The 144,179-nt window shown below is 43.1% G+C and overlaps 1 protein-coding gene across 1 annotated transcript; it reads left to right on the plus strand.

Annotated features, from left to right (window-relative positions):
- The first annotated feature begins 7,042 nt into the window (after nt 1–7,042).
- Nucleotides 7,043–95,162, plus strand: LOC126266736 (uncharacterized). Its single transcript, XM_049971222.1, has 7 exons — nt 7,043–7,070; nt 11,813–12,245; nt 20,255–20,533; nt 29,512–29,588; nt 31,336–31,416; nt 31,512–31,616; nt 94,785–95,162. Exons 1-7 carry the CDS (start codon nt 7,043–7,045, stop codon nt 94,901–94,903), a joined length of 1,122 nt encoding a protein of 373 aa, XP_049827179.1. The 3' UTR covers nt 94,904–95,162.
- Nucleotides 95,163–144,179: the final 49,017 nt, after the last annotated feature.

Consider the following 144,179-nt stretch of genomic DNA (forward strand, 5'->3'; position numbering starts at 1 on the left):
GTCGATTCCGGAGCCCGCAGAGCAGGGGCTCGACAGCGATGGCATACAATATCGTTGACAGCGGGCACCCTTGTCTGACCGATCGTGAGATGGTGATGGGCCCCACCAAGCGTCCATTGATGAGCACTTTGGATGCGGCTCCGTGGAGTAGTCTCATAACGACGGTGACAAAACTTTCCGGAAACTTCATTTTTGTCATAACGTCCGTGAGATAAGCATGACTCAGCCTGTCAAATGCGCTATCGAAGTCTATCGATACCAATACACCCCGGAGACGACATGTTGATGCCAGTGCGATAACATCGCGGTAGTCACTGAGTGCCGTTTGTATATTGCTGTCTCCTCCTAGCTGGGTTTGGTCGAGTGAAATCACTTGGCGTATTACGCGTTTAAAACGTGCTGCAAGTATCCTGGCGTAGATCTTGTTGTCGCAATTAAGAAGGGTCAGTGGCCGGTAGGCCTGTATCCCTGTGCCGCCAGATGGTTTGTGGATGGGGATGATCATTCCTTCCACGAAGGCGGGTGGAAGAGGCTCGTTGGGAGACATCAATTCGCAGTACATGGCAGTCCATCGTGGAATCATGAGATCTTTAAATGTACGATAGAACTCTAACGGAAACCCGTCGGGCCCCGGCGATTTGTGCGACGCTCCCTTATCAATCGCTTCCATTACGTCGTCAACTGTGATTTCACCTGTTAACTCCAGGTTGGCCGGCTCGTCGAGACACGCGGAGAGCGTTCGTCGGACCTCCTGAAAGGCTGGCTGATCGTGTTCCGCTTCTTCATAGAGATGACCGTAGTGTTCCACGAAAGCGTTGGCAATATCTTTTTGCGTTGTCATGCGGCGACCATCTGGCAGTACGACCGTCTGTATTAAGGTTCTGCGGCTACGTTGTTTTACTCTGATAACGTGATACATCGACGGTGATTCTCCACGGACTCGTTCAAAGGCCCTTGCACGGATTGCGACTCCCTCCAGACGGCGGCGCGTTATGGAAATTATATGGGCCTGTGCTCGTTTTATACCGGCTCGACGCTCCTGTGAAGGTGCTTGTACAGAAAGTTCGCGGAGCATCGTGAAATAAAATTCCGCTCTGTGTCGCCTCCACATCATCTGCTCTCTTCCGTATGCAATTAACGCTCGGCGCAATGCAGGCTTAACGCATTCCAGCCACCACTGCAACGTCGTCGGATATGTCGGGAGGCGTCGTTCACACACGTGCCAAGCATCTTCGACTATGCGTCTGCACTCAGGTTCCCTGAGGTGTGCTGTATTCAGTTTCCAAACACTGCGACTCCTCCAAACTTGTTGACGACTCAGGGAGACCGTGCAAATATATGCTATGTGATCTGAAAAGGCGACAGGCCACAATTCCGCATCGAGGATCGCAGGTTCGAGACGACGTGTTACGTAAATGCGATCGAGCCGACTTGCAGAGTGACTCGTGACGTAGGTGTATCCACGTCTGTCGCCATGTATCTTCTCCCACGTATCAATGAGATTCATGTCCTGTATGAGTTGTCGCAGCTCCGGGCATGAAGTATAACGTGGGTGTTGATCCTTTGGTGCGAGCACGCAGTTGAAGTCGCCTCCAAATAAGACATTTTCATACCGACCTAAGAATAGTGTTGCAATCTCCTCTGCGTAAAATCGGGATCGGTCGCGCCGTCTGTCGGACCCCGACGGTGCGTAAATGTTAACGACCCGTACTCCCAGCACTGTGAGAGCCAATCCCCGCGCTGACGGCAGGTACACCACGTCCTCGGCTACTATGCCACTACGTAGAAGTATCGCTGTTCCGCTGCCGCCGTCGGTAGTAGGTGTAATGTACGTATCGTACTCATAGAGGTCGGGGAAGCTCTCAACACATACTTGCTGCAGCAGAACGATGTCGACGTCTGACGCATGCAACATGTCTCGTAATAACTGCAATTTTACAGGCGTTCTGATCGTATTGATATTAATAGAGGCTGTTCGATGTGCCTGCCGCTGTTCCTCAGTGCGTAAAGCGCACATGAACGCTTATGTTAATTTGTGTGCTGCTGCCCGGTGACCTGCTGTCTGTGCGTCAATCTGCATCTTCTGCGCGGTTAACATCCTGTGGACGCAGCACTCGCCATTGCGGGTGCGTCGTCAGTGTGTGGGTCAGCATCGGATTCGTCGGCCCAGTTACTGTGCTGGAGGTCCAGCTCCCGTCGCGTCTCTCCGGCCGGGCTGACCGAAGGTGGTGGCGTTGCTGCGGTGGGTGGAGGGTCTCCTTCCGTCGGCTTTCCGTCCGGTGTGTCTGTATTCAACCCCTGTCTAGCGTGATTCGCGTCGTACTGCTGTGTGGGGGGTAGAACCTCCCGTTGCGCCTCCGGATGCTCTGTATCGACGTTACACGCAAGATCGTCTGACATGGACTGCAGTAAGCAGGTATCCGACGGCGCTAGCCGTCGTTTCTTGTGGCGCTTCGGCGACCGTTGTTTGCGCGTGTGCGCCTCCGTATCCGAGTGCGGAAGTGACTCCCGGTGCTCAGGGACGAAAGCAGCTGTCGGCACAACCGCAGGATCAATTTCCATATCTCCTACCGATCCTTTCCGCTCGGTTAAGGGCGTCGTCGGCGCCGGAGCGGCAGAAGTGTGCGTCGTTTCGTCACTGGAGGCGGTCTCTGCTGCAGTCGGTTGCCGTAAACTGTCAGGATTCTATACCTGGTCATTCTTCGGGATGGGATCTGTTCGGAATGCGTCCGCATACGTTAGTGGCAGCGGCGTCAACGTGGACGTAGGTACAGGTTCGCCATTTGGAACTTGCACTATCCTCCGCTGCATACATTCGGAACGCACGTGGCCCTCTTTCCCGCATCCTGAGCATGTTTTGGGTTGTCCATCGTAGATGACTATAGCTCTGCATCCGCCGATGAACAAGTACGAGGGTACATGTTGTGTCAGTTCTATTCTGATATGACGCACCCCATTGAGAACGGGGTAAGTCGTGAAGTTGGACCATTTTTCCTGAACGTGGCTGAGCACTCTTCCATACGGGCGTAAGGCGTCAATGACCAAGTCAGACGGAACCTCGAAGGGAAGTTCGAAAATGCGTATGTTTCGTAAGCCCAGTCCTGCATGATCAATAGTTACTTCTCCAACATGTCCATCAGAGTGACGAAATTTGAGTCCATGTTTGGTATCTCGGATGATTCTGTCACATACTGCATCGTTAATCAGCTTGACGTAAACGACACTGCTCACTATGGAGAGGTGGATTCCGATAAGTTCGTTGTACTCAAGTTTAACTTCGTCTCGTAGGAACCGTTCTATTTCGTAGGCTTTCGGTCTCGCATATACATTCGAAAAACTAATCTTGAGAGTCGACTTTCGGTATGCATGTGCCATTCTGTATCGAGTCGTTTAAACGCGCGAGTACTCCGAAGAGGTAAACAACTGCGCGAGCGCGAACTACTCCGGCAGGGACGTAAACAGACGTCCGTGCCGTAGCACCGCCGAAGGCAGACTGTCAACTGAGCTACCCAAGCACGACTCAGGCCCCGTCCTCACAGCTTTAATTTCGTCAGTACTTCGTCTCCTACCTTCCAAACTTCACAGAAGCTCTCCTGCACATCAGCGCCCACTCCGCTCCAGAGTGAAAATCTCATTCTGCACACTTAAGTTCCTGGCGGAAGGTTCATCGAACCACATCCACAATAAATCTCTAATATTCAAGTCTAGGCGAGAGCGCGGGAAAAAACATAGTCGTACATCTTTCCGTGCGATCTCTGATTACCCTTATTTTATTATGATGATCGTTTCTCCCGATGTAGGTCGGCTCCAATAAAATATTTTCACGTTCACAGAAGAAAGTTGATATTTGAAATTTCGCAAGACGATACCGCCGCAATGAAAAACGCCTTTGTTTTAATGATTTCCATTCCAAAACCTGTATCATTTCAGTGACACTCTCTCCCCTACTTCTCGATAATACAAAGCGTGCTGCTCCTCTACGTCTACCTCTAATTCTATGCTCTGTAAACAACTGTGAGGTGCCCGGCAGAGGGGTGCCTCATGATACCAATTACTGGGGTTTCTTCCTGTTCCATTATCGTACGGAGCGCGGAAACAATGGTTGCTTGAATGTCTCTGTGCGTGCACCAATTATTCCAAGCTTATCTTCACGATCCCTATCTGAGCGTTACGTCGGCTGTTGTAGTGTATTCCTAGAGTAATCATTTAAAGCCGATTCTTGAAACTTTGTTAATGGACTTTCTATGGAGAGTTGAAGTCGATCTTCAAGAGCCTTCCAGTTGACTTTCTTCAGTGCCTCTGTGACGCCCTCCCAATAGTTGAACAAACATGTGACCATTGACACCGCCATTCTTTTTATATGTTCAATATCCCCTGTTAGTCCTATCTGGTACGGTACTACACATTTGAGCAATATTCTAGAACCAGTTCCACGAGCGATTTGTAAGCAATTTCCTTTGTAGACTGATTGCACTTCCCCAGTATTCTACCCATAAACCGCAGTCTTCCACCTGCTTTACCCACCACTAAACCTATTTGATCATTCCATTTCATATTCCTAAAAAGTGTGAAGCCAGGTATTTGTATGAGTTGGACGATTCTAACAGTGACTCATTGATATTATAGTCACAGGACTCTACGCTTTTTTTTGTGAAGTGGAAAATTTTACATTTATCAACATTTAAAGCAAGTTGCCAATCCCTGCACCACTTCGAATTCTTATCAAGATCTGTCAGACAGTACATCATTGTAGATATCAGCATCATCTGCAAAAATCCTGATTTTACTATTAGTATTGTCCGAAAGGTCATGAACACCAAGTGCCGAAACACACTTCCCTGGATCACACGCGAAGCTACTTCTACATCTGACGATGACTCTCCATCCAAGACAACACGTTGCGTCCACCCCACCAAAAGTTTTCGATCCAGTCACAAGTTTCACTTCGTACCCACATATGATCGTACATTTGACAATAAGCGTAGGTGTGTTATGGAATCAACTGCTTTTCGGAAAGCAAGAAATACAGCATCTACCTGATTGCCTTGATCCAAAGCGAAAAGTGGAAGTTGGGTTTCACAAGATCGAAGTTTTCAAAATCCATGCTGGTTGGCGTTCAGGAGATCATTCTGTTCAAGATACCGCATTAATTTTGAGCTCAGAGTATTTTACAACAAATCGATGTCAAGGATATTGAACGATTGTTTTGTGGATCACTTTTACTTCCCCTCTTGTAGACGAATGTGACTTGTGCTTTTTTCCAATAACTGAGTACGCCTTTTTATTCGAGGGATCAACAATAGATTATAATAATAATAAGAGGCTGCAAATTAAGCATAGAATCTGTCAAGGATTCCGTCGGGCCCTGGAGGTTTCTTCCTTTTTAACGATTTCTTTAAAACGGAGTTAAGCATTTCAGCTTGCTAACCTTAATTTCATTTGCTGTCTCATTCACTAGCGACAGGACACTAACTTCTGTGCCACTAACATCCTTTATATACGATCAGACGATACTGTTACGGTAGTCACTGAAGGCATCACGCATAGCCCTCTTGTCAGCCAAACACATTTAATTCAGTCTCTCTCTACCTACAGACCTATGCTTTGTTTTACACCTATTATACAGTAATCTCTTGTTTTTTTACATGTTACTTTGCAGTGACTGTATACCATGCAGGTTTCTGAGATTCAGACTTCAGTGTTTATGTATTTGCGATTCATAAAGCAGTTTATTAATAAAGTCCTATATAAATCTTTTTATTATAATTGTATTCCACTATGCATGGTTACCCCCCACCCTTGTTTTTAAGAATAAAATAGGAATTGCATTTTAGGTGCTTCCACACTTCACATGTGAAACTACTACCCAGCTTTCTCTGCCACTGTTTACGACTCTATTCCTGTGTCGCTTCGCGTTGCATATGTTCTTAAGCACATACCCCCGTTTTCCTTTATCAGTGCCGGCTCAGTTTGAGCTCCGTTTGTCGAGGTGGTCGCTGTGAATGTTGCCACAACGAAGTCTATGTACGATTTGAAGCTTTCCTTTCTCCAGTCCCAGATGGCGGTCCATTTTATAAGCGCCAGTGTATCTACACTAGACTTCCGTTACCTTACTTTCACCGTACAACATGAACGTACGTTTCATCATCTACGCATGAATCGTTTTACGCTTTTGGAGTACGTCTTACCACATAATCCTTATTCTTTATTTCTTTATCGAGATAATGCTCCTTGCATTCTACCTTTCCCCAGTGTTTCTTCTAGCTAGGTCGCTTATTTTGCAAGCAGCATTTTATCTAAACTGCACCTGCGTTACCTAGCCTTCCATCATACAAGTTTTGCTCATTGAGATTTGTATTCTTTGACAGTTTGAATGTCGCTTTCACACCTATACATAATTTGTTGTACCTTTTACATCCATCTGGTTTACAATTCTTATCTTATTTTAGATCTACTGTTTGATGATGATGTTCCCCGCATTCTGCTCTATTTTCAATTTGTCTACCGATCTCTTGACGGTTAGACATTTTCATCACAATTGGACAAAGAACGTTCGGTCCCCTACTGATTATCCTTTGAACTGAATTATGAAATAAATAACAACGCTTAATTTTTCCTATGTTGCTTCACGTATAGTTCAACTAAATTTTAACTGAAACCGGATTACTCTTGTTTATATATAAATGTAACACTTGAAGATGTGGCACTAACGCCGCCAAACTAGGTGGGTAGTAAGTAATTATTTATGATACAGCTGAAGCAGTCTTGTTCTTAATGGAAAATTACTTTCCAATGACGCCACCGTTTCCCCTCTGACCACCAGTCCTGTCTTTCTGCGCCGTGCAGTCGGAATGAAACAGTGCAGTCGAAGGCTTATCGTCCGTGACCAGGAAAAAATTTCTGCCGTACAGGTAATGATGAGATTTGGTGATACGATATGCTCTAGCCAGGGATTCCTTCTCTGAGCGATGCTCAAAGTTTTTTTTAAAAAAATGCGATGGGGCGCTTTGTTTTGCCAATTTTGTGGGATAAAACCGTCCCGATGTCATGCGGCGAGGCATCAACAGCAGGTACAAGTGGTTTGAGCAGATAGCAGTGCATAAAGCAAGGTTGACGAAGCAATGCATTTTTCAGTGTTTGGAACTTTTCGTCACAGTCTTTTGTCCAACGCAACGGAATTGTTGGAATGCTTGCAAATGCTTCGTCGAAGAACTAGCGCCAATGGCGTCGATGATATGTGCTAAGTATTCCATCGTTGTGCTGAGAAAACAACATTTCTGTAAGTTACGTTTGAGGCCCGCCTCAAAAGAACAGTCCAAACTTGTAAGGTGCTGTTTACGGTGCTTGTCGGGAGACTATTATGTCATTAAGGCGATTAAAACTAGAAGGCACGTTGGACGTTACTTTGCCGAGAAATTTTTGAAACAACGCAGCACTACCGAAATGTAAGCGTTGATATTCAGAGAGGCCGACATGAGTATTCTCAACAAATATGTTCTTTGCCTCTTCGTCCAATGGTAATTAAAGATAGGCTTTCGCAAGATCAATTTTTCAGAAGAACTGTCCGCCTGCTAGGCGATCCAAAATTTCCTTTATACGGGAGAACCGGTTGGAATCAACTTCTGTCTGTGAATTTCCCATGGTCTGAAATCAGCGCAAAGATGAATCTACGAATGACGACTAAGGGTGATGCCCACTGACTTGTTGAAACTCTTCCCGTCGGAGGTTCGAGTCCTCCTTCGGGCATGGGTGAGTGTGTTGTCCATAGCGTAAGTTTAGATAGATTAAGTAGGGTATAAGCTTAGGGATCGATGACAGCAGTTTGGTCCCATAAGATCTTAACACAAAATTTGCTTTGCTGTAAAATGCTTTAAGACTGCAACGGATTTCGGTCTCTGAATTTCTGTAGCGACGTTGTCGCGCAATGCATGTGGCACAGGGCTTTCGTGCCAAAATTTGGGTTGCGCATTAGCTTTCAGCGTAACGTGAGCGTCAAAACCTTTTCCACCTCTTATAGCACCATTGAACAAATGCTGATAATTCTCACAGAGTTGTTGAATTGCAACATGGGGAACTTCTGTGGTAGTGCTAAGCACATTGCCCTGTATGTCTAACCCGAAGGAATCAAACGCATCCACGCCGAAAGTATTTCGGCTCATGCGTCGGCGAACTACAGTGAAAGGGACTTCTTCAGTCGTATTTTTGTGTTCTGCAGGCAGGCGACATGTTCTAAGCACTGAAAAGCTCTTGCCGTTATAGGCGGTGAGATGTAGACTTTATGTTTTCAAAGGTCGTAGGACAATTTTTCCATATGTATGTAGTTAAGCAACGTGAGAGAAGCTCCGCTATGTAGCTGAAAAGGCACTGACAGGTTACAACTTTGCAATGTCATCCACAGTTTGCGGTGTGTTCTCTGAATACAGTTGTCTACTGCACGTTGTGAAAAACTGTTCTCTGTGTCCACCAGCCCAGTAGAGCTAGTTGAGTGAATTTGAAGAAACTTTATGAGCCGGCAACTGCCACCAAGCGGCTCTAGGCGCTTCAGTCCGGAACCACGCGGCTGTTAGAGTCGCAGGTTCGAATCCTGCCTCTGGCTTAGATGTGTGTGATGTCCTTAGGTTAGTTAGGTTTAAGTAGTTCCAAGTCTAGTGGACTGATGACCTCAGATGTTAAGTCCATAGTGCTGAGAGCCACTTTTTAGACTTTTTGAAGTATTAAACCTGTGTGTTATTTTTCTACGTCTTCGCCTATCTCATTTTTGAGCAGGATAAGGCGCAGAATCTGAACAGGTAATCCGTTTCTGCTTCCCGTGTCAAACGGGGGGGGGGGGGGCGAGGGGGGGCTTTCTATTATTTTGCAAGCAGACCGGTTTTGTACGTCCCGAGCGAAGACAAAATTTGCATTCAGTTTGTCTGAAGAAGCAATTCTCCGATCGTGCGTGATGTGGCATTCATTTCACGGATTACTTCGCTTCGCGTGCAGCTGGGGCCGTGTAATTAGCGTTGCTCCGGCCTGGAGAATGCTGTATGTAGTCGGGTGTGCGGTCGTGTTTAGGCGTTGCTGACCTGCGAGCGTGGGACGGCGGCTGTGGTCGGGACACGGGCTGTTCGTCTCAACTGAAGCGATGACTGGTGGACGGAAACCTTGCTCCGCTATATCTTGAACTTCGGGTGTGTCTTTAACATTAAGCACTTCACTGCGGCTACGGTTTAGAAATTCGGGCACTAATCTCTGATCTGACAGATTGTGAGTAACAGCATCGCAAAACATTTCATCCTGATAAGCTGCATCACAGATACAATTGAATTTACAGACTCTAGTCATGCCCTAAAATTACGCAATCAATTTTTTATGGGATTGATAACTGTGACATTGCGTGAGGAAAAATTTATAGCGTGCAGTAGCGGCGTATATGTGCAAAAATTCTTCTACTCTTGCAATTGTGACCTCGTAGCGCTGGGTTCGTGGCTGACTGAGGGGAAACCATTTCACTAGGAGGGTGGGCAGGGGGGGAGGGGGGTGTAGTTGTACTCGTAATCTCCTGCACATGAGAGGAAAAATGTATGACGCGACTCAACTGTCCGGCAGGAGGAGGGAGAAGCAGAATGTCTTCTTTAGCTTCTGGGGCATATCGCTGCTGGGTGATTGCCCTTGTACGAGACAAGAAACTGCTGACAGCAGTTCTGTTCTTTGTTGACTCTGAAACTGCTCAACAGATCTTAGACGCCATTCAGCACTTAGATGTTGCTCTACCCGGTTTACCATGATTGTACAACTTAAATAATTCAACTAATACGTTTCAAATGTAACATACTCATATACACACACAAAAGAACTCAACAGAAAGAAAAAAAATCTCCTGATGTGGCGTCCAAAGCTCCTTGTTGCACTTACTTTTTCCGATCGCCAGTGCGTTATGACTTCCTCTGCACGCTGCGGGGCTCTTTAGTGGATACAGGCGAGAGTAACAGACGCCGTTCATGAACAGAGAACTCAGATAGTAATTTATTCGACACGTGATATCAAGACGATAGCGGCCAGCGCTGCTACCGACACCCGTGACGGCATCTCGTGCAGAACAACCGCGCTCGCCGTAACTAGCGACAGCGGGGTCGCAGGGCTGCTCTTAGCCGGCAGTCAGTCAAGCCACTGCCACCACGAGCCGCAAGCCCAGCACTCACCCAACGGAGGCACCAGTTCCAGGCCAACAGTCACTGTATTCGTCCGTATAAAAGTCGGTGGTTAATGTTCAGACGGTCAGCTGTGTTGTTCCTTTATGTAACGGTGAGAACCAAACAGCTGACTTGGCAGAATTCACGTAGGGGAGATTTGTAAAATCGATTGATATTCTTTTTAGTCAGATCAGTTTAATATATCGTTAAACTGAACAAATTAATGTGTTAATCCCAAGCTACTTTGGCGTCAAAATTATTCCCCTGTACCCTACTGACCATTAGAATTGCTACACCAAGAGGAAATGCACATGATAAATGGGTATTCATTGGACAAATATATTATTTTAGAACAGACATGTGATTACATTTTGACGCAATTTGGGTGCATAGATCCTGAGAAATCAGTAACCTCTAGCCGAAATAACGGCCTTGATACGACTGGGCATTGAGTCAAACAGAGCTTCGATCGCGTGTACAGGTACAGCTGCCCACGCACCTTCAATACGGTACCACAGTTCATCAAGAGTCGTGACTGGCGTATTGTGACGAGCCAGTTTCTCGCCTGCCATTGACCAGACGTTTTCAATTGGTGAGAGATCTCGAGAATGTCCTGGCCAGGACAGCAGTCGAACATTTTCTCTATCCAGAAAGGCCCCTACAGGACCTGCAACATGCGGTCGTGCTGAAATGTAGGGTTTCGTAGGGATCGAATGAAGGGTAGAGCCACGGGTCGTAACACATCTGAAATGTGACGTCCGCTGTTGAAAGTGCCGTCAATGCGAAGAAGAGATGACCGAGACGTGTAACCAATGGCACCCCATAGCATCACGCCTGGTGATAGGCCAGTATGGCGATGAGGAATACACGCTTCCAATGTGCGTTCACCGCGATGTCGCCAACCACAGATGCGACCATCATAATGCTGTAAACAGATTCTGGATTCATCTGAAAAAATGACGTTTTGTCATTCGTGTACCCAGGTTCGTCGTCGAGTACACCATCGCAGGCGCTCCTGTGTGTGATGCAGCGTCAAGGGTTTCCGCAGCCATGGTCTCGGAGCTTATAGTCCATGCTGCTGCAAACGTCGTCGAACTGTTCGTGCAGATGATTGTTGTCTTGTCCCCATCTGTTGACTCAGAGATCGAGACGTGGCTGCACGATCCGTTACAGCCATGCGGATAAAGCGCCTGTCATCTCGACTGCTAGTGATACGAGGCCGTTGGGATCCAGCACGGCGTTCCGTATTACCCTCCTGAACCCACCGATTCCATAGTCATTGGATCTCGACCAACGAGAGCGGCAATGTTGCGATACGGTAAACTGCAATCGTGGTAGGCTCCAATCCGGCGTATATCAAAGTCGGAAACGTGATGCTACGCATTTCTCCTCCTTACACGAGGCATCACAACAACGTTTCACCACGCAACGCCGGTCAACTGTTGTTTGTGTATGAGAAATCTGTTGGAAATGTTCCTCATGTCAGCACGTTGTAGGTGTCGCCACCGGCGCCAACATTGTGTGAGTGCTCATTTGCATGTCACAGCCTCTTCTTCCTATCGGTTAAATTTCGCGACTGTAGCACGTCATCTTCTTGGTGTAGCAATTTTAATGGCCAGTATTGTAATTCTCCACTTTAGGATACATAGGCACTCCACTGTGCACAGTGATTGCAGCTCGTGTCTTAAAGGCGCGTTCGGGTCTCGATCAGCTTCCCAGGTTGGGGTACACATTGTTACACGCGTGGAGTGTTGCAGCTGCCCTGCGCTCCCCGCTGTACTGCCGCCTCGGCGCCTGCCGGCAGGTGAAGGTGTCGACGTTCGGCTACTGGGGCGGCCCGCAGCGGCTGGTGGTGGAGCTGGCGGCGGAGCGGCGCGCCGCGGGGGCGGCGGAGGCGGCGCTGCCCCCGGGCCGGCCGGAGCGCATGCTGGCGCAGTCGGCCGCGCTGCTGCGGCGCGCCGCCGCCGCCTTCTACCTGTGCGGCCACCTCATGATGCTCGCCTGGTACGCCTCGCCGCTCGTCGCCAACGCCGCGCTCGCCCCGGACCCCGACACCAACGCCACGCTGCCCAGGTGCGTACTGGTAGCCAGCTGTAGTTTGAGCTAAACGTTCACGCAAATGCGGTGCAAACTTAAGATTATAATTTGGAAGTTATCCAATTTTCGTGAAATTCCGACGCTGGACAAAAGTATGAAAAACTAAAAACACAACACATTACCACGCCTGATACTGTACAGGAAACAAGGTGGCAATCAAAACAACTATCTGTCATCTCGAAATGGATAAATACGGGTCCTGTATTTTTTCTGAGGAAATCTAGTGGCATTTTCGTGCAAACTAGTGGCTACTTCACAAAAAAATGGTTCAAATGGCTCTGAGCACATCGGGACTTAACATCTTAGGTCATCAGTCCCCTAGAACTTAGAACTACTTAAACCTACCTTACCTAAGGACATCACACAACATCCAGCCATTACGAGCCAGAGAAAATCCCTGACCCCGCCGGGAATCGAACCCGGAAACCCGGGCGTGTGAAGCGAGAACGCTACCGCACGACCACGAGATGCGGGCGCTACTGCACATAACGATGGTGTAGGTGGGTTGTAATCGGACACTCCTCTCTCCAAAGTGCACCACAAAGGCTCAGCGATATCACTAACAAGATTAAACTGCCTGTCAATTCCCGGTTGATTAACAAATGTACACACTGAATCGTCCTTTCACAATTTACCCACGAACAACAGGAACAGTGAATCACAATTGTCGAGGATGGATCTAGACAGCTGTCAAATCAAAGTCAAAGCGTAAAGGGTGAAACACAGTCTGGCTATGGATCACATCAATACGCTCAGCAGAATCAACATTCGTATCATAAACCGTCTCCACATCCAGTAGATATTAGGGCGCCATCTACAGGCACAATGTGTACGTCTGGAAGGCTTCCTGACGACTGACTGCCATATTACCAGATTCACCACTTATAAAGCAATATGCGGACAGGATGACATCAGTGGAGACACAAAATCTGTCTTTGGTGTGCCGGCCGCTGTGACAGAGCGGTTCTAGGCCCTTCAATCCGGAACCGCGCGACTGCTACGGTCGCAGGTTACAATCCTGCCCCGGGCATGGATGTGTGTGTTGTCCTTAGGTTAGTTAGGTTCAAGTAGTTCTAAGTCTCAGGGGACTGATGACCTCAGATGTCAAGTCCCTTAGTGCTCAGAGCCATTTGAACCATTTTGTCTTTGGTGGCCATGCGAGATGCAATTATTCATCCTCATGGTGACAGAACCAGTCCAGGACGAAATGTGAGTGTGTTCGTAAGGGACCAAACTGCTGAGCCCATCAGTCCCTGCACTTACACACTATTTAAACTAACTTGTGCTAAGAGCAACACACACACACCCATGCCCGAGAGAGGAAAATGACTCTGAGCACTATGGGACTTAACTTCTGAGGACATCAGTCCCCTAGAACATAGAACTACGTAGACCTAACTAACTTAAGGATATCACACACATTCATGCCCGAAGCAGGATTCGAAGCTGCGACCGTAGTGGTCACGCGGTTCCAGACTGTAGCACCTAGAACCGCTCGGCCACCCCATCCAGCCCGAGAGAGGACTGGAACCTCTGGTGAACGTCCGCGTACTTTGCCCTTCGTTCCACTGTTGTGAAGAATTTCGCTTCAGTACGTTGCCTCTCGTAGAATTTCGGCGTAAATCATGTGAAACGAAGTTTCTAGTCATAACTCATAAGTAATAAACTTGTTTTCAAAACACCATGTGTGTTTCTTGTCACCGACATACAGTATGCGGTTGTTGTACGCAATGCAACTTCGGTATGTTATTTTGAAAAATATAATTTTATGCTCATAAATATGCCATATAATAACAATATACATAATTTCATCGAATTACATTTGTGATGGACTTTCAGCTGTGAGTTTTCACTTTCCGTTAACTAAGTAGCTGACAGTAGAAAAACAACAGAAATATAAAGTTACGAGGAGCGTCCAATAGGTAATGCACACAGACAGTTTCGAATCAAAAAATGCGGAATTTGTTGTGGGACAACGTGGAATATTCCCGCTTCAAAAAATGGTTCAAATGCCTCTGAGCACTATGGGACTGAACTTCTGAGGTCATCAGTCCCCTAGAACTCTTGTTGTTGTGGTCTTGAGTCCTGTGACTGGTTTGATGCAGCTCTCCATGCTACTCTATCCTGTGCAAGCTCCTTCATCTCCCAGTACCTACTGGAACCTACATCCTTCTGAATCTGCTTAGTGTATTCATCTCTTGGTCTACGATTTTGACCCTCCACGCTGCCCTCCAATGCTAAATCCCTTGATGCCTCAGAACATGTCCTACCAACCGATCCCTTCTTCTAGTCAAGTTGTGCCACAAACTTCTCATCTCCCCAATCCTATTCAATACCTCCTCATTAGTTCCGTAATCTACCCACCTAAACTTCAACGTTCTTCTGTAGCACCACATCTCGAAAGCTTCTATTCTCTTCTTGTGCAAACTATTTATCATCCACGTTTCACTTCCATACATGGCTACACTCCATACAAATACTTTCAGAAACGACTACCTGACACTTAAATCTATATTTGATGTTAACAAATTTCTCTTCTTCAGAAACGCTTTCCTTGCCATTGCCAGTCTACATTTTATATCCTCTCTACTTCGACCATCATCAGTTATTTTGCTCCCCAAATAGCAAAACTCCTTTACAACTTTAAATGTCTCATTGCCTAATCTAATTCTCTCAGCATCACCCGACTTAATTCGACTACATCCCATTATCCTCGGTTTGCTTTTGTTGATGTTCATCTTATACCCTCCTTTCAAGACGCTGTCCATTCCATTCAACTGCTCATCCAAGTCCTTTGCAGTCTCTGACAGAATTACAATGTCATCGGCGAAACTCAAAGTTTTTATTTCTTCTCCGTGGATTTCAATATCTACTCCAAATTTTTATTTTGTTTCCTTTACTGCGTGCTCAATATACAGATTGAATAACATGGGGGAGAGGCTACAACTCTGTCTCACTCCCTTCGCAACCACTGCTTTTCTTTCATGCTCCTCAACTCTTATAGCTGCCATCTGGTTTCTGTACAAATTGTAAATAGCCTTTCGCTTCCTGTATTTTACCCTTGCCACCTTTAGAATTTTAAAGACCGTATTCCAGTCAACATTGTCAAAAGCTTTCTCTAAGTCTACAAATACTAGAAACGTAGGTTTGCCTTTTCTTAATCTTTCTTCTAAGATAAGTCGTAAGGTCAGTATTGCCCCACGTGTTCCAACATTTGTACGGAATCCAAGCTGATCTTCTCCGAGGTCGGCTTCTACCAGTTTTTCCATTCGCCTGTAAAGAATCCGAGTTAGTATTTTGCAGTTGTGACTTGTTAAACTGATAGTTCGGTAATTTTCACATCTGTCAACACCTGCTTTCTTTGGGATTGGAATTATCATATTCTTCTTGACGTCTGAGGCTATTTCGACTGTCTCGTACATCTTGCTCACCGGATGGTAGAGTTTTGTCAGGACTGGCTCTCCCAAGGCCGTCAGTAGTTCTAATAGAATGTTGTATACTCCCGGGGCCTTGTTTCGACTCAGGTCTTTCAGTGTTCTGTCAAACTCTTCACGCAGTATCGTATCTCTCATTTCATCTTCATCTGCATCCTCTTCCATTTCCATAATATTGTGCACAAGTACATTGCCCTTGTATAGACCCTCTATATACTCCTTCCACCTTTCTGCTTTCCCTTCTTTGCTTAGAACTGGGTTTCTTGATGTTCATACAAGTGGCTCTCTTTTCTCAAAATGTCTCTTTAATTTTCTTGTAGGCAGTATCTATCTTACCCCTAGTGAGATAAGCTTCTACATCCTTACATTTGTCCTCTAGCCATCCCTGCTTAGCCATTTTGCGCTTCCTGTCGATCTCATTTTTGAGACGTTTGTATTCCTTTTGCCTGCTTCATTTACTGCATTTTTATATTTTCTCCTTTCATCAATTAAATTCAATATTTCTTCTGTTACCAAGGATTTCAACTACCCCTTGTCTTTTTACCTACTTGATCTTCTGCTGCCTTCAGTACTTCATCCGTCAGAACTACCAATTCTTCTTCTACTGTATTTATTTCCCCTATTCCTGTCAATTGTTCCCTTATTCTCTCCCTGAAACACTGTACAACCTCTGGTTCTTTCAGTCTGTCCAGGTCCCATCTCCTTCAATTCCCACCTTTTTGCAGTTTCTTCAGTTTTAATCTACAGTTCATAACCAATAGATTGTGGTCAGAGTCCACATCTGCCCCTAGAAATGTCTTACAATTTAAAACCTGGTTCCTAAATCTCTGTCTTATGATTATATAATCTATCCGATACCTTTTAGTATCTTCAGGGTTCTTCCATGTATACAACCGTCTTTTATGATTCTTGAACCAAGTGTTAGCTATGATTAAGTTATGCTCTGTGCAAAATTCTACCAGACGGCTTCTTCTTTCATTTCCACCCCCAATCCATATTCACCTACTATGTTTCCTTCTCTCCCTTTTCCTACTCTCGAATTCCAGTCACCCATGACTATTAAATTTTCGTTTCCCTTCACTACCTGAATAATTTCTTTTATCTCATCATACATTTCATCGATTTCATCATCATCTGCATAGCTAGTTGGCATATAAACTTGTACTACTGTGGTAGGCGTGGGGTTCGTATCTATCTTGGCCACAATTATACGTTCACTATGCTGTTTGTAGTAGCTTACTCACACTTCAACTTTTTTATTCATTATTAAACCTACTCCTGCACTACCTCTATTTGATTTTGTATTTATAACCCTGTATTCACATGAGCAGAAGTATTGTTCCGCCTGCCACCGAACTTCACTAATTCGCACTATAACTATTTTTAACCTATACATTTCACTTTTTAAATTTTCTGCCCGTTAAGGGATCTGAAATTCTACGCTCCCATCCGTAGAACGCCAGTTTTCTTTCTCCTGATAACGACGTCCTCCTGAGTAGTCCCCGCCCGGAGATCCGAATGGGGGACTATTTTACCTCCGGAATATTTTACCCAAGAGGACGCCATCATCATTTAATGATACAGTAAAGCTGCGTGACCTCGGGAAAAATTACGGCTTTAGTTTCCCCTTGCTTTCAGCCGTTCGCAGTACCGGCACAGCAAGGCCGTTTTGGTTAGTGTTACAAGGCCAGATCAGTCAATCATCCAGACTGTTGGCCGTGGAACTACTGAAAAGGCTGCTGCCCCTCTTCAGAGACCACATGTTTGTCTGGCCTCTCAACAGATACCCCTCCGTTGTGGTTGCACCCACGGTACGGCTATCGGTATCGTCGAGGCACGCAAGCCTCCCCACCAACGGCAAGGTCCATGGTTCATGAGGGTAGGCCCCAGAACTTAGAACTACTTAAACCTAACTAACATAAAGACATGACACACATCCATGCCCGAGTCAGGATTCGAACCTGCGACCGTAGCGGTCGCGCGGTTCCAGACTGTAGCGCCTCGGCCACTCTGGCCGGCTTCCCGCTTCAGCCCCTAGAGTTTGATGAAGTTTTCGTAGTTGGCGGTGCTATACGTGGCATCACATGGACGTCTGTAACAGAGGTGCTTTACAAGCAGGGGGCTGTCGTTGAGTTTTTTTTTTTTTTTTTTTTTTTTTTTTTTTTTTTTTTTTGCGGAAAACCAGACCGTCGCAGATACTCACAGGCGCTTGCAGAGTGTCTACGGAGGCCTGGCAGTGAACATCTCCCGCCTGCCGCACATAGCTGCGACTTCTGCAGTGTTGGGACGTGTAGCTCACTCATTGTAGCTCATCGACGGATCACAGTGAAACACCTGGCTGCTCAGCTGGACGTTCCTGTTGGTAATGCTGACACACTGGTCCAGCAGTTGGGGTACTCAACTGTGTGTGACCCCTCGGTTTCTAGCTGCCTAACAGAAGACTTCCACCTTATTGGCCCAATGAAGGTTGTAGTCCGAGGGAAGCAGTACGTGTGTGACTGGCAGGTTACTGACGGCGCAACACGTTGGTTCCGACGTCGACCAGGGGGCTGGTACTGTGAGGGCCAAAAGCCGAGACACTGAACGGAGAGACAAAAGAATGGGGAGGTATAAGCCAACCTGCTTTCAGAAAAAAAGTATTGCTTTACTCATTGAACAACCCCTGTATTTTCTGTAACAATAATATGTACTTCAATCATGGCGACAAAATGAACATTCAGCAATGAAGTTAAATGCGCAACCAAATCATCAACATGTTGCCCGAACTACTTATTTTAAATTTGTCGTCAAAGTAGTGTGGCCGTGTAATATTTGTATGCTTTCATTACATCTAAAATGATTTAATTCAGTTTTTAACAAAACTCTTTTAATCAATTCTTCCCAAACACAAGCGTCTACACGAAAATTTCCATTCGAAACACATAACATACAGACTATTTTTAATGAAAAGCGAATTAAAAAAAGAAAAAAACCATTCCAATTTAGACTGAAACCATAGGCCCCACGGAACAATGCAGCATTCGTATACTCCTGGCCATTAAAATTGCTGCACCACGAAGATGACGTGCTACAGACGCGAAATTTAACCGACAGCAAGAAGAGGCTGTGACATGCAAATGATTAGCTGTACTGAGCATGCACACAAGGTTGGAGCCGGTGGCGATACCTACAACGTGCTGACATGAGGAAAGTTTCCAACCGATTTCTCATATACAAACAACAGTTGACCAGCGTTACCTGGTGAAACGTAGCTGTGATGCCTCGTGTAAGGAGGAGAAGTGCGTACCATCACGTTTCACACATTGAAAAGGTCGGATTATAGCCTATCGCGATTGAAGTTTATCGTATCGCGACACTGCTGCTCGCGTTGATCGAGATCCAATGACTGTTAGCACAATATGGAATCGGTGGGTTCAGGAGGGCAAGACAGAACGCCCTGCTGGATCCCAACGGCCTCGTATCACTAGCAGTCAAGATGACAAGCATCTTATCCGCATGGCTGTAACGGATCGTGCATCCACGTCTCGATCTCTGGGTTACAGATGGGGACATTTGCAAGACAACAACCATCTGCACGAACAGTTCGAGGACGTTTGCAGCAGCATGGACTATAAGCTCGGAGACCATGGCTGCGGTTACCCTAGACGCTGCATCACACACAGGAGCGCTAGCGATGTTGTACTCAATGACGAACCTGGGTGGGCGAATGGCAAAACGTCATTTTTCCGGATGAATCCAGGTTGTGTTTACAGCATCTGGATTGTCGCATCCGTGTTTGACGACATCGCGGTGAACGCACATTGGAAGCGTGTATTCGTCATCACCATACTGGTGTATCACCCAGCGTGATGGTATGGGGTGCCATTGGTTACACGTCACGGTCACCTCTTGTTCGCATTGATGACACTTTGCACAGTGGACGTTGCATTTCAGATGTGTTACGACCCGTGGCTCTACCCTTCATTCGATCCGTGCGAAACCCTACATTTCAGCAAGGTCCTGTACGGGCCTTCCTTGTCAATCGTGGCCGAGCAACTGGCTCGTCACAATAGGCCAGTCACTACTCTTGATGAACTGTGGTACCGTGTTGAAGCTGCATGGGCAGCTGTACCTGTACACGCCATGCAAGCTCTGTTTGACTCAATGCCCAGGCGTATCAAGGCCGTTATGACGGCCAGAGGTGGTTGTTCTGAGTACTGATTTCTCAGGATGTATGAACGCAAATTGCGTGAAAGTGTAATCACATGTGAGTTCTAGTATAGTACATTTGTCCAATGAATACCCGTCGATCATCTGCATTTCTTCTTGTTGTAGCAATTTTAATGGCCAATAGTGTATTTTAACGTGCAGTGTGATCAGAGGAACTGTATATAGCAGTTGGTATCTGTGGACAATATCCTGAACTTGCTGCCAATTTCGGTGTAATTGCAGGGAGCTTAAAGTCTCAGTGGGGCAAACGCAAGTATAAGAGTATATATACAATAACGTTCCAAATGTCGTGGGGGAGAACGCACGTGCGGGGGTACGCAGCGGTGTCGATGGCGCCCGCAGGCACCTGCTCTTCGATGCGTGGTTCCCCTTCGACCCGGTGCCTTCGCCCAACTACGAGCTGGCGCTGCTGTACCAGTCGGTGACGCTGTACATCGCCTTCATCACGACGGCCGTCATCGACGTCTTCTACGTCAGCGTCATGGTCTACCTGGGCGTCGAACTGGAGATCCTCAACGAGGCGGTCGCCAGGAGCTGCCGGTCGCCCGAGGAGAAGGGCGACGACGACGACGACTGCTATCTGCTGGTTGGCTGCGTCAGGCACCACCAGGCGCTCAACAGGTAGGGCCGGCGCTGCCCACGCCCACCTCCAGCGTCCCTCACCTGCCGCCGTATTTCGAGGGTTCCCTGCCTCATAGTGTTCCTAATCCATCCAAATGAAAATTCATTGCCTGAGATCATTGTATAAGGGGTGATCAAAGGGTTTCGTTTGATGGCGTTTTTGCGTCATACATGCAACGCAGCGTGACTCTGATAACGGTATGTAACATCAACATGTGGGCAACATAATCATCTTTGGGTTGAAGCTCTTGTTTTCCGTATTTGCTTTAACAGTACGTATGTTTTTGGACAGAGTGTGCCTTTAGCAGAACACAATTTTGTTCTTTAACCCAAACATGTTTCACTGCAATTCCAGCAAGTTCACTGTGATTTTATTTTTCATCTGTTAAAGATAAAGAGTGTTCTTTGCTGTTTGTATACATATAACTATTAGTTTTTAAGTCATAATTACAGATTGTAAAAACACATAAATTATGAATTCATACCTTTTTACCACAGAGTGTTGTTTTTCTGATGTGTTGTGTTTCTACAGTGACTGTATTCTTCCAAAGTTTGTCATCTGCAACCACTTACACCTTGATGAAGATAAATTAATTGAGCCAAAATTACGATTTGAAAATTGTTATTTATATGCCTGAAATTAAGTAATTCTGTGTGTGCGTTTGTATGTATGTCTGTGTACATAATGTTTCACTTACATTTTCTTTTTCATCTTCATCACCGCCAAACATTATACATTGAGTTGCCAGAGTCACTGGCATTGTTTCACTGGTTACCAGCTGTAAAAACAAACATGGCGGACAGTGGAACAGTTGAAGGTGTAAAAGTAAGATGGCTGACAGTGGAACAGTTGAAGGTGGTTCTTGTTCGTGTGTGCTCATGTGTGCGTTCTGTCTGTTTGTAAGTTGATGAGGAGGCTCTTGTTTTTGTGTGTTGGGTGTCCTTTTTAATGTTGTGTTGAGTTTATATATAGTGTTTGTGTCATATCCATCCTCTACTGCTATTTGTCTGATTGTCTGCAATTCATTATTGTAGTTGTTTTCTGTGAGTGGGGTTTTGTTCAGTCTGTGTAGAATGTATTGGAAGCCGCCTAATTTGTGTGTAATCGGATGATTAGAATCTTTGTGAATGGCTGTGCTGGTGGTGGTTACTTTCCTGAATGTAGAGAATTGGTGTTGGTTGTTGTGTCTCTATATTGTGAGGTCAAGGGAGTTTAACCTCTTGTCATGTTCTGTTTCTATGGCGAATTTTATCTTTGGGTGTACTTTGATGATATCACTGTGGATTTGTTGGATGCGACTTGGTGTTTCATCTACAAGGCATATGATGTCATGTACATAACAGTACCAATATATATCTCATGAATATAAAGAATAACTGTATATATGCAAATGTAAACAGTATGTCACCTGCAGGTCGTCATGCCAAACACAAATCTGAAAATGAATGACTGAAGCAAGAAATTAGATAACTACATACAAAAAAAGTAGGAACTCAATGTTGAACTATTCAAAATTCATCATGGACTAGGAAATCACATTAAAATCTCTGAAATATTTAATGATATCATGAATAGAGTCAAACAAAACACAATGACACAAATAAAATCAAAATGGAATAAACAACAACAAAAAATAAACACTCTTTTAAAAAAAATCGAAGTTTTAGCACATAAAAATAGAAAGCAAGCAAACTACACATTCCACCAACGTATGGTCAACCTTACTGACATACAACTTACCAACCAAGAAGTAAATTTTCTAGAAAAAGGCCCAAAATACCATGCCAACACACACATCACACACAAGACAGTGGAGGATCCTATCACAGAAAGTGAGCACATCATAAAACAACAAGAAAGGAACAATAACCCAAACTGCAATACAGGTCTGACAAGGAGAATTAGACGCAGAAGAAATAAGATGCACAATAACGGAAAACAAAAACAACATATTGGCAGGAACAAAAACTGAAGAAGAAAAAACATCCAGAAAAATAGAGGACGAACTTGAAAACAATGAGGCACTCATTACGAAATCAGACAAGGGCAGCACCATGATAATAATAAAATAGGATGGATACAAGGGAAAAACCTTAAAATTTCTGGAAGACAACAACATAACAATGCTAACCAGTGACCCAACACAAATATACCAGAAAAACACACTAACAATCCTATAAAATATTTAACACATATTCACAAATCAGAAAGCAAAATGGTTGAAACAACAGAACCCCGAAGCACCCACACTGAACAGCCCTATAAAGCTGCACAGGGATGGCATTCCGATAAGCCGTGTAGACAATTTCAGAAGTCCACCTACTTACCACTTAGCCAGAGAAATGCACACATACTTACAAAATCATTACATATACACAAATAACAGAAGCATACACAACACTGAAGAGCTGATGCAACAAATCAAAGACAACAACATACCCACAACAGCCACACTCACATCATTTGAATCACATCCATGTACATCAATATCTCCACCACAGAATCCATCAACATCATCAAACAACAATTAGAAGAACAAGCCAAAATTCCCAAACCCCACAAAGAGAAATAGCTAGCATTCTAAAACTAATGACAGGGAAAAGCTATTTCTCATTTGACAATCAGTTCTACTCACAAGAAGACGAGTTCCCAATACGATCACCTGTCAGTGGACTCTTAGCCTTCATTTTTCTCAGTTACATTGAAAATAAAATATTTGAAACAATAGTAACACCCAAACAATACCGGATAATATATTGGTACTGTTATGCAGATGACGTCATGTGCCTTGTAGATGAAACACCAAATCGCATCCAACAACTCCACAGTGATATAAACAAAGTACACCCAAAAATAAAATTCACCATAGGAAAAAAACAAGACAAGAGTTTAAGCTTCCTTGACCTCACAATATACAGACACAACAACCAACACCAATTCTCTACGTTCAGGAAAGTGACCACCACCAGCACAGCCATTCACAAAGATTCTAATCATCCGATTACACACAAACTAGGCGGCTTCCAATATGTGCTGCACAGACTGAACGAAACCCCACTCACTGAAAACAATTACAAGAACAACCTTTCCTCGGCTCTAGACCGTGTCAGTTGAACCCTGGACGACTGGAAAACCGTAGCTTGGCCACATGAGTCCAGATTTCAGTTGGTAAGAGCTGATGGTAGCGTTCGTGTCTGGTGCAGACGCCACTAAGCCATGGATCCAAGTTACAAGCAAGGCACTGTGCAAGCTGATGGTGGCTCCATAATGATGTGGGTAATGTTACACGGAATGGACTGGGTCCTCTGTTTCAACTGAACCGATCATTGACTGGAAATTAATTACATGGAGACCATCGTGGACTTCATGTTCTCAAACAACGATGGCATTTTTATGAATGACTATGCTCCATGTCAATGGGGCACAATTATTCGCGACTGATCTGAAGACAATTCGAGCGAATGATCTGGCCACCCTGTTCACCCATCATGAATCCCATTGAACATTTGTGGGACGCAATCGGGAGGTGAGTTCGTGCAAAACATCCCGCACCTGCAACACTTTCGCCATTATGGTCTGCTATGGAGGCAGTACGGCTCATTATTTCTGCAGGGAACTTCCAACGGCTTGCTGAGTCTATACCACGTCCAGCTGATGCGCTACGCCGGGCAGGGGGAGTTCCGAAGATACTGGGAGGCACGTCACTTCTTGTGCCTCCTCGGTGTACGGCAACCACTGCTCAGACACGCACCAGGAACTGGGCTGCCAGCGTACAGGACGCCTCTGATAGGAAGGTACTCCACAGAGTATTAGGCCCGTGTTGCTCTGAAGGAAACTGGAGCACAAGCCATTACAATGTACTTTATGCCATCTGTAAATAACCACGCATCACAAAGACAACGCAGTCAGCGAGACTGAGATGGGCATGTGGCACATACTGTATGCGTGACACAGGGGTATCAAAGAAAGGGGCAAAGATCGTGCTGATAGGTGTTACTGTAGAATATCCACGTAGAAGGCGATACAGGAACAGAAAATCAGTGCCACAACATTGCAATATCTGGCGCAAATGGTGGAAGAGGCGAAGGCTCGTCACGGACTGAAGAACCACCGAATACAAAGAAAAAGAAAAAGAAGAAGAAAAAGAAGAGAAAGAGCTTCTATGCCTACTTTGTATCTTATATTAAGATTTTTCCCTGTTCCACCAAACAGTATCTGGAGAAAGAATGAGAGTTATGCTTATAATTTCGTACTTTCTATATAATCTTTTTTAAGTTTATGTGTACATTTGTTCTGTGGCTTGTACTCATCTGAAATGCATTTGCAAGTTATTACTACAAACTATAATTGTAATAAATTAGTGACTACCATGTTTATCCCCCACTATCCGATACACTGCGCTCAGACCAGTTCTACTATGCTGTACACAGCAGTTACACAGGGTGACAATTATTGAATTATCCAAAACAAACGTAAATCAGTTACAAGCTACCGAGTGCACACACTTTATTCAACACGTAAACGTCACTACAGATATTCGGATATAGGTTGCGACATGTGCGATATGCCTGCCATCATTGGTGATGATGTGGCGCAGAGGAAGAGCTGAATTCTGCGTAGGCAGCTGACGTGTCGGAAAATCGATGCTGTCGATGACCTCTTGAATGGCTCAGTATTGGTGTTGAGGTTATTAGTGTGCACCTTGTCATTAACATAGCCCCAGATCCGAAGAATATGGCGGTCAATCGAGGCCCATGGCAGTGGCCTCTGCTCAGAGTGCTGCCCCCAAAGCGCTCCTCCAGGACATGAAACGCTCTGCTGCTTCGATGGCGTCGAGCTCCGTCTTGCATGAACACATCTTGTCGAAATATGGGTCACTTTGAATAATGGAGATCTAATCATGTTCCAATACCTTCACTACATTTCGGTATTCACTGTGCCATCAAGAAATATCTCACCGATTATTCCGTGCCTGGACATTTCACACCACACAGTCGCCCACTGACGGTGAAGAGACTTCTCGGTGTGGATCCTCAGTCCCCCAAATGCGCCAATGTTGCTTATTGACGAACCCATCCAAATGAAAGTGGGCTTCGTCGCTATTCACATCAATAACTCCAATCATGCCGTGCAGTTTGAACGTCCTAAAGCAAACTATTCAGAAGTTATGACGATTTTGTTTCATGTAGTTCAATAATTGTCACTCTGTATATTACTCTGGCCAAAACAAGCACTGTGCTCCAAACTGAAGCAGCCTTCACCTAATGCCCGCAATTATTTTCCTTCCTTAAGGTAACTTGCCAGTGAAAAAAAGTAATAATTTTCATGAAGTTTATCAGGGTCTAACTACATAATATGAACTCCGAATACACAGAAATTTTAGGATAATCGAAGTGTTTTGAGGATGAAGGTATTGGTATAACAATAATCAGAATAGTTGCGATATAACATTGATTATCTAAACATTTATGTCGGTCAGTAATTTAAAATTTTTCCTGCCAGTCTATTTTTGAAGTCTATAGACTTATTAGCCACTTTCTCTAGATGCTTAAAACTTTGTGCACACATTTATGACATTATTATCAGACTACAATCAAATGATTTCAGTCAACAGTTTTTATTCTACAAATACATAAATTAGACAATCAAATTAAGGTAATTTTTATAATTAATAGGGGTATATTTTTTCTCCTGCTGATAGTAAGCTGGTGTTTGTAGTCTACTTTTCTCCAAATGGTAGCCTGAAATATCACAAAAAAATTTCAGACCTCTAGCTCAAATAATTTTTTTTCATAAAAATAAACATGTCAGAAAATTTGATTCTTGGGAAATTTAGTTTAAAGGTACACTTCATATGTTACTCACCTCTGTTGTTCTTAAAGCTCTCCAGTTGCACAATATTCTTGGTTTGTGTGTTCCTCATCTTCTCTCTTCCTTTTCTTGCTCCTCTGTGCTATTCTGTTATCTTTGCTTGCCTCATAAATTAGACACAACGCGAACGCATAAATTACCCTAACTCCTCCCTGCCTTCACTTACAAGCTTCAAACTTTGACACGGCCAAGTGACCACCAACTTTAGTACGTGATATCAATTTCAATTTGATACACGCTTACTTTCACAGGAAAAGACGCTCTCAAAGACGGAAATGCAAACCGAAAATCGGATTAAAGGAACTCAGTGAAGAGCTGTTTTTTCGTCTTACGTAATTACAAATGAAAGACTTTACGTTACTTTCCTTCAGTTTTACTGTGAAACCTTATTTCTTTCCGCGTCTCACGCTTCTAGGTCAACGCAAATAATAATGACGCCATTTGACATCCGACCGTCGCATACCTACATATATTTAAATTTGTATGTAAAGATGTTCCCGATGTCCGAATCGATTCATTTAACTACCATTTTGATTAAAGACGGAAAAAAATTCGAGTTTTTGAAGCAGATTCACTACCAAGTGACTTTAACCACATACACAATATAATTAAAATTTTTTAGAGCAAAATTTATTTTGACAGATTCCTAAAAACTTTTCTTATATTATGCTACTAGTTCAGATGCATGAATGAAGCCTATAGGAATACAAATGCAGATTATATATTTATAATATATAATAATTAAGAGTGTTCCCGGTTCCCGACTTTATTTACACCATGTATATGCTGTTGATATATCTACCTGGAGCCTGGAGTTTCCATTGTTTCAAACTGAACATCAACCTATCCATAATGTACCTACGAAACACTTATTATTTGCATAAGAAATTGTGATAATATACACACATCAAAGAAAGTTTTGGATCACCCCGGTTTCCAGAGCTCCTGAAGATAGACGTTGACTGTGGGTATTGTATCACAAACACAGTCCCTTTAGCTGTTCAGAGATGTCACTAAACCGGCCCAAAGATGTAAACAACCATGCATGAGCAGCGCCTGTAAGACGGAGAGGGTCCGACAGCAGATCAGTTCCAGTCATCCCCCCCCCCCCCCCCCCCAGGAAGGAGGTACGCGGATAGTGTTGTCTGTAGTTCAACCATGCCTAGACGGTCAATACCGCCGTTCGATCGCGACCGCATTGTTACTTTGTGCAAGGAAGGGCTCTCAACAAGGGAAGTTTCCAGGCGTCTCGGAGTGAACCAAAGCGATGTTGTTCGGACATGGAGGAGATACAAAGAGACAGGAGCTGTCGATGACACGCCTCGCTCAGGCCGTCCAAGGGCTACTACTGCAGTGGATGATCGCTACCTACGGTTTATGGTTCGGAGGAACCCTGACAGCAACGCCGCCATGTTGAATAATGCTTTTCGTGCACCCACAGGACGTCGTGTTACGTCTCAAACTGTGCGCAATAGGCTGCATGATGCGCAGCTTCACTCCCGACGTCCATGACGAGGTCCATCTTTGCAACCACGACAACATACAATGCGGTACAGATGGGTCCAACAACATGCCGAATGGACCGCACAGAATTCGCATCACGTTTTCTTCACCAATGAGTGTCCCATATGCCTTCAACCTGAGAATCGTCGGAGACGTGTTTGGAGCCAACCCGGTTAGGCTGAGCGCCTTAGACACACTGTCCAGTGAATGCAGCAAGGTGGAGGTTCCCTGATGTTTTGGGGTGGCATTATGTGGGGCCGACGTATGGCGCTGGTGGTCATGGAAGGCGCCGTAACAGCTGTACGATACGTGAGTGGCATACTCCAACTGAGAGTGAAACCATATCGGCAGCACAATGGCGAGGCATTCGTCTTCATGGCGACAATTCGCTCCCCCATCGTGCGCATCTTACGAATTACTTCCTTCAGGATAACGACATCGCTAGATTGGCCAGCATGTTCTCCAGACTCGAACCCTATGCCTGGTATAGATTGAAAAGTGCTGTTTATGAACGACGTGACCCACCACCCACTCTGAGGGATCTTCGCCGAATCGCCGTTGAGGAGTGGGACAATCTGGACCAACAGTGCCTTGATGAATTTCTGGATAGTACGCCACGACGAATACAGGCATGCATCAATGCAAGAGGACGTGCTACTGGGAATTAGAGGTACCGGTGTGAACAGCAATCTGGACCACCACCTCTTAAGGTCTCGCTGTATGTGTGGTTTTCATGAGCAACAAAAAGGGCGGAAATGATGTTTATGTTGATCTCTATTGCAATTTTTTGTACGGGTTCCGGAAATCTCGAAAACAAGGTGATGCAAAACTTTTTTCGATGTGTGTAGTTATCAAAACTCAGAGTTAATACTGATATACTTAATGCTTCTTGAAATACAAATGTACTGAACAATAAAATCTCTAACTGTGAATTTCGATTTGCCGTCCATAATAGTGTCATGTTATTTAACTTAATTTTACTTATCATCGTCGTCAGACCACTGAACTCCAGGAATATGTCAAGTCAAATTTTTTCAGCACATCATATTTAAACAATGAATTAAACTGCTATTTGGCATGTGTAGATTTTTTGGTAAATGATTGTTGAGCACTCGCACATGGAAAAGAGAAACAGCACTGACAGTTACGCCTTTCTAGAACTCAAACTTCGTCACACAGCATCCACCAGCACGGCTTCTCGATTACTGAAGACTATTTTCAATAGAAAATAAAGCCTGAAACAATTTCGGGTGACTGATGTCACTGGATAACGACAGTCAGCTAAATGCACATTTGCTATCGTGATTGTTGTCAACTAAAAGTGACAAGAATTTCAGTTTCCAGTTCATTCGAATGCCTTACTCAAACATCAATGTTTCGATTATTTCAGTGAACTAACTCAGTCGTTGCCAGTAATTATAGTAATATATAGTACTTGTCTTTTTCACAGTTCAGACAGATGTAGCTCCGTCAGGCTCCACCCAGAGACCATTTACCTTCCAAATTACGCACAATTTTTCATAAAACTCAGCTTTAATACCATCAGTTAGCTTTCCACAGAAACATAATTGTTGAAATCACTCTTGTTTTGTGTATTTCTTAGAAAGCCAGCACCACAATTAGTGATCCATATGTATAGAGACGTCTCCTGTTCCTTAGAGTCCTCCAACTATTATGATAGTAATACATTTGTGGCGTCACCGCCAGACACCACACTTGGTAGGTGGTAGCCTTTAAATCGGCCACGGTCCGTTAGTATACGTCGGACCCGCGTGTCGCCACTATCAGTGATTGCAGACCGAGCGCCGCCACACGGCAGGTCTAGTTTAGAGAGACTCCCTAGTACTCGCCCCAGTTGTACAGCCGACTTTGCTAACGATGGTTCACTGACTACAGACGCCCTCATTTGCAGAGACGAGCATAGAGTTTAGCATAGCCTTCAGCTACGTCATTTGCTACGACCTAGCAAGGCGCCATATTCAGTTACTATTGATATTGATATTGTGAATCATGTACCGTCAAGAGTGACGATCATCATTAATGGATTAAAGTTAAGTATCGAACTAGTTACGTCCGCTTTCTGAATTCTAATTCCTTGTCATGTTCCAGACCTCACGTCAGTATAGTTCTTCCCTCCTCACGCCAGCGTTCGTGAGCTAAAACGCGTGCATTTCGGCCTCCTCTAGTAACACGGTGTTGGCTCTTCTGCCAACACTACAATATTGATCAGTCTTTCATTATCGACCAGATCTCTAAAATCTTATAGTATTGCTCCACTTATACGAACGATTAAAAACCGATGCTGGTAAGTTACAAGTTCCTAAGCATACAAGCTGACTTTCAAGTATGGAGAAAATAACGTTCGTATAAGTACGTTACGATAGCGTATTGCAGTAATTGTATCCAGATGAAATTTAGAAATGCTTCAGATCGTATTATATTGTCTGTATGTCCAACTGGTAAGACCCCTTCGTTCATAGGAACGGATATAAAGTTGAAATTTATGTCCGGTAGTAAGATCTACGCTCCCTTGACGGATAAAGAATTTAAGATTCAAAGGCAACGGAACCGAGAGATTAGGCCATATACCTCACATATTTTCATACTCGGAAGTCACTCAGCAAAACGTATGGATGAACTATTTACATACATGTCAGGCCTGATTGTCCTGCAGTGAAGTGCGTGCCTGGACATCGAGAGGTCGCGATATCGAATCTCGGTCGTAACACGGAATTTTCATTCTAATTGTAAACCTGGCCATCAGCTCTCAACAGTGTGAGGAGTGGGAGGAGGCGCCAGAGAAAACACGTGGTTCGGACTCCGCGTTGAACTGTTGGTCCCGTGTCCCAGGTTGTTGGCTGGGTTCTAGGCGCTACAGTCTGGAACCGCGCGACCGCTACGGTCGCAGGTTCGAATCCTGCCTCGTGTATGGATATGTGTTATGTCCTTAGGTTAGGTAGGTTTAAGTAGTAAGTTCTAGGGGACTGATGACCTCAGATGTTAAGTCCCACAGTGCTCAGAGCAATTTTGTTAGTTGCACCCAGGTCACGGAAGTGGTGACTTGGGCCAGGCCACTGAGTAACATGAAATTATTATTATCTTCTACGAACATAACTGAGTTAGCACGCAACCCTCAGATCGCGTCTCATTATCGCATTTGTCCGCTTTTCTATCCTCAGCCAGCTTTAACGTCTTTGAATAAAAAATAGAAAAGCATATTGTAACTGAAATTGCTATTTACACAGAATACACATCCAGGAAAACAGTTTCATAGGCTGAGTCGCAGGTAGAAAAAAGACTGATAAAATACTATATTTATATGTTAGGTTAGTTTAATAATTGTTTTACATTTTTCTGCTTAATGTCGAGGACAGTTCATGAGTAGACATTTCCCATATAACTTTACAGATGCGTTAACACACTACAGGAAGTAATGGGAATCTCCATCTTCGTGCAGTTTGTTTTCAACATGCTTCTGATCTGCGTGTATGCATTCGTACTTACAACGGTAAGTAATACCTCGAATGGACCTACATTATACCTATGATACTATAGTAAGTAGTCCCGTAACTCTGAAACGCAGCGGCGGCCCGGCTGTTCCAGCGGAAGAGCGACTTGAGCACGCTGGCGAAGTTCGGCATGACCCTGGAGAGCTACCTGTTCGAGAACCTGCTGTACTGCTGGTACGGCAACAACCTGATAGAGCAGGTGAGTGAGCTGTGTGCAACCACCGCTGTGATTTATAAGGGAAGGCAGGAGTGGGCGTAGAAGCTGTTATAAGTAGTCTGGTACGTTTGTGTATACCAAACCATAATTGCTCGTGATGGTAATTGCTGCTCCAGGAATTTGGCGCCTGTGTTTACTGGATCTAAATTTACAGACATTTTGTTCCGCGTACTTCAGAAGCAATGCTGTACCACGTCAAGTGACGATTAAACGGTATTTCTGAGCTGCTGCCACCGTGATGCCGAAACACTCTTACGCTGCACAGCGTCCAGTCCGTAACAGGTTTGGCGGGCAGATGGTCCATGCGAGCACAAGCCTCGAACTCGGCACAGATGAAGTAGGACTCCACAATCTCCGATTACGGCTGCGAAATGCAGACTGCCTATTTCATGTTTCATGTCTTATTGTTTCTAAAAATGTTTGTCTGAGACATGATTTTTGACGTGTATGAATATTCGCTTCTTGTAGCCCCGTGTTGAAAACCATTTGCGCACTGATGGATTTCTTTATATAATCCTCCTGTATGTGACCCAATTATGTTGTGATCTATCATAATGGTTCTGTGGTTTGCTGAGTAAACTCTAAGCAGGTACTATATGTTCATCGGCACACATGCGACAGCAAGCGCTACCTAATATGACATACAACGCCGCGTGTAAGTACGGGATTTTTTTGGGGCTCATACCTGGGGCTCTGCTTGTGATAGAAAGATAGGGTCCAATTTTTTGGATAGCCATCGGCTATCTCTATACCCAGTAGAACGATCGTCTTACTGTAACTGTTTTACATCAGAAGGTCAAATTTTGGATAAAACTTTTATCCATTATGGTCGAGGGGCACTGCGACTGTGATGAATAAATGTTTTTCGAAATAATTGCCCCAAAAGGCGACTGGATGCAGTAATATCAAGAAACCTTCAAATTTTGAATGTTACACACCTCCTCCAGCTTAGGCGAATGGAGCAAATGGGTTGGTTCCTTTTGTATTACGTGTGGTTTACGATGCGTCTAAGGGGATAATGAAGGCAGCATTTAGTTTATGGGCAGATCCTGAGAAAACCCGAAAAACCTGGTTTTTGAGTGCCAAAACCGAGCCGCGGCCCCAAGGGTGCTGTGCACATCAAGTGATTGTAATTTTTACGATATATTCCCACGATACTGACCTCGAACAATCTTGAATTTTTTTTTTTTTTGCATCTTTTTCCTTTTTCCAGCTACAGAGGTTCAAAATTACCGTATTTCTGGATGTAAAATACGCACGTAAAATCAAGTGTGAGGCGGAGAGGTAGTTTATGAAATGACATAGCACGGAGAAATATGCTCTAAAGTGTCTCCGTTATCATCAGAAGTGTTCTGGGAACCCCATGTTGTTGTAGTACCAAGCACATGTAAAAATTATGTGCACATAAAATCAGATCAGAGGCGTAAACCCATACAGTTTTGCATTATATCAATTTCAAGTAAATAAAACATAAAAATTTTGCTGATCCATAAATTTCTTTTCATATGAATGACATCTCCCGAATGAACCAAGGACCTTGCCTTTGATGGGGAGGCTTGCGTGCCTCAGCGATACAGATAGCCGTACCGTAGGTGCAACCACAACGGAGGGGCATCTGTTGAGAGGCCAGACAAACGTGTGGTTCCTGAAGAGGGGCAGAAGCCTTATCAATAGTTATAGGAGCAACAGTCTGGATGATTATCTGGCCTAACCAGAACGGCCTTGCTGTGCTGGTACTGCGAACGGCTGAAAGCAAGGGGAAACTACAGCCGTAATATTTCCCGAGGGCATGCTGCTTTACTGCATGGTTAAATGATGATGGCGTCCTCTTGGGTAAGATATTCCCGAGGTAAAATAGTCCCCCATTCGGATCTCCGGGCGGGGACTACTGAAGAGGGCGTCGTTATCAGGAGAAAGGAAACTGGCGTTCTACGGATCGGACCGTGGAATGTCAGATCCCTTAATCGGGCAGTTAGGTTAGAAAATTTAGAAAGGGAAAGGGACAGGCTAAAGTTGGATATATTGGGAATTAGTGAAGTTCGGTGGCAGGCGGAACAAGACTTCTGGTCATGTGAATACAGGGTTATAAATACGCAATCTAATATGGGTAACGCAGGGGTAGGCTTAATAATGAATAACAAAATAGGAATGTTGGTAAGCTACTACAAACAGCATAGTGAACGAATTATTGTGGCATTGATAGATACGAAGCCCACGCCTACCACAGTAGTACAAGTTTATATGCCAACTAGCTCCGCAGATGATGAAGAGATTGATGAAATATATGTTGAGATAAAAGAAATTACTCAGCTACTGAAGGGAGACAAAAATTTAATAGTCATGGCTGACTGGACAAGAAGAAAAGGAAGAGAAGGTAACGTAGTAGGTGAATATGGAATGTGATTAAGGAACGAAAGAGGAAGCCGCCTGGTAGAATTTTGCACAGAGTATAACTTAATCATAGCAAACACTTGGTTCAAGAAACGTAAAAGAAGGTTGTATACATGGAAGAAGCCTGGAGATACTGGAAGGTCTCAGATAGATTTATATAATGGTAAGACAGAGATTCAGGAAGCATGTTTTAAACTGTAAGACATTTCCAGTGGCAGATGTGGACTGTGACCACAATCTATTGGTTATGAACTGTAGAATAAAACAATAGAAACTGCAAAATGGTGGGAATTTATGGAGATGGGACCTGGATAAACTGAAGGAACCAGAGGTTGTAGAGAGATTCAGGGAGAGCATTAGGGAACGATTGACAAGAATGTGGGCAAGAAATAAGGTAGAAGAAGAATGGGTAGCTTTAAGAGATGAAATAGTGAAGGCAGCAGAGGATCAAGTAGGTAAAAAGACGAGAGCTACTAGAAAGTGCACCATTTTCGAAATACTTCATAATAATTTAAACTCTGCCATTTGTTATTGAGTGGCCATGGTGGTTTCTTTAGTAGAGTATTAGGCTTCATCCCTCAAGGTAGAGGTTCACTTCCAAATAGAAATGAGGATTTTTCCTCATTTTAGACTTTCCAGGATGGACCCAGGTGTACTCAGCCTGCTATGAAATTCAGAACGAGGCGTCTTGCCCAGTGTACAAAATGCGGCTGGGATGATCGACTCTCCAAACTCACCCAGGCATGATGGAGTGTATGTAAGAATGCAGGTGGCGGGGCGATGTGCAACAGCAAGGAGCAGTGTATCACTTTGTTCTCAGGCCAGTAGCATTATTCTGCCATGCAAGTCTGAAGCTCATGCTTCAGGGAGCACGTAGAACCTTTAGCATTGGTTTTCATTTTAGTTTAGGTGTTGTGGTGATAACTGTTATTACATTAAGAAGTGACAGAGGTAGTTTTGCAAGTAAATAAATTTTACCAGTGTGACGTTTACGCCTGCTTTGCCAGTTATCAGGTTAGGTAGCGGTTGGGGCATCAGGCGTGCGGCAGACTCCGAGGTCACACTGGCAACGCCGCAAAATGTTTCCCGTCTCTCTCTCTCTCTCTCTCTCTCTCCGCAGAAAGCCTCTTGCAACAGCCTTCTCACCGGCACATTATTGGCAGTCGGGCCAGGAGCCCACTGCGGCTTCAGCACCGCCGACTTCACCTTCTGCTAATTACTGAAAAATATAACTTTTGGTTCGCTCAGCTACGAGCCGGACCTGCCCTTAGTTTGTTACAAATCCTGTCGTATGTGACGTACGGGCAGCAAAGCTGTCAATATGGATTTTAGTGTTCAGAGGTGGCTGTACAACCGCTCGTGATGAAATAGAAAGTGATTGTCTAGCTGTCATCATTTTAGATTCGATAAAGCAAGATGATTCATAACCTCAAAGAAACAGATTCTTTACGATTTTTTTCTTATTGTATGAGTTTATTAACTTTTATTAACATTTTAAGATTTGTTCACTAAGAATCTGTCACAGAACGCTTGAACCCCCAGAGACTACAAAGTAAAAATGGCTTTCCGGCTGTGGTTGACAAATCAGGCAACATATTTTTATAAGAATGAAATTCAGAAATTGATTGGTTGCTATGACAAGTGCCCAAATTTTAATGTAAATGGTGTAAAGTAATTGGTTTAAAACTACTCTGTGTTTGTTTCCTATAAATTAAGTACTTCTCTAAAAATACGCCTCATAAGTAATCAAAGATGCAACAGTCGTTACTGTTTCCCATCCTGGATTGACAAAACAAAGAAGCTAGTTGACCATTTGACGACAGACTGAACAATGCCTACATTGCGAGGTGTTACTCTACTTCAAATGTACCGTGTCACACAACGAAGTCCTGATTTGTGCCAACCGGTACTGGGAAGATACCGGAGAAACTGTGTCGCGATGCAGAGTGCGAGCAGTCCAATAAGACCTCGAGAGCGACGCACTGCTGACGGAGTGTACAGCCTCGTGCCACATCGAGTATGGAGAACGCTCTCTCCAATATCTGCAACAAGTTGTGCAGCCTTGCAGTATTATGCACGTACACTGGAACACTCAAAAGTTCGCTTCAAAATTATCACTTTTATGAAATTGTTGCTCGAGCTGTGTCATTATGTACAAAATATTTTTTCTCACTTGCGACTCACCCTTTATACACACACACACACACTCGCTCATACCCATCTGCTACCACTATCCACGTTCATTCAGCACAACTCATTGTTATTTTCTCTTTCTGTCTCCCTAACATCCACAACCACAGCCTCCTTTGTTCTGTACAGCTACAGCTCGCTCCTCTCACTACCGCTGTCTCCCTCTTGCTCCCTCTCACACCTACTACCTCACTCACTCCTTTCCACTGCTAGTGCCTCTTCTCAGTGTCACTGTTTCTGTCTTCCTCGCTGTCCTTGCCACAGACTCTGTCTCTCATTATCAGTAGCTATCACCCACTTCTACACTCTCCTTCTCTTTGCTCCTCTTCCACTGCTGGGGTCTTCTTCACTCTTTTTGTAGCACTGTTCTGTTACTGTCAAATATGTTAGCGCTGTTCTGTCACTGTCAAACATGTTCAACAGCCACTGCGTCCCTCTCTTTCTCTCTTATTGTCACTGTATCCTTAACTCTTTCCGTACTACAACTACCGACTATTATCTTCCACTGTTTATTACTTTCCGTCACGTTCCCACTGTCACTGTCTACTTCTCCCACATCATCAAAAACTCGATAATGTTCGCATACCAGATTTCTTGGGAACAGCCTTTAAAGGTGTTGACAAAGGTAGAATAAGGCAGCAAGTACCATACTTTTCGTTTAGTCTTTTAATAAATGTATTTGCCTTTTCTGTGATCTGATAGGAGCATTTTTCTGCTTGTGCCCTTACTTTCCCGGTTGGAGCAAGTCATTCATGTTGTTGTTGTTGTTGTTGTTGTTGTGCTCTTCAGTCCAGAGACTAGTTTGATGCAGCCATCCATGCTACTCTATCCTGTGCAAGTTTCTTCATCTCCCAGTATGTACTGCAACCTACATCCTTCTGAATCTGCTTAGTGTATTCATCTCTTGGTCTCCCTCTACACTTTTTACCCTCCACGCTGCCCTCCAATACTAAATTGGTGATCCCTTGATGCCTCAGAGCATGTCCGACCAACCGATCCCTCCTTCTAGTCACGTTGTGCCACAAATTTCTCTTCTCCCCAGTTCTATTCAATACCTCCTCATCAATTATGTCTTCTACCCATCTAATATTCAGCACTCTACTGTAGCACCGCATTTGGAAAGCTTCTATTCTCCTCTTGTCTAAACTATTTATCGTCCATGTTTCACTTCCATACATGGCTACACTCCATACAAATACTTTCATAAACGACTTCGTGACACTTAAATCTATACTCAATGTTAACAAATTTCTCTTCTTCAGAAAAGCTTTCCTTGCCATTGCCCATCTACATTTTATATCCTCATCAGTTATTTTGCTCCCCAAATAGCAAAACTCAAATACTACTTTTAGTGTCTCATTTCCTAATCTAATTCCCTCAGCATCACCCGACTTAATTCGATTACATTCAATTATCCTCGTTTTGCTTTTGTTGTTATTCATCTTATATCCTCCTTTCAAGACACTCTTCATTCCATTCAACTGCTCTTTCAGGTCCTCTGCTGTCTCTGACAGTATTACAATGTCATTGGCAAACCTCAAAGTTTTTGTTTCTTCTCCATGGATTTTAATTCCTGCTCCAAATATTTCTTTTGTTTCCCCTACTGCTTGCTCAATATACAGATTGAATAACATCGGGGATAGGCTACAGCCCTGTCTCACTCCCTTCCCAATCACTGCTTCCCTTTCATGCCCCTCAACTCTTATAACTGCCATCGGGTTTCTGTATAAAGTGTAAATAGTCTTTCGTTTCCTGTATTTGACCCCTGCCATCTTCAGAATCTGAAAGATAGTATTCCACTCAACATTGTCAAAAGTTTTCTCTAATCTACGAATGCTAGAAACGTAGGTTTGCCTTTCCTTAATCTGTCTTCTAAGATGATTCGAAGGGTCAGTATTGCCTCACGTCTTCCAACATTTCTACAGAATCCAAACTGATCTTCCCCGAGGTCGGCTTCTATCAGTTTTTCCATTCGTCTGTAAAGAATTCGTGTGCAGCCGTGACTTATTAAACTAATAGCTCGGTAATTATCACATCTGCCAACACCTGCTTTGGGATTGGAATTATTATATTCTTTTTGAAGTTTGAGGTTATTTCGCCCATCTTACTCACCAGATGGTAGAGTTTTGTCAGAGTTGTCTCTCCCAAGGCTATCAGTAGTTATAATGGAATGTTGTCTACTCCTGGGGCCTTGTTTCGACTTAGGTCTTTCAGTGCTCTCTCAAACTCTTCACGCAGTATCATATCTCCCGTTTCATCTACATTCTCTTCCATTTCCATAATATTGTCCTCAAGTACATTACCATTGCATAGACCCTCTATATACTCGATGTACCTTTCTGCTTTCCCTTCTTTGCTTAGAACTGGGTTTCCATCTGTACTCTTAATATTCATACAAGTGGTTTTATTTTCTCCAAAGGTCTCTCTAATTATGCTGTAGGTACATATATGCCTCTACATCCCTACATTTGTTCTCTATCCGTCCCTGTTTAGCCATTTTACACTTTCTGTCGATTTCATTGTTACCCAAGGACAGTTGTTCGGAAACAGTCTCACCACACATCATAATCGGTAATGTAACTCCCATTTAATCGAAATACTTAATTTACGTCTATAAAACTGATAAATGACAGTACTAGTGGTTGCCAGTAGATAACTGATGCAGTCTCGCTGTTCTCTTACTTTTCATTCATACTTGTGTGCAATGTAGCAATGGGAAATATTGGAAGCACCATGAAGTGATGATCAGGGGCGCACACCAGACAAAGCCATAAGAGAGTCTCCCCCAATGGAAGAGTGCTTGGAAAGGTCACCAGGGGTTCCAAGGGGTCATTGGCCAGCAGACAGATTCTGTTGCTGTGCAGAGACGCCACAGGAAGTTGGGCCATTTACAGAAACGCAGCTAACATCCCCTATAAAGAAACACCTGGCGAAAATATTTTATGATCAGTAAATGGAGTGAGGACTCCACCTTCTTTAGCTGGAATGCACCTTTGTACACAGGATGGCGAAAGCTGCACATTTCCGCAGAAAAACACAGAAAACTAACGGTAAACATCTCAGTGACGGATAGGAGACATTCGGTTCTGGACCTTCGAAAGTGTGGGAGACCGCTGAATGTTCTGATTTTGCTGAAAAAACAATGTTTATTTAATGTGAAACCTGCCAGTATTGGCTAACGTAAACAAACTCTGAGCTAGGAAGAGGCACATGATGATGAAGAGGCAGAACGCTCATTGCTTGAAGAAAGAGAGAGAGAGAGAGTGATGTACTTTTTTTCATCGGAAGATGGTTGGATACAAGCCATTGGACAATCAATCAGAGGAAGGAAACGAATTTCTGCAATGAGCAGTTCGATCGATAGTCACTTCAAAGATCCACATCTGAGCCAATCATATAATGTGAGAGATGGAAAATGTGGCATAACGAGGTTTCCTCTCATTTCAGATTTGGTTGGAAATCAGATAGGAAAGTCCGACTTTGACGCTGAGAGTTGCCATTGACCCTTCCGAGCAGATGCATTGGGGACTGGGAGACTTTGTGACCTAATTTGGACTCAGCTGCTGGTGAGGGCCGTTGGATCCACCACTAATCTATTCTGCAGCGAATTGATCCATCACGTGCAAACGCTATACTGAGAGTACGGTGGGAGCCACGAGAAAAGGCATAGCGAAATTAGTGCCATTTGTACATGTTCTGATTATCTCAAGCTTCCCTCTAAAATCCTACATTTTGTCACTTATGAACAATTTGCTTTCAACTTCAGACACAGATGTGGTGCTTTTCCTTAGTATGAGTTACTTCCATTAACCTTACGACAATCACTAGGCATTCCGCAATTACAAGTAAATATCTTGTGAGATCATTAGCTTTTCCTCCCGATCCTTGTGTCGGCCATGCCAGCGATATTGGTGTAAAGTTGTCACAAACTGCTATTCAGTTGTTTATTTGTCTACCATTTTATGTTGTTAACGTTGCCACATGTAGCCAATGTTCAAAATTCATTCTATCGTAGTAAATAACTTCTAAACATTCATGGTGGTGTCTGTTTGTTCTGTATCGTGTCTCCCTACCACTTTCGCGCAACGACGCTCTGAGCGAGTTTTTTGGGAATTGACTAGTTTGAACCTGGGACCTGTTGCTGGCAAGGAGATGCCAGACCACACATGATATGCAGAATTTAGTGGAAGGGGTTCAAGGCTTTCCTATTTTTAGTTAGCTGGTAAAATAACGTCGAAAAAGCAGCTAAGTTTAACATTGGAAATTTTATTCTACTCACAAAAAATTGTTTATAAATTGCACTATTGATAAAAGGAGATGTTTTAATACAGGATGGTAAAATCCAACTGTGTTCAACAAAAATGTGAACGAATATTCCCTGAATGGGTTTCCAAGTTCTGCAATGGATCGAAGGATGACCTATGCCATATCACATCTATAATCTAGGTTTAAAATAAGTTTCACAAAAGAGAAAAACTATCAAAATGGTCTAAGTGACCCTCAATTATCGTTAATTACTTATCTAACTTGTCGTGAATTACAGTGGCTGATGTGGCTTCTCAATAATTATATAACAGAGGAATCATCGCGTTTCAGATTTTTACTTCAAGTGGCAAATGTGAACACCATGAGCTTTAATTTACGATCAACACTAGTATTACGCAAAAAGGGGATGTAACAGATGAGAGTTCTGCAGTTCTGAGTGAACTCTTATGCGCTCAAAAATGCGGCATCGCGTGCGTTCATTACCTTGTCGGTGTTCGGCGCAGCAGCCATCCAGCTCGCCGTCTCGGAACTAACTCACTTCTCCTAACTTCTCCTTACTACAATTTACCGAAGTTGGCTTAAAAAAACTATTTGGCTGTGTTTTTATCTGACCAATCAGAGTCTCAATGTTAACCGTAAACTCAGCCTACAAAAATTCTGTCTATCCAATGAGAAACGTTATACTTTTCGTTGTAACAGAGACGCAAAAAAGTCTCACGCTAAATCTGCAGCTGGTGTGGCCCTTTTTGTGTTATGGTAAGATCTATACTGTTTTTCTGGAGGGCTCTAGCTTTTAACATGGGCTGGGGGGTGGTCCTTGACCTAACAGAGACGCGAAAAAGTCTCACGCTAAAACGTGTGGTCTTAGCGGTAGGCTGGCGACGAGGGTGTCCAGTCCGTCCCTTATCGTAGGGCCTTCTAGCTTAACACGGTTCTGCTCTCGGCTTCTGTTCTCGTTTCTCCCCTCGGAACTGCGTCTGTCTCACAGTGGGAAGGTATGACATGCATTTAGGCATTCTTGTGTTAGTCTGTGGTATTCCGTAAGCTCACTCGTTACTCGTATTACTTTGGTTAATTTAATGTCACGATTTATTCGGAGCTATGTGACATACTACTGGATTTGCTTATCATGTCAGGGTTTTCATGGAAGGTGTTGGATTTGCCTGACACCTTACAAACTCTTGTTGCACTTAATATTCATAATCTCCCCCATGAAGCACCCCCCCCCCCCCCCGCCCCACATTGGGTTAGATAAAGACAGTCAACTCTTGCAGAACTGTAAATTTCGAGTGACGTTTCTCAGGCAGTTAGTAGCAAGTCATTACCCTGCACCTTGAAATGCCAATTATCACGGATTTGGAGCGGGGTGGGTGGCGTGGTTTCTACCGAGAACAGCGCTTGAGGGCTTCTAGACTGATATAGTAGTTGAACCTTAGGAAGTCACACCAACCAACATTTGATTTTCACGTTCCACTGGTTGCAACGAGAGGGAACCTTCCCTCTCGAATCCCTGTCTTATATCAGCGCGTAATGCTTCGAGGCTTCATTAATCGGTCTCTAGTACTAATGCTTTCGTAATGTTAACGATACTGTTGTTTTCCTGGCATTTGCTAATGCGCTATCCGTTGTTACAAAGACATGCTAAACATATAAATATCTCGCTAGACTACAATAAAATACGGGAACGTAAGTAACATCAACTAGTGAGAGCTACGCGAACGATTAGATGAATTCAGCGTGTGAAACGTGCGTCATTATTTTTAGTGGCTAGTACGTCCTTTTTTGATTAAATAATTCAGGGTATTGGGCCACCTTATTGTAAACGAAAATGGTTCAAACGGCTCTGAGCACTATGGGACTTAACATCTGAAGTCATCAATCCCCTAGAACGTAGAACTACTTAAAGCTAACTAACCTAAGGACATCACTCACATCCATGCCCGAGGCAGGATTCGAACCTGCGACCGTAGCGGGCGCGAGGTTCCGGACTGAAGCGCCTAGAACCGCTCGGCCACCGCGGCCGGCTCATTGTAAACTATTAAAACAATCAAGTTGCGGAAGTTTCGACCAACTTGCTCCGTTCCTTAGTTGTTTCAGTAGTTTACAAAGATGTGGCTCAAAAATTATACGATCTAAAAAGACATTGGCTTTTGGGGCTAACGAACTTGTAACACATTCCTAGCTTGCTAACGCCTTTTACTTGATCAAGTTTGTTGTTATTTGCAAGTTTATTTCTGTATGCTGAGGTGCGTTTTAACGGTTTTTACAAAGTGTGTACTGGAGAGAATTGCCAAAAGCACGTATACTGATACGTAATTGAAGAGAACAAAAAAAAAAAAAGGGAAGGAAAACCGTTAAGGGGGGGGGGGGGGGGGTAGGACGTCAAAGGGGAAGACTTGGAGCAGGAGAGGCACCACATGACATTTTGATTTTCACTGTCTCTACTTTTACAAATAAATTCATAAAACTTTGTCAACACGACCAGGAAGGATTCAGGATTCAAACTCATAGCAATGTAAGTTCAAAAGTACAACAAAATAAATTTCTTTTGCGTGCGAAATTTAATCATTTTTTCACTTACTATTGGCTGCATTTGTTGCTATAGGTACACTTTTCTTCACAAGTAAGAGAGATTCTTCGATGAATTTTAAACAGCATACAAACCATAGTTACAGGTGTATGAAACTCTAGAATTTATTTAATTAATGAAAAAATGATTGAGCTGTTACATTTTAAACTTCATGTTTAGAAAAAACTCAAATTTTATGGTTAATTACCTCAATTTTTAGCATAGTTTTTAATAGATTTGAAAAATTCTAGAGTTTCATACACCTGTAAGTATGGTTTGCACGCTGTGCAAAATTCATCGAAGAATCTCCCTTACTTATGAAGAAAAGTGTACCTATAGCGACGAATGTAGCCAATAGTAAGTGAAAAACTGATGACATTTCACAAGTAAAAACAAATATTTTCTTATATTTTTGAACTTCTACTGCTATGAGCGTGAATCCTGAACCCTTTCTAATCATGCTGACAAAGTTTTACGAATTTTTTGTAAAAGTATAGACAGTGGAAATTAAAATGTCCTGTCGTGCCTCTCCTGCTCTAAGTCGGCCAGTTTGACCCCCCTTAAGAGTCTCTGCCACTCTAGATTTGGCCACGCTGGTAGGCTGCCCCCGGTATGGAAACCACGAGCCAGCTCTGAGTGAATCAGGGCAAAGTAACGGACAACTGCTGCCGTTTTGGCTTGTAGTGCAGACACGTAGTGCGTGAGCCGCACAGTGGTCTCGTGACGTGTCATGTTGCAGAGCGAGCGGCTGCCCTTCTCGGCGTACAGCAGCCGCTGGCCGGACGGGGGGCGCCGCTTCCGGCAGACTCTGCGCATCCTGGCGCTGCGAGCCGGCCGGCCGCTGCACATCACCGTCGGCAGCCTCTACACGCTCTCCAGGCAGACTTTCCTGCACGTGAGTCACCTCTGCACTGCACCAAACACGAGAACTCACTCTGTCGTAAGTGCTAGCACGTGTGAGAAAATGACATTCACTCTTGTCCGGCTCACATTCGGTTGTGTCCACTCGTGTTCTAGTGGCTGTCCGTCTTTTAGTGGATTATCAAAGGAAGTTGCCGTCCTCTCTGATTTTGCGCTATCTTTACAGAAAACTATCTTCTGCTACCTTCTCTGCTTTTGTTATTATTGACAGGTGCTGCATCAGCAATGCAGTGGTCTCAAGTGAATCTAATGTTGCCGATGGAAGGATACAGAAGTCATATATGTTTCTGGCATGCCAGCCGGTGTGGCTGTGCGGTTCTAGGCGCTTCTGTCTGGAACCGCGTGACCGCTACAGTCGCAGGTTTGAAGCCTGCCTCGGGCATGGATGTGTGTGACGTCTTTAGGTTAGTTAGGTTTAAGTAATTCTAAGTTCTAGGGGACTGCTGACCTCAGATGTTGAGTCCCATGGTGCTCAGAGCCATTTGAACCATTTGTTTCTGGCCTCCTTTGCAGGGCAGCCTACATGTCAGGGGCACAAAATAGTTATTCCGGGCCTCAACATTTAGTCTGCCCTACGTGACTGGTGTTTTGTGAATGGGGTGGACACAGCAAGAGGGAGGAGAAAATGGCCTGAGAGAGGGGAGGAGAGGGATGTGTGAGGCAGGTGGAAGGTATAGAGGGGTAGTGGGTTGGTGAGAAAGGAAGAGGACGAGGCAGAGATGGATAGAGAGAGGAGGAGGAGGAGGAGGAGGAGGAGGATATATTCAGAGTGAGGAGGGAGGAAGATATGGCCAGAAAGAGCAGTTGGAGGAAATAGACAACGAGACGAGGAGGAGATGAAGAGAGAGAGAGAGAGACTGGGGACGGGGATGCAAACAGTTGGACATACAGATGGAGGAGGAGGTGTTTTCAATATATCTGTCGAATGCATATGCAGGTGAAGCCATGTGCGAAAGGCAGATTACGTATTTATGTATGCATGTATGTCTAGGATCTCCTCCCAATCCTCTGATAGATCTCAGCCAAATTTGGCACAGAAACTGAAACCTTGAAGACTATCAGCATTGCGAGGATTATAAACCTGTAGCTCTAATAGAAAATTCAAAAACGTGTTTCTTCCACCCCTACTGTATAAGATATCCCTGCATGACTAGTGTGCTGTGTGGGAGTTGTATCAGCGTGCCTTATCAACCTCCTATGAAGGGCAGCCTGCACATTATGGGCAGGAGACGGTTTCCCAGTCCCATATGACTAGGCTACCCTGAATGACAGGCATGTTGTGTTGTGTTGGACTAATACTGGCCTGCACTATCGAGCTGTTGTGTAGGTGCTGCACATGTGGATGTCCTTGGATGGGGAGAAGGTCGAGATGGATAGAAGAATGGATGGAAAGAGAGAGAGGGCAGAAGGGGATGTGTAGGGAGAGAGAGGGGTCGGGGTGGATGTGCATAGACAAAGGAATCACGAATAGATGGATAGATTGATGGGTTTCACATATGCTACTTCATACATTAAATATTTCGAAATGTTAACTACATTCGTGTGTATCGCGATATACAGCCTGAAGTAGCATCTTTGGTCACAAAAGTTGACGGTTTCGTGAACTTCTTAAAGATAAAAAAAGAAACAGATGTGGGCCCGATCTTTTTGACATCTTAAAAGCAGAAGATGAGATGCGATTCAGAAATTGTTTGAAGATGTCTGCAGAAGGTTTCCAGACTTCTAGAGATGGCTGGGGCATGCATTTCGAGAAAATACAATTTGAGACTGCCAGTTTCTGTTTTCCACTGATTAGCGATCGCAGTATGCACTCACTGTGGAAGTTCTTCGAACATTGAGAAGTGAGTTATTTAACTTCAAAGCACGCACTTCCGCCTTTAGTACCGAAGTGAGACTATAAGATGTGAAAGAATCATATATTTTTAACAAGCAGTTTCCCTGCAATCGTTTGATAACAACTTACGGAAAAGACACCCAAATTCAAAATATGTTGATTTAAATTTTGTATGGAAAGAATATAATGTTTTCGAAAAACTATTTAGATACTTTTTTTAGCAGTACAACAGGTAACACAGTTTTCAGCTGTCTACTTTTCTTTGAATCGAAATTAAACTTGGTCACGGTTCTTTGCATGTCACGTCGAAAAAGTACACCTCAAATTTCCGTGACAAGTAATTTAAGCAGTCAGTCTGAAGAATGAGTCAGCATACACTAAGTTTTACAAGAGGAGTGCTATCACGGGCTCATGCCTACGCACAGATCACATGTGTTTTCTTTTCTTTCTTCTTTTTTTTAATTTGTGGCCTTGATACGCATACACGCATGACTCACATGGAATATTTTCGTTGGTTTTGAACATATTAGTCAAACCGACCGTTCGTTTACTAAACCAGTCAATCAGGTTGCAGTTCTCGGCTGATCGGCAGAACGGCAACTTAAGTGTTTACCTTTTACTGTTTTTGCTCGTAGTATATTCATTAAATTTCGTGTGATTTGTTCTGTTTAAGAGGCTTGATCTTACCTTTTTGTAATGATAAATTCATTCAGTCTCTAGCGCAGTAGTTGCTCACTGAACACACAGATACATAGCTCATTAACGCCTCACCATCCATTGGTGGCGCATCATGAGTGTAGGATGTTGCATATTTGAGATTCTGCCTGTCTTTATCGTTTAATTCTTCAGCTGGTTTGCTAGAATGGTTACAATGTGTGTATCTGTGTGTGGATGCACGAGCAGCTAGCCGCAGCTCACGAAGAGCTGAATGCGTTTGGTTGCGGTCTTCAGGAAGGTGCCTGGGGGAGTAGCGGTGGCAGAGAATCTTGTGCACCACGTGGGACACCTGAGGCGCTTTGCCCGCGGGCTCTGGTGCCTAGGTACCTCGTGGTGTATCTGACACGGAGGATCCTCCCTCAGCCTCATCGCAGGCGGGTGCTAAGGCGTCGCTGGAGCCGGAGGGCCAGTGTGGGGGCTGGCCGCTTGGCCTCGCCCATCCCCCCTGTGAGTGGACAGGTAGCCGCTGCTTCAGCTGGTCCTAGCACGGGTTTACTAGTTATTGGCAGCTACGGTGTTAGGCACGTTATGGAGCCCCTTAGGCAGGTAGCGTTCAGGGCTTGAAAGAAAGCCAATGTGCCCTCGCTACATCTGTGATGTGGAGGCGGCCTTGACGATGACCGTCGAGCCTGCAAGAAGCAGCTACTCGGGTAGCAGTGTACGTGTGGAGTGAACATGAGGGTTTTTTAGTCTAGGCAGTAGTTTGAGGTACTCTAATGAATACTCACCAGTCGATACGCAGCAAGGGAAGTCAGTCCACGTTCAGAGTAAATCACTTCGAGTGTCGAAATTTTATCAGTAACTGTTGAAGTATTCGCAAAAAAGTTCCAGAATTTGCAGACTTCCTGGGAAATTATCGCGCTGAAGTTATTGTTGGGACCGAGAGGTGACTGAAACCCGAAGTGGAAAGCTCTGACGCATTTAGCGAGTCGCGGAACAAATATGGCAAAGACAGGTTAAAGGTAATAGGAAGGGGAGTGTTTACTGCAGTAGACAAACATTTTGTCTCTGTTGAGGTCGAAGTTGAGTATGACAATGAAGTCATCTGGTCGCTTATAGCAGGTTTAGGTGTAGGTGAAACCAAGTTAATTGTTGGATGCTTGTATAGGCCAACCGATTTCGTTGTGGCAGTTCTAGAGTCATTGAAAGAAAATATTCGATCAATAGCGCGTAAATAACAAGACCGTGCAATACTAGTTGGAGGCGACTTTAACCTATCGAGTATACTGGGATGTCTACGGATTCATTGAAGGGGTTGCTGTCAGTCATGCAAAATACTTTTGAGCACGTTTTCTGAAAACTGACTGGAACAGCTAGTTCCGGAGCCCACACGCAATGGAAATATCTTAGACCTTGTAGCTACAAATAAGCCGGACCTTATCGACAATGTCAGTATAGAAAAGGGGATTAGCGATCATGGTGTTTCCGTCGTATCACCGAAGTTAAGCACCGTCGGGCCGGACTAGCACTTCGATGTGCGACCATCCGGTCTGCCGAGAGCTGTTGGCAAGCGGGGTACTCTCAGCCCCTGTAAGGCAAACTGAGGAGCTACTTGACTGAAAGGTAGCGGCTCCGATGTCGGAAACTGACATTCGGCAGGGAGAGCGGTGTGCTGACAGCTTATGTTCAAGAACCAGCATGGATCTAGAAAGTATCGCTTGTGCGGAATTCAGCTTGCCCTTAGCTCACATGATATAGTGCGAACTGTGGTGAACGGCAACACGTAGAGTCAATATTTCTAGATTTCCGGAAAGCGTTTGACACAGTGTCCCATTGCAAGCTGTTAACGAAAACACGGGCATATAGAATAAGTTGACAGATGCATGAGTAGCTCGAAGACTTCTTAAGTAATAGAACTCAGTATGTTGTCCTCGACTTCGGATGTTCATTAGACACGAGGATATCGTCAGGAGCGCCCTAAGGAAGTGTGATAGGACCGCTGTTGTTCTCTATATACATAAAAGATTTGGCGAACGAGGTGGGCAGCATTCTGCGATTGTTCTCTGCTGATTCAATTATGTACGGTAAGCTGTCGAAATTGAGTGAAATTGAGTAAGTTAATATGGATGAGTGGGAAAAACAAACCCATAACGTTCAGATAGAGCATTAGTAGTGTACTGCTTGACACAGTCCAGTCGTTTAAATATCTGGGCATGAAGTTGCAAAGTGATATGAGGAGGAACGACCATCTGAGGACTGTGGCAGGGAAGGCGGGTGGTCGACTTTGGATTACTGGAAGACTTTTAGGAAAGAGTGTTTCACCTGTAGGAAGGGAAAAGTCTAGTAGAGGTGCCTTCCGCCACACACCATATGGTGAAGATGATGTGCGCCTATCATTGCCATGAGGTGTGTCTCCTAATGCCAATTAAATGTGCAGCAGATGGCATTCGTGCACCTGACAACTTTTCTGGCGTGTAATGATTGAATCGTTTGTTATGTGAAAGTATATATAGACTTTTGCCTAACTTCGTTTTCTAATTTTTAGTCGTAGCTATTACTATCCGTACGAAAGCCTCCTTTTTTTCCCTTTCTTGTGTTTCAATGCCCTATCTGGGGCGGGATATAAAAAATGGGGAACAGTACAGAAGTGTGCTGTTGGACACAAGGGTAAGTTTAATATGTTGTGCTGTGATTGTAGGGTTAATGTCGGAGGGGGGCAACTGCTCCAAGTACTGGAGACTAGGAACAAGTGGAGGGGACGAAGGCCTAGGAGTTGCTACTGCAGAGATAAAGTCCCCTTGCCACAGTTTCTGCCTGTAGGTTCAAGATGATCTCAGGAACAACGGCAGGAATTTTGGTACTGTTTTGACTCTGAGGTCGACTTAACAAGAAAGATTTATGGATGTAGTTTACATATATATTGTGTTTAATGGCTGAATTATACGATGAATTAAATTCCACACCACAGTGAAAATAATGCCAGTGCCATTTACTGGAGAATTAGAGAACCTCTTGGAACCATCCATGTTAAACCAAGCGAGTTTATCGCAGTCTTCTACTACTGGACGTCCTCCTCCCACCTCTCTGTTTCCACTCCTCCTGTCCCTCTACCGTTAATCTTTTTCTGCCTCATCTCTCTCTGTAGAACAACATTCAATGGAGCAATTATTGTGTAGAATTTAAGGATTTTTCTTGTTTCGTGTTGCTACTAAGGGGTAGAAATTTCCTTTGAAGAGCTGTGTTGAGCGTGACAATTCTTCCTACAACAGGAGTGTTGAAAAAGTAACAAGGAATATGTAATTGCACGTGTTGTATTATTTCACATCGCACAACGCTTTTGCCGGCCGAAGTGGCCGTGCGGTTCTAGGCGCTAGAGTCTGGAGCCGAGCGACCGCTATGGTCGCGGGTTCGAATCCTGCCTCAGGCATGGATGTGTGTGATGTCCTTAGGTTAGTTAGGTTTAATTAGTTCAAGTTATAGGCGACTGATGACCTCAGAAGTTAAGTCGCATAGTGCTCAGAGCCATTTGAACCACAACGCTTTTGTCATTAAGTTGGTAAACATGACCGAAAAGTATCTGCACAATGTTGAACAGTTTGTCGTATTGGATATTTAGTCTGTTGCCAGCTGTGAGGAAGAACGCTGCCGGTATGTTGGAAGGAATTTTTTCAGTCATCGGTCTCCTGACTGGTTTGTTGACGGCAACTGCAACCTACGTCCTCAGTTATGTGCTTATTTTGGTAATACCGCAGGTTATTTATTTTGCATATAAACGGTTTTAGAGAGTTCGTATTAAAGTTTGTTGCAACAGATGAAACGGTGGAAAAAGTGAAAGAAATGAGTACAAGTGATCACCGTATCGTAATCAGAGAAATCGGTGATGGCGTTGCGATATCACCTGGCTCTGGCCATGAAACTGTTTCAAATATTTCGGGTAAATATGTTTCGAAATTGTTCAATTTTTAACGAAAAGAGCCGCACGTGGTAGCCACGCGGTCTCACGGGCCTTGTCACGGTCCTTGCGGCTGCCCCCGTCGGTGATTCGAGTCCTCCCTCGGATACGGGTGTGTGAGTTGCCCATAGCGTAAGTTAGTTTAAGTTACAATAAGTACTGTGTAGGCTTAGGAACCGATGACCTAAGTAATTTGGTCCCACAAAAAAAAAGCGACGAATGCAGGTTACTCAGAACTCACTACATGAAGTTAACACAGACTTAGAACTATAGAAATGAGTCATAGCAGATGGTGAAATATGATTTGACGGATTTGACGTTGAAACTAAGGACGAATTTCCCCAGTGGAAGAGGCAATTTGGATCGCCAAAACCGAAAATCGCTCGACAAGTACGTTCAAATGTGAAGCTAATGCTCACAGCGTTCTTCGATTTTAGGATTGCAGTGTGCCGTACGGTCTTGCCACAAGCTGAAACGAACAACAAGGAGCACTGCTCACAAGTACAGCGTCATTTGCGTGTATCAGTTCACAAAAAGGTCTGGATTTGTGGCGAAGGAGTTCGTGGCGTTTACATCACGGCGATTCACCTCCTCACATTTCGTTTCTTTTTCGCGAATTTTTGCCCGAGAACAATGCTCTAATAATTCCCTAGCCCCAATATTAGCTGCATATGATTTTCCCTTGTTCCCAAAAAAATAAAGTAAGCATAGATGAGATTAAAAACAAGTCGCTGATTGGGCTACAAGCTATCCCAAAGTTAGAGTTCCAGAAATGTTTGGAGTTTTCGAAAAAGCGCTGGCGTATGTGTATAATATGTAACGAGGAATAGTTTGAAGAGAATAATACTGCTGTAGACTAACGAATAAAGCCAGAATTAGACCCAGTATTCACTACAGTAATCCTGTTGTTTGTACTAACATTGTACATGATGCCCTCAACGCCAAGGCGCAGACAGTGTTTTCTAAAAGTAATGTCGCTGTCCACCCAGGTTGCGACGAACTATACTAAAGCGCCAAAGAAACTGATATAGGCATGCGTATTCAAATACAGAGATATGTAAACAGGCAGAATACGGCGCTGAGATTGGCAATGTCTATATAAGACAACAAGTGTGTGGCGCAGTTGTTAGATCGGTTACTGCTGCTACAAGGGAAGGCTATGAAGTTTTAAGTGAGTTTGAACTTGGTGTTATAGGTGGCGCACGAGCGATGGGACACTGCATCTCAGAGGTAGCGATGAAGTGGGGGTTTTCCCGTACGTCCATTTCACGAGTGTACCATGAATATCAGGAATCCGGTAAAAAATCGACATCCCTGTGGCCTGAAAAAGGTCCTACAAGAACGGGAGCAACGACGACTGAAGAGAATCGTTGAACGTGACAGAAGTGCAACCATTCCGCAGATTGCTGCAGATTTCAACGCCATGCTATCTACAAGTATCAGCGTACGAACTACTCAACGAAACATCATCGATATGGCCTTTAGGAGCTGAAGGCCACTTGTGTACTCAACGAAACATCATCGATATGGGCTTTAGGAGCTGAAGGCCCCTTGTGTACTCAACGAAATATCATCGATATGGACTTTAGGAGCTGAAGGCCACTTGTGTACTCGACGAAACATCATCGATATGGGCTTTAGGAGCTGAAGGCCCCTTCTGTACTCAACGAAACATCATCGATATGGGCTTTAGGAGCTGAAGGCCCCTTGTGTACTCAACGAAACATCATCGATATGGGCTTTAGGAGCTGAAGACCACTTGTGTACTCAACGAAACATCATCGATATGGGCTTTAGGAGCTGAAGGCCCCTTGTGTACTCAACGAAACATCATCGATATGGGCTTTAGGAGCTGAAGACCACTTGTGTACTCAACGAAACATCATCGATATGGGCTTTAGGAGCTGAAGGCCCCTTGTGTACTCAACGAAACGTCATCGATATGGGCTTTAGGAGCTGAAGGCCACTTGTGTACTCAACGAAACATCATCGATATGGGCTTTAGGAGCTGAAGGCCACTTGTGTACTCAACGAAACATCATCGATATGGGCTTTAGGAGCTGCAGGCCCCTTGTGTACTCAATGAAACATCATCGATATGGGCTTTAGGAGCTGAAGGCCACTTGTGTACTCAACGAAACATCATCGATATGGGCTTTAGGAGCTGAAGACCACTTGTGTACTCAACGAAACATCATCGATATGGGCTTTAGGAGCTGAAGGCCCCTTGTGTACTCAACGAAACGTCATCGATATGGGCTTTAGGAGCTGAAGACCACTTGTGTACTCAACGAAACATCATCGATATGGGCTTTAGGAGCTGAAGACCACTTGTGTACTCAACGAAACATCATCGATATGGGCTTTAGGAGCTGAAGGCCCCTTGTGTACTCAACGAAACGTCATCGATATGGGCTTTAGGAGCTGAAGACCACTTGTGTACTCAATGAAACGTCATCGATATGGGCTTTAGGAGCTGAAGGCCACTTGTGTACTCAACGAAACATCATCGATATGGGCTTTAGGAGCTGAAGGCCACTTGTGTACTCAACGAAACGTCATCGATATGGGCTTTAGGAGCTGAAGGCCACTTGTGTACTCAACGAAACATCATCGATATGGGCTTTAGGAGCTGAAGACCACTTGTGTACTCAACGAAACGTCATCGATATGGGCTTTAGGAGCTGAAGGCCCCTTGTGTACTCAACGAAATATCATCGATATGGACTTTAGGAGCTGAAGGCCACTTGTGTACTCGACGAAACATCATCGATATGGGCTTTAGGAGCTGAAGGCCCCTTGTGTACTCAACGAAACATCATCGATATGGGCTTTAGGAGCTGAAGGCCCCTTGTGTACTCAACGAAACATCATCGATATGGGCTTTAGGAGCTGAAGACCACTTGTGTACTCAACGAAACATCATCGATATGGGCTTTAGGAGCTGAAGGCCCCTTGTGTACTCAACGAAACATCATCGATATGGGCTTTAGGAGCTGAAGGCCACTTGTGTACTCAACGAAACATCATCGATATGGGCTTTAGGAGCTGAAGGCCCCTTGTGTACTCAACGAAACATCATCGATATGGGCTTTAGGAGCTGAAGACCACTTGTGTACTCAACGAAACATCATCGATATGGGCTTTAGGAGCTGAAGGCCCCTTGTGTACTCAACGAAACGTCATCGATATGGGCTTTAGGAGCTGAAGACCACTTGTGTACTCAACGAAACATCATCGATATGGGCTTTAGGAGCTGAAGGCCACTTGTGTACTCAACGAAACATCATCGATATGGGCTTTAGGAGCTGAAGGCCCCTTGTGTACTCAACGAAACATCATCGATATGGGCTTTAGGAGCTGAAGACCACTTGTGTACTCAACGAAACATCATCGATATGGGCTTTAGGAGCTGAAGGCCCCTTGTGTACTCAACGAAACGTCATCGATATGGGCTTTAGGAGCTGAAGGCCACTTGTGTACTCAACGAAACATCATCGATATGGGCTTTAGGAGCTGAAGGCCACTTGTGTACTCAACGAAACATCATCGATATGGGCTTTAGGAGCTGAAGACCACTTGTGTACTCAACGAAACGTCATCGATATGGGCTTTAGGAGCTGAAGGCCACTTGTGTACTCAACGAAACATCATCGATATGGGCTTTAGGAGCTGAAGACCACTTGTGTACTCAACGAAACATCATCGATATGGACTTTAGGAGCTGAAGGCCCCTTGTGTACTCAACGAAACATCATCGATATGGGCTTTAGGAGCTGAAGGCCACTTGTGTACTCAACGAAACATCATCGATATGGGCTTTAGGAGCTGAAGACCACTTGTGTACTCAACGAAACATCATCGATATGGGCTTTAGGAGCTGAAGGCCCCTTGTGTACTCAACGAAACGTCATCGATATGGGCTTTAGGAGCTGAAGACCACTTGTGTACTCAACGAAACGTCATCGATACGGGCTTTAGGAGCTGAAGGCCACTTGTGTACTCAACGAAACGTCATCGATATGGGCTTTAGGAGCTGAAGGCCACTTGTGTACTCAACGAAACATCATCGATATGGGCTTTAGGAGCTGAAGACCACTTGTGTACTCAACGAAACGTCATCGATATGGGCTTTAGGAGCTGAAGGCCACTTGTGTACTCAACGAAACATCATCGATATGGGCTTTAGGAGCTGAAGACCACTTGTGCACTCAACGAAACATCATCGATATGGGCTTTAGGAGCTGAAGGCCCCTTGTGTACTCAACGAAACGTCATCGATATGGGCTTTAGGAGCTGAAGGCCACTTGTGTACTCAACGAAACATCATCGATATGGGCTTTAGGAGCTGAAGGCCACTTGTGTACTCAACGAAACATCATCGATATGGGCTTTAGGAGCTGAAGGCCACTTGTGTACTCAACGAAACATCATCGATATGGGCTTTAGGAGCTGAAGGCCCCTTGTGTACTCAACGAAACATCATCGATATGGGCTTTAGGGGCTGAAGACCACTTGTGTACTCAACGAAACATCATCGATATGGGCTTTAGGAGCTGAAGGCCCCTTGTGTACTCAACGAAACATCATCGATATGGGCTTTAGGAGCTGAAGGCCACTTGTGTACTCAACGAAACATCATCGATATGGGCTTTAGGAGCTGAAGGCCCCTTGTGTACTCAACGAAATATCATCGATATGGACTTTAGGAGCTGAAGGCCACTTGTGTACTCGACGAAACATCATCGATATGGGCTTTAGGAGCTGAAGGCCCCTTGTGTACTCAACGAAACATCATCGATATGGGCTTTAGGAGCTGAAGGCCCCTTGTGTACTCAACGAAACATCATCGATATGGGCTTTAGGAGCTGAAGACCATTTGTGTACTCAACGAAACATCATCGATATGGGCTTTAGGAGCTGAAGGCCCCTTGTGTACTCAACGAAACATCATCGATATGGGCTTTAGGAGCTGAAGACCACTTGTCTACTCAACGAAACATCATCGATATGGGCTTTAGGAGCTGAAGGCCCCTTGTGTACTCAACGAAACGTCATCGATATGGGCTTTAGGAGCTGAAGGCCACTTGTGTACTCAACGAAACATCATCGATATGGGCTTTAGGAGCTGAAGGCCACTTGTGTACTCAACGAAACATCATCGATATGGGCTTTAGGAGCTGCAGGCACCTTGTGTACTCAACGAAACATCATCGATATGGGCTTTAGGAGCTGAAGACCACTTGTGTACTCAACGAAACATCATCGATATGGGCTTTAGGAGCTGAAGGCCCCTTGTGTACTCAACGAAACGTCATCGATATGGGCTTTAGGAGCTGAAGGCCACTTGTGTACTCAACGAAACATCATCGATATGGGCTTTAGGAGCTGAAGGCCACTTGTGTACTCAACGAAACATCATCGATATGGGCTTTAGGAGCTGAAGACCACTTGTGTACTCAATGAAACGTCATCGATATGGGCTTTAGGAGCTGAAGGCCACTTGTGTACTCAACGAAACATCATCGATATGGGCTTTAGGAGCTGAAGACCACTTGTGTCCTCAACGAAACATCATCGATATGGACTTTAGGAGCTGAAGGCCCCTTGTGTACTCAACGAAACATCATCGATATGGGCTTTAGGAGCTGAAGGCCACTTGTGTACTCAACGAAACATCATCGATATGGGCTTTAGGAGCTGAAGACCACTTGTGTACTCAACGAAACATCATCGATATGGGCTTTAGGAGCTGAAGGCCCCTTGTGTACTCAACGAAACGTCATCGATATGGGCTTTAGGAGCTGAAGACCACTTGTGTACTCAACGAAACATCATCGATATGGGCTTTAGGAGCTGAAGGCCACTTGTGTACTCAACGAAACGTCATCGATAGGGGCTTTAGGAGCTGAAGGCCACTTGTGTACTCAACGAAACATCATCGATATGGGCTTTAGGAGCTGAAGACCACTTGTGTACTCAACGAAACGTCATCGATATGGGCTTTAGGAGCTGAAGGCCCCTTGTGTACTCAACGAAATATCATCGATATGGACTTTAGGAGCTGAAGGCCACTTGTGTACTCGACGAAACATCATCGATATGGGCTTTAGGAGCTGAAGGCCCCTTGTGTACTCAACGAAACATCATCGATATGGGCTTTAGGAGCTGAAGGCCCCTTGTGTACTCAACGAAACATCATCGATATGGGCTTTAGGAGCTGAAGACCACTTGTGTACTCAACGAAACATCATCGATATGGGCTTTAGGAGCTGAAGGCCCCTTGTGTACTCAACGAAACATCATCGATATGGGCTTTAGTAGCTGAAGGCCACTTGTGTACTCAACGAAACATCATCGATATGGGCTTTAGGAGCTGAAGGCCCCTTGTGTACTCAACGAAACATCATCGATATGGGCTTTAGGAGCTGAAGACCACTTGTGTACTCAACGAAACATCATCGATATGGGCTTTAGGAGCTGAAGGCCCCTTGTGTACTCAACGAAACGTCATCGATATGGGCTTTAGGAGCTGAAGGCCACTTGTGTACTCAACGAAACATCATCGATATGGGCTTTAGGAGCTGAAGGCCACTTGTGTACTCAACGAAACATCATCGATATGGGCTTTAGGAGCTGAAGGCCCCTTGTGTACTCAACGAAACATCATCGATATGGGCTTTAGGAGCTGAAGACCACTTGTGTACTCAACGAAACATCATCGATATGGGCTTTAGGAGCTGAAGGCCCCTTGTGTACTCAACGAAACGTCATCGATATGGGCTTTAGGAACTGAAGGCCACTTGTGTACTCAACGAAACATCATCGATATGGGCTTTAGGAGCTGAAGGCCACTTGTGTACTCAACGAAACATCATCGATATGGGCTTTAGGAGCTGAAGACCACTTGTGTACTCAACGAAACGTCATCGATATGGGCTTTAGGAGCTGAAGGCCACTTGTGTACTCAACGAAACATCATCGATATGGGCTTTAGGAGCTGAAGACCACTTGTGTACTCAACGAAACATCATCGATATGGACTTTAGGAGCTGAAGGCCCCTTGTGTACTCAACGAAACATCATCGATATGGGCTTTAGGAGCTGAAGGCCACTTGTGTACTCAACGAAACATCATCGATATGGGCTTTAGGAGCTGAAGACCACTTGTGTACTCAACGAAACATCATCGATATGGGCTTTAGGAGCTGAAGGCCCCTTGTGTACTCAACGAAACGTCATCGATATGGGCTTTAGGAGCTGAAGACCACTTGTGTACTCAACGAAACATCATCGATATGGGCTTTAGGAGCTGAAGGCCACTTGTGTACTCAACGAAACGTCATCGATATGGGCTTTAGGAGCTGAAGGCCACTTGTGTACTCAACGAAACATCATCGATATGGGCTTTAGGAGCTGAAGACCACTTGTGTACTCAACGAAACGTCATCGATATGGGCTTTAGGAGCTGAAGGCCACTTGTGTACTCAACGAAACATCATCGATATGGGCTTTAGGAGCTGAAGACCACTTGTGCACTCAACGAAACATCATCGATATGGGCTTTAGGAGCTGAAGGCCCCTTGTGTACTCAACGAAACGTCATCGATATGGGCTTTAGGAGCTGAAGGCCACTTGTGTACTCAACGAAACATCATCGATATGGGCTTTAGGAGCTGAAGGCCACTTGTGTACTCAACGAAACATCATCGATATGGGCTTTAGGAGCTGAAGGCCCCTTGTGTACTCAACGAAACATCATCGATATGGGCTTTAGGAGCTGAAGGCCCCTTGTGTACTCAACGAAACATCATCGATATGGGCTTTAGGGGCTGAAGACCACTTGTGTACTCAACGAAACATCATCGATATGGGCTTTAGGAGCTGAAGGCCCCTTGTGTACTCAACGAAACATCATCGATATGGGCTTTAGGAGCTGAAGGCCACTTGTGTACTCAACGAAACATCATCGATATGGGCTTTAGGAGCTGAAGGCCCCTTGTGTACTCAACGAAACATCATCGATATGGGCTTTAGGAGCTGAAGACCACTTGTGTACTCAACGAAACATCATCGATATGGGCTTTAGGAGCTGAAGGCCCCTTGTGTACTCAACGAAACGTCATCGATATGTGCTTTAGGAGCTGAAGGCCACTTGTGTACTCAACGAAACATCATCGATATGGGCTTTAGGAGCTGAAGGCCACTTGTGTACTCAACGAAACATCATCGATATGGGCTTTAGGAGCTGAAGGCCCCTTGTGTACTCAACGAAACATCATCGATATGGGCTTTAGGAGCTGAAGACCACTTGTGTACTCAACAAAACATCATCGATATGGGCTTTAGGAGCTGAAGGCCCCTTGTGTACTCAACGAAACGTCATCGATATGGGCTTTAGGAGCTGAAGGCCACTTGTGTACTCAACGAAACATCATCGATATGGGCTTTAGGAGCTGAAGGCCACTTGTGTACTCAACGAAACATCATCGATATGGGCTTTAGGAGCTGAAGACCACTTGTGTACTCAACGAAACGTCATCGATATGGGCTTTAGGAGCTGAAGGCCACTTGTGTACTCAACGAAACATCATCGATATGGGCTTTAGGAGCTGAAGACCACTTGTGTACTCAACGAAACATCATCGATATGGACTTTAGGAGCTGAAGGCCCCTTGTGTACTCAACGAAACATCATCGATATGGGCTTTAGGAGCTGAAGGCCACTTGTGTACTCAACGAAACATCATCGATATGGGCTTTAGGAGCTGAAGACCACTTGTGTACTCAACGAAACATCATCGATATGGGCTTTAGGAGCTGAAGGCCCCTTGTGTACTCAACGAAACGTCATCGATATGGGCTTTAGGAGCTGAAGACCACTTGTGTACTCAACGAAACATCATCGATATGGGCTTTAGGAGCTGAAGGCCACTTGTGTACTCAACGAAACGTCATCGATATGGGCTTTAGGAGCTGAAGGCCACTTGTGTACTCAACGAAACATCATCGATATGGGCTTTAGGAGCTGAAGACCACTTGTGTACTCAACGAAACGTCATCGATATGGGCTTTAGGAGCTGAAGACCACTTGTGTACTCAACGAAACATCATCGATATGGGCTTTAGGAGCTGAAGACCACTTGTGCACTCAACGAAACATCATCGATATGGGCTTTAGGAGCTGAAGGCCCCTTGTGTACTCAACGAAACGTCATCGATATGGGCTTTAGGAGCTGAAGGCCACTTGTGTACTCAACGAAACATCATCGATATGGGCTTTAGGAGCTGAAGGCCACTTGTGTACTCAACGAAACATCATCGATATGGGCTTTAGGAGCTGAAGGCCACTTGTGTACTCAACGAAACGTCATCGATATGGGCTTTAGGAGCTGAAGGCCACTTGTGAACTCAACGAAACATCATCGATATGGGCTTTAGGAGCTGAAGACCACTTGTGTACTCAACGAAACATCATCGATATGGGCTTTAGGAGCTGAAGGCCCCTTGTGTACTCAACGAAACGTCATCGATATGGGCTTTAGGAGCTGAAGGCCACTTGTGTACTCAACGAAACATCATCGATATGGGCTTTAGGAGCTGAAGGCCACTTGTGTACTCAACGAAACATCATCGATATGGACTTTAGGAGCTGAAGGCCCCTTGTGTACTCAACGAAACATCATCGATATGGGCTTTAGGAGCTGAAGGCCACTTGTGTACTCAACGAAACGTCATCGATATGGGCTTTAGGAGCTGAAGGCCACTTGTGTACTCAACGAAACATCATCGATATGAGCTTTAGGAGCTGAAGACCACTTGTGTACTCAAAGAAACATCATCGATATGGGCTTTAGGAGCTGAAGGCCCCTTGTGTACTCAACGAAACGTCATCGATATGGGCTTTAGGAGCTGAAGGCCCCTTGTGTACTCAACGAAACGTCATCGATATGGACTTTAGGAGCTGAAGGCCACTTGTGTACTCAACGAAACATCATCGATATGGGCTTTAGGAGCTGAAGGCCACTTGTGTACTCAACGAAACGTCATCGATATGGGCTTTAGGAGCTGAAGGCCACTTGTGTACTCAACGAAACATCATCGATATGGGCTTTAGGAGCTGAAGACCACTTGTGTACTCAACGAAATATCATCGATATGGGCTTTAGGAGCTGAAGGCCCCTTGTGTACTCAACGAAACGTCATCGATATGGGCTTTAGGAGCTGAAGGCCACTTGTGTACTCAACGAAACATCATCGATATGGGCTTTAGGAGCTGAAGACCACTTGTGTACTCAACGAAACATCATCGATATGGGCTTTAGGAGCTGAAGGCCCCTTGTGTACTCAACGAAACGTCATCGATATGGGCTTTAGGAGCTGAAGGCCACTTGTGTACTCAACGAAACATCATCGATATGGGCTTTAGGAGCTGAAGACCACTTGTGTACCTAACGAAACGTCATCGATATGGGCTTTAGGAGCTGAAGGCCCCTTGTGTACTCAACGAAACGTCATCGATATGGGCTTTAGGAGCTGAAGGCCACTTGTGTACTCAATGAAACATCATCGATATGGGCTTTAGGAGCTGAAGGCCACTTGTGTACTCAACGAAACATCATCGATATGGACTTTAGGAGCTGAAGGCCCCTTGTGTACTCAACGAAACATCATCGATATGGGCTTTAGGAGCTGAAGGCCACTTGTGTACTCAACGAAACGTCATCGATATGGGCTTTAGGAGCTGAAGGCCACTTGTGTACTCAACGAAACATCATCGATATGGGCTTTAGGAGCTGAAGACCACTTGTGTACTCAACGAAACATCATCGATATGGGCTTTAGGAGCTGAAGGCCCCTTGTGTACTCAACGAAACGTCATCGATATGGGCTTTAGGAGCTGAAGGCCCCTTGTGTACTCAACGAAACGTCATCGATATGGACTTTAGGAGCTGAAGGCCACTTGTGTACTCAACGAAACATCATCGATATGGGCTTTAGGAGCTGAAGGCCACTTGTGTACTCAACGAAACGTCATCGATATGGGCTTTAGGAGCTGAAGGCCACTTGTGTACTCAATGAAACATCATCGATATGGGCTTTAGGAGCTGAAGACCACTTGTGTACTCAACGAAACATCATCGATATGGGCTTTAGGAGCTGAAGGCCCCTTGTGTACTCAACGAAACGTCATCGATATGGGCTTTAGGAGCTGAAGGCCACTTGTGTACTCAACGAAACATCATCGATATGGGCTTTAGGAGCTGAAGACCACTTGTGTACTCAACGAAACATCATCGATATGGGCTTTAGGAGCTGAAGGCCCCTTGTGTACTCAACGAAACGTCATCGATATGGGCTTTAGGAGCTGAAGGCCACTTGTGTACTCAACGAAACATCATCGATATGGGCTTTAGGAGCTGAAGGCCACTTGTGTACTCAACGAAACGTCATCGATATGGGCTTTAGGAGCTGAAGGCCACTTGTGTACTCAACGAAACATCATCGATATGGGCTTTAGGAGCTGAAGGCCACTTGTGTACTCAACGAAACATCATCGATATGGACTTTAGGAGCTGAAGACCACTTGTGTACTCAACGAAACATCATCGATATGGACTTTAGGAGCTGAAGGCCACTTGTGTACCCTTGATGACTGCATGATACAAAGCTTTACGCCTCGCCTGGGTCCGTCAACATCGACACTGGACTCTCGCCGGCCTGGGTGGCCGAGCGGTTCTAGGCGGTACAATCTGGAACCGTGAGACTGCTACGGTCGCAGGTTCGAATCCTGCCTCGGTCATGGATGTGTGTCTGTCCGTAGGTTAGTTAGGTTTAAGTAGTTCTAAGTTCTGGGGAACTGATGACCTCAGAAGTTAAGTCCCATAGTGCTCAGAACCATTTTGAACTGGACTCTCGATACATGGAAACATGTTGCCTGATCGGACGAGTCTCGTTTCAAACTGTATCGAGCGGATGGATTTCAAATTGTATCGAGCGGATGGACGTGTACGGCTATGGAGAAGCCTCGTGAATCCATGAACCCTGCACATCAGCAGTAGACTGTTCAAGGTGGTGGAGGCTCTGTAATGGTGTGGGGTGTGTGCAGTTGGAGTGATATGGGACTACTGATACGTCTAGATTCGCCTCTGGCAGGTGGCATGTACGTGAGCATCCTGTCTCATAACCTGCAGCCACTCATGTCCACTGTGCATTCCGACGGAGCTCGGCAATTCCAGCAGGAGAATGCGACACCCCACACGTCGAGAACTGCTACAGAGTGGCTCCAGAAACACTCTCCTGAGTTTAAAAACTTGTGCTGGCCGCCAAATTCCCCAGACATTAACATTATTCGCATATCTGCGATGTCTTGCAACGTGCTATTCAGAAGAGATCTCCACCCTCTCGTACTCTTGTACTCTTCTTTGGCTCTTTAGCGTAAAAGAAGTTTCCACGTTGCCCCCCCAGTTTTCGTACTTGTGTCATGTATTTAGACAGCCAGTCAATTACATGAGTCTCTCTACGAGAATCTTTCTACTACATGCATATGTCTTCCACAGAAGTCCCATTTCTCGTACAAAGCAACTGTCTGCTAAAGAAAATGGATTTTTGTTTTGTTTTATTGGAGTAATTAAGTTAGTTAAGAATGGAGACAGTGTATCAGCAAAGTCTGAAAAGAACATAACTGTTACATAATCTGGACCGGAAGACTTACTATTTTTGAGTAAGTTGCTTCGCTACAACGAGGTAGCTACTTCTAAGTTTCGGCAGTTGTTGTTGATTCGAATTCAGGAATATTTACTTCTTCTGCTTTGGTGTAGGAATTTCGGGAAAATGTGTTTCGCAACTGTGCCGTGGTGGCACTGTCGCCACTGCCATGGCGCACGCGCCTGCCGGCCGACTGTACACATGCAGGGGTGGCTGGCTGCACCAGCAGGCTGGCGCGAGCCGCCGCCAGCTGCTGCCGGCTCTGGACGTGTGACGCGGGCACTCGGCCGATAGGAGCGGCTCTCGTGGTCTAGAGTCAATGTCTGAGGGCTGGCACGGGAAATAGAAAGGCTACACAGGAAACGCAGCTGGTGCTGGACTGACACTGTAGTCCCGCGGACGAGCGAGTGCAGTGGGACACAGCTACCATCAGCGACGCGAGATGTCCGTTCCAAACGCCGATTAAATGTGGAACAGGTAACATCTGTGACTCGTGAGATCTTTCCTGGCATGCATTCACTAAATCACATAAGTAAGGCTGCGTCGTGAATTTTAATCATAGCTCTTCCCAGTGGCACATAAATAAACTTACCTCTACGCCAAACAAGTCGCCCAGTTGTAGACCATAGGCAGCAGCACGGCAGAAGTGAGTGATGGGAAGGACTGTATCCTCGTTTCCACCCCCCCCCCCCCCAACCTCCCCCCACACTCCGTCCCCGAAGACATTCTCCTCGGCTGCCTACCAATCACTGTGTATGAATAGTACTGCCGCACAGAGAGTAAGAAAGAAGGAGTTGCGTGGCATTGTTGGTGAGGAGACAACGATGGTTGGGTTCATCGATGGGTAGGTTCGTCTACATAATCGGACAGACTTTTCGTCATTCGTGCACAGTGGCCGTCTTGCTGTGTGCTGCATCTTTAGTGTATCTACTAAGTGCAGAAGACTGTGATAGGTCCTTGTACTGTATGGTGTCATGTTTGTTATATGGACCGGACAGGGAGGGAGGCATTGTTCCTGGTCCCGGTGCATGGCCTGCCGACGTGACAACCCATATGAAGGATGGACCGCCATCGTCAGCACCACATGCCCTTACTTCAGGACACATTGCAGAGAGGTGTGGAGTGCAATCCTGGATACTGGCGTGAAGACTGGTGATCGGGAACTCTACATGAGCACCTCTGTCCCCATTCAGTGCCAAATACTGATAGCGAATATTTGCTCCAACACCGTAATTCAGAGACGAGCGCCATCTCAGAGGCACACGTCAGTGAAATCAGCTGAGGACCGCTCCGTAAACGTGTTCTGCAATACACACAAACACTTGGAAAAATTCCCACTCCCAAAGGAACGGTACTGATAGACCCATTCTCAGAGGCAGTACACGTCAGCGTACCAGAAACAGTTGACTGGGATTGCAGCGACATGCCGCTCGGGATTAGCAGAGCAGTTTGGGGCGCTGCAGTCATGGACTGTGCGGCTGGTCCCGGCGGAGGTTCAAGTCCTCCCTCGGGCTTGGGTGTGTGTGTTTGTCCTTACGATGATTTAGTTAAGTAGTGTGTAAGCACAGGGACCGGTGACTTTCGCAGTGAAGTCCCATAAGATTTCATACACATTTGAACATTTTGTAGCGACATGCGGAACTCACATACCAAACTGTACATTGCCTAGAGTGCAAAGTTTTCTTCTATTCGTTTGACGACTAATGTGCTAATACCCTCCAAGATGTAGCAAGGTGCAAAGTGAACACGTAAGCAACTGGTAGCTGGTCTCCTGAGAATAAAATTTCCTTGCTGTTGTGTCATTTGTAGGACTAGTGGGTAGTAGAGGGCGGTACGCAAGGACGAGCGGGTACTGGCATAACGATAAATGGCTCTTTGCTGTTAGACTATACATTCCACAGCGCGCTAACAAAAACTTACTGGTGTCGCAATTACAGCAGTCCTCCTTCCGCTGTTCATGTTATACAGCGCAATTTTTTGTGTCAGTGAAGTTTCGGAGAGACATATTTAAATAATTTCCGTCCTATACTGTATATTCTGACTTTACCATAAGCTAATTAGACTACCACAATGCCGCTGCATTCGCGAAAATTGTGATGCCATAAAATGAACCTACAGAAATGAACTAAGTGACTTTCCTACTAGATTTTGAAAAGCCTAGGGCCAAAGACCAATGATCCTCATAGACTTACAATAGATAATAAACCATCACCATCAAACTGGCAACACAACTAATGCAATTAATCACATGCTGAAAATCAAATAGAATTATACATTCAGTTTCTCTCCTGAATATCTGCATGTTCGTCCACACAAGCATTCTGATGGTGCAGAGGCTGTTAACACAGTTCTCATAATCACATTAATATTTGTTACTTCCTAAACTTGACCGACTTGCTTTCCCACAACAGGACAGACAGTATTTCATCAAGCCATAACTGGTATTATTGATTCAGATATTATGTCAAATAATGAAGCTGTGCCGATGGGAATATTACACACCACAGACATATAGGCAGTATTACTTACACTACTGGCCATTAAAATTGCTACACCACGAAGATGACGCGAAATTTAACTGAGAGGAGGAAGATGCTGTGATATGCAAATGATTAGCTTATCAGAGCATTCACACAAGGTTGGAGCCGGTGGAGACACCTTCAACGTGCTGACATTAGGAAAGTTGCCAACCGATTCCTCAAACACAAACAGCAGTTGACCGGCGTTGCATGGTGAAACGTTGTTGTGATGCCTCGTGTAAGGAGGAGAAATGCGTACCATCTCATTTCCGACTTTGATAAAGGTCGGATTGTAGCCTATCGCAATTGCGGTTTATCGTATCGTGACATTGCTGCTCGCGTTGGTCGAGATCCAACGACTGTTAGCAGAATATGGAATCGGTGGGTTCAGGAGGGTAGTACGGAACGCCGTGCTGGATCCCAACGGCCTCGTATCACTAGCAGTCGAGATGACAGGCATCTTACCCGAATAGCTATAACGAATCAAGCAGCCACGTCTCGACCCTGAGTCAACAGATGGGGACGTTTGCAAGACAACAACCATCTGCACGAACAGTTCGACGACGTTTGCAGCAGCATGGACTATCAGCTCTTAGACCATGGCTGCGGTTACCCTTGACGCTGCATCACAGACAGGAACGCCAGCGATGGTGTACTCAACGACGAACCTGGGTGCACGAATGGCAAAACATCATTTTTTCTGCTGAATCCAGGTTTTGTTTATAGCATCAGGACGATCGCATCCGTGTTTGGCGACATCGTGGTGAACGTACATTGGTAGAGTGTATTCGTCATTGCCGTACTGGCGTATCATCCGGCTTGATGGTATGGGGTGCCATTGGTTACACGTCTCGGTCACCTCTTGTTCGCATTGACGGCACTTTGAACAGTGGACGGTACATAACAGATGTGTTACGACCCGTGGCTCTACCCTTCATTCGATCCTTGCGAAACCCTACATTTCAGCAGGTTAATGCACGATCGCATGTTGCAGGTCCTGTACTGGCCTTTCTGGATACAGAAAATATTCGACTGCTGCCCTAGCCAGCACATTCTCCAGATCTCTCACCATTTGAAAACATCTGGTCAATGGTGGCCGAGCAACTGGCTCGTCACAATACGCCAGTCACTACTCTTGATGAACTGTGGTATATTGTTTAAGTTGCATGGGCAGCTGTACCTGTACACGCCATCCGTGTCATCTTCGTGGTGTAGCAATTTTAATGGCCAGTAGTGTAATTACAGCCACCCAATGTTACAGCTACATTATCCGCCTAGGTCAGGATGTTGATCCCTCTAACCAATTGACTTCCTGTATCCGCCTACTCACACTTACTTTTCACAGTGCTCTTTCTAGAGGTATTACAGTTAACTAAAGGGAAACATAGTTACGATAAACATAGATTTCACACATATTTACCGCAGAAACGAAAAAGACGAAGATTCGAATGTGTTGTACACAAGCCACTCATGTTCAGAATCAATGAAATGCATCTCCTCATTCTCTTTTTCACTCTCGATATGGGTGCAGCTCATTCTCTAGTGATCTGGGTCACTCTACCGCAGGCAGCAACTCTGCATCGATCGCTGTCAGATTCAGATGTTACCGGTGAGTGTCGCGCCGCAGGTTCTGCCCATCCGTCATCCAGACTTCACCCAGCATCGTGTCTGATACGGTTTCTGCATTATTCCAGCTCAGTGGGAAATATCATGGCGGTACCAAACCCGTCCTCACAACTTGCTTCACGGCAGACTTTTTTCGATCATATTCATTGTCCAATCCTACTCACCTGCATCTGACAAACGTTGTTTTGGACGGTCGGTCAGTTCCAGACAATGGCCATATTTTTACTAATAACCCCCACTAAAAATGCCTTATTTAGTTTATTTCAAACAATTTCCGATCATGTGTAGACGTCCTACTAAAGTGGGCATGAATATTTTTTCTTATCACATTCACCTATTATAAAATAATTGTTTATTTCATATAAAAGGTGACGTAAGAAAATAAGTTTAATACTTTTTTTTTTATAAAAGGTATAGGTAAGAAAAAATATTTAATTCATTTTCAGAAAGAATAATTAATATTAAAATTTTACTGGCTCTTTAGTTATTATTTAACTGGGCGGTTGGAATTAATTTAAATAAAAACTTCATCCTAAAAAAGTCCAAAAAGCTTCGTTGCCATATGAAGGCAATACGATGGACTTTTTTTCTTGATCTTTACTCTTTTATTTCATTCCACCCTTCGGGTTTCTTCGGTCTAGAAACCGAGGTAGCTGTCCTTTGCATCGGGCTCCGTTGTAATTGCGCCGGGACGGCAGCGCAGTGTGTTCGGTCAGAGGGTTTAGCTCCCCTCTGTAATAAAAAAACTGAGTGAAAGGATCAACGAACAACGTGCACGGATGTCACCGGACGACCGCCACGAACAAATTCAACGAACAATATACAACAAAAGGAGATTAAAAAAAAAGTTGAGGGGTCAGATCTCAAACAGCAGCGACTTGATGATCGTTGGTCCCCATTGCCCACTCCCATACATATAGTTAGAATCTAAATGATGAAGTACATTCTAAAACTGCTTTTTTCATCGGTTTATTTTCGGTGTAAATAAATTATTTTCTTCACATTTTCGTATTTTATTTGAAGTGACGAAATGTAATTAACATGTAACGTTCCTTTACAACAGTCAGAATAGGATTTACGCCTGTGCTGTTGACGGGTTTATTCGTTATTCTGCCTGCCGCTCATTGGGTGCTAATTCTGGTACCGCGCACCGCGGAATTTGAATCCCTGCCAGACAGCATGGACGTCGAAAACCTCCAGAGGTGTCTGCACCATCACGCCGTAAGCCGTGGCGGGGCGAGCATCATGGTCCGCATTTAGCGTGAGGCCGCCACAGTGGAAAACTTGATTGCAGCGGCCAATAGCAGCGTCGCTGACAGAGTCCTTAAGCTCCTGCCTCTCGATGAGCCAGTCACTCGTATCATTGCGTACGTGTCTTGACATATCGCCTCACCTTAGACAGCGTATTTACTTTCGTGTTTTGTTTACGAGGGGACGTGGTTATCTAGTTAGGTTTTCTTGACTCTGTTGTCTCGTTCTTGTTGTTGTCGTAAGGTCTCCGTTGGTCGTGTCTGTCCTCTCTGTTGTGTTGTTCGCGGGCCGCTCCACAGGTCCCGCCGCGTTTCCGTTGCTTCAACGCCGCGACTGTTCCGGTCGCCGTTACAGCACTAATGCCGCCGGTTTTGCTCTGAGCTCTGTTGACGAGCTCAGTCGCGCCCTTCTGCCGGTCCCTGAGCGCTGATGAGAAGATGGGTGGCACAGTGGACTTCCCGCCCCATGCCTCAGTAACCTTTCGCAGATCTGGCCGCTAGCTTGTCGTCCGAATCATTGTCTGCTGTGAACCCAGGCTTCGCACTACAGTTCACTGTCCACCGGAATTTACATCAGTGCTCTTCGCGTCCTCTATTTTACAAAGAAAATGACGAGACTTCGTCAGTGCACTGGGGAAGGAATCATGAAGATTCATACGAGGAACGACAGTGATAATGAACTACTTGATTTTGACGAAAGTGACAGCTCTTCCACACAATCAGAAAAACCGTCCAGGTCAGCACGGGTGTCAATGCAGTCTCGTGTTTGAACAAGAGATTTAAGTTCTTCTGTCACCGAAGAATCAGAAAGTGATAGTGAAACGCCTATGAAGGGACAAATTTGACTGGAAAGAAAATGATTTTCGGCCATTTAATCACGCATTTGATGATACGCTGTCGGGACTTGTGTTTCAAATAAGGAAAGAGCCAGGTATTGTCAGTTTCCGTGTTATTCTTTACAGAAGATGGTTCAAAATGGCTTAAATGGCTCTGAGCACTATGGGACTCAACTTCTGAGGTCATTAGCCCCCTAGAACTTAGAACTAGTTAAACCTAACTAACCTAAGGACATCACACTCATCAATGCCCGAGGCAGGACTCTAACCTGTAACCGTAGCAGCAGCGCGGATCCGACCTGAAGCGCCTAGAACCGCTCGGCCACAGCTGCCGGCTTTACAGAAGAACACATGAAACATATAGCTGACAAAACGAATCAGTTTTACTTATTCACCAATGAGAATACTTCAGTACATTCTAGAATAACAAAGTGGAAACATACTGGGTATGGAGAAATGTATTGTTCCATAGCTATTTGTCTTGTGATGCGTGACGTGATGAACCTGAAAATTAGCGATTACTGGACCAGAGATGTTCTTCTAAATACACCAATTTTTAGTGAACTTATGTCAAGAGACCGCTGTTGATTACTTATAAGAATGTTACATTTCAGTGACAACTCTGCCAATACTGGAGGAAACAAATTATTCGCAATTAGGAACACTGTGCATTTAATCCAGATCAGAAACTCTGCATTGATGAAAGATTGTTAATATTCAAACGACGCTTATCTTTCAGACAATTCATTTCATCTAAACGCAGTACAGTCGAAACATAAACATTTGTGTTATGTGATCGTAATCATATTTCATTGTTTATACAGAGACATCAGCAGAAACTGAGATCCACAATTTGGGGAAAAGCGGTGACACAGTGGCTCAATTTATAAAGCCCTGTTTAGAGCGAGGACGTACCCTCTACCTCGATAATTAGTGCCCAAGCCCAGGCTTATTTTCCACAGTCACGGGATCAGAGCATGTGATACTATCCGTAAGGACAGACGCAAGATGCTGAAACTTCAGAAGAAACTGAAACGAGGTGATATTTGATTTCTGTGTACTAATACAATGCTTGTTATAAAGTGGCGTGACAAACAGGAAATGTGCATGCTGAGCACATTTAACACTACACGGGAAAAACTGACAGGAATACTTTAGAGAAAATCAAGAAACCACAAAGAATTGTAGATTATAAACATGAATATGGGAGCAGTTCACCGTTCTGATACGCCCCTTAGAAACAATGAAGTGGCATAAGAAGTTCTTTTTGACCGACTCGATCTGTGTGTTTTAAATGCTCATGCCATACACAGGTCACTAACACGTCATAAAATATCGATATCAGAGTTTCATCTGTCGCTGGTTAGGGAACTTGCGGAAACATATGCACCAGAGCGCAGAAAAGCGGGTAGGAGAAGGTGTTCAGATGATAATCCTTTAAGGTTTTTGTAAAGGCATTTTCCAAACATTATAACAAGTGAGCATTCCAAGAAAAGTACGCTAATGCTTAGACGCATTGTTTGCTGGGAAAAAGTAGTGTGTCGAGAAAGCAGGTACGAATGTAAAATTTGCAGGGTACCATTGTGAGTCGTACCCTGTTTTGAAAACTGCAACACAAAAACTACTAATCGCAGCACAGAACAAATACAACAATGCTATCAGAAAAAACTTCGAAACCTAAAAAAATATAAAAAAGTAAAAAAATACACTCCTGGAAATGGAAAAAAGAACACATTGACACCGGTATGTCAGACCCACCATACTTGCTCCGGACACTGCGAGAGGGCTGTACAAGCAATGATCACACGCACGGCACAGCGGACACACCAGGAACCGCGGTGTTGGCCGTCGAATGGCACTAGCTGCGCAGCATTTGTGCACCGCCGCCGTCAGTGTCAGCCAGTTTGCCGTGGCATACGTAGCTCCATCGCAGTCTTTAACACTGGTAGCATGCTGCGACACCGTGGACGTAAACCGTTTGTGCAGTTGACGGACTTTGAGCGATGGCGTATAGTGGGCATGCGGGAGGCCGGGTGGACGTACCGCCGAATTGCTCAACACGTGGGGCGTGAGGTCTCCACAGTACATCGATGTTGTCACCAGTGGTCGGCGGAAGGTGCACGTGCTCGTCGACCTGGGACCGGACCGCAGCGACGCACGGATGCACGCCAAGACCGTAGGATCCTACGCAGTGTTTAGGGGACCGCACCGCCACTTCCCAGCAAATTAGGGACACTGTTGCTCCTGGGGTACCGGCGAGGACGATTCGCAACCGTCTCCATGAAGCTGGGCTACGGTCCCGCACACCGTTAGGCCGTCCACCGCTCACGCCCCAACATCGTGCAGCCTGCCTCCAGTGGTGTCGCGACAGGCGTGAATGGAGGGACGAATGGAGACGTGTCGTCTTCAGCGATGAGAGTCGCTTCTGCCTTGGTGCCAATGACGGTCGTATGCGTGTTTGGCGCCGTGCAGGTGAGCACCACAATCAGGACTGCATACGACCGAGGCACACAGGGATAACACCCGGCATCATGGTGTGGGGAGCGACCTCCTACACTGGCCGTACACCTCTGGTGATCGTCGAGGGGACACTTAATAGTGCACGATACATCCAAACCGTCATCGAACCCATCGTTCTACCATTCCTAGACCGGCAAGGGAACTTGCTGTTCCAACAGGACAATGCACGTCCGCATGTATCCCGTGCCACCCAACGTGCTCTAGAAGGTGTAAGTCAATTACCCGGGCCAGCAAGATCTCCGGATCTGTCCCCCATTGAGCATGTTTGGCACTGGATGAAGCGTCGTCTCACGCGGTCTGCACGTCCAGCACGAACGCTGGTCCGACTGAGGCGCCAGGTGGAAATGGCATGGCAAGCCGTTCCACAGGACTACATCCAGCAACTCTACGAGCGTCTCCATGGGAGAATAGCAGCGTGCATTGCTGCGAAAGGTGGATATACACTGTACTAGTGCCGACATTGTGCATGCTCTGTTGCCTGTGTCTATGTGCCTGTGGTTCTGTCAGTGTGATCATATGATGTATCTGACCCCAGGAATGTGTCAATAAAGTTTCCCCTTCCTGGGACAATGAATTCACGGTGTTCTTATTTCAATTTCCAGGAGTGTATATATTTTTAACTTTGTCAGTGGCGGTCCAAAGCCTGTATCAAAAAGGAAGATGGAAAATATATTCATAAAGTGTAAAACGAACTCCTAGGTTTACAGTTCATGAGTCTGAATCTTCTCTATAAGTAAATTTACTGCGATAGCAAAAAGGCAGAGATTTCACAGCTTTCAAATGATGGAAAAGCTGTTGGGTATTTATGTGCAAGAATTAAAAGTATAGCACAAGAAAAAAGATCTTTGGCGGACAATCAATCACTTCCGGCGATTCGAAATATAACAGCAGTAATTAACATCTACAAAGGATGGCTACATCTGTGCCTGTATGTAACACGTTACACAGTGTACCTGCTACAGGTAAGCACTCAGTTTTTGTATTGTGAGAAACACGTAGTAGGCCATGTCAAATTATCAGGTACGTCACAAAACAAAGTTAACGAAATGAACTAAAATTGTTCTTACCATTACTCACAGTAAATTCCGATATTGTAGTACGATATGAAAAGTGATCTGTATGTTCTTTTCTCCTATAAAAGACGTTTTGAACAACAAAAACAACCTACAGTAATCTGTAATCTACTTTGTAATGTACTTTCGGTACCACTATCCGATCCCTCCAACCCTGTTCCATTCGCGAACAGTGCGTGGGAAGAATGATTGTTAGTAGTAAGCCTCTGTATTGATTTCTCGGATTTTCTCCTCGTGGTCACTACCTGAGACGTATGTGTGGGGAAGTAATATGTCGTCCGACTCCTCCTGAAAAGTGCTGTCCCGAAATGTCAATACTAAATCTGTCCGTGATGCACAACGCCTCTCTTCTAACGTCTGTCAGTGGAGATTGTTTGGCTTCTCCCTAACGCTCTCTCGCTACCTTCTGGCGTTGTTACTTTGGCATAGACAACTGCATCATCTGTGAATAGTCTTAAAGAGCATCCGACGCTTTCTAGTAGATCATATATATATAGTAAACAGCAACGCTCCCGTTACACTTCCCTGTGGTACGCCAGATATTACTTTTACGTCTGCCGATTTAGTTCCGTTAAGAGCGACGTGTTGAGTTCTATGTGCACGGAAGTCTTGAATCCAATCGCAGGTCTGCTCCGATAGTAAGCTCGTATGTTTTTTCATTAAATGGCAATGCTGGACGGTGTGAAATGCCTTACTGAATTCAAGGAACACGGCATGAACCTGAGCGCCGTTGTCCACTGCGCTGTGGAGGAACAGAGCGAGCTGATTTTCGCAGGATCTCCGTTTGCGGAACCGCGTTGATTTTTGTAGAGAAGATGTTCAATTTCCAAAAACGTCGTAATTCTTGAACATAAAACATGTTCCACAATTCTTTAACAGATTGACGTTAACGATATAGGTCTGTAATTGTGTGGATCTGTCTTACGGCCTTTCTTAAAAACGGGAACGACCTGTGCTTTTTCCATTCGTTAGGTACCTTTCGTTGCTCAAGCGATCTACCATAAATTACTGCTAGAAGGGAAGCAAGTTCTTTCGCATAATCTTTATAGAATCTTATAGGTATCTTATGTGTTCCTAAGCGATTGTAGCTACTTTTCCATTCCGCGATCGGTTATCTCAATATCTGTAATTTCGACGTTCGCACGACGATTCAAAGGAGGGATAGTGTTGATCTTTCGTGGTGAAACAACTTCGGAAGACCGAATTCAGTATTTCTACCTTCTCTCTGTTGCGTTTCCGTGCCGGTGTGGCTGCTGAGAGAATGAATAGATGATTTTGACCTACTTACTGATTTTACGTATGACAAAAATCTCTTTGCGTTTTTCTTAGATCAGTCGACAACGTCTTACTTTCAGAATCATTGAACGCTTCTCTCATCGCTCTCCTTACCCTCATTTTCGCCTCGTTCAGCTTTTGTTTGCCAGCTAGGCTTTTACTTCTCTTCAGTCTGCGATGAAGTGCTCTTTGATCATCATATAAATGCTCTTTGTTTACGTAGCGCTTTTGTGACACGCCTGTTAACCATGGTGGCTCTTTCCCATCCCTTAACACCTTACTCGGAACATACTTATCTAGGGCATATTGAACGATGCCTTTGAATTTTTTTCCATTTGTTCTCCACATCTTCGTCCCCATCATCCAATAGTTGATGCTGACTGCTGACATATTCTAAAATTTGTATCCTGTCACCCTCGCTGAGCAGGGGCTTATTCCCATAATGTTGTAAATGGCAGTTGCTTCAGCGCCATCTCTGAATGCAGCTATGAACTGCTTACTGAACAGCTCAGGTAGAATGTATAAGTGAGACGGAGCAAACAGGAGAATCCAGCACACTGTCGCTCTACTTGAGTATTATCTTATCTAAAGGCCACATGCTGCTGATTACAAACAAGCTCTAAATACCCAGAGCTGTCAACGGCCTCAGACGGCTTACACAGACAAGATGTATGTTGTTTGTATGGATGAGTGGGGAACAATCATCTGTCTCATGCAAATACTAATCGATGTTGAAAATTTAAAATGCTAACATAATCTCGTACATAACAAGAGCTATCTGAAATAACATACTCTAATTGATATACAATTTTTTTCAGTTTTTATTCCCTCTATCTGTCTGAAAATAATTCAAAAGGAAATGCAAACATGAATTTAACACTTCTATAACGTTTCTAATTTTTTACACTTATATAGTTAAAAATTTTAGTAAGTATTCTGTGATGTGCATCATACATTAAGTTTTTGTTAACATACGTTGTTATATACACTTAAGTATCTGAAGGCACTTTGAATTTAAAGTTGCACAAAGTTTCAAAGACGTTTCTATGAAGATACGATATTCTTTTTATGAGTCACATTAATCACTTAGATCAGATAAGTTGAAATTAAATTATATGGATTTAAGTCAGTATCTGATTTGAGTAGTGTAACTCGTTTAAAATCGAAAAATGCATTGTATACTTTGAGAAAGTTATTTGGAAGTTTAATATTCCAGACATCCTGTGGGAAATTTCGTTTTTCCATTTTATATCTACACTATACATTAATGTTGTCAATTAATGAAGAGCCAAGTAACAGATTATTTCTACAATTTGTCTGAATTGTAACAAATATGAAATATGGCATGTCAAATTCTGCAAAGTTATAATAATTTGTGATATCAAGTACAAAATTTTTCTTACCACTCAATACTGCAACTTCTACATTTGTAGTTCATAAAAAGATATCTGAATTTTTGGATTTTTCCTAATATTTTCTCATTGTTCTAACTCGTAATCTGATTAATATTTAACAATTGGTTCACAAATTTCCATCAATTCTATTACAATGTTTTCTTCCTTAGGGAGTGTGTCTTTCATTTCAACTCCAGTATCATTGCAATCAGGCCATCTACTAACTGCATTTCCAGAACTAGATCTTGTGAAAATTACTGATAAATCTCTTTCCCACATAATTTCTTTATAATTTTTAAAAACTCCACCAAGTACCACAAGTGAATAAAGTACCTTATTTGTCTTGCTCCTTATTTTTCCATTATTAAGAATATGTCCTCCCAAGCTTATTTTACCAGTAACAGACAAAGTCAAATAAAACATAGCTGTTGATGAAATAAAAGAATGTTTGATTCTAGATAAAAATATTATTTCTTTTCTTTATAGTCACAAAACCAAACAGTTCTGCCACAGAAGTATCGATCAATTTTTATTAGGTTTTCCATCATTTGTTGATTAATCTGATTGTCATCCATCATGATTAAGTATCAAATTTTTAAGTTCATGCATAATTGTGCATGATTTGGATGAAGCCATTTGTCATCAGCTTTTATTACAATCTCTGTAGCCTTATTGGGTGCTTTTAAATAATTTTTTGTTTTCTCATTCACAAGGAATTAGTAAAGCAGATAGCTCTTGATTTTGCTAAAAAATTAAAAATTAAACACTTTTGTGGAGTATATGATTGTTGAATTACCTAATGAATTTAATTTTAGGACTGGAAATGAACAAAAAATGTACACTTTCAGTTATGGGTGTATTTTTAAAAAAATGTTTTTATTTGTAGAAATATAAATAAAGAATTATTGTTTAATGATTTTGATATCACAGTAAGTGTTTATGATAATTTTTATCAAATAACTTATATTGATCAGTCAATAATAGTAAATAAATCAATTTTTCTTGCTATAATTTTAAAATATTCTGTTACAACTCTTCCAGTTGATGTAAAGTTAACTATATGTGATGAAGTAATTAAAATCTTATTAAAGTTTTCATCTATATATATATATATATATATATATATATATATATATATATATATATATATATGTACTCCTGGAAATTGAAATAAGAACACCATGAATTCATTGTCCCAGGAAGGGGAAACTTTATTGACACATTCCTGGGGTCAGATACATCACATGATCACACTGACAGAACCACAGGCATATAGACACAGGCAACAGAGTATGCACAATGTCGGCACTAGTACAGTGTATATCCACCTTTCGCAGAAATGCAGGCTGCTATTCTCCCATGGAGACGATCGTAGAGATGCTGGATGTAGTCCTGTGGAACGGCTTGCCATGCCATTTCCACCTGGCGCCTCAGTTGGACCAGCATTCGTGCTGGACGTGCAGACCGCGTGAGACGACGCTTCATTCAGTCCCAAACATGCTCAATGGGGGACAGATCCGGAAATCTTGCTGGCCAGGGTAGTTGACTTACACCTTCTAGACCACGTTGGGTGGCACGGGATACATGTGGACGTGCATTTTTCTGTTGGAACAGCAAGTTCCCTTGCCGGTCTAGGAATGGTAGAACGATGGTTTCGACGACGGTTTGGATGTACCGTGCACTATTCAGTGTCCCCTCGACGATAACCAGAGGTGTACGGCCAGTGTAGGAGATCGCTCCCCACACCATGATGCCGGGTGTTATCCCTGTGTGCCTCGGTCGTATGCAGTCCTGATTATGGCGCTCACCTGCATGGCGCCAAACACGCGTACGACCATCATTGGCACGAAGGCAGAAGCGACTCTCATCGCTGAAGACGACACGTCTCCATTCGTCCCTCCATTCACGCCTGTCGCGACACCACTGGAGGCGGGCTGCACGATGTTGGGGCGTGAGCGGAAGACGGCCTAACGGTGTGCGGGACTGTAGCCCAGCTTCATGGAGACGGTTGCGAATGGTCCTCGCTGATACCCCAGGAGCAACAGTGTCCCTAATTTGCTGGGAAGTGGCGGTGCGGTCCCTTAAACACTGCGTAGGATCCTACGGTCTTGGCGTGCATCCATGCGTCGCTGCGGTCCGGTCCCAGGTCGACGGGCACATGCACCTTCCGCCGATCACTGGCGACAACATCGATGTACTGTGGAGACCTCACGCCCCACGTGTTGAGCAATTCGGCGGTACGTCCACCCGGCCTCCCGCATGCCAACTTTACGCCCTCGCTCAAAGTCCGTCAACTGCACATAAGGTTCACGTCCACGCTGTCGCGGCATGCTACCAGTGTTAAAGACTGCGATGGCGCTCCGTATGCCACGGCAAACTGTCTGACACTGACGGCGGCGGTGCACAACTGCTCCGCAGCTAGCGCCATTTGACGGCCAACACCGCGGTTCCTGGTGTGTCCGCTGTGCCATGCGTGTGATCATTGCTTGTACAGCCTTCTCGCAGTGTCCGGAGCAAGTATGGTGGGTCTGACACACCGGTGTCAATGTGTTCTTTTTTCCATTTCCACGAGTATATATATATATATATATATATATATATATATATATATATATATATATATAAAAAGAGAATCACATTACTGTTTGAAGGGTAAATAATTTACTAAAGCACAATATCCTCAGAGAGTATCAAGTAAAAATGAATGACAGAGAACTGAAGGTCATTGTACAGTATGTAAAACCAAAAAGAGTAAATTTATTAAAAAATTTTGTTGATGAAGGTGGCAATATTTGTGAAGAAGCCACAGCACACAGTTTTAATCTGCCAGGAAGTTTCATATCAGCGCACATTCCGCAGCAGAGTGAAAATCTCATTCTGGAAACATCCCCCAGGCTGTGGCTAAGCCATGTCTCCGCTATATCCTTTCTTTCAGGAGTGCTAGTTCTGCAAGGTTTGCAGGAGAGCTTCTGTAAAGTCTGGAAGGTAGGAGACGAGATACTGGCAGAAGTAAAGCTGTGAGTACCGGGCGTGAGTCGTGCTTCGGTAGCTCAGATGTAGAGCACTTGCCCGCGAAAGGCAAAGGTCCCAAGTTCGAGTCTCGGTCGGGCACACAGTTTTAATCTGCCACGAAGTTTCATATCAACCCACACTCCGCTGCAGAGTGAAAATCTTATTCTGGAATTCTTTTTGCTTGTTCTGACTTATATTTAATGTAAATGGATAATATATTTTTCTAATGTAATATAATATTTTCTTATTTGTTTACTGTTTTTATTATTCATTATCATAATCGATTCTTTGAAATCGTTAACTGTTAATAAAATCCATTTCTTTTGAAGAAGATTACAACATCTTAATGTTTTCATTTCATTGTGAATATATTCTTACCCTAAAGATAGTTGATTGTTATGTATTTCTCTGAAAGAAATATTATTTAGCTTAAGAAATTCGAGATAATAACATCTACTTTTCCTTAAAATTGTTGGATCCAAATTATTTGGAGTCGAGATGCCATACTTAGACTATCATTTGTAATTAATACAATTTTATTTTCGAATGAAGGAAACCAAATGTCCTTAAACAAAGAACTTAAGATAGTTGACAATTGTTTTGCTTAATACGTTCAGATCTATTCATTATAGATGTTTCTGAATTAGATGTGGTCCGAATTTCTGCCATTTATTAAAAATAATTTTTATTGAATTTTTTTATAATTTTTGTATGTTTCTCTGTGACCGCTTCTGGCATTCTGGTAGAGTCTCACCAAGGATGTCATTATGGGACTCGAGCGGTCTTTCTGTGAGGCGAAACTGATGGCTTGCTAAACCTCTCTCCCCATCACTTTGCTTCTTCGAAACAGTAACTACTGCACCATTGTGACAGATTAGTCATTCTGCGGACACCTTAAGTTATTGCCTTAGCATGACAAGGCTGCTGTCCTGCTGCAAGTGTCTTGGTGAGAATGTTGCTGCTGGAAAGTAGCACTGGTCTCAACAAAGAGCCACATTTGAGGTTCCAATAACCTGTCTCTGAGCCACAGTTGCTTACTTCCTGTAACTCTCATGCCATCCTATTGTTACTGGGTCACTAAAATTGCTGTGCCTTTGCTGTCCTGTTGGAATTCTGCAGACTCCTCCGAAGTGTCCAGCAGTCTCTCTGCGAGACAAAACCGAGAGCTTTACCCATCATCTTGGTTCTGAGACACAGTAATTACTTCGCCACTGCAATATAACACTCATTCTACAGGCGTTTCAATATGCCACTCCCTCTAACGTTATGCTCTTGCCTCTCCGAGACATGGCTGTTGGCCTACTACAGGTGTAAGTACGAGACTGTTTGAGTGTTTCTGAAAGTGTTTTCCTATGCTAATGCTGCTGGCAATATGGAAGGATGTCACCATGGAACCCCTTATGGGTCTACAATATTTTGTCTCTGTGGCAAACCGTCTATCTTACTGTAACACTCTCTTCAACACATCACTGCAGGGACATAGAAACTGCCTTGTCGTTGCACCACTACAGCCATTCTGCATCATTCTGCACGCACCTCACCATGACACAAACGCTGCCCATTAGGAATGCCTCTCCATCCGACAGGTGTTGCATTAATGCATATGTCTCCTTATAGAGTCGATCTTCTAGTGTATATCCATGACATTCACGTTGCCATTCACCTACGGTCACACCATGGGACCTCTTCTGTGTGTCCAGTAGCCTGTAACCGAAGTACAGCTGCTGGTTTAGTGTCACCCTCGCACCTACAGATTGACGCTTAGACACAGAAACTTTTTCGCCATTGCATAATACTGCCTTTCTGCAGACGCCTCACCACGACTCTAATTCAGCCCTCAGGTGCGTGTACATCACAAGGCTGCTGGGATGTTGAAAGGGCCTCTATCACATTGCTGGAGTCATTCTGCATGTGTATTTCTATTGTACTGCTGTTTTCATTAGGCTAGCATCACACCATGGAACATCTTCTATGTGTCCAGTACTCTTTCTGCGACGCTATGCATATTCGTGGTCTTATGGTAGCGTTCTCGATTCCCGCACACGTGGTTCCGGGTTCGGTTCCCGGGGGTCAGCGATTTTCCCTGCCTCGAGATGACTGGGTGTTGTGTCGTCTTTACCATCATCATTCAGCCCCACTACGGTCGGAGGAAGGCAATGGCAAACCACCTCCGCTACGACCTTGTCTAGTCGGAGGTGCGGGTCTCCCGCATCGTTCCCCTACGCTCCTCGGAGTGTGGGACCTCATCATCATCATCATCATCATCATCACTCTTTCTGCGACACAAAGCCGACGGCTTTCTGTAATTCTCTCCCTATCGCAATGCTCCTGGTACACAAAATCGCTTCACTGTTGCAGTACAATAGGTGTCCTGCAGACACCTTAATATTCAAATATTTTTGTTTGCTGATGACACTAGCGTGGTAGTAAAGGAAGTTGTGTGCAGCATTGGCTCTGTTTCAAATAGTGCAGTACATGATATGAGTTCATGGCTTGTAGAAAACGAACTAAAGCTAAATCACAGTAAGACACAGTTTTTACAGTTTCGAACACACAATTAAACAAAACCTGACGTTTTAATTTAATAGAATGGGCATATTATTAATGAAACTAACAGTTCAAATTTCTAGGTGGCCAGATAGTAAACTATCATGGAAAACCACGTTCAGGATCTTGTTCAAAGTATTAATGCTGCCTTTTTTGCTATTCGTGACCGGTATCTGAAGTAAGTGACACGAATATTAGTCTACTTTGCTTACTTTCATTGGCTTAATCTATAGTGTCATATTTTGAGGTTACTCTTTGCATTCTCAAAGGATGTTTTTGGCTCAGAAATGGGCAATTCAGGCAGTAAGTAGTGTACTTTCGAACCACTTGTTGACTCCTTTTCACTAGTCTCTTTATCCTGACATTGGCATTTCAATATATACATTCTTTACTGTTATTTCTTGTTAACAATATGAGCATATTCCCAAGGCTTAGCAGCTTTCACTCACAAAAATTGAAAAATCTTACCAGTAATTCATGTGCTTTCAAATCGAAACTGATGAATTACCTCATAGGTTGCTGCTTCTATTCTGTTGAGGGGTTCCTTTAAACTTTAAGCTGATTCCTATGTTATATTGTTGATTGCGGTTACATCAACTTATGGCCTGGCATTTTTGGATTCATAAACATTTTATTTTATCTGTTATTACTTTTATGCTGTAATTTCATATACATGTTTCATGACTTTGGAAATATCTTCCTGAATTTGGTCCTACAGAGCAACATGTGTAAATAAATAAAAATATATGATGCTCAGTTATGCCTCTCCATAATATGGCTGCTGACCTTCTGCAAGTTTATCATCAACATTCGATTCTATATAATTTTTTTCGTAATTTTTTCCTTTTGCTCTAATTACATAATTATTGTCAAATTACTTTAAAAGAATAAAAGTCGGTCTTAAATTTTATTAAATATCTGAGGAACAATATGTGGTAATAATGTATTTATTTCTTCATTACTTTCATGTAACGTTTGTATCAACTAGTCCATTTATGTTTTGTATGTGATCTTATCATTTTTTTTTAATTTTCAAAGTCAGTTGTTTGGTATTTATTTCTTACTTAATTTTATATTCTCCTTGTTTTATAATTACTGGTAATCATTCTTCATAAATCTAATTTTCAAAAGGCCTTTTTGTTCTCATAACTAAAGAGCATAGACCTGGGTCATTGATAAATTTTGTAGAATTTCGTATATATTTAGGTAGTCCAGAAGCAGGACTATCAAAATTTCCAAATGATTTACAGTAGACCAGCAACTTGATTTGCATAAAACCAGGGATTATTCTTTACATCAATAATCATAAATAGTAATATGTAAGCTCACTGTTGATTAGATCTATAATTGACTCCGTTTAACAGTTTTTCTAATTTTATTTCTGTAATAAACTTTTTCCTATATAAATGGAGCCAGTTAAACAAGAAGCAGGCCAATCTTGTGTCACATATAAATTTTGTAAATATTGCAACACTTAGAAGTCGATTGATAACTTTACTTCATGGAAATATACAAAACCTGGATATAGAACAATCTGTAGACAGTGTGTATTTTACATGAATATCACACAAAAAATTACAACAGTACTGGAATTCCCTGCATATGTGGAAAAATATTTCTAAATATTATTATAAAAATCATTTACAAAGAATTGCTAGTGAAAAACATTCGGCAGTACTATGAATACTAATGAAAAGCAAGAAACCAAAGAATTTAAGAAAACGTAAAACTTGTCAAGAGATTAAAAATTTAGATTTCATCTATCACATAAAGATAAACATGATAGTAAATGTAAAAATTGCAATGTAGACTACGTGAAAAATAAGAAAAAAGAATCAGCCCATAGATATATATTAAGGGGACCACATTGTGGCTCAGGTCGAAAAAAATCGATTTTCAGTTTTCACCATATTGCGATAGATCAAGGTTTATGTTTAAGTACTCTGAAAAGGATTTTGCTGAAAAAAAAATTTTCGAGCATGAAAGAGAATTTTCCTACCATGTGTGTTTATGTGCCATGGACACCTTTCTGTCACCCATTTGCCTGCGTATGTTTTAGATCTTTATATCCCCTATATTGCACATTATGGATTTTTTTTGACACTCGAATTTGGTGGCTATCCTTGGAATGCTACGGTTTGTATTCTTATGTTTTTGCTGTTTGTAAACAACACGCTTTCAAACACATGGTTAGTTTTGTTCAAATGTGATTGCGAGTAGTTGTTATACTTACATTTGCAATGATTGTTTTGTTGTGTTTATTGAAGATGACGAAACCTAAAGACGTCTTCAAGAAACAACAATTTAGAGGAAACAAGTTTAGAAAGCTTTCTGTACAAGAGTTTATGTCACCTGGCAACGATGTTTCTAATTGTAATTCTTCAAGAAGTGCATCATCAAAGAAGCTCTCACCATTTTAAGAGAGTTACAACGAATTTACTGTAAGTGACTAGGGGTGCAGCAACATTACTATAAATTTGAGAATATTATCAGATGTAATTTCTAAATTTGTGCAATGTAGACAGTGTGGTGAATCACAGAGTGTGAAACTTTGTGAGAGTGCCAGTGAGAGAGAAGGCCTAGCAAATGCTTTGAATTTAATTTGCACTAAATGCTCAGCTGTGATTTCATTTATGAGTTCTTCAAAACCAGATGCAAGTAGCCCTTATGAAATGAATACCAGATTACTTCATGCTTGACAATCCATTAGCAAAGGTAGTGCTAGAGGGAGAACATTTTGTTCAGTGATGAACTTACATCAACCACCAAATAAATTTGAAAAAACTAATTGCAAATTAAGAGATGGCTATATGTGAGATCAGCGAGGAAAGTATGAATCTGGCTGCTAGGGAAGCAGTGGAAGAAAATGATGGATGTTCAGATATTGCAGTTGCACTTGATGCAAGTTGACAGAAAAGAGGATGTACTTCTCTGAATGGAGTAGTGACTGCCACAAGTGTAGACACCAATAGTATTAGATGTGGAGATAATGTCTAAGTATTGCAAATACTGTAGAGTTGATGAACATAAATAACACAACTGTGTGCCTAATTTTAGAGGAACAAGTAGTTGTATGGGAGTTGATGGAGTACAACAAATATTTCATCGCTCCATTGAAACACGAGGCATACATTACACCAAATATTTGGGTAATGGTGACGGTAAGAAATACAACAATGTGATGAACTCTAAGCCATATGGATATGCCGTTATTAGCAAAATAGAAAGTGTAGGCCATGTTCAAAGACACTTGGGAACAATGCTGAGAAAACTAACTGTTGATATGAGAGGAAAAAAATTAGAAGATCGAAAATTGTTGACCAGACAGGGTCAGTTAACTAAAACTGAAATAGAAAACTGCAGGTATACTATGGGCAGGCAATTAGGAGAAATAAAGAAAATCTGAAGGCAATGAAGAGAGATGTTTGGGTCATATTCTTCCATAAGTCCTCTACTGATGATAAGCCATGTCATGGATTGTTTCCATCCGGAGAATATTCTTCGTGCAAATACAATAGGGCTCAGGAAACTGGAGAACCTTATTCTCGCCAGCATTCTCTTCCTGCTGCTGTTATTACAGCAGTTAAACCTATTTTCAGAGACTTGGCTTGTCCCGACCTTCTAAGGAAATGTCTGCATGGGCAGACGCAGAACCCAAATGAATGTTTCAGAAGCATAATTTGTAAACATCTTCCTAAAACTGTATTTGTAGACATGAAGACAATGAAACTAGGGTTTCATGATGCTATTATCACATTCAATTGTGGTAATATTGGAAAGTGTTTGGTACTGAAAAAGCCAGGAATTAATCCTGGTGAAAATATGTTCACTGGCCTGCAACACTGCAATAAAATGAGGATAGCTGATGCAGACAGGTATGCATCTACGAGTAATACGGCCAAGAAAGCAAGACAAACATCCAGGAAGGTGAAAAAGATGCTGGAAGACCAGCTAGAGGTCAAAGAAGGGCCATCGTATGTAGCAGGACAGTTTCAATTAACTGTAAGTAACAAATTTCAAAAGCTTTGTCTTTAAAGTCAATTTCCCACAAATTAAAATTTTCAGTACATATGCCCCGTTACATCAGAAGCTATCATAAATGAATGAAATTTTCAGAGACTCTGCATAACATAAGAAACCACCTCTGGTACTACATTCATTAATAGTCCCCCCATTGGGAAGTTCACAAAAAATATTACATGTAGGAAAAATTTAATATTATTTGTCAATAAATTGAAAAGTATTTCTTAAAAACTATAAAATTGATAAAGTAGATTTTAGTACAGTTGACTCTATTAGTATCATGTAACATAAAGTAAAAATATTAAAACCCTGCGTTAAAAAGTTTTTTTTGGGAATGGTCAAATACTTGCCTAAATTAATGTCGGTTAGATAGATACGGTGTGGTCCCCTTAAATAAGGAATCTTAGCAGTGGAAATTTTGAAAGGTATTTTTTACAAATCTAATAAATTTTATTTCCTATGAATAGGAAAGTCAACTGCAGAAATTCACATTTGTTCACCTTAATGATTATTGTAAAATGAACAACTTACGAGGTTACAGTAGATTAAACAAAGTTGATCTAATTAGAGTTATTAGTAGACATAATATAATGCAAGGTGGAAGGGTTTGGAAACAATTACCTTATTATAAAATTGGAAACAATGATGAATTTTTTTAAAACAGTGAAAATAAGCCATTGAAAGTAATATTTCCATTTTTACTGGTATGTTTGTGAAACAAAAGCTAGAACTAATTATGACTAATTATTTAATTTTTGTACTGATTTATTTGAGAACCAAAACAGAAGAACAGTTCATGATTATATAGTTGATAATGCATTTGCAAATATTTTACAAACTATAAGTTTTGAAAATAATAGAAATTGAAATGAACCTAATCATTTCTTGAGTGCAGTAAAACTGAAAATTATGAAAACTGTGGAAGATAATCTAAGAATAGATTGTTGATTGATAGTAACTTTTAAAGTTTATTATAAGTACCAAATGCATACAAATAAAAATATTATGGAATTTGATTTCCAAACAGAGAACTATAGCATTACAAATGAAAGAGAATTAATTAAAAAACTTACAATTGGTAAATTGGATATTTTGTGAAGAACGTATAATTTTCAAGCATGGGAATCGAGATGGTCATTAAATAGAATGATAGAACTACAGGTAGGAATTAATAGATATGTTCCATTGAGAGGATCATCTTACATTGAATTACTGGATAAAATAAAAATAAAAAAGCCTACATTAATGTAAAAAATATATATAAAAAAATATTGTCTGTGGGCCATAAAATCTGCAGTGTTAGCTATAGACAAAAAATTAGGAAGAGTTACAAAATATTAAAATAGTGGTCTTGATCTTGACTAAATTTGAAAAATTTGAATTTGCTGTTGTAAAATTGAGACTAGAATTAATGTATCTATTAACGTTTTTTTCATTTGATGAAGAATAGTGTATCCATTAAAAATGTAAGAGAGAGTAACATGTATATCTCCTTTATTCCAAGGATGGAAGTAATTTACGTAATAGTTATATTGAAAATGTATCTAATTTTGTTTTGAGTCAAATTATGATTGACCAAATTGAAAATTTATTTATGTTTTATGTTTACTCCATCTCACTAGTAAATAAAAACTATATAATCCCACATCAAACTGTTTAATTAATAAAACCATTAAAAGTAAAAACGCCTAAATTAGAAATGCCAACATTATCAACCTACACAAAAAGTTCCATTTGTCATTTATGCTTATTTGAAAGTTTACTATTGAAGGTGGACAACTGCCAACCGAATCGAGAAAATTCATATACAATGAAATATCAAAACATGAATCAAGTGGATTCTATTGGTATATTACATATGTAAATGGTCACCATAAAGGTCCTGTTGTTTATAGAAGACCAAATTGTCCAAAGAAATTTATTGCATGTATTAAAAAAGAAAAGGACTACTTGAGTTCTGAAATAAATTTCAACAAGTAATAGCGAACACTCTGTTCAAGAATCATAAGAGGGGGAAGTTACTTGGAAAAGGTTGGGTGATAGGAGAAGATTTCAGTGTGATTACATCATGGTCAGACAGAGATTATGAAATCAGATCTGGGTTGTAAGACATACCCAACAGCACATATAGACCCAGACCACAATGTAGTAGAGATGAAGAATAGTTTAAGAGATTAGTCAGGAAGAGTACATATGCAAAAAAAATTGGACACAAAATACCAATGAAGTTCTCTAAGGCTGTAGATACAGTAATAAAGAATAGGCCAGTGGGCAGTACAATTGAAGAGAAATGGGCATGTGTAAAAAGGGCAATCACAGAAGCTGGAAAGACAAACATGGGTATAAAGAAGATAAATGTAAAGTAACCATGGATAACGGAGGAAATACTTCAGTTGATCGATTAAAGTATGAAGTACAACAATGTTCAGGGAAATTCAGGAATACAAAAATGCAAGTCGCTGACAGATGAAATAAATATGAAATGCAGGGAATTAAGACGAAATTGCTGCAAGAAAAATGAGAAGAAATTGAGGAAGAAATGATAGTAGGACTGACTCAGCATATAGGAAAGTAAAACAATCTTCGGTGAAATTAAAAGCAAGGGTAGTAATATTAAGAGTGCAACTGGAATTCCATTGTTAAATGCAGAGGAGAGAGTGCATAGTGGGGAAGAGTACATTGAAGGCCACTATGAGGGGGAAGATTTCCCTGATGTGATAGAAGAAGAAACAGGAGTCCATTTAGAAGAGATAGGTGGTGCAGCATTAGAATCAGAATTTAAAGGAGCTTTGGAGGATTTAAGATCAAATAAGGCAGAAGGGATCGATAACATTCTGACTGCTATGGTACTAAGGGAGCTGTAGAGGGCAAATACTGTAGAGGAAGACAGAGGTTGGAATACATCCAGCAGGGAATTGAAGACATAGGTTGTAAGTCCTACTCTGAGATGAAGAGGCTAGCACAGGAGAGAAATTCGTGTTGGGCCACATCAAATCTGTTAGAAGACTGATGAATGTAAAAAAATAAAATAAAAAAGAAATGGAAGATATTTGAAATAATTTATTCTAAAGTTGAAGAAATGAAACCATTAACCCCTGAGGTACAACCAAGGCAATAAATCTAAAGTTTGTACGCTGTGTATGTGTCATTACTCACAGAAAAATAAAAAGGTTCAACACCATCATCATTTAACTGGAAAATATATAAATCCATTATATTAGAAATGTAATTTATAGTTAAAACATACAAGTTCTTGTACTGATTTATTTATTAGTTTTTGTAAGTGATCAGAAAGTTTGAAAATGAGATTTATTGGCACATTTAAATTTATGGCTTCTTTACTTGATCAACTTTCATCAAATTTGAAGAGATAAAAAAAATAGAATATTTTTCCCTGAAGAGTCATTTAACCTAGTGATTGGAAAAAGTGTATATCCATAAGACGATATGTATTCTTGGATGAATTTTGAATGACCAGCAAAAGAAAATTTTTTTAATGATCTGAATGGCTGTGAAATTAGTGGTGAAGGTTACAAACATGGAAAAATAGTTTTAAAAAATCAGTATTAAAATCTGGGTTAATATCATAATATATATCTCAAAACTGAAAATTTTAGAATAATTTTTTAGAAAAACTTATATAAAAACCTATTATCCTGACCCGTTTTGTTATTTTATTGCACCACTATTATCTTGATACACAATGATGAAATGATTAAACAACCACTTGATTTATTATGTGCTTATTAAATGGTATTAATGGTTGAAAAGGGAATAAGAGGAGGAATAACAGTGTTGTAAAAGATATGTTAAAGCAAACAATAAATATATGAAGGATTTTGATAGTAAATTACCAAATTATTTAGCATAATTAGATGTCAATAATTTATGTGGTTATACTATGAGTCATCATTTATCATATGATGGATATGAATGGGAGTGTACAAATGTAAGTCAAATATCGGATGTTGTTCAAAGTGCATATATTTTTTGCATTACATTTAGAATATTCAAAAGAATTACATGATTTACACAAAGATGCACCATTAGCTCCTGAAATAAAATGTGCCAGGAACTAAACAAAGCAGATTGTTGCCTACTCTGCATGATAAACATAATTATGTAGTTCACTATAGAAATCTTAAACAGTATCTGTTTCTTTGAATGAAAATAACAGAAATACATAGTGTTTTAAAATTAAACTATATGATTGATTGAAGAAGTATTGATATTTAAGTACAGAAATGAGGGGTGGAGCCAAAAATGATTTTCAAAAAAAATTATGAATTATTCAGTATTTGGGAAGAAAATGGAAAATAAGAGAAATAGAGTTGATATAAAATGGCTATCAGTCAGAGAAAAGTGTGATAAACTTATAGCAAAACCAAACTTTAAATGGAGAACTATATTTAATAAAAATCTTGTAGATATTCATATGAATAAAACAAAAATTACATTTAATAAACAAGTCATTGTTGGAATGAGTATACTTAAGTTATCTAAACGACTGATGTATGATTTTCACCAGAGAATAATGAAACCAAAATATGGAGACAATAAGGAGTTTTGTTATCAAGATAGTCAGTTATATCTATAATATAAAAACTGAAGACTTCTATGAGGTCATGAACATAATGATTGACACATTTGATACAAGTTGTTATCCTGAAAATAATATTTATGGTATTCCAGAAGTAAACAAGAGAGTTTTAGGAAAAATGAAAGCTTAATCCAATGGAAAAATAATGCAAGAATTTTATAGTTAAAGAGCAAAAAAACATGCTTATAAAATAGAGAAAAAATGTAAAGGAGCTATAAAATTTATTGTTAAAGGTAGATTAAGGTTAGAAGATTATAAAAATTGTTTGTTTACCAATAGAGAAGAAAAGAAAAAAATTAATATGATTCGAAGTGAAAAACATAAAATGTACACAGCTGTAATAAGCAAGAAAGCATTAAGTCGCTGCGTTGATGAAAGATACGTTTTGGAAAATAAAATAGCTACATTACCATACAGCCATTAAAAATTATAAAAAGTGTAATACAATTTTTCTGTATAATGGAGACTATAATCAAGAATCTCAACAACAAAAGAGATTAAGAAACACAGTGAATCAGAGATAAATTTTTATTATAATATTGTCAGATGTGAATATTTAAATACTATATATGGAGAAAAAATTTGTATGGCTCTTAATAATGAGTTTAACATTATGTTACCAGGTAAGCATTCTAAATTAATTACTGATTGGGAATTTCAATTAATTGTAAAAGAACAGATGAAAGTGAAAACCACACATTGAGAAGACTTTTGCATTACCTCGGTTCCGAGTGTTCTGAAACCTGTACAGAAAATTGTAATAGAGATCAACATAAACATCACTTCCGCCCTTTTTATTGCTCATGAAAACCACACATTGCATGGTCTACCACCACACAGCGAGACCTTCAGAGGTGGTAGTCCACATTGCTACACACTTCGTTAACTCTACTACCCAGTAGCACGTCCTTTTACATTGATGCATGCCTGTATTCGTCATGGCATAATATCCACAAGTTCATCAAGGCACTGTTGGTCCAGATTGTCCCACTCCTCAATGGCGATTCAGCGTACATCCCTCACAGTGGTTGGTGGGTCACATCATCCATAAACAGACCTTTTCAATTTATCCAAGGCATTGTCGATAGGGTTCATGTCTGCAGAACACCTTGGTCACTACAGAATGAGATTTTCACTCTGCAGTGGAGTGTGTGCTGATATAAAACTTCCTGGCAGATTAAAACTGTGTGCCCGACCGAGACTCGAACTCGAAACCTTTACCTTTCGCGGGCAAGTGCTCTACCATCTGAGCTACCGAAGCACGACTCACGCCCGGTGCTCACAGCTTTACTTCTGCCAGTATTTCGTCTCCTACCTTCCAAACTTTACAGAAGCTATCCTGCGCACCTTGCAGAACTAGCACTCCTGAAAGAAAGGATATAGCGGAGACATGGCTTAGCCACAGCCTGGGGTATGTTTCCAGAATGTGATTTTCACTCTGCAGTGGAGTGTGCGCTGATAGGAGAGCTTATGTAAAGTTTGGAAGGTAGGAGACGAAATACTGGCAGAAGTAAAGCTGTGAGTACCGGGCGTGAGTCGTGCTTCGGTAGCTCAGATGGAAGAGCACTTGCCTGCGAAAGGCAAAGGTCCCGAGTTCGAGTCTCGGTCGGGCACACAGTTTTAATCTGCCAGGAAGTTTCATCTTGGTCACTGTAGTCTCGTCAGGAAGTCATTCACAAGATGTGCACAATGAGGGCGCGAATTGTCGTCCATGAAGACGAATGCCTCGCCAATGTGCACTATCTGTCGGAGGATGGCATTCACGTATCATACAGCCATTATGGCGCCTTCCACAGCCACCAATGGCGTACGTCAGTCCCACAGAAAGCCACCCCAGAACAGCAGGGAATCTCCACCCTGCTGCGCTCACTGGACAGTGTGTGTAAGGCGTGCAGCCTGACTGGGTTGCCTCCAAACACATCTCCAACGATAGTCTGTTTGAAGGCATATGTGACACTCATCGGTGAAGAGAACATGATGTCAATCCTGAGTCGTTCATTCGGTTGTATCACACTGCATGGTGTCCCAGCTGCAAAGATGGACCTCGCCATGGACGGCGGGAGTGAAGTTACGCATCATGCAGCTTATTGTGCACAGTTTGAGTCGTAACACGACGTCCTGTGGCTGCACAAAAAGCATTATTCAACATGGTGGCGTTGCTGTCAGGATTCCTCCGAGCCATAATCAGAAGGTAGCAGTCTTCCACTGTAGTAGTAGCCCTTGGGCGGGGTGAGCGAGGCATGTCATCGGCAGTTCCTGTGTCTCTGAATCTCCTCCATGTCCGAACAACATCGCTTTGGTTGACTCTGAGACGCCTGGACTCTTGCCTCACCCATCCTGGCATAAAGTAGCAATGCGGACACGATATAACAGCGGTATTGACGTCTAGGCTTATTTAAACTATAGACTACACGAGGCATGTACCTCCTTCCTGATGGAATGACTGGAACTGACTGGCTTTTGGACTCCCTATGTCTAATAGATGCTGCTCATGCATGGATGTTTACATCTTTGGGCAGGTTTAGTGAACGGTGAAAGGGACTTTGTCTGTGATACAATATCCACAGTCAACGTCTATCTTCAGGAGTTGTGGGAACTGGGATGAGGCAAAACTTTAATGTTGTGTGTGTAAAGGAATGAAGGAACTTAAAAATAGAAATAATAAATTTCATGATATACAGTTCATGATGTGAATTTTATAAAAATTGTGTTTTTTCCTATTTAATTTTATCACTTTTAAATGGACAACAGCAAACAGTTGAAACAGTCTACTAACTGTATGGATAAAAAATATTGATGAATTTCATAAAGATAAGTATCGAAAAGGTGATATTGTAATATATGTAAGAAATGCAGCAAAGAATATCAGAAAATTAAAGGTAGATGCGAATGTGGTAGAAGTGTATCAAGAGTCGTCTCAAAAAACAGTTATAAACATGGATTCATAAAAATGTTATGGCTGCTCAAGAGGAAAGAGTTAGAAACATTTTGGGTAAGGAATGGTACAGTTCTTAAAATTTTTGTCTTACATGCACGATTAAAAAAAGTTACATTTGTTTTCTTACATTGACATTTTTGTTGAAAAAAATAATTATTTTATATTAAGTGCCTTTGTTTAGAGACAATATCCATTTTCATTGATTTTTCTAAGTAATTTATACTAAAAAGGCGTTTTGTAAATGAAAATATCTGAAAGTGTTGTATAGTAGTGTATTTTAACCGGTCCTGGGTAACTTGGTTTGGTCCTGGGTGAGCCAGGACTTAGCAAGGTGAGATAGGACCGGTTGAAATGCACTGCTAAAGGCCGTTAGGCTAGATTAAGTCAAAAGCCATTTCATCAAGGAGGTGAGAGTCTCTTTCTTCAGTTATTGGTGTAAGTGAGATGAAGATAGATACCGTGTGTTACATACTCGAGACGATTATGATTTTGATCCTGCAGCCAGTATGAAGCAAGACATGAAGGAATTGAAGACATTAGCTGCCTCTGAGCATCGCTTTGTATCAATAGGGAAAGTTGAAAGTTTGTACTGGGCCACTATTTGAAGCTCGGCCACCTGCTCACTGGCTGATGCTTTGACCCCTACGCCATCCAAACACAGTGGTCAACACAGCTGCATGGACTATACCAGCACGCTTCCCGTCAGACCCAAATTCTCAGCTTATCCACACACTGCCGATGTGGTAGCCCTTGCCCATTATCGCCACTACTCACGTCATTGCTTTAAGAGTTGGAGCTTCGCGTGCGCCTGCACTAAAGGCACCACTAGCCGTACTTGGCTCAATTATAAATGTGTGGCGTTTGTTTCTTCGTGCAGATACTGACCACCGTGTACAGATGGCGGAGTTCTCAGCGTATCTCCCTAGTAAGCGGGACTCGACTCCTGGTCTGGGACGAATTTCCAACTTTCTGCATTGATATAAATCAATAAATCAGTTAATGTCTTTAATTGCCTTGTATCTTAACTTCTGTTAAATAAAGCAAAACAGAAGTATGTCAGTTAATCTTCAACGACATTCAGGTTATGTGTGAACGACAGACATAAATTTCGGAATAAAACACTGTGAACAACTGAAGTACTGAGAAGTCCAAAGACATACACCACTTTTGCAAACCACCTCATATAACAGAGTAACCACCCTAGTGGCATAAGAACGTCATTAAGGATTATTAACAAAACGTAGGCACCTAATGCCCACCTACCACAACACAAAACTGATCCACTACGGAGTCTTTAAGCATCAAAATGGACATACATCACCTTTCTGCCTTGAACACATAATTTTGTGAGGCCGAAAATATCCAATACTGATTTTGTCTGTGTTGTAGAGAACATGCTGTATTAGGATTATACATGATGCTGAAATGAGTAACCAATCACAAAACAAGCATAAGGTAACATTCAACAATTTTTACATTGTTCGAAGCTTCTGATTTACAATAAAGTAGCGATTTAAGACCATTGATTCGAAGACATACCCATGTTATTATCTTTCTCATACAAGGGGTGCCCCAAACCACTTGTTACTTGTGCTAATCTTAAAAATCTCTCACAGTCCATGTCTTGCATGGAGAAAAACTTTTTTGATGAGAGGAAACTTTGTAGAGGTTACCAGCCTCTACACAGAGGACGGTGTTGCCACCTGTAGGTGCCGAAGACTTGCTGTATTTCCTGTCATTCTTGCCCCCTCCCCCGACCCTTTGGCCAGAATAATGCACCAGTATTGAGACTGCAGGCTCTCCCCTTTCACATTCTCCAGTCTGCTACACTACATATGCACTGCTTTGTCAGTAGAGTAATAATAATAATAATTATATTTGGTATGTAGTGTTTAGTTTGTTCTTCTAATATCAGCATTATTAATGCTAGACGTGATACTAACGGCAGACACAAACATACGCGTTGCGTTCTTAGCCGTACTACTATAGTATGCAGACAAGTTTTCATTGTGTTGAGTTTTACATTCGAATTTTCTTTTCTGTTTCTAGTTGCTGAACGGATCCTACAGCCTTTTTGCAGTTCTCCACCATTTGAACAGCAAGTAAAACACAGCGCAATCTGTTTCATGCTTAGAAAAACAGTTGAGTGCTGCAGCACTGATACCTGATGGCTTCGCACAAACTGATCGACCTCCACCTGATGTCACTTAATTATTTCAATATTGTACAAAATGTTATTTGACATGATTCACATGTACTTCATACAGTTCTCTTGACTCTTTTTCTTTACCTTATTTGTTCCAGTGTTGAATGACAGTGTTGATAACGAGAATTATGTGTGTTGAAATTCTAAACGTTGCTTTGCGATGTAGGTACACAAAGAATAGGCATTATAAAGAATTTGTTATGAATTATAAATAAATAAAGAAGCACTGAGAAACACAATATTGTTAAAATGTCTCCTACATCTTAACAGACTGGGATCTACAACTCCACTTTGTCATACAACGACCAGGACGTGTCATAAAATTGAGCTACATTTTTATATTTGAAGTTGTAACGACGAGGTACAGTTCTCAGTGAGTCCATGCAGTACGCTAAAGTATATGAAACACTACGCAGCTCAGACTGCGACAAAGAGGCAAGCTGCACTGGCCGACGGCGCAGCATAGAAGCGAGACTGAAGCGAGTCACGTGTTTCACACTGGGACGACAGCGGCACCATACCGTCTGTCCCATCGCCCGGCACAGCAGGAGGAGAATTTCAAGTCATCTGAGCCTAAAAAACTACTGATTTGTTTGACTGATGGGGCTGCTAAGTGCTATACCACCTACTGCACTCCAAAACACTTCATGGCATTTGCTTCAGAACTGCTACAAATTCGTCGGGCAACAGACCGTGCCGCTCGAACTGTGAACACAACTGGTACTGCTAACAGTATCCTGCAACGTTCACATCGCTGGCAACAATGCTGGTGACTGCTCTGAAGGTCAGTAAAACTTTGAAAGGCGTGTCTATTTTGTACGAGCTGTAAATAAATAGTTGTCACTATTAAAGTTCCAGCCCTTGTATACATTGATTATAGAATATGAGTGATGTGGTAAGAATGTATTACTGTCGCAAGTAAATGTGATGAACAGTGCGAGCAGGCGAGATGCCGGACAGACCTCACGCAGAAAACAGCAAATAAACTGGTGTGAACTACTTTGCAACAAAGGAATGCAAGAGACAAAACATCCAAAACGGGACCCGAGTGTCATAATATGTGGTACTCGTGTACAGCAAATTGAAGGGACGTACAGGCTAGAGGTCCTTTCCTTACACCTCTCTCTTGCCAACTGACATTGCACCACGACAGAGACCCAAATTTGAATACAGAACGCAAATACGTCAATGAGCGGACGGGCAGTTCATAATTTTGTGACAATATGGGGACACGAAGGAAAACTGAACACGAATCTCCCTCTTCGCAGTCCAACACTATGGCCACATAGCCACGACGCCAGGGCTAACCACCTTCTCTCGGTGCTATACATCTTGAGCTTGTCACTGTGCCTATTCGCTTCTTTTCCAAAGTTCAGTACACCTTCTTCCTATTTTCACGCTTAATCTGTGTTCAGGTTTTGACGAACTACTCTCTGGGCCATTTTAACAAAAAAATTGATGGGGGTGCGATGGGGAGTTTCCCTTGTAAGAAAAATTTGCAGCAACCTGTGTCATTCTATCGACGTGATGGGACCATTACATATGCGATTTGGCTATATACGCGGCGGCAAATTACGACCGGTGTACCACAAGACAGGTCCACACATTGCTTCATTGAATAAGAAAAAACTATGATCGAAAAAAAAAGATTTATGATCAACATATGTGTTTAATAATGTTTCTGCCCACGTTTCAAAGCAATGACTATTTTCTAGGTTGCGGATATGTAAGGCACCCGTCATACTAAGTAGAAGCCTTCTCCCAAAACCAATAACTTAAAACACTACATTTTACTTCTAAGTCAAATCAAGAAACTCTTTTCGTGAAAAGGGTATTTAGAACCGACATTCCCAGATAAAGTAACATAAAAAATGTTAGGACTTGTGCTGATGGACACTACCTTTCCTTGTCTAGCAGCTTTTTCGTGAGTGGCACACGACACGATACGGAATATGTGTGCGTTAAGAGTATGGTACTGCGACCCTGAGCCCACTATTGATATCAAAGTGCTATGCAAATTAATTAAATTGACCAATTAATTATCCCTACACCTACCACTGGACGTCATTATGTGTTTTGCACAGCTGGCACGTCGATCCTGGCACCCATGCCCACACCTTCCCCCCCCCCCCCCCTCCAAACAACTGGCGGGAGTTCCGATTTTTTACGGGAATTTCGAATTTTGATGGGAGTTCCGAATTTCGGCAGGGGTTTCTTTGCCCTAGTGCTGTGCTGACGCCCCACTCAAACCCACGCCCAGGACTGGGGAGAATTAAAAAAGGCATTTCCCTTTTCAGGACTCGAACCCTGGTCCTTCTCATGGAAAATCAAACTGCATCCCCCAACACATGAAAACTGTCGAGGATAGATAGCTTAGGTTAGTGTACATTGTGTATTTTGGTTAAGAAACTGAAGTAAAGATCGGTCCTAATTACGTAATTAATCACAAAGTTTGGTTGTAATTACAAGTATATGCAAAGCATTACACAAGGAGTGCCTGAAATGACAATTGACGATGCCATACAACTGGTGTTACTTTGCCGGGAAAAAAATTTCATAATACCATTCGAAACCAGTGACAGATGTGCTCAAAATCTACCCTTCGCCTACTAGCTGTCTGGTGTGGCGCGCGCTCGCACGTACGTGTGTGTGTGTGTGTGTGTGTGTGTGTGTGTGTGTGCTCGATGGGGATGGTTGTTCAAGTCTGGTTGACACAGGTCGGCGTCCGTCGACCGCGACAACTCCGATCTGTAACCGTTAAACTTCTCGGTTTGTTTGTTTAGTTTAGGACACTATCTCCCTTATACCGCGTATCGATGGAGCAGCACGCCGAAATTTATAAGCAGTTCTCGCTTATTATTGAAGCAATGGTGTTCGAAGGATGTCTGTCTTCTTTACAACTACACACAGTGACTGCACCACTCGGTACCGCAACAACTCTCTTTATCTGAAACACTAAACCAAATATCCTTCGCGTGTTCACGAGGGGTTATGAGCTTACGCGAAACTTGGTAACAGTAGTTTTTATGCCCAGTTTGTAAATGAATGTTCAAACGTAGAAAATATGGAATCTCGAATTATACGTTCCACCATTCAAGCCGATGCCACACTATAGTCTTGCGAGGATGTTGACTTGTGAAGTATTATAGCGTCGTTAATGCGTCGCTACGATGCTAATTCAACAACTCCTACGTCGTAAATCCAGAGATAATCTATTCTCTGAATGACTTACAGAAAGCGTCGTGACAAAGATATTCAATTATTGTTCACTATTAATAATGTTACTCAATCACCTTTAGCTTCGGTCTTCTATCAAGACTATAATTATTTTACAGTTACACAATAAAATTCAATTAAATGCTGTAGACGGCATGAAGTATTAAAGTTATAACTGAGCTTATTGAACTTCTGAATTATCTAACCATTGCACTAGAAAGCACATCGATCTGTCATTCAAGGAATTGAAACTACGATTTACATCTGCAATTCTGACATTGACTACAGCTTCCGACAACACGGCGTACCTGTGAATTCTTCATGATTACGTGTATATGTTTCCTACTCAAGTCTCTTTGTAGAATTTATATCGGAGTTTTGTACATTGTTGTGCCCTTCAATGTTCGTGACGGTCACAGATCACGACGGCTAAGTCCCAGAATTGATTAAGTATCAGATGAGTTACTTTTCCATCGCATATAATATCTGTTCCGTTGTCTGGCTAAACGGTATATGTTCTATCACTTTTTTTTCAGAACTGTGACTAATACGTCAAGACGATACTTAAAAACTTTAAAATTCCAGAACGGTCTGAAACAATCTAGTATCGGCCAATAAGCGTGCCTCTATTACGACGTCTACAAGAGAGCGAATTAATACCTCCATTGAAGTTTTTCATTGTAGTCGCAGCGAACTTACAGCTCGATGAGGCTACAACTATTTTCTTGGATAAATGTTATCTCTGATAACTTTATCTCGCCTGGGTTTTACTCTTCGTAAAGCAAATATTTGGAATTCCTTATTTAGAGTTTCATGCTTCGTACGTTAAGTGATCGTCTGATAGTCTTTCATTTAGTTTTTTCTGTCGAATAGAAGTTGTTAGATGCCTAGTATTTCTATTGCTCAAACTTTCAATAGTGTTAATATTTTGTTGCCAGTAGCTACCGTCAAGGTCAGGATAACTATTTTTTATATCTTTTGCTGTCAAAAGGGATGGGATGTCATTAGGGGCTCTATATTTGAGGAGAGAAATTTGTGTATAGATTTACGTGTCAGGAAGTCGTTTCTGAAAGTATTTGTATGGCGTGTAGCCGTGTATGGAAGTGAAACATGGACGATAAATAGTTTGGACAAGAAGAGAATAGAAGCTTCGAAATGTGGTGCTACAGAAGAATGCTGAACTAATGAGGAGGTATTGAATAGGATTGGGGAGAAGATAAGTTTGTGGCAGAACTTGACTAGAAGAAGGGATTGGTTGGTAGGATATGCCCTGAGGCATCAAGGGATCACAAATTTAGTATTGGAGGGCAACGTGGAGGGTACAAATCGTAGAGGTAGACCAAGAGATGAATATACTAAGCAGATTCAGTTGGGTGTAGGCTGCAGAAGGTACTGGGAGATGAAGAAGCTTACACAGGATAGAGTAGCATGGAGAGCTGCATCAAACCAGTCTGAGGACTGAATACCATAACAACAATTACACTGGAAGAAGACTGGAGTGGAGGGTACCATCTTTATTTTTGGGCGGGAATTGTGTGCAACTGATGAGGTGCTGGTGTTGGACAGAGAGGAGTTTAATAAGTGCACTACCTGTAAGCTTACAGCTGAGGACTGTATCTAGGCATGAGAGCTCACTACAGAAGCCTCCCCCTGCATTGCTGGACAATCACCCTGCAGCCCAGGTAATCGAAGCCTGTACATGCTACAAGATCTGACAGAAAATACTTCACTGTTCTAATTACACATCGAAATTGTCGTGGAAAAAAGAAGAAGAAACAATAGTGATAAAGAATGGGACGTAATGCAACACATGTATTGGGGAAAATTGTCGTCCAAAAAGATTGCACCAGGAGAGAGGAGCGACAGTTGAACGTGTGTTCTGCTCGATGCGCTGTCAGGAACTAGTGAAACTATAGGTACTCCCCCCCCCCCCCCCCTTCATCAGTCCTTCTCCCGCCTTCCCACCACGTACGGTCAGGGTGCAGCCTTCTTCAAACGGCCAGCTGCCGCTGCCTCTGCTGGCTTCAGGCACTGCTGTATCTGGGAGCAGAGTATTCGCCCAGAAGTGGTTGGAGCAGCCTCCAGGATGGGGCACGTGGCTGGGGGACCGAGGCGGTGGCTCTTTACTGACATGAAAGGCCGTAACACCAAAAAACAAAGCGAGATAAATGACGGACACAACTTGCTTGTTTCAAATGTAACTGTACCCTGGCCAAAGCACAAATGGTTCAAATGGAACCACTCGGCCACCTCGGCCGGCGACAGAATGGATGCACTGCACAGTCGTCTATCAGCATTTTCAATGTAGTGCATGGTATTTGCAAAGTAGTGGAGGGGTGATATAGCGATGATGCAGAAATTGGGAAACATTCTGCTTTGTTTTGGGCTGTTGTTTAAATTACGGAACAATTGGAAAAATTGCTACAACTGATCGTGCTCTCAACTGCTGTGCATCGTTCCATTTCGATGGTGTCCATCCCGTCCCACCCGTCCACTGGTATGCTGCTGATTGCCACATAATAATTGAGTGACACCTCTTGGCTGAAACGGAAGGAGGATTGGCGGAACACTGGATATCTGCTCCTTGTCACTGTGCAGCATTGGATTAGATGTAGAGGTTATCATCTTCAGACAGTTGTTGGGAAGCGTTCCTCAATGCTGCGATGATCTCCACACTTACTTTTCACCTTTGAGACGATAGTACATTTCTTTATTTCCGCTACCTTGCACGTTTTCTGAACACACCATTTGGTGGTGGTCAACACTGGGATAAACTGGGAAACAATGCTCTTCAAAATGAAACACTGAGCCATCTGCTACCCCATCATTGGGGAAGATGTGATTAGCTGTATAGATCATCACCTTCGGATAGCTGTTTGGAAACACTCTACAATGCCACAAACACATCCAGTTTCCATATATTATGATGTCTTCCACATCTTTGTCAATGACATACATCGCCTCTGTGTTTTATTTTTGCCATCCAGTGTGTTGTGGGAGCAACATACTTTGTACGATGCAATGTTCAGCTTTCTGTGAGACCCAATGGACTGAAACATGTTAATTTCTGTTTAGCATCTGACACAAACCTCGAGGTCATGGTAGAAAAACGAAGTGTATGGCAATATAAAAAGCTGTAGTCATACTCTGCTTGGATGTGTTACAGCTGAAAAGCAATGTGTTAAGTTGCTTATGAAAGACAAACACATGGCCCCTCTCGTGTGATTGATACTCTGCTGGAAATGGTCTTCCTCCAGTACAGGCGGGAAAGCTTTGCACAGGCCTATGCAATTGACTTCGACCACCAGCTGCCTACTCCAATGGAGCAATACGTGTACATGTAGTATTCTCGATGTCAACACGCAGTGGTGTTTGTTTTTCAATATATCACAAGAGAGAGACGCGGTAAAAAGTTCTAGGACGTTCTATTACAAGAAGTGGTATGGCTGATTAAAGTTTGGATGCATTGTTCGTAGTTTTTATGTACTCTGGATGATATAAAATAACTACATCAATTTTGCTCGTAAAACTAATAGATACCGGCTGCATTTATTCTCGTGGAATCATGACTGTTTTTATTATTTGCGGCTGATCCCGGCGGAGGTTCGAGTCCTCACTCGGATATGGGTGTGTGTGTTTGTCCTTAGGATAATTTAGGTTAAGTAATGTGTAAGCTTAGGGACTGATGACCTTAGCAATTAAGTCCCATAAGATTTCACACATTTGAACATTTTTTTATTATTATTGTCACGATTGCAAAGATGGTTCAAATGACTCTGATCACTATGGGACTTAACATCTATGGTCATCAGTCCCCTAGAACTTAGAACTATTTAAACCTAACTGACCTAGAGACATCACACACATCCATGCTCGAGGCAGGATTCGAACCTGCGACCGTAGCAGTTGCGCGGTTCCGGACTGAGCGCCTAGAACCGCTCGGCCACCATGGCCGGCTGTCATGATTGCAAATATGTGTTACGACAAGCCCTGTGTCATTTCATACTCCATAATATCTAATTTTGTAGTAGACACCACTTGCAGCTCATTGTGGGACCTAGATGTGATAGTGTTTTTCTGACATGTACGTAGATTACGTGTGACATGCTGTAGATAGGTCGCTAAAGGTCACAAGAGGTGGAGCCCTAATAAAAACAGGATGTTAAGTATCGTCATGCACATACATTATTTGTTTTCGACGTATTGTTCGACGTATTGGAGGAATCTTACAGGGTTCGTTGCTAGGTGACGTTAGGAGAAATTCTGTCACTATTTGTTTCGCATCACATTGGTAAAACAGGACATCCTATAGTGTACAAAACAGCAACTTCCTCTTAAATTATAGCTTGTTGTTGTTGAATGTAACATGATTGTGTTATTTCCGAAATGTGAGCAAATAGCGTGAAAGGCTGTATTCTGTATTGTTATTTCACGTGCCTGAAACGTTTGTAATACCCAAGTGCATGACAGTTTATTTATAGACACAGATTTGAACATGAGGGACACTTTCATGTCATATAATTTGTCTATCAATCTGAAAGAAATTGGTTTACATAGATATTTTTTCTTTGGAGTTCAAATTCTCGCTTTTCTCGTTACCCTGATGACAATTTCAAAATAACGACGACATTCTGCAGTGACAATCTAAACATTCATGGTGGTGACTGTTTGTTCTATATCGTGTTTCCCTACCACTTTTGCGCAACGACGCTCTGAGCGTGTTTTTTAGGGAATTGACTAGTTTGAACCAGTGACCTGTTGCTGGTAAGGAGACGCCAGACCACACATGACATGTAGAATTCAGAAGAGTTCAGTGAGACTAGCGATGATATAACCAAATACTTAATGATCTCAGCGTCAGCTCCACTGCACTCCCTGAAAATGAATCTTTATACTAACTAAATTTAGTGGAAGGGGTTCAAGGCTTTCCTATTTTTAGGTAGCTGGTAAAATAACGTCCAGAAAGCAGTTAAGTTTACGATTGGAAATTTTATTCTACTCAAAAAACATTGTTTATAAATTGCACTATTGATAAAAGGAGATGTTTTAATACAGGATGGTAAAAACCAACTGCGTTCAACAAAAATGTGAACGAATATTCCCTGAATTGGTTTCCAAGTTCTACAATGGATCGAAGGATGACCTATGCCATATCACGTTTATAATCCAGGTTTAAATTAAGTTTAACAAAAGAGAAAACTATCAAAATGGTCTACAGTGACCCTCAATTATCTTTAATTACTTATCTAATTTGTCGTAAATTACAGTGGCTGATGTGGCTTCTCAATAACTATATAACAGAAAAATCATCGCGTTTCAGATCTTTTCTTCAAGTGGCAAATGTGAACACCATGAGCTTTAATTTACGATCGACACCAGTATTACGCAAAAAGAGGGTGTAACAGACGAGACTTCTGCAGTTCTGAGTGAAGCCTTATGCGCTCAAAAATGCGGCATTGCGTGCGTTCATTACCTTGTCGGTGTTTAGGCAGCGTCAGGGCGGCAGCGGCCGGCGCAGCAGCCATCCAGCTCGCCGTCTCGGAACCAACTCCTTCTCTAACTTCTCCTTACTACAATTTACCGAAGTTGGTTCAAAAAAATTATCTGGCTGTGTTTTCATCTGACCAATCAGGGTCTCAATGTTAACCTTAAGCTCCGCCTACAAAAATTCTGTCTATCCAATGAGAAACGTTATACTTTTCGTGGTGGGGCAATGTTTTTAAAGTTTGCAACGTAACAGAGACGCAAAAAAGTCTCACGCTAAACCTGAAGCTGGTATGGTCCTTTTCGCGTTATCGTAAGATCTATACTGTTCTTCTGGAGGGCTCTATCTTTTAACATGGGCTCGGGGGTGGTCCTAATGTAAAAGAGACGCGAAAAAGTCTCTCGCTAAAACTTGCGGGTGGTAGTGGCCCTTTTTGTGTTATCGTAAGATCTATACAGTTTTTCTGGAGGGCTCTAGCTTTTAACATGGGCTGGGGGTAGTCCTTGACGTAACAGAGACGCGAAAAAGTCTCACACTAAAACTGCGGGTGGTGTGGCCCTAGTAGTTAGCTGGCGACGTGGGTGTCCAGTCCGTCCCTTATCATATGGCCTTCTAGCTTAACACGGTTCTGCTCTCGGCTTCTGTCCTCGTTTCTCCCCTCGGAACTGCGTCTGTCTCACGGTGGGAAGGTACGACATGCATTTAGACATTCTTGTGTTAGTCTGTGGTATACCATTTGCACACTCGTTACTCATATTACTTTGGTTACTTTAATGTCACGATTTATTCGGAGCTATGTGACATACTACTGGATTTGCTTATCATGTCAGGGTTTTCATGGAAGGTGCTGGATTTGACTGACACCTTACAACCAGTAGTTTGTGATTTTACGCAGGGTGGTGATGTATAGGGCATTTGTAGTTTGGTGATCTATAACTGGCTGTGGTGGTGTAGTTTTTTTCACTTTGCTGGATGTCTCGAAATAATGGGAGGCAAGGTAAAGAGAGATATGAATTGTATCCTGCAGTCAAACAAAAAAGCCATAGCAATTTTTGTCATAAAACTTAAAAAAATGGACTTTGCTTATTTTTGTGGAAAGAGGGTACAAAATCGATTTGTCCATTGAGTAACCTAGTGGGCTCATGCCTTTTGGCTTTGTAAATTTCTAACTCCTGCAACAAGTCGAGAGCGCGACCCTTCTCTGCCTTGTGTAAAATACGCATACAACCTTCGATATTGTCTACAGTGTGGCCGGTTTCTGCCAAATGCATTCCTAATGCAGTTTTGTTATGGGCTTGCAAATGCTCACTGAATCTAATTTTAAAAGAGCGGCCAGTTTGACCGTGTAAAATTTCTCACAACTACTACAAATGATTTTGTAAACCCCAGAACCGTCAAATTTATCAGAGTCTTTTCTGAAACTGTGTTTTAAACGGAGTTTCAGAGTGTTGTTAACTTGAGAACCACATCTAACCTTAGATTTATTCAAACAGTTTTCTATTTGTTGGGACATTTTTCCGTAAAATTTCATTAGAATAGTTTTCAGGTTTTCTTTATTCTTTCTTTTTTCTAGATGATTGTGGGTCAGCCTATTATTTACTTTCTGTTTTTTTTATCCTATTGTATGGTCGCATAACATCTTTAGCTGAAAAATCGTTGGCTACTGCAATTTGCTTTAATATACCAAAATCTTGGCGTTTAGATTACCATTGGCCGACAGTGAAATACTTCATTTGTGTGTTTACATGGTTTTTTTGACGTACTCCCCTCTTTGTGAATGTACGTTTTACAGCGTCTCTCCCAGTTCTCAAACTTATGATGCAGGACATTTTTTGTAATCTTGAGAATCACCTCAGTTTTCTTGAGTACTATTTCAGAGTTCTCAAATCGAATTCCCCGAAGCTTTTCCTTTAGTGATGGGAATAAAAAAGTCACTGTGTGCATTGGGACCACAAGACAGATGCGGTACGCGGGTAATGTTGAACAGAGCCAGCATCTGCACGACTTGAATTGCGACATGAGGTCGTACATTGTCATAATAAAGTCGCCACCCAGTCCAAGAAATTTTTGGTCATTTCCTGGCAATATGCTTCCTCATTTTAGCCAATATTGACGTGTAGCATGCTGCTGTAACTGCAGTGTGAGGGGAATTGTATCCGGCAAATCATTGCATGACAGTCAAAAAATGTGATCCCCATCACTTTCCTTGCAGGTGGAACAACTTTCCTTTTTTTGGTGTTGGAGAAACTGGCGATTCCCACACTGTGCTGGCTCTTTTCTTTCAGGATTATTGAGACTCGTCACCGGTGATAATCGATTGCAGGAACGCGTCCCCTCCATCAGCAAGAGACGCAGCACCTCACAACTTGTCTACATCCGCAGAGCCTTTTGTTCAGGAATCAGCAGGCGTGGCACCCAACGGGGGCAAACACAAGTCATATGGAGATGATCATGCATAAGCGTCAAGATACTGTCATCTGAAATTCTCAACACTCGGCTGAGGTTATTTAATGGTATTCGCCTATCGTTACGGTCAACCACAACAACTGAAGTGCTGCTGACTAAAGACACATCAGATGCCGGAACACCAAGCCTACCTTGTTTAATACAGACAAGTAGGCTCTCTTTGAACTTCTGAAGTCCTTTAACCACCTGTACACTGGCGCACGAGGTAGTGCATCTTCGCCGTACACTTGCGGCAGTTTTTTTTTTTTTTTGTAATTTCCAGTGCCAGTATGGTTTAAATGAAAACAGAATTGTATTGCACATTACCGCTCCTCTCGTGTCACCTCCATTGTTTGGTATGCCAAATGTAAACAGCATCTGCAAAATAGAGCTTTACTGCAAACCTATCGATACGAGACAGCTGCCAGTTGTGGACATTATACATAAAATTCCAGTCCTTTTAGGTATTCATAGTACAGATGCGACACTATCACAGAAGCTATAAAGAAACTAGTCTCTAGAGATGTGTAGATGTTATTTGCGTTCTTATTTATTTGCTGTCACTATAATTTTATCTGTTATTATCACTGAAAAAAAAAGAAATTCTCTGCGATAGTATCGTATCCTATACTGTTTTGCTTGCAAAGAATAGATTGTCATCCGCTCAGAGATAGTCCACAGTAGAAATGTCAAAATCGCTTTTTGGTAGCTCAGGTAATCGATTACCAGAGCAAATAATTAAAATCATAGCTTCGTAACTAGTTATCAGTGCTGATTACCTGGAATGAATGTACATCTGCGCACGTAAACAGTATTTACTTTGCTAGCCAGAAGACGCTGGTTTGGATCCACGTTACTCTGCCTTAGTCTTCGCAAAAGTGTAGGATAAACACTGGAATGCATCTTAGCATGGCAATATGACCGACCACCAATACCAAATGCTTTTTACTGATGATGATTATTCGCTCTAGCAGCAAAATTCTGCGGGGAAAATGTCAAGATGGAAACACTACCAGTCATGTGACCTAGCGATTGGACTTTAAGCTAATTAGTTCTCACTGCTAACGGTAGTAGTATGTCATTTGAGGCGTTATTCTGAGTATTTAGAGACACGTAATGTGAGCCTTTTGCCCGCCCCACTGGTAGGCTCACCCAGCAGCCAGCAGCGAGCTCGCAGTGCACGGACACCGCGCGCCTTCTGTTTCCTCTACAGGTAGCCGAGTGGCCTCAGGATGGTGTGATGGAATGTAACGTGTGGCGGTGGAAGGACTTCTGTTCCGACAGACATGCAGGGTGGGGCTGCCCTGATGCACAGCGCATTTTCCTGCTGTTGCTGCCAACCAGTATCCACAGCCTGAGGTCGTGGTGATTCTTCTCTGGGTCTACGTGTTTCAGTTACGCTGGGAGTTCCATATCGACGATACCTCTGGCCTACCTGGAGCGTTGTAGTTGTGGCAGCATTTGCAGGAATCGAGAAGAAACGGTTGCCATTCTACTGTTATGGCGTGTGTGCAGGGAGTTTCTTTTCCAGCAGTCATTCTGCATGCGTTGTTCTCAATTTCAATCCTGTTGATGGTAAATTGGAAAAGTCACTAATCAACAGACGGTGCTTGATTTCTGCAGCACTCTAAGGTCGCGTTTTATCGTATAGCGATAGAGGTGTTGTAACCTATGTGAGTCGTTGACTTTGTATGCACGACTAATTTATTTTCGCTGAATTGTAGCCATTCCACAGTATCAGTTTCGTGATACTCCGTATTTACTTGCAAGTCTTATAGTGATATCGCATACCAATATTGCGGGGGTTACATGTCATTTTAGTCTGCCTGGCAACACTACCACATATTGCCCAATATGAATGTATCTAGTGTGGGTCGTGTAGCAGTTTAGTTACCACTCCTGAAAACGTTTGAAGGAAACTCCAGACTAATCTTATCAATGTGATGGACACAGAAATATTGATTGATTTGCATGAGTTTACATATCGAGCTGTGGCATTTCTGCTACATGTTCCCAACAGACTAACCTCTCTGTGGTGATGAGCGCACACCGCAAGAATCAAATTAAGAAAGAATATCATGTTTGTTTTGTACTGCTGTGCTACATATCCAGTATCTTTGGTTGGATGTATCAGAATTTTGTTACGATGCCACACAATCTAGCTATGTGCTAGTGACATATCAGGTGGTTATCCAATCATGAAGTGGTATTTGTATACATTAATTGTCTTTGGTTATAAATCGGTAAAACTGGAGTGCTTGTAGAATTTGCTATGATATCATTTGCTTCTAAAGCATACACTGTGGCGTCACACACACACACACACACACACACACACACACACACACACACACACACACACACACACGCACACACACACACACACTGTTGAAGTGGCGGCTTAGCAATAATAAATAATTGGGAACTATTGTGATTGTTGAGAGCATGATGACATGATGCAATGCGATATTGACTTGTCGTCGAGAGCAGTGGGATGCAACTCGTGAAAGTGGATTACATTTTGGAAAAATACGAAAGTAGATTAAAAATACCTAAAACTGGGGAAGAATGAGAGTACTTATAGGTCTAACTGGTTGTGGTCCCTGCTGGTGCCTCAAATGACAAAACTCGCGTAATATCTAATTGGTATTAACAAACTGGGCTTGGGTCACGTGAGTTCAAGTAACTACAATAATTTGTTATTAACAAATAGGCATAGTGCAATCCTCTCCCTGTGCTGCACAGGTCAAGAGAAAATCCTACCAACTCAACTGCCATAAAATACGTGGAAAAATACTTAAAATTGTGGTATGTATGAAAAAACACCATGAATTTTGAACTATGAGCAAAATTGTGGAAAATATGGATGTATAGAGTACTTCCATATCTGTCTGGGTGTTGTGTTGGTGCCTTGAATAATGTGCTATTAAACTGTTATTAACAAATAGCCGTGCCCTAGAACTGAAGTGGTTTGACTTAATGGAATTTGTTATGAACAAACCCTATGATGCCTAGCACCAGAATGGATCCCATCTACTCAGTTGTCCCAGTTATGAAAGATGGAAATGGTGACGGCGTGCTTGACCCTCATTGGTCCAGGAGGGAGGGGAGTGGAGAGGCGGGGTTCCCCTCGGTGATGTTGAATGTCCCATATACACATCCCAAGGGTAAGGAGAGTGAGGGATGACTTGGAATTAAGTCCCCGAGATGTGTAACCCGACACTGGATGTGCACCTGATACCCCTCTACCTTATCAGTGAACTTGAGATAACATCGTTATTACCTGTACCTGCTATCCTGCTGAATGAATGTTGCAGACATTGCTCACCTCTATAAACTAAGTGTACTCACTGCCTGCGGAGCTGAAATAGAGGAATCCCAGGCACGCGTCCTGAGTGCCGTTTGATCGTCCACCACCGTGACAAGTGAATCACTAACACTAAAACCCCTCAGTAGGCAGGCATTATACCGTGGTGCCACTGAAGGCAGCCCCTGAGTGATCCCTGAGTTTGCTACACTTCTTTCCCGATGATGTATGAGGGACGCCCGTATCTATTATGTTGCACTGAACCATAATGTACATTTACCTTCATTCTAAATTAACGCTGTATTAACTATTAGTTGGGATACGAGTCAGTTCTTCGTCGTGACGAACAGCAGTCTTGGCAGTCAAACAATGACGTCACGTGTACAGAAGCTGACTCTGATGAAGGTGGGCGCTGTGTGGCAGTTGCATGAAGAGGGACGCACTTTGTGTGTAGATATCGGTGTGTACATAAGTCATGTTGATAGTACTGATTTCTGTCGTGTTGATTTACTGATATATCAGTAGTGTTTTGTGTGTTTCTGTTTGGAAGTGACGGATAAGTAGACTGTGCAAGGTTATCATTCACATTACTTACTGCTCACAAAGAAAAAAAAAAAAACCCTCAAAACGTGGAAACCCCTATAAGAGACAAAGAGGTGAAGAATTTGAAAAATAGGTATATCCACGGAAGAGTTCAGCAACCTGCATTCAGGAGGACTTAAAAAATTTTCCATTATGCAATAAATATTAAAAGATGTGACTAATCAAAGAACCCAAAGCTAGAAGTGAGCATTTATAGCATGTTTACAGAAGAGTTCGAGAAGACACAGTATATGACGGTCATCAAGACAGTTCCTAAATGGATGACATGAGGAAGGGGAAAATACAGAGGTTAGAGAGATATAATACGTTTGTAAGAGAATTGAGAGGAGCCGGTCACAGGGAAAGAAACTATGCGGTCACGAACAGACAATACAGTAGAGCAAAAAAATTCAGTATGAAGAATGTTTCGATTAATTCAAAAGTAAGGCATTACTATACAGTGACATACCCTATAGCCTTAAACGAAGAAGAAAGTTTGAAACTTGTAAGAATAGGATTACTCAGCTAAGGAGACCGTCAATATTCTCGGAAAACCAAGAACTGTGTACACAGATAGAGAGATTTTCGTACATCAGGAAAATAAGGACTATCCTGTTAGGAAACGTGCAGAGGTTGACAGATCAGATAGTGAAGTTTTTCTGAACAAGAGAACCTAAGTACGTTCGATGCAAGAGGTACATATATCTGGAGCAAGGGGGAACGATGGAAACCGATTGCCAACAGAAAGGCTTTCAAACAAATACCTGTGATATCCATAGGTTCCCAAGAGAAATGAGCCAACGACGTTGTATAGTATGAAAGAACACTGGACAGCACCTAAGACCAAAAGAAAAGGACGCGATCCTTATCAACGTATCCACAGACGGACCAAACGAAAAACAAGAAAATGTTTGGTAGATGACAAGCTGTCATTGTGTTCCCTTTTTTGCGTCCGTTTCCTCGCTCTCTTTGTCCTGTCTAAATAATTCCTCGCTGCTTGTTCAGATCTTCTTCACGTGCAGTTATCTGGCTTAAACATTTATGAACGGCTGAGCCGTGTTCGTCACGGAGTCATACACCTGCCCGGTGAGCGGACGGCTCTGTGCGTGTTTGTCTCACAACAGTGTTCCCTCCAAATCCGCGTGTTTGGCTTGCCTGCTGTCGAGCTTCATTAAAGAAACATATAAACTATGGGTCTCTTGATACATTTTGAAATTATCATGTCAGAGGCTACTATGGTCGAACTGATCCAATGTCGCACAAAGTTAAGGCATTAGGAGGGCAGAGTAAACTAAAGGTCCGTGCGGTCTGAGGCGCCTTGGCACGGTTCGGGCGGCTCCCCTCGTCGGAGGTTAGAGCCCTCCCTCGGGCATGGGTGTGTGTGTGTGTTAGTTTAAGTTAAGTAGTGTGTAAGAATAGGAACTGATGGCGTCAGTAGTTTGATACCATAGGAATTTACCACAAATTTTTAAACACAAGTTGGGGGCACGAAGTCACATTTGACCTGCGAAGAGTTTGAGATCAGTTGAACTGCTTTTCTGCATTGTTCTTACAGGAATCACTGATTATAAGGATTGTCGATTGTTGGCAATTGAATGAAGCGTGGCTGAGATTAAATGATTACGTCTAAGCACAATATCTACTTAACGACTATTCCACTTTCTAAAATCACATGAGTCATTTGCAAAAATACTTTAAATATGCTGTGGAAAGAGTATCAGACATAAAATCAATCACCACCACCACCACCAACGCCACTGCTACTTGCACTACCACTACTACTACTACTACTACTACTACTACTACTACTACTAATAATAATAATAATAATAACATGAACATGGGTGACGTTGAGCAACCACATTTAAGTTTTAATGAAGGGTAAAAGCAGCAAGCCGCTTGCACAAATTTAATTCCGTTAACTAAGTAGCAATCCCATTTCTTCACAACGATTTTAATAATTAATTGCCATATCTGTGTTTAACCATTTCTTCTTACGTCTTTGTATTTCATAATAGCCTTTGACACATGGGCTGGCTTTTATCCTTCGTTAAAAATTAAATACGGTTGTTGAACGTCAGCCATGTTCAAGACTGTGAGAATTTTACCAGTCCAAGTACCTAAGGCTGTGACGAAATACAAAGACGTATGAAGAAAATTATTAAACACAGGTATGGCAATTAATTATAACAAGGATTGTAATGAAATGGATAACGCAATGAAATTTATGCAACCGGTTGGCTGTTTTTATCCTTCATTAAACAGCTGCTACTAGTAACAACTATTGGACTAAAATAAAATCAGGTCAAAATAAACGAATTTCTCAGCTCAACAATGTGTGTGTTTCATCTGGATGAAATAAGATGCTTATTGTGGCTTTGGCTTGTAACAGGGAAGAGATCATTAATGACTGAGGACAATCTCATGTTGGCGAGTGATAAAGGGGGAAATAATCGTAGCAGCGTTTGTCTTCCACTATTTAGGGACACCACGAAAACCTAAACCTGGATGTCACAAGAGTGATTTGAACCGCTACCCTCCGTAAGGCGAGTGCAGTGTCTGTTTTATACCACTATGCCGGCTTGCTAGAGTCTTTTCTTAGAGTTGTTATTCTGACACTCACGTCGAGTTGTCTGTCTCTTCACTAAAAGGTAATTTTCAGTCACCTGTTTCTTGTTTAGGGTCTTTAGCCAAGATTAATTTCCGAAAAGAGAACATCGTCATACACCTGGCTGCAATTACAACGTCCTCTACGAATGTCATCTTTAAAGAAAATTGCTGTTCCTCTTAGTTGCACTTGCCGATTATTCCTGTTAGCTTAGGAGCACTTGAGACAATTCTCCACGTATAGATTCTGTTTTAACCAAATCCCTGTTTCTCGCAAGTGCAGTGCAGTGGTTTCGCTCCCACGTGACGCCTCGCCTGCATGCCCAATGCCCGCCACTACGAAGTCACACAGGAGGCAGAGGCAGGAAGTATGAGGCGTCCCCCTCGGGTCGGTATTAGCTCCTGTACTCTTTTCGTTGTGTGTCACTGATACGTCATCAGTTTTGTCCTGCCGCAGATACCACATGTACGTTGCTGACCTACAGTTGCATCTATGTGTAAAATCAATAAGACAGCTATCGAAAATTTCAGTACCGGTCTGTGTGCACTATCAAAATGGGCACAGGATATAGGGACATATCGGGAACCCCTACCATCTTTAACTCTAGCTGGGACAAGTGTCAATTTCTCTCCCTCAGCTGAGTGTCTAGGAGCAATAACAGATGAAAATCTAAATTGGACTCAGCATGGAACTGCAATGTGCAAGAAGCCATCAGCATCTCTCAATATCCTGATCTGAAAAAGAAACTTGTGCAAATACTTACGGTTCCAATTTTAATTGCAGCTATGTTACCCAGCAAGGTCTTTTTCAGGAAGGATCACGGCGCCTGGAACTGGTTATGAATGTCTGTGTACGTTAAATATATGATATTCGACTCTCTGACCATACGCACAGCTATCCTGGCTGCGTGCAGTCAAGGGCAGACATTTCCGTACTCTCTATCTTCTCTTCCGTCTTATCAACGTGCTCTGTCCCCCACATCTCCCCTCGACATTAACGCTTCTGTATGAGAAACATGTCAAAACACACGTTCCCATCTCAGAAAAATCGTTACTCTTCCACTTCATGTTCAACCACGTTCTCGAAGTCCTTCCTAGTAGCAAGTGCTCGACTGTGAAATAACCTCCCGCGTTGTATTAAAGAACATCTCCAAGTTCTGAGGACAGTTAAGGATCTTCTAAAGCAACAACAATGATTACCATAGCCTCTGTACGCACTCGTTACCCTTCTATATCCTTCTTTCCAACCAGATCTTTCTCGTTTCCCAGTATTCTCAGCTGGTGCTGTCTCCTTCTATTTCCGTTCCCCAGACCTCGCTACATTGAAAGACATCTATTTTGTACATCTATAAATACTTCTTTTCTCTGCCACTATAATTACTGTTGGTATTGTCACAGTCATAATACTATTAATAGTACTATCATGATTATTTGTGGCAGCAGCGACGGTAGTGCAAGTACTGCCAGTGTTAACTTTACTAGTTCGTAGTCAGTATTATTTATTATTGCCACTAAGACACTCATATCATTTTAATGTTATTTATCACATGTTGTTACGATCTCCAGTCCTGAGACTGGTTTGATGCAGCTCTCCATGCTACTCTATCCTGTGCAAGCTTCTTCATCTCCCAGTACATACAGCAACATACATCCTTCTGAATATGCTTAGTGTATTCATCTCTTGGTCTCACTCTATGATTTTTACCCTCCAACCTGCCCTCCAATACTAGATTGGTGATCCCTCGATGCTTCATAAAATGGCTTACCAACCGATCCCTTCTTCTTGTCAAGTTGTGCCACAAACTCATCTTCTCCCAAATCCTATTCAATACTTCCTCATTAGTTATGTGATCTACCCATCTAATCTTCAGCATTCCTCTGTAGCACCACATTTCGAAAGCTTCTATTCTCTTCTTCTCCAAACTATTTATCGTGCATGTTTCACTTCCACACATGGCTACACTCCATACAAATACTTTCAGAAACGACTTCCTGACATTTAAATCTATACTCAATGTTAACAAATTTTTCTTTTTCAGAAACGCGTTCCTTGCCATTGCCAGTCTACATTTTGTATCCTCTCTACTTCGACCATCATCAGTTATTTTACTTCCCAAATAGCAAAACTCATTTACTACTTTAAGTGTCTCATTTCCCAAGCTAATTCCCTCAGCATCGCCCGACTTAATTCGACTACACTCCATTATCCTCGTTTCGCTTTTGTTGATGTTCATCTTATAACCTCCTTTCAAGACACTGTCCATTCCGTTCAACTGCTCTTCCAAGTCCTTTGCTGTCTCTCACAGAATTACAATGTCATCGGCGAACCTCAAAGTTTTTATTTCTTCTCCATGGATTTTAATACTTACTCCGAACTTTTCTTTTGTTTCCTTTATTGCTTGCTCAATATACAGATTGAATAACATCGGGGATAGGCTACAACCCTGTCTCACTCCCTTCCCAACCACTGCTTCCCTTTCATACCCCTCGACTCTTATAACTGCCATCTGGTTTCTGTACAATTTGTGAATAGCATTTCGGTCTCTCTATTTTACCCCTGCCACCTTCAGAATTTGAAAGAGGTTATCCCAATCAACATTGGCAAAAGCTGTCTCTAAGTCTACAAAATCTAGAAACATAGGTTTGCCTTTTCTCAATCTTTCTTCTAAGATAAGTCGTAGGGTCAGTATTGCGTCACTTGTTCCCACATTTCTACGGAATCCAAACTGATCTTCCCCGACGTCAGCTTCTACCAGTTTTTCCATTTGTCTGTCAAGAATTCGCGTTAGTATTTTGCAGCTGTGACTTATTAAACTGGTAGTTCGGTAATTTTCACATCTGTCAACACCTGCTTTCTTTGGGATTGGAATTATTATATTCTTCTTGAAGTCTGAGGGCATTTCGCCTGCCTCGTACATCTTGCACACCAGATGGTAGAGTTTGGTCAGGACAGGCTCTCCCAAGGCCATCAGTAATTCTAATGGAATGTTGTCTACTCCCAAGGCCTTGTTTCGACTCAGGTCTTTCAGTGCTCTGTCAAACTCTTCACACAGTATCGTATCTCCCATTTCATATTCATCTACATCCTCTTCCATTTCCATAATATTGTCCTCAAGTACATCGCACTTGTATAGACCCTTTATATACTCCTTCCACCTTTCTGCTTTCCCTTCTTTGCTTAGAACTGGGTTTCCATCTGAGCTCTTGATATTCATACAAGTGGTTCTCTTTTCTCCAAAGGTCTCTTTAATTTACCTGTAGGCAGTATCTATCTTACACCCTAGTGAGATAAGCCTCTACATCCTTACATTTGTCCTCTAGCCATCCCTGCTTAGCAGTTTTGCACTTCCTGTCTATCTCATTTATGAGACGTTTGTATTCCTTATTGCCTGCTTCATTTACTGCATTTTTATATTTTCTCCTTTCATCAATTAAATTCAATTTCTCTTCTGTTACCCAAGGGTTTCTACTAGCCCTCGTCTTTTTACCTATTTGATCCTCTGCTGCCTTCACTATCCCTCAAAGCTACCCATTTTTCTTCTACCGTATTTCTTTCCCCCATTCCTGTCAATTGTTCCCTTATGCTCTCCCTGAAACTCAACATCTACATCTACATCTACATGACTACTCTGCAATTCACATTTAAGTGCTTGGTAGAGGGTTCATCGAACCACAATCATACTATGTCTCTACTATTCCACTCCCGAACAGCGCGTGGGGAAAAACGAACACCTAAACCTTTCTGTTTGAGCTCTGATTTCTCTTATTTTATTTTGATGATCATTCCTACCTATGTATTTCCGCATTCGGAAGAGAAAGTTGGTGACTGAAATTCCGTGGGGAAAAACGAACACCTAAACCTTTCTGTTTGAGCTCTGATTTCTCTTATTTTATTTTGATGATCATTCCTACCTATGTATTTCCGCATTCGGAAGAGAAAGTTGGTGACTGAAATTCCGTAAAAAGGTCTCGCCGCGACGAAAAACGTCTTTGCTGTAATGACTTCCATCCCAACTCGTGTATCATATCTGCCACACTCTCTCCCCTATTACGTGATTATACAAAACGAGCTGCCCTTTTTTGCACCCTTTCGATGTCCTCCGTCAATCCCACCTGGTAAGGATCCCACACCGCGCAGCAATATTCTAACAGAGGACGAAGAACGAGTGTGGTGTAAGCTGTCTCTTTAGTGGACTTGTTGCATCTTCTAAGTGTCCTGCCAATGAAACGCAACCATTGACTCGCTTTCCCCACAATATTATCTATGTGGTCCTTCCAACTGAAGTTGTTCGTAATTTTAACACCTAGGTACTTAGTTGAATTGACAGCCTTGAGAATTGTACTATTTATCGAGTAATCGAATTCCAACGGATTTCTTTTGGAACTCATGTGGATCATCTCACACTTTTCGTTATTTATCGTCAACTGCCACCTGACACGCCATACAACAATCTTTTCTAAATCGCTTTGCAAACTGATACTGGTCTTCGGATGACCTTACTAGACGGTAAATTACAGCATCATCTGCGAACAATCTAAGAGAACTGCTCAGATTGTCACCCAGGTCATTAATATGGATCAGGAACAGCAGAGGTCCCAGGACGCTTCCCTGGGGGACACCTGATATCACTTCAGTTTTACTCGATGATTTGCCGTCTATTACTACGAACTGCGATCTTCCTGACAGGAAATCATGAATCCAGTCGCACAACTGAGACGATACCCCATAGCTCCGCAGCTTGATTAGAAGTCGCTTGTGAGGAACGGTGTCAAAAGCTTTCCGGAAATCTAGAAATATGGAATCAACTTGAGATCCCCTGTCCATAGCGGCCATTACTTCGTGCGCATAAAGAGCTAGCTGCGTTGCACAAGAGCCATGTTTTCTGAAGCCATGCTGATTACGTGTCAATAAATCGTTCCCTTCGAGGTGATTCATAATGTTTGAATACAGTATATGCTCCAAAACCCTACTGCAAACTGACGTCAATGATATAGGTCTGTAGTTAAATGGGTTACTCCTACTACCCTTCTTAAACACTGGTGCGACCTACGCAATTTTCCAATCTGTAGGTACAGATCTATCGGTGAGCGAGCGGTTGTATATGAATGCTAAGTAGGGAGCTATAGTATCAGCGTAATCTAAAAGGAACCTAATCAGTATACAATCTGAACCTGAAGACTTGCCCGTATCAAGCGATTTGAGTTGCTTCGCAAACCCCTAAGGTATCTACTTCTAAGAAAGTCATGCTAGCAGATGTTCGTGTTTCAAATTCTGGAATATTCCATTCGTCTTCCCTGGTGAAGGAATTTCGGAAAACTGCGTTCAATAACTCCGCTTTAGCGGCACAGTCGTCGGTAACAGTACCATCGGCACTGCGCAGCGAAGGTATTGACTGCGTCTTGCCGCTTATGTACTTTACATACGACCAGAATTTCTTCGGATTTTCTACCAAATTTCGAGACAATGTTTCGTTGTGGAACCTATTGAAGGCATCTCGCATCGAAGTCCGTGCCAAATTTCGCGCGTCTGTAAATTTCAGCCCATCTTCGGGATTTCGCGTTCTTCTGAACTTCGCATGCTTTTTCCGTTGCTTCTGCAACAGCGTTCGGACCTTTTTTGTGTACCACGGGGGATCCGTTCCATCTCTTACCAATTTATGAGGTATGAATCTCTCAGTTGCTGTTGCTACTATATCTTTGAATTTGCGCCACCTCTCGTCTACATTTGCATAGTCAGTTCGGAAGGAATGGAAATTGTCTTTTAGGAACGCTTCTAGTGACACTTAATCCGCTTTTTTAAATAAAATTATTTTGCGTTTGTTTCTGATGGATTTGGAAGAAACGGTATTGAGCCTAGCTACAACGACCTTGTGATCACTAATCCCTGTATCAGTCATGATGCTCTCTATCAGCTCTGGATTGTTTGTGGCTAAGAGGTCAAGTCTGTTTTCGCAACCATTTACAATTCGCGTGGGTTCGTGGACAAACTGCTCGAAATAATTTTCGGAGAAAGCATTTAGAACAATCTCGGAAGATGTTTTCTGCCTACTACCGGTTTTGAACAAGTATTTTTGCCAACATACCGAGGGTAGGTTGAAGTCTTCACCAACTATAACCGTATGAGTGGGGTATTTATTTGTTACGAGACTCAAACTTTCTCTGGACTGTTCCGCAACTGTATCATCGGAGTCTGGGGATCGGTAGAAGGAGCCAATTATTAACTTAATTCGGCTGTTAACTATAACCTCCACCCATACCAATTCACACAGAGTATCTACTTCGACTTCACTACAAGATAAACCACTATTGACAGACACAAACACTCCACCACCAATTCTACCTAATCCATCTTTCCTGAACACCGTCTGAGACTTCGTAAAAATTTCTGCAGAACTTATTTCAGGCTTTAGCCAGCTTTCTGTACCTATAACGATATCAACTTCTGTGCTTTCTATTAGCGCTTGAAGCTCAGGGACTTTTCCAGCGCAACTACAACAATTTACAACTATAATTCCGACTATTCCTTGATCCAAGCACGCCCTGTATTTGCCATGCACCTTTTGACATTGCAGCCCACCCCGTACTTTCCCGAGGCCTTCTAACCTAAAAAACCGCCCAGTCGACGCCACACAGCCTCCGCTACCCGTGTAGCCGCCAGCTGAGTGTAGTGAACTCCTGACCTATTCAGCGGAACCCGAAACCCCACCACCCTATGGCGCAAGTCAAGGAATCTGCAGCCAACACGGTCGCAAAACCGTCTGAGCCTCTACCCGGCCTCCACCCGGCTCTGCACCAAAGGTCCGCAGTCGGTTCTGTCGACGATGCTGCAGATGGTGAGCTCTGCCTTCATCTCGTAAGCAAGACCGGCAGCCTTCACCAAATCAGATAGCCGCTGGAACCCAGAGAGAATTTCCTCAGATCCAAAGCGACACACGTCATTAGTGCCGACATGTGCCACCACCTGCAGCTGGCTGCACCCTGTGCTCTTCATGGCATCCGGAAGGACTCTTTCCACATCAGGAATGACTCCTCCCAGAATGCACACGGAGTGCACACTGGATTTCTTCCCCTTCTTAGCCGCCGTATTCCTAAGGGGCCCCATTACGCGCCTAACATTGGAGCTCCCAACTACCAGTAAGCCCACCCTCCGCGATTGCCCGGGCCTTGAAGGCTGAGAATAATCCTCTGAAACAGGGCAGGCAGCTGCATCTGGCTCAGCCAGAGACAGTGCCTGAAACCGGTTTGTCAGACGCACCGGGGAGGCTTTCTGATCAGCCTCCGGGGACGCATTTCGCTGCCTGCCACGCCTTGGAACGACCTCCCAATCAACCACAGGCGAGGGCTCAGCCCCACTGCGGGCAGCAACCGGGTCAACCACAGCGGCAGACCGATCTGGGGACAGACGGGACGAGGTACAACCTCTGGTTCTTTCAGTTTATCCAGGTCCCATCTCCTTAAATTCCCACCTTTTTGCAGTTTCTTCAGTTTTAATCTACAGTTCATAAAGAATAGATTGTGGTCAGATTCCACATCTGCCCCTGGAAATGTCTTACAATTTAAAACCTGATTCCTAAACCTCTGTCTTGCCATTCTATAATCTATCTGATACCTTTCAGTATCTCCAGGGTTCTTCCATGTATACAACCTTCTTTCACGATTCTTAAACCAAGTGTTAGCTATGATTAAGTTATGCTCTGCACAAAATTCTACCAGGCGGCTTCCTCTTTCATTTATTAGCCCCAATCCATATTCACCTACTATGTTTCCTTCTCTCCCTTTTTCTACTCTCGAATTCCAGTGACCCATGACTATTAAATTTTCGTCTCCCTTCACTACCTGAATAATTTCTTTTATCTCATCATAAATTTCATCAATTTCTTCGTCATCTGCAGTGCTAATTGACATATAAACTTGTACTACTGTAGTCGGCGTGGGCTTCGTGTGTAACTTGGCCACAATAATGCGTTCACTATGCTGTTTGTAGTAGCTTACCTGCACTCCTATTTTTTATTCATTATTAAACCTACTCCTGAATTATCTCTGTTTGATTTTGTATTTATAACCCTGTATTCACCTGACCAAAAGTCTCGTTCCTCCTGCCACCGGACATCACTAATTCCCACTATATCTAACTTTAACCTATCCATTTCCCTTTTTAAATTTTATTATCTACCTGCCCGATTAAGGGATCTGGCACTCCACGCTCCGATCCGTAGGACGCCAGTTTTCTTTCTCCTGATAACGACGTCCTCTTGAGTAGTCCCCGCCCGAAGATCAGAATGGGGGACTATTTTACCTCCTGAATATTTTTCCCAAGAGGACGCCATCATCATTTAATCATACAGTAAAGCTGCATGCCCTCGGGAAAAATTACGCCCGTAGTTTCCCCTTGCTTTCAGCCGTTCGCAGTACCAGAACAGCAAGGCCGTTTTGGTTAATGTTACAAGGCCAGATCAGTCAATCATCCACACTGTTGGTCCTGCAACTACTGAACAGGCTGCTGCCCCTCTTCAGGAACCACACGTTTGTCTGGCCTCTCAACAGATACCCCACCGTTGTGGTTGCACCTACGGTACGGCTATCTGTATCGTTGAGGCATGCAAGCCTTCCCACCAACGGCAAGGTCCATGGTTCATGAGGGGGGGATTTATCACATAAAAAATGTTATTCTCTAGGGATCTATAATGAAGAAGGGTAGTGTATCTGCGAGACCCTGGTCTCATGTGAGAGAGGGCCTGATGGCGCTAATCAGATCAGGTTAAATAACATAAATAATAAACTACTACCACTGATACACTACAACAAGGTGAGGTACATGTCGTCAGATACGTAGCTCCTACTTTTCTGTGAAAGGCGACTGTTCGTCGCAAATGCGTTTCGTTCGTGGTGCGCCCGCGTGTCACGGGGAAATCACTTTTCGAAATGATTGAGATTATGTGGCCAATAAGTAGATAATGCATGCCAAAAGGTGCAAGTGTTAATATCACTGTCGTGAGAAATTACAAAGTCGGAGGTAATCAGAAAAATTTTTAGCCTTCGGTAATTAAATCTAGAGTTTAGACAGTCTCTCTGCAAAAGTATTTAAGGACAATGATATTGAGCCCTTATACGAAGTTTAACTATGTTTAGGTACGGTTTTAAAGGAACAGAAGAGCATCTGCCTGCTGAACCGGAATGAAGCAAACAAATGTAGAAAATATTCAACCTACTATCATCGCAAAACTAAATGAAGACAGTGTTGAGTGTATGATAGACACGGCTGGTGACCTGTTAGACGTCACAAATTCTATTTACAATCATATTAAGAGTTATAATAGTTTAAAATTGCCTGTAAGCAGTGTTAACATCAAAAAGCATAGCCAAGTTTCAGCAATCAAATTAAAAAATGTTAACCTTGAAGTTGGTCATTGCTAATGATTTGTGTTGACAAAGATTTCTTGTCGTTCCCATCCTGAACGTCAATCTTCTCACAGACAGAGATTTTTTAGTGAAAAGGTGGTAGGAATCAATTATAAGGATCAATCTGAAGAACTAAATGGTGATATAAATTGGAAACGAATGAAAGTCGAAGAGAACTTACAGGGCAAAACATCATAGAAAAGTAATGTGTACAACAAGGCGAGAAAACTCATGGGATACCTCTAAGTGTCGTGTCGAATCTCCTTTTGCTCCGCATAGTCCAATAACTCGACGTGGAATGGGCTCGACAAGTCACTGGAAATCCCCTGCAGAAATACTGAGCCATCCATAATTGCGAAAACGTTGCTGATGCCAGATTTTGTACATGAACTGAGCTCTCGATTGTGTCCCATGTATGTTCAGTGGGATTAACGTCGGATAATCTGGGTGGCCAGATCATTCGCTTCAACTGTCCAGAATTGTCTTCAAACCAACTGCGAAGAACTGTGGCCTGGTCGCATAGCTCATTGTCATCCAAAAAATTTCATCGCTGTCTGGGAAGTTGAAGTCCATGAATGGCTGCAGATTGTCTTCAGGTAGCCGAACGTAACCATTTCCTGTCAGTGATCGATTCTGTTGGACCAGAGGGCTGAGCCCATTCCATGTAAACTCAGCTCACACCATTTTGAAGCCACCACCAGCTTGCACAATGCTTTGTTGCCATCTTGGTCCACGGCTTCGTGGGCCTTCGCCACACTCGACCCTAATATCTTACCAACTGAAAGCGGGACTCACCTGACCGTCACGGCTTCACAGTCATCTTAGGGTCCAGCCGATACGGTCACGAGCCGAGAAGTAGCGCCGCAGGGGGTGCCGTGCTGTTAACAAAGGCACTCGCATAGGTCGTCTGCTGTCATAGCCCATTAGTGCCAAATTTCGGCCCCTTGTCCTAGCGGATACGTTCATAATACGTCCCACATCGATTCTGCTGTTATTTCACCCAGTGTTGCTTGTCTGTTAGCCCTGACATTTAAGTGCAAACGGCGCTGCACTTTGTCGTTAAGTGAAGTCCGTCATTCACTGTTTTGTCTATGGTGAGAAGTAATGCCTGACATTTGGTATTCTCGACACACTCTTGCTGCTGCAGATGTCGGATATTGAATCCACTAATGATAATTGAAATGGAATATCCCATGCCTGTAGCTCCATCTGCCATTCCGCGTTCGAAGTCTTTTAATTCCCGCCGTGCGGCTGTAATCACGTCGGAAACATGTTCACATTAATCTCCTGAGGACAAATGATAGCTACTCCTATGTACTTCCATTTTATTACTTGTGCACACGATACCACCCGCCATTTGCATTTGTGTATATCGTTGTTCCGTGACCTCTGTCACTTCAGTGTAAACACTTGGAATTGAGGAGGCTAGAATTAAGGTAAGTACTGTTAAGAAATTAAAAGAGGGGAATAAGGAGCAGCTGTTTAATCCACTGTGTGAGAATAAGGATGCATTTTCAGAAAAGATTGGTAAGATTATGGACTCTCTCTTTTCAACTCAATTAAAAGCGTGTAAGCCTGTAAAAGAACATCCATACCCGATGTCTGGGTCAAACGTAACAAAAGTTACTACTGAACTTCAACGGGAACTTGAATGACGAGTGATAGAGCTTAGCAGGAATGAGCATTGTAATCATATTGCAGTGGTCAAGAAAAAGGCCGATATGCTTAGGACTGTGATAGATGCTAGAAGACAATAGAGACATACTGAGAGACAGAAACCTCACAAGAGCTTCTGGCGAGATGTTACAGGTACCAGCAGTGTGGGACAAATGTCCAGCACACACCAGCCTGCAAGTGACATTGCCGAAGAGAACCGCAGATACACAGCGTTTTCTTTCGAAGACATGTTGTGCCACTACTAGGTAGTATTTTTCGGTATCTGCACACTGTGGGTGTATTTTTGGGGGATCTTGGCCATATATAAAGACAATAATTAATAAATAAGCTCATTATGTAGACGATAGTTCGGCAGCGAGAAAAACTTGGTGGTGATATAGGTACTGAATGAGGTGTCCGCTGAATTTAAACAAAAATAAATGAAACTGAAGCTCAGAAGTATGAGTTCGCAAATTTTGGTCTCTGGTTTTTAGGGTATGTATAATCATCGGAAGGAGCCAGGCACAATTACGATAAACTGAAGGTTATTGAAGACTGTATTTCTCCCAGAAACGGGCAGTAATAGTCGCCACGTCCATGGAGTTTGATAAGCCACAGCTGTCTTCCGACTTGTGCCTCATTGGGAGTCCCCCAGGGAGGCAAATCTTTGTTGGTGCACAGGCACAGGTACGGGGTGGCGAACCCGGAATTCATGTTCTGGAGACTGTTAGGTCCTGCCAGTCTTCTGTTAGTCCTGCGCATGGTTCAGCAAGCACGACTCTGAAATCTTGTCAGAGTGGGCATCTTGATTTAGCTGCCTGCATCATGATGAGAGTATAGATCTCCGTATAAAAAAACCCTACTCCTCAGAGTGCGCCACATGCCGAGCCATTCATGACCAACCTGTAAGGAGCGTGTCACAACCCTGCTGTATGAGGCTTACCCAAGCACGGAGGTCCCTTGTGTTGCGTGCGATCTAATGATTTACGACTCCATCGAAAGGACCACCAGTGATTTAAGTGGTCCACTGGTTGGTATTGTCACCCATCCCATTAAAATGTCTGGGCTGGCTAGTCCTCCACAGCAATCAGTATCACAACGCAACAATATCCAAGGTAGCTGTGTATGGCTGTAGCAAAGTGCAGGGTAAGAAACAATCTAAAAAAATCGGCATAGGTAACTGGCTAAACATATCAGGAAAAACGGTACAATATGTGAGAGACAAGCTCTGACCTTTTCTTTTTTAACGTCGTGCTGGGATGCTCTCCACCGACCGTAGCTAAAAATGGTGACGAACCAGGCAGAGAAAGCATTACGTGCGCAATATTTGGCTGATACCAATCGTCAGTGAATGCGTAAAGAGCTTCCCATGGCAAGTTTCAATAGACACCACCAGTTTACAACAGTTAATGAAGAAACAGTATAAAGAAGACATTCGAGGAGTGTGGTTGTTTGAGCGATGAAGAACCTTAGGGACGAGTGGGCGTGGTAGGGGAATACCGTAAGTCCCATGAACTCTAGTTTCAGAGATAGTGCAGAACTGAGCATACCTCAATCAACAGTATGGAAAGAGGTTAACAGTGAAACCGTACAGGTTGCTGCTCCTGCAAGCTATAAGGCACGAGGACAGATCACACCGTCTGTAGTCGTGCACTGATATGTAGAACCGTGTTCAAGACGACGACTACGCAAACAGATCAGCCTTCAGCAAAGAAGCCACTTTTCATCTTTTGAGAAAGATCAAATTATGAGGGTGGTCCATTGATCGTGACCGGGCCAATTATCTCACGAAATAAGCATCAAACGAAAAAACTACAAAGAACAAAACACGTCTAACTTAAAGGGGGAAACTAAATGGCGCTATGGTTGGCCCGCTAGATGGCGCTGCCATTGGTCAAACGGATATAAACTGCGTTTTTAAAAAATATGAAACCCAATTTTTATTACATATTCGTGTAGTACGTAAAGAAAAATGAATGTTTTAGTTGGACCACTTTTTTCGCTTTGTGATACATGGCGATGTAACAGTCACAAGCATATGGCTCACAATTTTAGACGAACTGTTGGTAACAGGTAGATTTTTTAAATTAAAATACAGAACGTAGGTACGTTTGAACATTTTGTTTCGGTTGTTCCAATGTGATACATGTACCTTTGTGAACTTACCATTTATGAGAACGCATGCTGTTACAGCGTAATTACCTGTAAATACCACATTAATGCAATAAATGCTCAAAATGATGTCCGTCAACCTCAATGCGGTATTGAATAGCGTATTTCATGACAGGTGGATTGATCGTCGAAGCACCATACCATGGCCGGCACGTTCACCAGATCTGACGTCCCCGCATTTCTTTCTGTGGTGAAAGTTAAAGGATATTTGCTATCGTGATCCACCGACAACGCCTGACAACATGCGCGAACATTACGGAAGGCGAACTACTCGCTGTTGAGAGGAATGTCGTTACACGTATTGCCAAATGCATTGAGATTGACGGACATCATATTGAGCATTTATTGCATTAATGTGGCATTTACAGGTAATCATGCGTTGTCAGAAATCATAAGTTCACAAAGGTACATGTATCACATTGGAACAACCGAAATAAAATGTTCAAACGTACCTACGTTTTGTATTTTAAATTAAAAAATCTGCCTGTTACCAACTGTTCGTCTAAAATTGTGAGCCATATGCTTGTGACTATTACAGCGCCATGTATCACAAAACGAAAAAAGTGGTCCAACTAAAACATTCATATTTCTTTACTTACTGCACGAATATGTAATAAAAATGGGTGTTCCTATTTAAAAAAAAAAACGCAGTTTATATCCGTTTGATCAAAGGCAGCGCCATCTAGCGGGACAACAATAGCGCCATCTGGTTTCCCCCTTGAAGCTACACAAGTTTTGTTCTCTGTAGTTTTTTCGTTTGACGCTTATTTCGTGAGATATCAATGGACCACCCCGAATAACACGTGCATGTGAGAGACAGAGGATCCGCACGCAATTAACACGTTCGCGTTTCCGAGACACTTAAAATTGTGAAAACTCCCCTCACGGTCTCAAACCTCCATACAAGTTTCTAAGTTCACCCACGATTCCGTAAAAAGTGGTACAGGTGACGTAGAGTGGACTGGTCAGGCTTCCCCACCAGAGACTGCACTAGTGAAGATGACGCTTCATTCAACATCTCAGTGCAGTAGCACTTGGCATCCCCTACTACCTGTTTTCTGCGACAATCTCGTTTGATGTCGTCCCTGAAAGCAGCTCTTGGAATGCACTGGGTTCTTCATAAGATTCAAGAAGGCGACCTGTCATTCTAAGCGGCGGTGTTAGTTTATGTGAAATAATTCCCGGGATACCATTACTATGCATTTATTTGCAAGCACCAAAAACAGTAATATTTGAGCATCATGAAGAGATCCATCTATAAAGGGTAATAAAACCCGACAACACCGTGAAGTTGGCTACAGCATATGAACAGGCTCTGAGAGCCGACTTGTGAGTTTGGTTAGCAGCCGAAATCTCTTGTTTACATCGTAACCCTTCGGACGTCTTTGGGAAGCTGAGAGTATTGACTTGTGGACTGAATTTATTGGATTAGTGCAGAGTGTTACTATTGTACTGAACCTCTTATGACCTCTTGGCTTCTTCTAGTACCAGCTTCGCCCAAGAAGGAGTTAAATAGTCAAAATATAGTAAAGTTAATGTGGCGGTACACGGCGGAAGAGTAGTGGTTCCCCTAAGTATTCACCGCCGAGAAACAACTCGCGTTCCTCTGTACACTCACAGGATTCACCATCACGCCTAGCGAACTGACTTCGGCTATCTGTCGAGTTCCAGTAAACGTAAAAGTTGGAAACACGAATACCCTTCAGAACAGGGGAAGCCCCATAGCACTGGCACGCTGCAGTTGTGGCTCGGGCCACAACTTGAAACTAAGAGCAGGAATACTTTCTTCCTGTGGGCAGACACCAGGCACAGCGACTGCGTTCCACCTCTAACACAGAACTAGGAAGGCTGGCGACGCCCCACCGCAGCAGCAGTTCTTAACATCACTCCTGACATGCTGGGTCGAGTATGGGCAGATCTGGACCACCAGTTAGATGTGTGCCGTTACACGATATACGGACACATGTATAAAATTGTAAATAAAACTACGAGAGTTTCTCTTTTACATACACTACCATTTGTTAGATCGTTTGTTACCGTTTTTGGTGTGTTTCATAGGCTTTATATTATCCTGCATATACCTTGTCACTAAAAGGTGAGAAGAAACGTCCAGAAGGGATCTCGCTTTTACATGCAAAGAGCGTTAGAAGCCATTACTACAAATCTGAAGGCCTTCAGACGGTTCCGGTATGGAATGCTTCCTGATAAAGAAGCAGAATGGCCAAGGGAATGTCAAATTAGGCGAATACACAGTTACCGTTGAACGACACAATACACATGTTTGCTTGTTGTTGTTGTTGTTGTTGTTGTTCTGGTCTTCAGTCCCGAGACTGGTTTGATGCAGCTCTCCATGCATACAGTAAAGCTGCATGCCCTCGGGAAAAATTACGGCTGTAGTTTCCCCTTGCTTTGAGCCGTTCGCAGTACCAACACAGCAAGGCTGTTTCGGTTAATGTTATAAGGCCAGATCAGTCAATCGTCCAGACTGTTGCCTGTTGCCTCTGCAACTACTGAAGAGGCTGCTGCCCCTCTTCAGGAGCCACACGTTTGTCTGGCCTCCCAACAGATACCCCTCTGTTGTGGTTGCACCTACGGTACGGCTATCTGTATCGCTGAGGCACGCAAGCCTCCCCACCAACGGCAAGGTCCATGCATCATGTTTGCTTAGTGGTTGTTAAATGACTTCACACAATGATACCAATGCAAAGGAAATACAGAATGAATAATCTGTTAAACGAATAACGCGAATGAAAAATACTACGAAATACGTAAATTGTGAGAGTGAAAAACCTGCCACCTCTATACTAATGTTTAACTCCCCTATCTTGATAAAGTACAGAAGGAAAGGTTTCCTACGACTGAAGTTGTGAGCATATGTTACGAATTCCTGATGGTCTCTCAGGCGGTATAGACGCACAGGACTTCACATGTGGCTCTTATTTCTCAGGTTCGAATTTTTTACTTCAAGCAGAACCTCGGGGTGGTCCTAGTGCTGAAAAAGTGAGATGTGTAATTTTGCTCAGTAGGAACCGGGGAATGGCTGCTTTTCGGAACTTATATTTGAAAACACGAAAAATTGTATAAAATACACTACTGGCCATTAAAATTGCTACACAACGAAGAAACGTGCTACAGACGCGAATTTTAACCGACAGGTAGAAGATGATGTGATTTGCAAATGATTAGCTTTTCAGAACAATCACACAAGGTTGGCGCCGGTGGTGACACCAACAACGTGCTGACATGAGGAAAGTTTCCAATCGATTTCTCATACACAAACAGCAGTTGACCGGCGTTGCCTGGTGAAACGTTGTAGTGATGCCTCGCGTAAGGAGGAGAAATGCGTACCATCACGTTTCCGACTTTGATAAAGGTCGGATTGTAGCCCATCGCGATTGCAGTTTATCGTATCGCTACACTGATACTCGCGTTGGTCGAGATCCAATGACTGTTAGCAGAATATGTAATCGGTGGGTTCAGGAGGGTAATACGGAACGCCGTGCTGGATCCCAACGGCCTCGTATCACTAGCAGTCGAGATGACAGGCATCTTATCCGCATGGCTGTAACGGATCGTGCAGCCACGTCTCGATCCCTGAGTCGACAGATGGGGACGTTTGCAAGACAACAACCATCTGCACGAACAGTTTGACGACGTTTGCAGCGGCATGGACTATCAGGTCGGAGACCATGACTGCGGTTACCCTTGACGCTGCATCACAGACAGGAGTGCCTGCGATGGTGTACTCAACGACGAACCTGGGTGCACGAATGGCAAAACGTCATTTTTTCGGATGAATCCAGATTATGTTTACAGCATCATGATGGTCGCAATCGTGTTTGGCGACATCGCGGTGAATGCACATTGCAAGCGCGTATTCGTCATCGCCATACTGGCGTATCAGCCGGCGTGATCAATGGGGTGCCATTGGTTACACGTCTCGGTCACCTCTTGTTCGCAGTGACGGCACTTTGAACAGTGGACGTTACATTTCAGATGTGTTACGACTCATGGCTCTACCCTTAATTCTATCCTTGCGAAACCCTACATTTCAGCAGTATAACGCACGACCTTTCTGGATACAGAAAATGTTCGACTGCTGCCCTGGCCAGCACATTCTCCAGATCTCTCACCAATTGAAAACGTCTGGTGAATGGTGGCCTAGCATCGCTCGTCACAATACGCCAGTCACTACTCTTGATGAATTGTGGTATCGTGTTGAAGCTGCATGGGCAGCTGTACGTGTACATGCCATCCCAGCTGTGTTTGAATCAATGCCCAGGCGTATCAATGCCGTTATTACAGCCAGAGGTGGTTGTTCTGGGTACTGATTTCTCAGGATCTATGCACCCAAACTGCGTGAAAATGTAATCACATATCAGTTCTAGTATAATATATTGGTCCAATGAATACCTGTTTATCATCTGTATTTTTTTCTTGTTGTAGCTTTGGCCAGTAGTGTATTACTTTCATATCTAAAATTTTTGCAGCAAGTAGCTGATCAATTAATAACGTCATTAATGTCAACTTAATTATTAATATTCTTCGACAATGTTATCTCCACTAACACAATCTATAAAAGTGTGAAATACAGCGTTTGTCAGATAAGTATCAATAATTTTTTTTTTTTAATTTCGTAATTTTTAACAGTGTCTCATTTTTCGGCGCTGGACCTTTGGCAGTACTCAGTTACAAGCTGGAGCACATACTGCTTCTGTTTTTTGTTATTTTTTTAATTATATGTTGTAGCGTTGTATGAGTTTCATGCCTCCCGCACAGATTGTTTCCCCGGTTTAGTCACTAGGTACATACTGTCGATGAAAGCTTCATATTCATTTGACTTTGAAGAACCTGAAACTCGTCACTGAAATCAAAGTTGGTAAAAAATACTCTGAGATGTGATGAATTGCTGGCTTGAACACTTTTCGTTTCTTGGTCTTGCCTCACGATTCAATGTATTAATCGTTTACATTATGATTCACAACACAAATAAGGATCAAAGATTGTAAGCTACAGTTCAACAGATAGATACCATTTTTCAGTTTTTATAAAGTAACACCAACGATATAACACAGTTAAATTTTTGAAATAACACAGGAATCCAAATACGTTGCTTTCAATTGGAAGGCGTGCGCCTTCTGAATAATATTTTTCTGAATAATAATTTTATGCATACAGTGATAGGAAAAATACATATATCAGAAGTAACCTTGTATTGTTGTGGCGATTTCAAATTTATCTTGGAATATAGATACAGTACTTGCAAGCAAGCGCCTAGCATCGTTGGTAGCCCCTAGGCAATGACATGGTGATTTGGCAAAAGACATTGGTGGTAATTCTACAGATTCGAGGTAGTCCTCTCTCGAAGTACTGTACATCTACATCTACATGACTACTCTGCAATTCACATTTAAGTGCTTGGCAGAGGGTTCATCGAACCACAATCATACTATCTCTCTACTATTCCACTCCCGAACAGCGCGTGGGGAAAAACGAACACCTAAACCTTTCTGTTTGAGCTCTGATTTCTCTTATTTTATTTTGATGATCATTCCTACCTATGTAGGTTGGGCTCAACAAAATGTTTTCGCATTCGGAAGAGAAAGTTGGTGACTGAAATTTCGTAAAAAGGTCTCGCCGCGATGAAAAACGTCTATGCTGTAATGACTTCCATCCCAACTCGTGTATCATATCTGCCACACTCTCTCCCCTATAACGCGATAATACAAAACGAGCTGCCCTTTTTTGCACCCTTTCGATGTCCTCCGTCAATCCCACCTGGTAAGGATCCCACACCGCGCAGCAATATTCTAACAGAGGACGAACGAGTGTAGTGTAAGCTGTCTCTTTAGTGGACTTGTTGCATCTTCTAAGTGTCTTGCCAATGAAACGCAACCTTTGGCTCGCCTTCCCGACAATATTATCTATGTGGTCCTTCCAACTGAAGTTGTTCGTAATTTTAACACCGAGGTACTTAGTTGAATTGACAGCCATGAGAATTGTACTATTTATCGAGTAATCGAATTCCAACGGATTTCTTTTGGAACTCATGTGGATCATCTCACACTTTTCGTTATTTAGCGTCAACTGCCACCTGATACACCATACAGCAATCTTTTCTAAATCGCTTTGCAGCTGATACTGGTCTTCGGATGACCTTTCCCAGGACGCTTCCCTGGGGAACACCTGATATCACTTCAGTTTTACTCGATGATTTGCCGTCTATTACTACGAACTGCGACCTTCCTGACAGGAAATCACGAATCCAGTCGCACAACTGAGACGATACCCCATAGCTCCGCAGCTTGATTAGAAGTCGCTTGTGAGGAACGGTGTCAAAAGCTTTCCGGAAATCTAGAAATACGGAATCAACTTGAGATCCCCTGTCGATAGCGGCCATTACTTCGTGCGAATAAAGAGTTAGCTGCGTTGCACAAGAGCGATGTTTTCTGAAGCCATGCTGATTACGTGTCAATAAATCGTTCCCTTCGAGGTGATTTATAATGTTTGAATACAGTATATGCTCCAAAACCCTACTGCAAACCGACGTCAATGATATAGGTCTGTAGTTAAATGGATTACTCCTACTACCCTTCTTGAACACTGGTGCGACCTGCGCAATTTTCCAATCTGTAGGTACAGATCTATCGGTGAGCGAGCGGTTGTATATGAGTGCTAAGTAGGAAGCTATAGTATCAGCGTAATCTGACAGGAACCTAATCGGTATACAATCTGGACCTGAAGACTTGCCCGTATCAAGCGATTTGAGTTGCTTCGCAACCCCTAAGGTATCTACATCTAAGAAACTCATGCTAGGAGATGTTCGTGTTTCAAATTCTGGAATATTCCATTCGTCTTCCCTGGTGAAGGAATTTCGGAAAACTGCGTTCAATAACTCCGCTTCAGCGGCACAGTCGTCGATAACAGTACCATCGGCACTGCGCAGCGAAGGTATTGACTGAGTCTTGCCGCTTGTGTACTTTACATACGACCATAATTTCTTCGGATTTTCTACCAAATTTCGAGACAATGTTTCGTTGTGGAACCTATTAAAGACATCTCGCATCGAAGTACGTGCCAAATTTCGCGCGTCTGTAAATTTTAGCCCATCTTCGGGATTTCGCGTTCTTCTGAACTTCGCATGCTTTTTCCGTTGCCTCTGCAACAGCCTTCGGACCTGTTTTGTGTACCACGGGGGATCCGTTCCATCTCTTACCAATTTATGAGGTATGAATATCTCAATTGCTGTTGCTACTATATCTTTGAATTTGCGCCACATCTCGTCTACATTCGCATAGTCAGTTCGGAAGGAATGGAAATTGTCTTTTAGGAAGGCTTCTAGTGGCACTTTATCCGCTTTTTTAAATAAAATTATTTTGCGTTTGTTTCTGATGGATTTGGAAGAAATGGTATTGAGCCTAGCTACAATGACCTTGTGATCACTAATCCCTGTATCAGTCATGATGCTCTCTATCAGCTCTGGATTGTTTGTGGCCAAGAGGTCAAGTGTGTTTTCGCAACCAATTACAATTCGCGTGGGTTCGTGGACTAACTGCTCGAAATAATTTTCGGAGAATGCATTTAGGACAATCTCGGAAGACGTTTTCTGCCTACCACCGGTTTTGAACAAGTATTTTTGCCAACATACCGAGTGTAGGTTGATGTCCCCACCAACTATAACCGTATGAGTGGGGTATTTATTTGTTACGAGACTCAAACTTTCTCTGAACTGTTCCGCAACTGTATCATCGGAGTCTGGGGGTCGGTAGAAGGAGCCAATTATTAACTTAATTCGGCTGTTAAGTATAACCTCCACCCACACCAATTCGCACGGAGTATCTACTTCGACTTCACTACAAGATAAACCACTACTGACAGACACAAACACTCCACCACCAATTCTGCCTAATCTATCTTTCCTGAACACCGTCTGAGACTTCGTAAAAATTTCTGCAGAACTTATTTCAGGCTTTAGCCAGCTTTCTGTACCTATAATGATATCAGCTTCTATGCTTTCTATTAGCGCTTGAAGCTCAGGGACTTTTCCAGTGCAACTACAACAATTTACAACTATAATTCCGACTGTTCCTTGATCCAAGCACGTCCTGTAATTGCCAAGCACCATTTAACATTGCAGCCCATCCCGCACTTTCCCGAGGCCTTCTAACCTAAAAAACCGCTCAGTCCACGCCACACAGCCTTCGCTACCCGTGTAGCCGCCAGCTGAGTGTAGTGAACTCCTGACCTATTCAGCGGAACCCGAAACCCCACCACCCTATGGCGCAAGTCAAGGAATCTGCAGCCAATACGGTCGCAAAACCGTCTGAGCCTCTGATTCAGACCCTCCACCCGGCTCTGCACCAAAGGTCCGCAGTCGGTTCTGTCAACGATGCTGCAGATGGTGAGCTCTGCCTTCATCTCGTGAGCAAGACCGGCAGCCTTCACCAAATCAGATAGCTGCTGGAATCCAGAGAGAATTTCCTCAGATCCAAAGCGACACACGTCATTAGTGCCGACATGTGCCACCACCTGCAGCTGGCTGCACCCTGTGCTCTTCATGGCATCCGGAAGGACCCTTTCCACATCAGGAATGACTCCTCCCGGAATGCACACGGAGTGCACACTGGATTTCTTCCCCTCCTTAGCCGCCGTATCCCTAAGGGGCCCCATTACGCGCCTAACATTGGAGCTCCCAACTACCAGTAAGCTCACCCTCTGCGATTGCCCGGATCTTGAAGGCTGAGAATGATCCTCTGAAACAGGGCAGGCAGCTGCATCTGGCTCAGCCAGAGACAGTGCCTGAAACCGGTTTGTCAGACGCACCGGGGAGGCTTTCTGATCAGCCTCCGGGGACGCCTTTCGCTGCCTGCCACGCCTTGGAACGACCTCCCAATCAACAACAGGCGAGGGCTCAGCCCCACTGCGGGCAGCAACCGGGGCAACCACAGCGGCAGACCGATCTGGGGACAGACGGGACGAGGTAGACATCCCCGTGATACCCGAGTCCGGCTCCCCACAGTGGTGCCCATTGGCAACAGCCTCAAGCTGCGCGACCGAAGTCAGCGCCGATTGCAGCTGTGAGCGAAGGGATGCCAAGTCAGCGCTCATCCGAACACAGCAATCGCAGTCCCTGTCCATTCTAATTGATGTTTAACAACAGTTACCGAAACACGAGTCCGTGCCTACATAACGCAAGCGGAACACCCAAAGAATGTATCAACAAACCTGTACAAATGCCTAGCGACTGCGCTACAATCTGCTGAATTTACGATTACAGTAATTAAAACTCGAAATTGCACCTCCTATACGAAACTCACACGCAATTTAAATAAGAATCTACGAAGTAAACACTAAAGCGCGATGCTACAACTGTCAAATACTATAATACGCCCGAAATGTATGAATTAAACAATGCAAGTACCCAAAAACACGCAAAGAAATTAATTAAACTATCTAACAAATAAGTAAGCTAGGGTTATACGACTTGCTGCTGCAGCTGCTTATCCAACGGCGGCAGGGAGCACACTGACTGACCAACCGACACTGGCCGCTCACAACAAAAACAGAAGACAGCGACTACGCGAATTTGCACTATTCAGGTACTAAGGCGCGATGCTACAATCCTCAAATATTATAATACGCCCGAAATATATGAATTAACAATGCAAGTACCCAAAAACACGCAAAGAAATTAAACTATCTAACAAATAAGTAAGCTAGGGTTATACGACTTGCTGCTGCAGCTGCTTATCCAACGGCGGCAGGGAGCACAACTGTAATGTTGCGGAAAGAGAGAACACCTTGAACGATTAGAGATAGGACGTCCATATTCACAGGACACGTACAGCAGTATGTTCTGCAGAAATGATTAGCATTTGAAGCACGTCGGCCCGCGGGTTCAGGGTCAGCAACACTGACTACCGGCAAAATGTGCGTGCGGCTCTCGTTATGGCTGTAAACCGAAGGTAATGGATCGATTTGACTTGAGCAGAGGTGCGGGGTGCGTCGCAGACGCGAGCCGTAGCGTCGAATCAGTCAGTCTGAAGGGCGGAGGATTATTCGCATGAGAGAATGTGATACGTCCTTCCGGGAAACTGCTTCTTATGTGGGACAAAGCCTTTCGTCAGTGCAACGGGTTGTAACACCATAGCTGTAATTCTCTACTGATTTATTTTGCCTTTTGTTTTATTTAATTTTACATCGATGACCTTCTGTAAATGTGTTTGATTGAATAAATACCTGCCGGCCGAAATGGCCGTGCGGTTCTAAGCGCTACAGTCTGGAACCGAGCGACCGCAACGGTCCCAGGTTCGAATCCTGCCTCGGGCATGGATGTGCGTGATGTTCTTAGGTTAGTTAGGTTTAATTAGTCCCAGATTCGAATCCTGCCTCGGGCATGGATGTGTAATGTCCTTAGGTTAGTTAGGTTTAATTAGTTCTAAGTTCTAGGCGACTGATGACCTCAGAAGTTAAGCCGCAGAGCCATTTGAACCATTTGAATAGATACCATGATAGCGTTTATTCTTTTCTTTGTTATAAACTTGATGTCTTTTGGAATGTGGGAAGTTTGACCTATGTAATATAGACGATATGAGCAAATGATATATTTGTCTTTCTCACTTAATGTATTTGGTTATCTTTCAGATTGCATAATTTTGTTTAAATAATTTTTTTGTAGAAATACCAATATGTGCAAATGTTCTCTTTTATTTAAAATGTTTGTTTGCTGTTATGTAAACTGCTAACCTTCACTTAGGAATCTTAGTTATTTTGTATGTAAAAGGTGTTGTGGTTCCCACCGGGAACGGAACTGTGTAGCGCGCGCAAATTGTGGTTGACCTAGGTAGAAAAGGTGGAATAAAGAGTCAGTCGGGAACGAGCTACCAAACTGTGAACTGCCCATGTAAAAGTTGTATTTTGAGCTGCTTCCGAGAGAGGCTTTTCCTGACGCTTTCCATTGCCTCGGATGGCTGGATGAAGAACTGGAATTTTTCTGAAATTGGTATCTATCATCGCCACCAAGAAATGACAGAGTCCAGCAATTCTACCTGCAAATCCACCTACTAACATGCAATCGCCACCACATTGCGCAATCACTGTAACGTAACACTATAATAATGTACAGTGAAGGATCAGCTTATTGGATGTGTTAGTGTGCTCAAATAAATTTATAACTGCATTTATGTACCTACATTGATATTTTTCCTTACCATAACACCTCTCAGGTTCCTCTCTGTTTGAACTTAAGTGATAAACGATTATCCTTACTGAAAAAACATTACAGCCCAGTGTTTTGCTAATTAATGCTTCATGAACATAGTGCAAAGAAAGTTAAAGTTCATGTGGCAAGAGAGTGTGTTAAAGTAAATGATGCTTGCTGAAAATAATTTTCCTATTAAAACTGCTTATTAATATGTAGTTGCCAACTTCGAAATGAAAAGTTCTTAATACTGAGGCTTATAAAGTTTTGCTTAGTAAATGATCACATTGTTACCTGTTGTAAATCGCAGAAGGTGAGGCAGTATCTTACAAATATGTTAATTTTGTGTCTCACTGTAGTAAAAGTGGAAAACTGCAGTTGTGGAAATTTATATACTCATTCTTGCTAAGCACTTGTTTATTTTGGGTATTGAAAGTGTATTGATAGTGTAATGGGATCCACAGGTTATCCTTTATCCTCATGATAAATAACAATTAATAGAAAGACCACTATTTATGAAATCAATAATTTCTTTGTTCTAAAAAAAAGTGAGAAGTAACCTGTTAACTTTCTTTCTAAATAAAAAAGTATTTAGCTAAGAGAGGCTTAACCCGTGTCCAGTTCATAATTTTGCAATGAACTACATTTACAATTTAATGTCAGCTAGGAAAATATTTGAAAAGTAACACTGAACCTATCTCCAATTTATCATTCTACAGTGAATATTAATAGTAATGTTATAAAGACCTTTCAGTTTGAATAATCCATTAAAGTAATAGTGTGTATTGTTATCTGTTATATTTATGCCAGTAGTTTGTTCTGACCTGTTAACTCCAATCTTAAGCCGAACACACTGTATTCAGGTGCCAGAGTTCATTGCACTCGCGTGTGGCAAAGTATAGGTTGTGTTTGTCCGTTGAAGTTAATTGTACCTATTTTCTTAAATAAGAATGTTAATTATTCTCTTGCCTAATTAGGCTGGCAATTGTTTTATTTATTCTTTAAACAGTGTAGCTAGGTAAAATATTATTTGTTACTGTTTGAATATTTACGTAATTCTGACTTTCACTTCCAAAAAGCCACCTCCGTTAGGTACAACAAGGTCAATGTAACAAAATTCCTCTCAGAGGGTAGGACTGCTCTGCTTCTTCATACTGTAATTACTTGAAGAAGAATAGTTTCATTATACGAACGGCCTTCAGCTTAGAGGTTATGGTATAGTAGTAGCAGACGGTAGTGTTGTAGGGTGTGTGCAGAATGGTTCACAGAAGGCCGTAGAACACGGCGAGATGGATCAGGTAGCACCACCCGGATCACCGCCCGAGAAGATCGACACCTCATCCGAATAGCAAACGGACAGATCTGCATCCTCCCCGGCTCTGGCGCAACAGTGGAACAGCCTGACACATCGTACCCTATCAGAAGTGACAGTTCATCGCCGTTTATTACGGCAACGGTTGTGTGCGCGTCGTCCACTTCTCCGCCTGCCTTTGACAAATGTGCAGAAACATGCCAGTTGGCAAAGGTGCAAAGGTGTACGGAACGACGTCACTGGGGACAGGAATGGCATCAAATAGTGTTTTCGGACGAATTCTGTTTCTGTTTGTTTGAAAACAATGACCGCATTTTCGTTCGCCACAGACACGGGGAGCGGCATCACAGTGACTGCATTCACGTAAGACATACAGCGCCAGCCCATGGCCTCACGATGTCGGGGGCTATTGGGTGTAGCCTAGATCACAGTTGGTGCGTGACCAGGGCACTGCGGCCTGTGCGACATACGTAAATGAGATCCTGCGACCCGTAGCCCGCCGCTTTCTGCACAATACCCCAGACGCCATATTTCAGCAAGACAATGCGCGACCTCTTGGCCCTGCATGAACACGTAGCTTCTTGGTGTCACAGGATGTCTGCCTTTTGCCCTTGCCCGCGAGGTCACCACACTTGCGCCGGTCGAAAATGTGTGGGATATGACGAAACGACGCGTGCAGTGCTGTGACCCAATGCCAACCACCACACACGAACTTTGGAACCAGGTGAGAGAGATGTGTGTGAAATCTTATGGGACTTAACTGTTAAGGTCATCACTCACTAAGCTTACACACTACTTAACCTAAATTATCCTAAGGACAAACACACACACCCATGTCCAAGGGAGGACTCGAAACTCCGCCAGAACGAGCCGCACAATGCATAGAACCAGGTGATGGATGGCTCTACTATAGGACGCCTTTTGCGCCTTATACGCGTCGATGTCACACGCATGGAAGAAGTTTTCATGGCCCATGGCGGACCCTGTGCCTACTAGGCAACAGGACACGTGCTGAACTGAGGTGACTGAAATGCTAATCGTATCTCCAGAACATGCTAATGTACATCTCCTGCATATATGAACGCCCTTTCCTGTCTCTAGTCGTGCAAAGGTGCTCTGTTTCCTCTGAACATGAGTGTATCTGTAACAAAATCTAGGATTCGACGCACATCGACTTTATCCAAGTGTTTACAACTTAGAATTAACAATCCTCGATTCCAGACCGAGTGTATTGAATTCTTTTTCTTTCAACATTCGTGTAGTCAGACCTGTGTTTCTATACTTTCTTTTTTCTTCGAAACCAATTCTGAGAATAATACCATATATCTGAAGACTGCAAAGGAAATACAAGTACGCATTTCTTAAAGTGCTAGAATTTTATAGTATTGTATCAAAGACTAGCGCTTCAGAAAGGGATTAGACGCCATTTAACGAGAGTTCATGCTCTTTCCCACATGTTAAACCACCCAAATATGCGTAAAATTAGCACATTTTAATGAATGGATTTTTCGTTTATTTTTTTAATGATACGTTACATTTATAAGCATGTCATTAAGTAACTTATTGTGTTCTTGAATTTTCGCTTCGCTCTCACCATTTCACGGCTGTCTCTATTCTCTTTCTCAAACAACCGGTGATCGATTATATGCATTGGTATCCGCAAGAGGGGGGCGGGGGGTGGGGGGAGACAAGAGGAGAACATTTCCACCGCCTTGAATCGTGAAAACAGAGTTTTCAAAACTCTCTTACAGTTTTAGGGGCCGTAAAAGTCTGAATGAAATGCGAGGGACGTGCTGGAGCAGTGTCGTGATGGAGACGCCAGTTTCCTGTCCACCGCGAGTCCGGTCTCTTGCGCTGCACATCACGTAGACGGTGGAGGACATCCCTGCAGTACTCTTTGGGGACTACTCGTGGTGTACCACAGCGTGAGTCAAAGAAAGCATCAGCGTTACTCTGACATTGCTGCTCACTTGGCGGGCCTTCTTTGGCCTCGGTGACGAGGAATGCTTCCACTGTAACCACTGAGATTTGGTTTCCGGGTAGTATCTGTACATCCTGGACTCTTCACGAGTGATCATGATGTTCACGAAGTAGGGGTCACTGTTTGTGGAATCCAAAGTATCCTGTGAGACTTCAACACAAAGTTGCTTTTGCTCCGCCGTCAGCAGCTTCGCCACGAATTTCGGTGACACTCTCGTCATGGCCAAATCTTCGCAGTCTCTCCGGATGTCACACGACGGTGCCACACCATCACGGCGTTCACTTTAGTAGTGGCCTGGTCATTTCGGCATGTTGATGGCTGACTCGTGGGAGGCTCTCTCTCCACCGATGAGCACCGGTCAAACAGATTGTACGGCTCCTTAATCTGAGTTATGCCCATAGCATCGTCACCTAAAGCCCTCTGATCTTCCCAATGGTTTCCACCTGGCTGCCGCCCAGTTTCTGGCAAAATTTCATGCAGTAGCACTGCTCCAGTCGTTCTGTCGTTTCCCTTGCGATGAAAACACTGAGACTACACACTGCCTCACTCACCTGTCGGTGGCCAGCAACTGGCGTTATCGACAGGTGGGAAAAAATTCGAACACAAGCACGAAGGTTCAAGGTCGGCTCATGCAAGGACACTAGATTCAAATACATCAATTGTTCGCAGTAAAAAAAGTGGGATAATTTTGTCAGAGACTTAGTATCACACAGTAATAATGATGAAACAAAGGAAAATCCAGGACGGAATGTAACAATATCATGAAAACGAAAGTTAGTACTCACCATTTAGAGGAGAAGATGAGTCGCAGATAGGCACAAGAACATGACTGTCACAAATAAACCTTTCGGCCACTAAGGCCATTGACAAAAATACACATACACATACACACACACACACAAACACACACAAAACACACACACACACACACACATGGGCGCAAATGCAACAATAGTGAAATACAATTATAAGTAATAAATGTAATAAGTATTACAAACATACAGAAAACGATAATAGAACTTATCTTTCAATAATAATTTAGTTCCGTGATCGAAACACAGTTGAACCCTTTTTGTTTTCAGCCTCAGGAAATTACCTTCTATCCATTATTGGAAAATTACCCCCAGTTTAGAAAGCACTGTGTTAAGAAGCCGCAAATAATCAAGTGGTCTACATTAGCCGATAAGTTAAATTATCTGCCAGAATTTTGGGAATTTGATGGTCTTACTTTTCTTTTCTGGAAGGTGCAAGAGATCTAAGTCATAAGGAAAGTGCCTTGTAATGAAGCAATGGAAATTTACTTTCCATTACAGACGCCACATTGACGTTAGCATTCAAGTTGACAGTAAAAAACAGCCTGGGACATTACTTTGTGGACGCACACTGCCATAAACCAGCAGCACAAGCGCAGGCGGTGCTGCAGAAGTCACGAGTAGAGATGGGTAGTTCGCAAACGAACAGATGCAAAGGAACGGTTCACCAAGATGAACGGAAGGTCTGAGGAACGAATTCCAAGCAACGATCAGTTCATAGTACACTTCGGTCGTGGCGGTCTACTTATATTTCCATGGAACGAAGAACGATCGGTTCATAGTTCGCTTCGGTCGCGGCAGTCTACTTATAGTTCCTGGGAACGAGGAACGATCGGTACATAGATCGCTTCGGTCGCGGCGGTCTACTTATAGTTCTCGGGAATGAGAAAATATCGGTTCATAGTTTGCTTTGGTCACGGCGGTCTCCTTTCAGTTCCCGGGAACGAGGAACGGTCAGTACATAGTTCGCTTCAGTCGCGGAAGTCTACTTATAGTTCAAGGGAACAAAGAACAATTGGTTCATAGTTTGCTCTAGATGCAGCAGTCTACTTATAGTTCCCGGAAATGAGGATCGATCGGTTCATAATTCGCATCGGTAGCCGCGGTCTACTTTTAGTTCCCGGGAAAGAGGAACGATCGGTACATAGTTCGCTTCAGTCGGGGAAGTCTACTTATAGTTCCCGGAAACAAAGAACGATCGGTTCATAGTTCACTTTGGTCGTGGTGGTCGACTTTTAGTTCCCGGGAACGATGAACGATCGGTACATAGTTCGCTTCGGTCCCGGGAGTCTACTTATGGTTAACGGAAATGAGGAACGAATGGTACATAGATCGCTACAGTCACGGCGGTCTACTTATACTTCCCGGGAATGAGAACGATCGGTTCATAGTTCGCTTTGGTTGTGGCTGTCTACTTTTAGTTCCCAGGAATGAGGAACGATCAGTACATAGATCCCTTTTGACGGGGCAGTCCACTTTTAGTTCCTGGGAATGAGGAACGATCGGTTCATAGTTTGCTTCAGTCGTGGCGGTCTACTTATAGTTCCTGGGAATGGGGAACGATTGGTACATAGGTCGCTTTGGACGCGGGGGTCTACTTATAGTTCCCGGGAACGAGGAAAGAATGGTTCATACATCGCTACTCTCACGGCGGTTTACTTATAGTTCTCGGGAACGAGGAACGATCAGTTCATAGTTCGCTTCGGTCGGGGTGGTCCACTTTTAGTTAACAGGAATGAGGAATGATAGGTTCATGGTTCGCTTCAGTCGTGGCAGTCTAGTTTTAGTTCCCGGGAACGAGGAACGATTGGTTCATAGTTCACTTTGGTAGGGGCGGTCTACTTTTAGTTCCCGGGAATGAGGAACGATCGGTACATAGATCGTTTTGGTCAGGGCAGTCCACTTTTAGTTCCCGGCAATGAGCAACAATCGGTTCATAGTTTGCTTCAGTCGTGGCGGTCTACATATAGTTCCTGAGAACGGGGAACGATCGGTATCTAGATCGCTTCAGTTGCGGCAGTCCACTTTTAGTTCCTGGGAATGAGGAACGATTGGTTCATAGTTCGCTTCAGTCGTGGCGGTCTACTTTTAGTTCCTGGGAATGAGGAACGATCGGTTCATAGTTCGCTTCAGTCGTGGCAGTCTACATATAGTTCCTGGGAACGGAGAACAATCGGTATCTAGATCGCTTCGGTTGCGGCGGTCCACTTTTAGTTCCTGGGAATGAGGAACGATCAGTTCATAGTTCGCTTCGGTCGTAGCGGTCTACATATAGTTCATGGGAACGGGGAACGATCGGTATGTAGGTCGCTTCGGTTGCGGCTGTCCACTTTTAGTTCCTGGGAATGAGGAACATTCGGTTCATAATTCGCTTCGGTCGCGGTGGTCTACTTTTAGTTCCTGGGAACGAGTAATGATCGGTTCATTATTCGCTTCGGGCGGGGCAGTCCACTGTTAGTTAACAGGAATAAGGAACAATCGGTTCATAGTTCGCTTCAGTCATGGTGGTCTAGTTTTAGTTCCCGGGAACGAGGAACTATCGGTTCATAGTTCGTTATCGTCGCGACGGTCAACTTTTAGTTCCCAGGAAAGACTAACGATAGGTACATATATCGCTTCAGTCACGGCAGTCTACTTATAGTTCCTGAGAATGAGGAACGATTGATACATACTTCAATTCGGTCACGGCGGTCTACTTTTTGTACCCGGAAATGAGGAACGATCGGTACATAGATCGCTTTGGTCAGGGCGGTCCACTTTTAGTTCACATGAGTCAGGAATGATCGGTTCATAGTTTGCTTCGGTCGTGGCGGTCTACTTATAGTTCCCGGAAATGAGGAACAAACGGTTCATAGATCACTACGGTCGCGGCGGTCTACTTATACTTTCCGGGAATGAGGAACGATCGGTTCATAGTTTGCTTCGGTCGCGGCGGTCTCCTTTTAGTTCCCGGGAACGAGGAACAATTGGAACAGAGTTCGCTTCGGTTGCGGCGGTCTACTTTTAGTTCCTGGGAATGAGGAACGATCGTACATAGATCGCTTCCATCTCGGTGGTCTACTTT

This window comes from Schistocerca gregaria, chromosome 4, assembly GCF_023897955.1.
Source record: "Schistocerca gregaria isolate iqSchGreg1 chromosome 4, iqSchGreg1.2, whole genome shotgun sequence".
In the NCBI taxonomy this organism is placed as follows: Eukaryota; Metazoa; Arthropoda; class Insecta; order Orthoptera; family Acrididae; genus Schistocerca; species Schistocerca gregaria.

What these genes read in the sequence shown, in the direction of transcription:
- LOC126266736 (XM_049971222.1), top strand. Translation starts at nt 7,043, where the DNA reads ATGTCATGCGGCGAGGCATCAACAGCAG. An exon ending in CACCACCAGGCGCTCAACAG is followed by an intron (nt 20,534 to 29,511) that starts GTAGGGCCGGCG and finishes TGTATTTCTTAG; the next exon opens with AAAGCCAGCACCACAATTAG. An exon ending in GTCCTCCAACTATTATGATA is followed by an intron (nt 29,589 to 31,335) that starts GTAATACATTTG and finishes AACACACTACAG; the next exon opens with GAAGTAATGGGAATCTCCAT.